At 45.4% G+C, this 144,179-nt stretch overlaps 5 protein-coding genes across 5 annotated transcripts in view; 2 read left to right on the top strand and 3 right to left on the bottom strand.

Moving 5' to 3' along the window:
• The window catches only part of LOC142563464 (peptide methionine sulfoxide reductase-like), a 51,537-nt gene extending 41,978 nt beyond the window's left edge, over positions 1 to 9,559 (bottom strand). Inside the window, exon 1 of the mRNA XM_075674019.1 lies at positions 9,367 to 9,559. Coding sequence (XP_075530134.1) covers positions 9,367 to 9,450 — 84 coding nt within the window. The 5' untranslated portion in view covers positions 9,451 to 9,559. The remainder of the gene's footprint in view (positions 1 to 9,366) is intronic.
• LOC142563489 (protein FAM210B, mitochondrial-like) overlaps positions 1 to 29,442 on the top strand; it is a 41,298-nt gene extending 11,856 nt beyond the window's left edge. The window contains exons 3-4 of the mRNA XM_075674043.1: positions 28,757 to 28,907; positions 29,117 to 29,442. Of these exons, the coding sequence (XP_075530158.1) occupies positions 28,757 to 28,907; positions 29,117 to 29,330 (365 nt within the window). The 3' untranslated portion in view covers positions 29,331 to 29,442. The remainder of the gene's footprint in view (positions 1 to 28,756; positions 28,908 to 29,116) is intronic.
• Positions 29,443 to 34,323: 4,881 nt separating this feature from the next.
• On the bottom strand, positions 34,324 to 109,016 carry jub (LIM domain-containing protein jub). The gene is made up of 10 exons (XM_075674015.1): positions 107,508 to 109,016; positions 57,783 to 57,884; positions 56,545 to 56,612; positions 55,340 to 55,402; positions 53,043 to 53,173; positions 48,489 to 48,540; positions 48,348 to 48,416; positions 44,946 to 45,080; positions 39,416 to 39,483; positions 34,324 to 38,190 (listed from the first exon to the last, which is right to left on the bottom strand). Exons 1-9 carry the CDS (start codon positions 108,649 to 108,651, stop codon positions 39,439 to 39,441), a joined length of 1,809 nt encoding a protein of 602 aa, XP_075530130.1. The 5' UTR covers positions 108,652 to 109,016; the 3' UTR covers positions 34,324 to 38,190; positions 39,416 to 39,438.
• Positions 109,017 to 109,461: 445 nt separating this feature from the next.
• Pfdn4 (prefoldin subunit 4) lies at positions 109,462 to 120,804 on the top strand. The gene is made up of 4 exons (XM_075674037.1): positions 109,462 to 109,534; positions 111,278 to 111,382; positions 116,788 to 116,855; positions 120,345 to 120,804. The coding sequence occupies exons 1-4, from the start codon at positions 109,508 to 109,510 to the stop codon at positions 120,544 to 120,546; spliced, it is 402 nt and encodes a 133-aa protein (XP_075530152.1). The 5' UTR covers positions 109,462 to 109,507; the 3' UTR covers positions 120,547 to 120,804.
• Positions 120,805 to 127,911: 7,107 nt separating this feature from the next.
• Positions 127,912 to 133,124, bottom strand: mRpS17 (mitochondrial ribosomal protein S17). Its single transcript, XM_075674029.1, has 3 exons — positions 132,867 to 133,124; positions 132,715 to 132,792; positions 127,912 to 129,498 (listed from the first exon to the last, which is right to left on the bottom strand). Exons 1-3 carry the CDS (start codon positions 132,978 to 132,980, stop codon positions 129,286 to 129,288), a joined length of 405 nt encoding a protein of 134 aa, XP_075530144.1. The 5' UTR covers positions 132,981 to 133,124; the 3' UTR covers positions 127,912 to 129,285.
• Between the last annotated feature and the right edge of the window lie 11,055 nt (positions 133,125 to 144,179).

Here is a 144,179-nt window from a genome sequence, read left to right as displayed (position 1 = left end):
GCTGTTTTTATACTCTCGCAGTTGAGGGCAAGAAGGAACCCCTCAAAAGACGAGCACGTGAATGTACAATGGGCTAATGGTGACGCACACTGTCGTGGCGCTGCGCACGATCTCGTAGCACCCTGTCGTGGCGCTGCGCACGATCTCGTAGCACCCTGTCGTGGCGCTGCCGGTCGGACACAATGACTGGAACGAGATCCCTGCTTTGGCATCGCCTGTTTCGGGCCCAATAACTGGAATGAGATCCCTGCTTTGGCATCGCCTGTTTCGGGCACAATGACTGGAACGAGATCCCTGCTTTGGCATCGCCTGTTTCGGGCCCAATAACTGGAATGAGATCCCTGCTTTGGCATCGCCTGTTTCGGGCACAATGACTGGAATGCGAGGAGGATCCCTAGGCGGTCGCATCGCCGCAGACGCGCCTGGAAACACCTGGCGATGAGTGTTGCGGCGACGACGATCGGGCCAAAATGTCTGCCGCCCCGCCGCAGTCGCGCCGGCAAAACCACGTGTCGCAGGCGAAACGCAACAGACCGCCCCGCCGGGGGAAGGAGATCCCGATGGACAGGGGACTGCATCCGCTGTCCGGAGGGATGTCGCTCGATGATGCTCATAACCGAAGTCGGGCGTCCCTCGACGTTTCTTGAGCGCAGCGCACAGAGAAGGCCTCGTTCTCTCGTTCAGGTTCGCACGGGACACTGCAAAGTGACTTCGGGAGAGTTCACATTTTTGTTCTCGTTCCCGGCAAGCGTTAGAACTACGCTGAAACTCAACCGCTCAGTCAGCAAGCACGGCACAACCCTCACTAAGCCCTGCCAGGCTCTTTCCCCTTTTTATACCACTGCCTAGTTCCTTACAGTAGTCTAGCATCACTCAGAACGCGTCCACAAATTGAAAAATTGCACTAGAAAGCATATCATCACTTTGAAACACTAAACAAAAGCAATATGTTAAAAAAAAATCCTGCCTCAGGAAGAAAAACATCAGTAACAAACAATTTTGAGGCTGATTCCTACGTTAGGGGCTTCGACTTAAGCCATCGGCGTTACCGTTGAGACTCCCCTTTTTGTAACGCACCTCAAAGGAATATTGTTGTAAAGCGAGGCTCCAGCGCAGGAGGCGGCCATTTTTGGGAGAGATGGTCTGCAGCCATTGGAGAGGGCAGTGATCCGTCTCAATGATAAACCTCGAGCCGGCTAGATAGCATGACAATTTCTGAACGGCCCACACGAGACACGCACACTCTTTCTCGGTGGCGCTATACGCCTGCTCACGACTGGTCAGCTTACGACTAGCATACAGGACGGGGTGTTCTACTTCTCCATTTTCCCGTTGGCACAGTACAACGCCCATGCCTCGCTCACTAGCATCGCACTGAACAATGAACCCTTTTGTATAGTCTGGCGATCGTAGCACAGGCTGGCTTGTTAGGGCACTCTTTAGGGCGCTAAAAGCTCTTTCCTTGGTCTCGTCCCAGACGACTGTTTGAGGCTCTGTTTTTCTTAGAGCATCCGTCAGGGGAGCCGCGATATCAGAGTACCTAGGGATGTACCTCTGATAGTAGCCGGCGACACCCAAGAACGACCGAATATCGGTCTTGGTGCGCGGTTGCGGAAAGTCTCGCACCGCGGCCACTTTTATTTCAGAGGGGCGGCGACGACCCTGACCAATCATGTGACCGAGGTAGACAACCTCGGCCTGTGCTAACTGGCACTTAGGAGCCTTGACTGTCAAGCCCGCTTCGCGCAGGCGGGTTAGCACTGCCCGCAAGTGTGTCATATGCTCAGACCAGGATGCGGAGAATATCGCTACGTCGTCTAGATACGGTAAAGCGAATTCTTGCTGTCCCCGCAACACTTTATCCATGAGGCTTGAAAAACAGTATGGCGCGTTCTTCAAACCAAAACTCAACACTTTAGGACGGAATGTTCCCATTGGTGAAATGAACGCCGCATACCTACTAGCCTCTTCTGTAAGTGGAACCTGCCAATAACCCCTGACAAGATCTAGGGTGGAAATAAACTGAGCGCTACTAACTTTCTCAAGGCGCTCCTCGATGTTAGGGATCGGATAAATTTGATCCTTAGTGATGGAATTAAGCCTGCGGTAGTCGACGCAAGGACGAGGTTCCTTGCCCGGTACCTCAACTAAAATCAAAGGGGAGGTATAATCACTCTCACCTGCCTCAATAACACCGAACTGTAGCATTTTCTTTACCTCAGCCTCCATAATATCGCTCTGGCGGGGTGACACCCGATACGCCTTGGATCGTACTGGCTCTGGGGAGGTAAGTTCTATATCATGAGTAAGTACCGAAGTCCTACCAGGCCTCTCAGAGAACAGACCTTGAAACTCTTGTAATAGCTGGTGTAGTTCGGTTTTCTGCTCAGGCGACAGCGGTGCTTTACTGATAAGGTCACTAATGACTTGACCGGTGTCTTCCCTGTTCGTCACTGAGCCTAGTCCCGGAAGCTCGACTGGAAGCTCTTCAGGAACGTTTATCATCATGCACACCACTGCTTCCCGTTGTCTATAAGGTTTGAGCAGATTACAGTGGTAAACTTGCTGTGCTTTCCGCTTTCCTGGCAGACTTACCACGTAGTTAACGTCCGACAGTTTCTGAACAATTCGTGCTGGGCCCTCCCACTGCACGTCTAGTTTGTTGTTTAGCGATGTGCGCAATATCATGACCTCATCGCCAACCTCAAAACGACGGGCCCTGGCTGTCCGATCATAATAAACCTTGGCCCTCTGCTGGGCCTTTGTCATTGCTTCACCTGACAACTCCTGTGCCCTTCTTAAGCGTTCGAGGAGCTTAAGCACGTACTCCACCACGACTGGGTCGTCGCCCCTACCTTCCCACGATTCTCGAAGCATGCGAAGCGGAGATCGAAGCGAGCGACCGTACACCAGTTCAGCTGGCGAAAACCCCGTAGCCGCATGCGGCGCGGTCCTTAAAGCAAATATCACCCCAGGCAGACACAGCTCCCAGTCAGTTCGATGTTCAAAACACAACGCTCTCAACACGCGCTTCATGACGGAGTGGAGCTTCTCAACGGAATTCGACTGTGGGTGGTACACTGAGCTGTGTAACAGCTTTACCCCACACCTTTCGAGAAAAGTTGTCGTCAAAGCGCTAGTAAACACTGTGCCCTGATCTGATTGGATTTCCGCAGGAAAACCAACTCGCGCAAATATGGACAGTAGTGCATTAACTATCTCAACTGAGCTGAGTTCTTTAAGCGGCACTGCTTCAGGGAACTTTGTCGCTGGGCAGATCACAGTCAAAATGTGTCTGTACCCCGTGGCTGTTACCGGCAGAGGTCCCACAGTATCAATAACGAGCCGTCTAAAAGGCTCCGTAATGATAGGTACCAATTTCAACGGCGCCCTCGATTTGTCCCCTGGTTTGCCCACCCGCTGACAAGTGTCACATGTCCTCACGAAATGGTCTGCGTCCCGAAAACACCCTGGCCAATAGTACTCTTGCAAGAGACGGTCCTTAGTTTTCTTAACTCCTAGGTGTCCGGACCACGAACCCCCGTGTGACAAGCGCAACAGATCCTGACGATAGCATTGAGGCACGACCAGCTGATCGAACTCCACTCCTCGGCGGTCTAGATACTTCCGGTACAGGACTCCACCTCTTTCCACAAAACGCGCAGTTTTCCTGGCGATACCTTCTTGGACATTGCAGCGCACGTTTTCCAGGCTGCCATCCTTTTTTTGCTCGGCTATCAAAGCCGACCGGCTGACTTTTAGCAACCTATCAAGTCCGTCTGACGTAGGCGTGATGAGCAAATCAGTAGATAGCTCTTCTAACTTTCCCGAATCGGGATTTTCCTCTCCAGTATCTGGCGCCTTCAACGCTACAGACTCAATTTTATTCAGTTCGGGCGTGCTCTGAATATCAGCTTGCTGCGCCTCTGACCCTTTTTCGTTGTTTGATAACGTCGGCCCCGCAACTACCGCCTTTGCAGCGAGCTCCCGAACCTTCGATCTGGTTAAGGCCTGAACACTAGCTTCACCAAACAAAAGCCCCTTCTCGCGCAGGAGGTGATCGGACCTGTTTGAAAATAGGTACGGGTACTGGGGTGGCAGCATAGATGACACTGCCGCCTCTGTCTCAAGCGCTCCGAAAGGTCCTTCAATAAGCACTTTTGCTACCGGCAGACACACGCTATGAGCTTCCACGGCTTGCTTGATCCATGCGCACTCGCCCGTGAACATATGGGGTTCTACGTAAGATGGGTGAACTACATCCATCGTAGCTGCGGAATCGCGAAGCACTCGGCACTCTTTCCCGTTCACGAGGAGGTCTCGCGTGTAAGGCTCGAGAAGCTTCATGTTCTCGTCAGTGCTGCCTATTGAAAAAAACACAGCTTTTGGTGTTGTTTCCGGACACTGCGCCGAAAAGTGACCCGGCTTCTGGCACGTATAACACAAGCGCGCTCGCCTCATCTCGAACCGCTTTCTGCGTTTGGCTGCCGCCGTCTCTTTACGTTTGGTCGGACTGCTTTCGCTCGCATCCGCACTACGCGTGTCCCCCTTAAATCTCATGGGCGTGAACCTTGGCCTCTCAGACTTGGAGCCAAATTCACCCTTTTGACCGTCCTTAGCTCCGCGAGCTCGACGCGTCACAAACTCCTCGGCTAGCTCAGCGGCTTTAGCCACCGTACAAACGTCTGGCCTATCCAAGACCCAGTATCGCACGTTCTCCGGTAACCGACTATAAAACTGTTCTAGCCCGAAGCACTGCAGAACTTTATCGTGGTCACCAAACGCTTTCTCTTCTTTGAGCCACTCCTGCATGTTCGACATAAGCCTATACGCAAACTCTGTATATGACTCACTTTTGCCTTTCTCATTTTCCCGAAACTTCCGACGGAACGCCTCCGCAGACAGCCGGTACTTTTTTAGCAGACTCGATTTTACTTTGTCGAAATCCTCTGCTTCCTCTCTATCCAAGCGAGCGACTACGTCGGCCGCCTCGCCGGGTAACAAAGTGAGCAAGCGCTGTGGCCACGTTTCCCGAGAGAACCCCTGCTTCTCGCACGTTCGCTCAAAGTTAACCAGGAACAAACCAATGTCCTCTCCAAGCTTAAACGGCCGCATCAGGTCAGTCATTTTGAACAATACTCGTTCTCCTGCACCGTGTGCCTGACTTCCATTACGAGCGCGTTCCATCTCTATCTCGAGACGCTTCATTTCCAAAGCGTGTTGACGGTCACGCTCTTCTTTTTTCTCTTGTTGCTCTCGCTCTTTCTGTTCTTTACGTTCGCGCTCTTCTTTTTCTTTTTGCTCTTTAAGTTCGCGCTCCTGTCTTTTTGCAGTCTCTCTCTCTTCAATGGTCTCAAGGCATTCCGACAGCTCGTCATCCTCAGCCTCTAACTCAAGAATAGCCTTTAGCAGTTCAGGTTTTCTTAGTTTGTCTGAGACATCCAGACCCAACTCTCTTGCAAGCTCCAACAATTTCGGTTTGCGCAACGACTTCAAATCCATGGCTGCTCTGAATGCTGCTTTCTCTACTGCTTACTATTGTCTTGCCGCAAACTAACCCGGCAGCAACGACAACCACAATTACCAGCTCTGTTTCTGACACTAACAAAAGCCTGGCAAAGCTCAGAAGAAGAAAGTCCCGCACTCACCAAACCTCGCAGGCAGGAATTCCGCGCAGTCGTTCCGCTGCAGGCAACCAGTCGTCACACAGGGCTCGTTGCACTGCTCCCGGATCGTCGTTGAGCTGCTCAGCATACAGTCAACTGCATCTCTTTGCTGCTGGCCTCCGTTGTCGCGATCTCGCCGCTGGCAGACCGTTGTTTGAAGTCGTAGGCGATCTCACCGCTGGCAACCAGATGTTTGGATCGGACTGCTGGTACGATCTGTTGGGAACTCGGCGCTGACGCCCGTGGTTGTACCTGGGTCGCAAGCCCCAAGGGTAGCGTTGGCCTGGCGGCCTGGGGTACAACTCGAAGCATCCGAAGGTCCCGGCAAAGCATGAGTCGACTGGTAACAACGAAACAACTTGTTTATTTTAACATCGCAAAGAGTTGGCGGTCAGGTTGACCGAAGTAGAGAGACGGGAGAGCACTTCACTCAACTGAAGAAATCGGAGCCCTCCTTTTGGCGTCCGGGGGCAGCTGTTTTTATACTCTCGCAGTTGAGGGCAAGAAGGAACCCCTCAAAAGACGAGCACGTGAATGTACAATGGGCTAATGGTGACGCACACTGTCGTGGCGCTGCGCACGATCTCGTAGCACCCTGTCGTGGCGCTGCGCACGATCTCGTAGCACCCTGTCGTGGCGCTGCCGGTCGGACACAATGACTGGAACGAGATCCCTGCTTTGGCATCGCCTGTTTCGGGCCCAATAACTGGAATGAGATCCCTGCTTTGGCATCGCCTGTTTCGGGCACAATGACTGGAACGAGATCCCTGCTTTGGCATCGCCTGTTTCGGGCCCAATAACTGGAATGAGATCCCTGCTTTGGCATCGCCTGTTTCGGGCACAATGACTGGAATGCGAGGAGGATCCCTAGGCGGTCGCATCGCCGCAGACGCGCCTGGAAACACCTGGCGATGAGTGTTGCGGCGACGACGATCGGGCCAAAATGTCTGCCGCCCCGCCGCAGTCGCGCCGGCAAAACCACGTGTCGCAGGCGAAACGCAACACGCAGCACTGCGCGACAGGGCCAGAGAAAGGAGTGGGCGCGCGTGAGCAAGGCTGTACTGCGCGTCGGCTGATCCTTCCCTGTGGCTTGCTCGTGGACCTCGTTTCACTCTGTAAATAAACATCTTTCATAACAATATAGCCAAGGCAAACATTTACTCCATAAACGTGTACCCGAAGACTAATTTTGAACCGAAACGAACGTTGCAGTTGCATACGCGCTCCAAAGCCGCTGCACTCCTCCGATTTGGATTTGTGTGTGGAATAACAAGGGTGGCGACAGGCAGTTGATTAATTGATGGAGTTTAACGGCTCCAAGCAACACATGGACGACGTCGCTTAATGTGCACCCAAAGCGCGCGGTATACAGGGGCGTTTTGTATTCGACCTCCATCGCAAAGCGGCTGGTGCGCGTACCGCGCTTAGGATTCACGTTAAACAACCTAAGGTGGTCAAAATTAATCCGGAGCCCTGCACTTGACTTTCCTCATAGCGCATTGCGCAGGCACTTGTTCAGGCGTACAGAAGAGCAGACTATAATGTGTTGACTGATCAGTCCTTTCAGAGGAAAATATAACGATGAAAGTGCGACAAGTTCTAAAAGCCGAGCATATTTTACTGGTGCGCACTCAATATAGTCAGGAAGAAGGGGCAGTCCAAGCGCTGCTTCACAAATGAAGCAGTGAGCCAGCGCGGTACACGATGCCTTGCTTTATTCGGGAGCGCGCGGCGCAAAGCAAACGACACGCTTCGTGCGTGGTTTGCGTGCGCACGTCGAGCCGTCTTTCACGGTCGTGGTTCAGATGAAAATGAGTCGGACTCGAAGCAGAACGTAAACAAGCCCCGGAACACACAAACAGGTGCATTCATCTGCGCTGCCAACAAACATGCGACAATTGCAACGTTGCAGTAGTTTTCCTCGTTCCTCGAATGTTTCATATTAGTACCAGATGCCAACGTTTATCCTCTTCGCTTTCTTGTAGAGTCTATACCGTCGGCATTTGGCGACTCTGATGCACCTAAGCGTATACACGCTGTTCAATTAAAATGACCATAGAAGTATCATGCATGAGGCTGCACTGCGTAAGTTTCTGCTGACGTTACAGGGCGGAGTTTCGCCATGTGTGCGCACCAGACCGCAAATACTTTTGAAGCGTGTAAATGGCGAAAAAGGTCGAGGTTCGTCGCGGCTTCGCCGCTTGGGCAATTTAGCTGTAGAAATGAGGCGATCGCACGGGAAGTGCGCACTGGAATTTTGAATAAACGATGCGTTAGCTAGCGACGAATATTTCTTTAAACCCAAGGCCACTAGTCCGTAGCCTTCTATATTTGCAGTACCATCAGAAACCACCTATATAACCTATATAATATGCAATAACCAGTGGCGTAGCCAGGAATCTTTCTCGAGAGGGGGGGGGGGGGGCACACGCATGTGACCGGTGAAGGGGAAGGGAAAAGGTGCGTTGGCCAGGCAGCATTGTGGTGCACAGAAATTTCGGGGAGAGGGAGGCACATCGAACTAGTTCTCTCTCTTCTCTACTCCCATCCTCGAAAATCCACGCCCCTGGCAAAAGCCACTGGCGTCATCCGCGCGCGATTTCGGGTTCGACTATTATTAAACTTTACTGCCGAGTTGGGGGTAACGCAGGGGCAACATGCGAGGTCCATCTTTATTTTTTTAAGTCGTTGGTGGCCTGCGGCGCCCCGTCGCTCGCAGGAGGTATGCAGCCACAGGAATAACACCAGACGTTACGTCGTAACTGAAATTATTTAATAAAAATGGACTCAGTTCGATCAGTCGGCACCGTGGCAGGTAAGTGCCATGGTGGTATAAAGAAAGACGATTCGGTAGGACGCGCTCATGCATTGACACCACAGGGCACGCAGCGAGTACGGCGGTGAGCCACCACATGATTACAAACGCTGGAACTCTCGCTCGCGGACGTTGTCCGAGAGGAAATGTCACCCGAGCGCTGCTGTTCTTTCTGAACTCTATAGTTGACTCGAGAAAGCTGGTACGTAGACTGAAACTGGTGAAAGTGCCATAAATCGTGTCGGAAACGCTTGAAGCATTTAGAAGACTTCTTCGTTTCGTGAACAACGCTTCAACGCCAATGGCAGGCCCTAAAGCCTCTGCATCCACGCGCCACCGCCGCTGGTCGGCGGAAACGTGTATGGAGGGGCTTTAGCAGGCCCGGAGGAGCGGGCATGCAAGTCGCCGGAAGCATACGCACGTACTACGTGCCGACCATCCTCAGACACATCTGATGTGCATTCTGCGCGCAGTGAATGGTGTCGATATCCGGTACATATACCATTGTATTGAACCTACCGAACAGCCAGGGAAAATAAAAAAAAAAAAACGCCGAAAAGCTAGAGAACGCCCGCTCCAAACGCTGTTATGTGGCGGGCCGGGTATAGCGCAGTGCTGAACAAACAGCCGTGGACCCCCGCCTTCTCCGAAGCCTTTCCGATGCCACTGACCGGAAGCGCGCGCCAACCTGGACGATCTCAGATCACGCAACGTCCCAACCCAACAGCGTGCATCGCCCTCAGGAAAGCCATGGAGGTGGCGCAAGCTGGTCAGACAATCGGGTGAGCCACTGCTGCAGCTTTATGGCAGAAGGCAGCGTCGCCATAGCGCTGACATCGGCTATGCGCCACGCGCTCAGCAGAGCTGCTTGGCAGGTCAACTCACGGTGGTGTTGAAGTTGACGATACGGTCGTACCACTTGCACGCGCTCATGTAGAGCTCCGTGACCAAAGCTGCCACCGGCGCCATGGGCTGCTGCTCGCTCTTCCGGCAGGCTCTCCGCGAAACTGCCGACGCGCGTCGCCGCTCGCGATGCTGGCAGCCCCCGTGACTTGCGCGACCACTTGTGTATTGCGTTCCTTCCCACCGGGCGTACAAGACGCGCGAGCGCCACAACGTGTGACCTTGTCGCGAGCTCGCCACAAAGATTCACTCTGCGTTTACGTATAGTGGACCGACGCGGGAAACGGGCCGGTGGACGTCATTATCGCCGATCGGGACAATAACTGGCGGCTGATCTGCGGCCAACTATCCACAAGCAGCACGTTGTTCGCGGGCAATAACTTCGTACAGTATTATAGGCTACGGAGATGTGCTCACGCTGGGCAGCTAATTGTCCTAATTTACCGTAAAATGAAGCGGTTCTTTAGGAACCTACATCAGTATAACTGACAATATTTGTGCTGACTTGATTATGAGCTGACAGGCTCTGTATATCAATATAGTATAACAATGGTGATCCTAAGTGGAAACGTGTGACTATATATAGAGCTATAAACTATAGCTCTATATATAGTCACTATAAACGAAACTATAAACGAAAGGTGCTGCCCTTATAGCACGCCAGGTGTTGCGTGAGGAGAGAGGGTATCGCCGCGACGCCACGTCACCATCGCTGTCGCTTTCGGAAACCTGTGTTATACGCGCGTTCCTCGTCCGCGCAAGCTCTCGCCTGCGTTCTAACTACGCCTCGCTAAGGCCCAATCAAAACGAGTCAAGCGTCTCAACGCGCTCGCTTGCCCGCGAGGAGTTCGTAAGTCGAAGCACCGCTGAGCGGCGTTCAATTGGACATTAATGCGTTCGCATTCACAACTCATGAGTGCTTAGACATACTGAGATTTTCTTTATATTAGAATTCTTTTTTTGTCTTCGTTCGCTTCCGAACTCTTCGAGTTTTCTTCTGCCCGCACTGTTGCTCAGTTGACTATGGCGTTCAGCAGCTCAGCAGGAGGACGCGGGTTCGAACCTCAGGTGGTCAAAAGTAATTAAAATCCAAATTAAAAATTGTGGAGTTTCACGTCTCGAAACTGCACACTGCACTGGGCAGTTTCGAGACGTGAAAGAGCGCCACAATTTAATTTTCCTTGGTTTTTTGTTTGTTCTGTTTACAGGTTCGCCTGCCGCTGCACGATTATATTCAGCGTGATCTTAATTAAGCGATAAATGCCTTCTGAAGCAACCACGCAAATAATATTACTGAGGAGGAGGAGGAAGTAAACTTTATTACTCTAGAAAGAGTAATTCAACGGTCGGGCCGGATGTCTTGATCTTCTATTGGTTGATGACGATCTCCGGCCTGCATGGTTGGCGTCCCTATCCCAGGGCACCACTGAGCGTGGCTGCTCGTCGGGCATGATCCACCAGCCTCCGTTGGAGGCTAGGGCCGCCGCTGGAGAGCACGCTCTCCCACTGCTCCGAACTCGGATTTTCTATTTTGTGGAATTCCTTATTCGTATTGCACTCCCATGTGATGTGATAAAGTGTGGGTATTGCACCACACCACGGGCATGTGTCCCTGTATTACTGAGGAGTCCTGTGTCTAACCACCTTGAAATGTGTTCAAGTCCTCGTGAGGCTTCACATCGAAAAAAATATATATATAACAAATCGGTGGTATCTGGGCGCGCGTGTACGGTGACTATGCTAGTGCTGTCGTAAGGTACAACATTTAATTTTTTCCCTCCCCTCTTCTAATGGTTCCCTGGGTTAAAGAGTGGTCAAAAGTAGAAAAGTTGCATTGTTGGTAGTAATATTTATCTCCCATAGCTTAGCCCATCCACTTGATTCTTCATTTTCATTCTATGATTTTACGAGCCACAACCACGATCCGGTTATGAGGCATGCCGTAGTGCGGGACTCGGGACGAATTTTGACCACAAGGTGTTCTGCGTTATTCGGCACGATTTAAGAACATCTTTTTTTAAATCGCGGCGTTTAGCAAGCAACAGTCCTCAGTTGGTTACTCTGCAATGCACTTTTTTCATTTTTTTTTTCAGTTTGCCTTGCGTGTGCAACGTGCAAATGAGGCTTCTGGCTGGCTCGCTTTCTGCTTGCTTACAAATCATCGCCTTGTCTAGTTTATATGTTTTTTTTTCATAATTTACACGTGTCTCAAGAAGGCAAAGGCGGATATTGAGCATTAAAGATAAGCTGGGTTTTAAACACTAGCGAAATGAGGTGCACGATAATCAGCCGGCTGCACGTACATTGGATTAAAAAAATCCGCTTCATTATAGAATAATGCTACAAAGGGAACTCTTCGTGGGTTTCCTATAGCATTTGGCTATATGATCAACTGGATGCGTCACATTCACCTTTCACAAGCTGAATTTTATATGAAACGTCAGTGGCTTTAATCGATGACTGACAGCTATCACAAGAAGCTGTTAGATGCTCTGATATAGAATCACTATGGCATAGGTTCAAGGAGATTGTATTCTTTTGCATAACCAACTGCGCGCCTACGAAAACAAAGAAGCAAAAAACTTGACACTTGGATTAATCGCCCACATCATTCACGCTAAACGTAATGTAGAACGCTTAAGAAAAGCACGGAAAACGAAACCTAACCGTACGTATGCAGAGGGCCTTTCAACTGCTATTTGTAATATGAGAAGCCGGATAAAGGCGGCAAAAGCAAAATACCCAACTAATACCCTTCCTACCTTCCTAACAGCGTGCACCCAGTTCGCTCAGAAGATAAGCTCTGCTGGGCAGTTTTTACCGTTGACAACGGAAACATTTCACACGTTAGCTCTTGCAAAACAGCTCTAGTAATCGAGCGAGGCTTAAGTATACTTTTGTTAAATATAAACACTAAAAAAATTTACCTACGATTACAATACTCCATAAGGCGAAAATTTGAGCGCAGCTCTATACGGTGCTTTCATTTCGCGATATATTGGCTGACGCGGACACTCTGTCTCGTGCGGCACGTTGTAAGCGGAGCGAAGTGTGGCGCGACTGCCTCGCTAATCGGGAGATCGCGAGGGGCAGCGCGTGGGTGACGCGCAGGCGCGATTCACAGCAGCCGCGGCAGAAAGACCTCCGCTCATGCAGCGCTTTGTTTCCACATGTGGTATCGGTGGCGTCATCAGTGAACAGACGACGCGCGCTACTCTGGCGCCATCTGGTAGCCATCGTCGCCGCAAAGCCTGTCTTGCGCGGCACTACGCTTTTTTTTCTCACGCCCTTTCGCCATACCCTCCTCCTCCGCTCTTCGCTTCATGGTTCCGCTGCACTCTGCTCTTCCGCTTTCCTCCTCGCGCTCTCTTCGCTATCGCCGTCTTTCATCGCTCGCTCCTTCAGCCTTCGCTGTGCTCGTTCGCTCGGTTATGACAGGGCCGCTCGATCCAAAAGCACAAGGTCCAAGATCCAAAAGCACAAGGCACCTTGCTTTGCATCGTGCGGCCGTGGTTATGAGGACGCCGAGGGACGACGCCGATGCTCGCCGCAGGAACGGACGTCCGAGAGCTGCGCTCTAAAGGGAGTCGGACCAGATCACGTATCCCTAACATATTTCTGAAAAGCTACGCAGAATGGTTAGCCAAATACCTGCGCTTAACTTTAATAAATAATTAACAACATATGTTCATTACCACAGGACTGGAAAATCGCGATAATTATCCCAGTACACAAATCAGGAAACAAAGCAGAAGTCTCCAATTTCAGGCCCATTACCCTAACCAGCTCAGTCAGTAAACTTCTAAAACGAATAATCCTCAAACACCATAACTACATACTGCATACTTCGAAGAAGAAAGCATCCTATCACCTTGCCAACACAGTTTCCGTAAAGAACTGTCAACTGCCATCCAGCTGCTAGAACTTATCCATGACTTGTCTTTCAATATCGATAACCAAAAACAGGTAGACCTAATTTTACCAGATTTTCACAAGCTTTTGACCGTGTCTCGCACAGAAAGCTTATTACTAAAATCGAATCGACATATAGGGAGTGGTGCGATTATTACCTGCATTAAAGATTACCTAACTAACCGATTACAATTTGTAGAAGCACACCGTCATGCCTCGAAATTATCTCCTATAACATCTGGTGCGCCTTAGGGTTGTGTCTGGGCTCCTGTCCCTTTTTAAAATTTTTATCAATATTTACCATCTAACATACGCATAAAAAATTATGTTGTTCGCGCACGATTGTTATACTCTACCAAGAAATTAACTCACCCGAGGACCACAGCTTTAAACCAGACATTGGACTCCGTTTCTAGATCATGCACCACGAACCCACATGGGATCATGGTAACCGAACCCACAACCTTCGCATTTCGAATGCGAAGGTTGTGGGTTCGGTTCCCACCTGCTGCAAGTTGTTTTTTCATCCACTTTAATTTCCATTAATTTATCGTTTCTTTATTTCATTTATTAAGCACAAGTAATTTTCCCTATGTTGTCCTTGGTGTCAGTGTTTGTTGGCTTCTTATGATATGACTCATAATCAGAAAGTGGTTTTGGCACGTTAAACCCCATAATTTAATTTAACAATTACAAGGAAAATACACAGGTATGAGTTTCAGTACACTACACATAACGTCCAACTAAGTCGAATTTTATAATATAAATACCTTGGTTTGCTACTACCCCGCGATCTTAGATGGAACTATATGGCATTAACAGCATCACATCAACCGTCCTAAAGCAACTCTCCTTTCTCAAAAGACAATTTCGTCTGGCGCCACCTGAAACCAAACCCCTACCGTTCAGAACATTTGTTAGAACAGTTCTCAAATATACTAACATTACATGATTTCCACACACGGAACATAACATTAATAAACTAGGAGGCATCCACAGAAGAGTGGTTAGGCTTATTTTTTAACAAATATAAACTTTCAGACTCACCGACCAAATTACTAAAGAAACGGCTAGCCTTAGCCATGAAAACAGAGCGAAAGTAGCACGATTAAAATTCATGTACCAGCTTCTCACAACCAGGTAAGTATATGTACTACCAGAAACATTTCTATAACGTCAGCAAGGCCTACACGCAGCAAGCACTTTTTGACACTAAACCACGCACCATTCTAACCGCCTGAACTATCGTATACTTTCCAACAGCAATAAAAGATTGGAATAAATTTGACCCATTAACTGCTAACACATTCGCTAAACCACTTCACAAAGATACTCGAGGAACATTTACTTGCACTGCGCGACAAAGTGACTTTACTATAGAATTTCTGAAGCTGTCTGTAACTTCTACCAAATAGTTGCTTATTTTGTTCCATTAATTTATTATGTTGTATTGCCATGCGTAGCAAATATTTTAGATTCTGCCCCTCTGTATTGTACTTATCTAAATCTTCTGTTATATATATATATCATGATTGTCCTCTTTACGGTTGTTCATATATTAATGCACCCCTGTATAACCTGTGGTTTGTACTGTCATTTCTAAAATCCACATATCCTTGTCTGAACCAATATTCTATGTAACATTGCTAACATATTGACACGTGTACTTATTTATTCTTTTCTTGGGGACTAGATTTCACCCACTAACAAAGTTGAAGTTACAGCCCAGTGCAAGACGCGCCTGCCTGATTTCGAACATACTTGAATGTTATCGATCGTTCTATCCATTGTCTGTTGTCACCGGCCTTTGCGATTGTTTGCGCGATACGAATTGTGTAGTACTCTCTGGAAGATACGAGGGCATCAGCGATTACGCTGGAACACCTCCGACGAGTCATGTAGAAAAGCCTACGCGCTTGACCGGCTGATGAGATTTTCGACGATCGCAGACTGCGCTCGCCGCTATCGTTGTGCTTCCAGTGTAACCTGTTTTCTGGGCCCTGCGGGATCGCCCATAAAGAGTTAGTTTTGTGATTCACAGCTTTTGCTGCTCTGGGACGCGAGCGGAGATATTTTGTTCGATACGCGTTCTGTTCAGTTGCTGCAACGTCACAAAGTTGCAGTATGCAAAATTTGTGACAGCAGGGTGGAGAGAGCAGCCAATCAGGAAGCGGTGACCTCCCCGGAAGTTTACTTCCGTCGTTTGTCGTCTGCTTGCAAATAGTATACTACAAAACCAAATGTTTCTCGTCTTCCAAATGAATTAAATCTTTATCTAAAGAAATGTATTTTTTCTTCTCAAGTCCAAACACGTTTTCAAATGGTAGTACGTGTGACTACTGCAATTTATAACTATTAGGTTTGCGTCGTCCCTAGGTGGTGTCGCGCACAGCGAGAAGGAAAAAGAAAAGAAAACGACGGGAAGAGTGGCGCACTTTTCAAGAGGCAGCGACAACATTCCAGTGGCTCGCTGGCACCGATGATGGGGTCGATTTCTCTGTACAACCAACGAATTATTTCTTTCGAGAAACAAAAACGACGCCGGAATTCACTTTCTGCCATTTCTTCAAACGCGTTTCGCACCGCCACCCGCTCTCCTCCTTCCTCTAGAAACGCCAGCGCAACAACCTAAGTTCCCAACGGAAGCGCCATTTTCTCGAATTAAACTATGGATTGAATTCAAACGTGCCATTCCGCAGCCGAGAAGGCCGCCTGTTGGATCCAATCCAATCCGCCAGACGCGCCATGCGAAGCCGTATGATCGCTCCAAACTTCCCAGCTCCCGTCGGGTTAGGCAGACGAAATGCTCGGTGGGAGGATGATTGACAGGAGCGTGTCGTCATTTTGACGTCACCAAAAACGTGGCCGCGCACCGCGGCTGGCGACGTCGGCACGGAGGTAGGCCAATCGCGCGCGCCGGTAACCGAACGAACGCGCCGAACAACCATCTCCGATCGCACCCCTGTTCTTCTCAAGTCACCACACCGCAACAATATCCTTGTGATTTATTCTTTAGATGCACAGTTGACCGATTCTTTTAACAGTACGGTGCGAGCGTCGACTGGTCGGCCGGTCAGCGCCCTTCTAACATCGCGAAGCAACAAGATCAGCAAGGGTAGCACCAAGTTTGCTGGAAGCGAAAGTTTCGCCTGATAGGCTCTTCCCACCAACACGACACAGTGCCTGGCACGATTAACACTCGCCGCAAGCTCCCCGGCTTATCGGAGATAACGGCTCCCAGTGAACTTGGTGCGCATGCGCTATTCTTGCTGATCTCGTCGCTTCGCGCGGTTCGAAGGCGCTGACGCCAGTCGCCACTCGCAAGGTTCTGTTAAAGGATCGGTAGACTGTACTTGGTGCAACCTATCTGCTTTGATCTCACGTGAGATTGGCAACATTTCTAAATAAATAAATAAATTATGTGCAGTAGAAACGTGACAACGGTCATGCCGTGACGCACTATATCAACGCACGACGAGAAGTGCGAGTACTGGAGGACAGTCGCACGCTGTGTATAAAAGAGTGGGTATACTTACGCTCATTATGACGCTCGCGACATTCATCTTTCTCGTCTAAATATGGTGCTGTTTTGCGCAGTTGTCTCCGAGTGGAATGCCACGACCCACTACGTGGGGACATCGTCAAGAATCTGTTTTTCATCGTCTAGCTACATTCTGTTATTTAACCTTGAGTGAAGAAACACGCGAAGGTTAACTGCGTTCCCCGCTGTGTTCATTCTGGCTGGCGCCCTCTACACTGTTTTTTTTTTTCAAGAAAAAAAATGAATAAATTTGGCAATTTTTGAAACATATTTTGTTCTCTTTCGTTTTATGTTAGCTTGTTTTTCTACGACTTCAGCAAAATAGCCATTTCCTTTTCTGTAACGTTATAGAAAAAAAAAAAGTTAGTTTATTAAGGGAGTCACTTTTTTTTATAACTGCATCTTTCATGAAAGTGTCATTTTCGAAAGAGTCAAATGCTGGGATACGGTTGTGACAGATCGTACTTGTACGACAAGCATGCTGCGTCGAACAAATGAGACGGGACCACGCCCGACAAAACATCTGACGCCAAGAGACCCGGCAGTACGCGGCACATACAATTATCCACTCTACGAGTTGGTACACCCTGTACACTTAGGTATATGTATAGGCCACGCTTTGCTATATGACATGCGGTATATGCGGGTTATATTGCCACTATCCTAACACTATCCTATCATTAAAGTTGCTCATACCTTGTCTTGCGTTGTTGACAAAGTTATTCCTCGGAATTTTGAGAATGACAGCCCACAAACAGATGTCATGAAACTAAACACCAACGGCGCCTGCCTTTTATGTTAAATCTTCTTAGATTTATAAATAACGAACTTGCGAGACAATAACAGAAACCTGAAAGTGATGTTACTTTTTTCGCGCGGCTGTGCACTACCTCCAGGATCGGCCCCCGCAAGAGGCCGCGTTTCTACCAGAAAGCTCGTTTTCGTGCATAGCGTTCGCCGCCAGCGTTTCCCGGTAAACATCACGGTTATCTAAGCTGCAGTTGCCGGAAAGCGTGAGAAGCAGTCTTGAATCTTTGAATGCTATCGCGTTCCTCTTAAGAGGAAGCTTCAGCTAGTACCCAACTCCGATGCCGCCTGTTCAAATGCATGTAAGACGCAGAAACTCTTTTCTGAGATAACCACTGGGTCGATTTTATCGAATTTGTTTCACTTGATAGGGAAAGTTATCTAATTCTGGTGACTGTTGGAAGCGCAATTTCGATTTAGCGCCTGAATGTTTAAAAAATATCTTCAAAAATTGGTACGTTTAAAAAAAAAATAGAAGCACGAAGTTTACAAATGTGTAGCTCTGCACCAAGAACAGATATCGCAGGTCTGTAGAATGCATCCGCTAGAGCATCCAAAGCGGACAAATTTAATATGTCAATTTGTATCTCACGTGACTTTGTTAATGTTTACAAGGGTCTTGCAATAGTTCTACTCATATATTAGTGGTAATTTACTTGAGACATCTACAATATATCAGTTTCGTCCGCCTTACAACTGATTTATTTGAAGTAAGAAGTCAATTTATACGTAGAAAAACTGGGCACGCATGCGCCTGGTCATACATCGATGATCAGATACAAATTCCGGACAGCCAACATACGCACGCGATGTACCTGCCTTGCAATCTACCCTTTATGCAGCAATGCCATTTCTTTAGCAAAACTGTGATATCATATTTATTTCTGAGTTACAGAGTTGTAAACTTGATTGTTTTGTTTTCTGAAAATTTGCGGTTCTTGCTAACCTTTGTTAAAAAATTGACGTGCTAAATGGAAAATTCGCAACAAACAGTCACTAGATTTGAACTCTTGCTTTTAACTGCAACAAACTTCATCAAATTTGGTGCGCTCGTTGCCGAGAAAAATGATTTCTCCTTTTCCATGCATTTAGACAGGAACCCCCGAGCTAAAGCTTTCTTTTAAGAGGAAGCTTTAGCCCGGGGGTTCTTATCTAAATACATGGAAGCTTTAGCTCGGGGTTTCCTATCTAAATACATGGAAAAGGAGAAATCATTTTTCTCGGCAACGAGCGCACCAAATTTGATGAAATTTGTTGCAGTTAAAAGCAAGAGTTAAAATCTAGTGACTGTTTGTTGCGAATTTTCCATTTAGCACGTCAATTTTTTTAACAAAGCTTAGCAAGAACCGCGAATTTTCAGAAAACAAAACAATCAAGTTTACAACTCTGTAACTAAGAAATAAATATGATATCACAGTTTTGTAAATTGCGCCTAATATTACATCTAAAGCGGACAAAACTGATATATTTTTATAGCCCAAATATACAAAGAAAAAAGGCGGTAGGGCCGTTGGCCCGTCCCACAGGTTCAGTTGCCAATCAGAGTCAACCGTTTGTTAAGCCACAACCCACAGGGATGGGCTTACTCTTAAAAATAAACATATTGGAAAACAAAGCTCTTTTCCTTCTTCCCTAAAACTCCGTTGCCCTCTCATTTCTCCGTAGTTAGTGACGCGCTCAGCAAAACACGCCAGGCCCGAACAAGTTATCGCTAGGCCGCCTCAAATCCCAAGGGCGTCTCTAGGCCGCAAATGTCTCGGAAGCAGGGACATCGACACCACGTAGTGCAGCTGTACTCAAAGTTTGTCCGCGTGGGGGACTGATGGCCCTCCTTGTCCTTCAAACGTATTGTCTACAAGACAAAGTTCTCCGAGTGCGTGTTTCCAAGACGCCGCCGTCCGAATGCACTCTTCACGTGTGCACCGCATCCCTACAGCGTGCTCTTTAAGCTGGCCTTCGACACTACACAGGCAGTCGCACCCAACAACAAGGCTAGCGATTTCGTTCCGGACGCGTAGAAGAATAGATCCCTGCTCAGTACATGCGGCACGGGGTCAAAGTTGCTAAGCCCTTCTTAACCTCGGCGGCGCCTCCAATTAGTCAGGTACTCGGAAGCCAGATCCACAATACCGTGTACAGCGGTCCCTTTCAAGGCTGGTCTGTGTGGACTCGTGTGACCGTCGGCGGACTGCCGACACCATGCGCACAATACCGACTTCCCGGAATTGGCACTCGCCCTCCTGGCGCCTACCACGACGCGTCACCCAACACCGCGCGGTGCCTGTGACCCCACATAACACAGCAACTGTTGCCCGGCTGACATGGGGGGAAGTGAACCCCCTCTCTATACACAAAGCACGTGGCCGATTCGTGACACTTAAGAACACGAACAATCAGAGCGACCTTACACTAACCATGCACTAATATTTTATTTTATTTATTTATTTTCAATACTGCCACTCTCAGTTGAGAGCATAGCAGGTGGGTATTACGAAGACAGTCATGTTTTAAAAAAAACAGAAATAAAAGAATCGACAAGGAAATACCGAAGCACATCCGCCAGGGTAGCATTAAAGTAATAAATGTGGTCTAAGCAGTTTTTCAAGCAAAAACATCAATATTACAATAATGTTTAACACTGCACAATCAAGCAGGTTGTGAAAAAAAAAATTAGAAATACAAAATATTATTCGAGAAAGAAGAAGAAAGCAGGCTTCTATACAGAGCATTTAAGGCAAAGATCATCCACAAATTCAAATTAACGTTTCGAAAACATGCATGCTGCGCACACGAAATGGAAGCACAACCACGAGGATGGTTTACAACCAGTTTGCCAAACAAAGAGAATCAACGCCGTATCGACCATGCGCAATGTGCAAACACCACAAAATAATATTGAAAATAAAAAAGCGAAGCACAACCAGGCACAGGATTGCAATCTGTTACAAAAATGGGAATAGAATGAAGAAGCAAGCAAGCGATAGTACAAGAACAAAATTATGCGCAATAGCATAAGCAATCTCTTACACCAAGACAACCGGCACACATTTCAACGGTCATCACCAGCAAATATTATGAAAGGAAATACATTGTAAAAGTGCAGGAATCTAAGAAAAGGGTACTAGCGTTCAAATGAGAGAGGGTGCGCGGCAGTGGCGATGGTACTAGAGGTTAGATGTCTGTTCTAACTTTGCAGTGAAAGCGGACACTGTTTCGGCGTCCGTGACATAGGGATTTAACCGATTCCATTCGCGTAGCGTAAGTAGAAAAAACGATTGTCCAAACGAGTCATTGTTGAAAGAATATTCGGTTAATGTGCATTTATGCTTATGACGAGCCGGGCGCAATTGTGAAAATGCGACATACATAGACACACCTATCTTATATATGTCATGCAGCAGTTCGTACAAAAACTTGAGACGTGCCTGCTTTGCCCTTGTGGATAGAGTCCTAATGACAGAGGAAGCTAGACGGTTAGTGGGAGAGTCCGTACGTTTATACTTGTTATACGCAAATCTTATGGCTTTGCGCTGTACTGACTCCAATTTTGTTATATTATTTAGGGAATGAGGAGACCAAACTGTGTTAGCATATTCTAACACTGGTCTTACGAACGTAGTGTATGCTAGTAGCTTTGCGGAGGCGGTTGCCATTGTTAAACATCTTTTTGCATAAAACAGCTTGCGTAGTGCGGCTGCCGTAGTGTTGGCAACGTGTGTATCCCATCTGAGGTCAGACGTCAACGTAACGCCTAAATACTTTTGTTCCACATTCGCTAGTCGTTTACCATTATTAGTGTAAGTGAATTGGGACGGGTTCTGTTTACGTGTTACTGCAATGGTTACGGATTTTTTTTTTTACATTAATGGACATTTGCCATTTAGCGCACCAGTCTACTAACTTATCAAGGGATGCATTGAGTTTAAGGTGGTCTGTGATGCTGTGAATTTCCTTATAAATAATGCAGTCGTCTGCGAAGAGCTTGATACTACAGTCAATGTTTTCTGTAACATCATTTATAAAGATTAAAAATAATAGTGGTCCCAGGACGGAACCTTGAGGAACTCCTGAAGTTACAGGGACTATTTCTACTTTAACACCTTCGAAAAACACGAACTGCGAGCGGTTTGTTAAAAAAATATTTTATCCATGAAAGAACGGATTCCTCTCCGATTACACTTCTTAGTTTTGCGATTAATTTACTGTGACACACGCAATGGAAGGCCTTTGATAAATCAAGTAAAATCATGTCCATTTGGCCGCGATTATTGATGTTAAGTGCGAGGTCATGAACTTCGTCGGTTAGCTGGGTAATAGCGGACAAACCGCTACGAAATCCATGCTTATTAGGGGACAAGAAATTTAGTTTCTCAAGAAAAACGGTTATGTGCTTTAGGATAATGTGTTCGAATAACTTTCACGAAGTGCTAGTAAGAGATATCGGACGGTAATTTGGTACTGAAGACTTATCTCCAGATTTGTGAAAGGGTATTATTGTTGCAATTTTCCAGTCGTCTGGTAGTTGACACAAAGTAAGTGATTTGCGGGAAATTAGCCTAAAAATACTTACTACACCATTCCGCATATTTTCTAAGGAACTCGTTTGGAATATCGTCTGGGCCGCTAGATTCTTTTAGGATCAAAGTTAAGCAGTAGGTTGAGTATTCCTGCATCTGTGACTTTAAGGCAATCGATGCTTGATGGACCAAAGGATGAAATGGGAGGGATCATACTGTTATCTGTGGTGAAAACCGAGCGGAAAAAATTGTTGTATGCATTAGCTTTTTCGTCTCTTTCCTCGGGACCCGTGTGCGACGCCGTGGAATTATTAGTGAGAAGGTGCCTTGTCAGAGTTGAGGAGGACGTCGGGATGAAAACTTGGGAGGTTTATTTACATTATTTACAGTGAGACGACTGAGAAATTAACAGTCATAGAAGTCATTACGGGCCGGCAGCAACTCGGACGCTGCGGCCCGTGGCAAGAAGCTCGAAAGAGATAAATCAAGGAATGCTCTAGGAATGCTCTCTTGCTGCTCCCGGTCTGTGTCTTTTAAGCCCTTCAGTGTCTCGAAGACACGTCACGTTCGGCCAATGGGAGGCGCCCGTGCGATGGTGTCACACCCGGCGGAGAAGGTCGCTGCTTGGTCCCCAATTGTCCGAGGGCTTACTTCTCCCTGCGGTCTTGCCTTGCTGACTTGCAATGCGCCGTCACAATAGGCGGATGGGGGCGACGCTGCCAGGGTTTCACGGTGCATTACACCCGTCTTGCCTCTTGGACTTAAGTTACCTGGAACAGTGCCAGGCTCTCGCTTCACTTTCGGGAAGAGTCAAGCAGTGAATAGCTCCACCTGCGGCACACGAGGTGGGGGCCGCCAACTTGTTTGCACGTGCCGCGCCTCGGGAATGTGGTATCCGTGCTTCTGCGCTCCTTAATTAGCTGTGGTGATGTCTCTGTCTGATGTCTGATGTCTCTGATTCTGGGTGAAAAATCTTCACCGATTGAGAAGTTGATGTTTTCCAGTTTATAACCTTTTTTTTAAGTATGGCTGATTTCTACCTGAAATCTAGCAGCTTGAAAATTACTGACCTATTCTTGTTCCGTTCTGCTCTTCCTAGACGATGTACGCGTTCGATAGTAACCGGATTTTAGCCGAGAGTGTCCTGAGCAACACTTTTGTTCACTGTCCAAGAATTTCACTCGTCTCTCCGTCAATTTCTGGCACGCCATAAAGAATTAAATTCGATCGCATACTCCGATTTTCTAGATCGTCGACTTTCCTTTCCAAGCTTTCATATGCGCGCTTCATGTTGACAATTTCCTCTTGACAGAAGCCAACCCTCTCTTCGAGTATTGTTAAGGCATCTAGTTTTTTTTATCTATATGAGCAAGCCGCTTTTCCCTGACAAGTTTAATATCCGCGGCGATTTCCTTTAACGAGCTTGCGATTTGGTCTAAGGTAGGTCCTGGATTCGTTTCGATGTCGCCACACAGGAGCAGTAATTTCCGCAAGAGCAGTTTGACGTTACATAGGACACCTAAGCACCGTGGCCACGGCAGCACAAGCAAGAAAAGGTTATCCGAGCGCATACATTTGTCGTATTGTTTCCTCGCCTGCACAAGGAAGAGGAACGGATTGTTAGACGTCTGTATGCCTGAAGTGCTGCAGTGCCCAAGAAGCGTCGAGTGTGCTGATCGTCCTTTTGTAGACGAGCCGTGGTATGGGTGCTGGGCGCTGATCATGCGCTGACAGAACCAGGCGGGATAACGGCAAATGATGAGGCAACAGCTACGATAATGTGCAGGACGGAATCACTGGCACATGGTAGAACGTCGCGCTGGCAACCTGCGCAGTGGTGCTCTGCCCGAACCGCAAGGTTGCCTCCACTGATAGCGGGAAGCAGTCCGAGGAAAAAGTGCAGAAGGAAGAGGAACGGATTGTTAGACGTCCGCATGCCTGAAGGGCTGCCAATATGTGAGTAGAACTATTGCAAGACCCTTTTAAACAATAACAAAGTCACGTAAGATACAAATTGACACATTAAATTTGTCCGCTTTTGATGCTTTACCGGACGCCATTTACAGAACCGCGATACCTGTTCTTGATGCAGAGCTATTAAATTGTAAACTTCGTGCTTCTATATACTTTCGAACTCCCGAATTTTTGAAAATTCATTCAACCAAATTCAGGCCCTAAATTGAAATTATGCTTTCAACAGCCACTAGAATTTAACTTTCTCTCTCAAATGCAACAAATTTCATTAAAATCGGTCGGGGAGTTATCTCAGAAAAGCGTTTCTGCGTTTTACAAGTATTGAATAGGCCGCGTCGTAGTTGGGCCCGAGCTAAAGCTTCTTCTTAAGGCTTAAGCGTCCTCCAAGTTTGTTTTTTTGGCGGTGGTTGGCTGTCGGATTCTTCCACAGGCGCGCCAAGACTCGGCATGCTGAATTCCGCCACTTCGTCGATTTCTGAATTTGCCTCATTACGTACAAGGTTGACCGTGAAGCGCCGTTCGTGGTGCAATCGGTGCAACCCCCTCCGCAGTAGGGCGGCGCAAAATAAAACTTCGCCATACTTCGCAATAAAGCTGTCTCACACCCGCTGCTGAAGTGGTTATGCGTCAGTCGTAATACGCTCGCGGGTAGACATGCGGCAGCTTCATTGTAGCGCACAGTTTTACGTCACACAGGGGCTGGACGGCGAGTCGCGGTGCCGCGTGCCCATGGAGTTATTAAAATTCTAGTCTAAAGCTCTATCGATAGCTGTTTCGTGAATAACAACAAGCCAGAGTACAAATTTACAGTGTCTGTGACAAATTGCGTCATGTTAAGTTTTTAATTCAATCGTCTGGGTGACTTAGCAACGAGATGTGTTTGTGTTCGCGGTAGCGGCCTTCATGTTCGGCTACCGATCAAAGGAATAACAATGATTTCTCGCTTTAACTTTTTTTTTTTACAAGTGAGTGAGAGCGAAAGCCTACGACATCGTTCGATCATTTATTTTGATGGCTGCGGGTTAACGAGAACTGGTACAAGGCAAGAGCCCTCACTTCAATGGATGCCGCCATGTTCGTTGACACAAGACTTTTGCGTCGAGTTTGGGTCGGAGCAGAAATGAGCGCCTCCGACACAGACGCTAAACTGTCTTTGCGTCTGGCCCACGCGGAGTGGCGCTGACGCTATGTCTTTGAGCCCCCTACTCGAAAACTGCCCATTAGATCCATGTGCATGCGTCAACAGGTAAAATGAGCGAATAATGTGGCACTAGTTATTTTGGTTACACGGCCATTTTAAAAGGTAACTACACCTATATGTCGCCTCCCTTCAACTTTCTTATATAAACATGCGCCGTAATGTTTGTAACTGAGAATTTAATTAACGTACTAAATATAGTTTAATTAGTTGTAAGTGGCCATCGTGGCTGTGGCATTGGGCTTATAAATTGGAGCTCACGGGTTCAAGCCAGGCCGCGGTATTTGATGGGGACGAAATGGAAAAACACTTCGTGTACTTATATTTAGGTTCATGTTGAAGAACCCTAGTTGGTGAAAACTCAAACGCCGCGAATGCCTCATAATCGTATATCGTTGTTTTGCCGCGTAACACCCCAGAAGTTGTTTATTTAAAAAAAAAGAAAAGAAAGAAGGTAGCTGTGTCCTTCGGCTCTTTTCTAGGGATGTTAACAAAATGGCATTATTTTCGAGTCTGATTTTACAGAAAAACGGGTTTTGCTTATCTTATATTTCATACTTGCATGTAATGCAGTTCCCAACTGTACGTCAGCTCAACTGAGCAGCTTTATAAACGGCCGCCTTCCGGCATCCGGTGCACTGTTACAAATAATGACAATAATGAAGCAGTTAAGGGAACGGCATGCCTCATATAAACGTAGACACACATGCAAATTAGCTTTGTTCGTTGCAGGAGATAAGTGTGCTACAACATGCACCACACAGTTTTAATGCGACGAAAACATGATGGGACTGTCAAAAAAAAAAAAAAAAACTTTCCTTGCCTGAATCGAGTTAGCATATTTACAGGCTGCGCTGAAACGGGGCGTTTACATTAACTGATAGCTATAGGGACGTGTTATGAAGAAGTTATATCAAACCCTGTACGTCAATTCGCTCAGGAACTGGTGCACCTCCGCGCAACAGCCGCGACTTGCCAGTAGCATCATAATTCGAACAGTCCTCACTTGCATCGGACACGCCCTCGGTAATTCGAAGTGCTGTTATGCGTTACATTCGAACAGAAACGACTATTCGATCATATCTAATAATGAATTGAGCAGTCGCATACGATCAGAACAGCAAATAGCATTTGATGAGACTTGTATGCTTCTATTTCATTTCACATGCTGGCACATTGAAGAGGATTGCCAGACCAGCCATGGAGCCATTGGTCTTTACATTGGTTATTGACATGATTCCTTCTCTCTGAAAGCCCATTGGTACACTTGGGGTCGGTTCCATCTAGAGTGTACTAGAATTGTACGCTGTAGTTCTATCCGTGATAAGGCTCCAGCCACAAGCCGTCGGTCGAAGCTGCCGTGCGCACTCCCATGAACACGGCGCCACCACGAAGAAAGGTTTGGTGGTGCCGCTTTTGTTACTGTAAACACGCTTATTCCGGTTGAGAGTTATCACTTTATCATATATATATATATATATATATATATATATATATATATATATATATATATATATATATATATATATATATATATATATATCCGCTTCTCTTCGCGTCACACACTTCATAACCCAGGTTTATTTCGATATAATATTGTTTTCTTCGATTATTGTCCGTGCTCTTTAATATTCCACCAACAAGAAGGGGCGTGAAACAACACGATGAAATTTTCTTACGCAGCTTCATTTTGCAGATCGGTGGCTGCCGTGACAAAATTACGTGTTACTTTTAGAAATCTGTCTTAAGAGGAAGCTTTAGCTCTGGTGCTCCTATCTAAATACATGTAAAAAGAGAATTCGTTTTTCTCGGCAACCACTGCACCAATTATGACGAAGTTTGTTGCATTTAAAAGACAAACTTAAAGTCTAGTGACTGTTGGTTTCGAATTTTTGAGTTAGGGCGTCAATCTTTTATTAAAAACTGGCGAAAATCCTAAATTTCCAAAAAACAAGACTGCCAAGTTTACAACTCTGTAACTCCTAAAGGAAAAACGATAATACAATTCTGTGAAATGCATCTAATAGTACATCCAAAGCGGACAAAATTGATATATTACACATGAATCTCAAAAAATTTAGTAAAATGGAAATACAGCTTTTGCAGAACCCTTGTAAACAACATAACAAATTCACGTAAGATGTAAAATGACATATAGAATTTGTCCGCTTTCAATGATCTAATGGATGCCGTTTACAGAACCGCGATATCTGTTTTTGATACAGAGCTATCAATTTTTAAAAATTGTGCTTCTATTTTTTTCAAACGGCCAAATATTTGAAAATTGTTTTAAGAAAATTCAAGCCCTAAATAGAAATTCCGCTTCCAACAGTCACTAGAATTCAGCTTTCTCTTTCAAATGCAACAAATTTCATTAATATCGGTTCAGGGGTTATCTCATAAAAACGTTTTTGCGTTTCACATGTATTTGAATAGGCCGCGTCGGAGTTGGGTCCGAGCTAAAGCTTCCTCTTAAGGACAGCAGTCCACCGGGCTAAAATTACAATTGGTAACAGCCGACAAGAGCCATGGGCGCACCAGAGCAAGTAAATACATTAAGAAAAAAGTAGTGTACAAGCTATTTGCAACAAAAAACGGGACGTCCGCGCAACGAACGCGCGCTCGCTAGCAGACGACGCGCTTCATAATGACAGCAAAATTGAAAACGTCGAGCTGTATAATCCATGCTTCATATCTATATGTTTGATAAAATGGCGTAAACAGGAATTTTCAGTTGAAATAAATCACTATTTTAAGAGCGTACAATGCGCAACCGGCCTCGGCGCCTGCTGCGAAAGTACATTGAATATACCGCGGAGCCTGTCTTTAAATCCAGTTCGCTCGCAGCGCCCTCGCACAATTTTCTACACGCGGCGCATCAGCGGGAGAGCGCCGTCCGGCCCACTCGACCTCATTCTAGTACGCTGTAGTTAAAATAATTTGTAACTCATCACCAACCCAATAAAATGTTCAGTAGAGTGACCATAAAAATTTAGTTCCTCTGAGTTTAACAATCTGGTATTCGGCTCAGACCGATCCAATATAATCCGACGAAAGAAAAGTCATGTGCGTGAGATAGCGTCGTTGTTGTGATGTTATGGTGATGTTATGTTTGCGACAGTTGTAGCGTAGTTGGCTGTTAGATTTGATATGCTTTCTGTGACATTGTTCGGTGCGCGATCGCGAGTGTTGACAGCCTTTTTCCGGACGCTACGCACAAGCTATCCTTGCAGCGCTTTTATCCACACATCACAGAGTACGAATCGTGTCGGAAAACCTCTCTTATTACGCGCACCGGCGCCGTTCTCCAGCGCCGTGTCCCCACTACACAGATGTTCCGTTCGTAAGTTGCAGCACTCGCCTGCAGTTCTTGCAACTTAGCACTTTTCGTTCATCGTCGCTTCACCTTACTTTTCCATGCAGTGTCTCAAGGTGATGCTGGCAACAAGCCTGCTCCGGTGTCGAGAAAAGAGAAGTGGAAGCATGCAATCAAGGAGTACGGGAGTGCAATGGTGGCGTTCCATGTCGTGTTGTCATTTACATCCTTCGGCATCTGCTACGTGCTTGTTTCGAGGTAATGTACCTGTTGGTAGCACTGCAAGCTTTTATCTCGTCAATCGCTGTTCATGAGCAGTGATTTCGTGACACTTATTAATCTGAAGATTCAGGGTGCAATAAATCCACCAACGGCAGCAAATATATGTCGTCACCCAGTATTGCTCTGTTTGCAACTTTCCAGTTATCTTCGCTACATCTCTAATGTTGGTATTCATTCCTTTTCAGTGGTGTAGACATGACAGCAGTTGCAGAGAAGCTTGGTTTCAGCATGGACTCCCAGTGGGTGAACTCAAAGATTGCTGGTGGAAGTGGTACACTTGTACTTGCGTACGCGGTCCATAAACTGTTTACCCCCGTGCGCATGGGCATTACTTTGTCTACAACGCCGATTCTCGTGCGGTGGTTGCGGCGTAATGGCATTTGGGGCTTCAGATATTGAGTGGATGTTAGCGCTTACGCATGACCGAAATTAATCTATGTAGATATGCTTAAGTCGTAAGTTCTTGTTAAACAGTTGCATCTTAAGTTGAATAAAACGAGATTTGAGCTGACTGGTGTTTTTCTAGATAATGATTTTTCCTTGTGGGAAAACATACTCCCTTGTGGGAGTGCAACAACGTTTACAGAGCAGTGTGTGTGCTTGTGGTCCGTCCGCTGCGCGATGCATCCTCCATTGCCTTATTTAAAACCTGCGACTTTGGTTTCTCGCACACGTGTTTCCTAGTGATGTTGCACAAACCAGGCTGCATTTTTGCATATTGCTGTTTCCCCTGTGAATGCTAGTCATTCATCACATAGCTTAGAAGAAGATTAAATGCCATCTCAAGAATGATTTGCTTAACATCACAAAAGATCTCTGATCACATACAGTCAAGACATGAGGAGCAGCGTGAGAACTTAATTTTAATGGAATCTTGCATTGCCAAACAAAGAAATATTTTGGGGATTAACATTCCAAAAATGTAAACTGGGACACCATTGTGGAGGGCTCTGGACCAATGTTGTCCCCCTTTCTTAGCCCTTCGATGGACACAAGAGATAAACTGTTTAGTGTCTTAAGCATTACGAGTGTCTTCCCAATCAGGTATTGTTCATAAGTAAACCTGAAAACTGATTGAACACAAACTGAACGTGGGTTGTATATGTCCCACAGTCCAAATAGGCCATTTTCATCAAGGATAGCACAACCTCCTTGCCTGGTTCTACCTCATGTCTGCCTGTAAAATTGTCACAAGCAGCATGTGTATGTTTTCGTTGTACTTATTAAGCACTCGATACACCAGCAAAGTCTTTCATGGCTACCCATTATCGCAACAGTTCTCGGAAAACAGATGAGTCATGGAAATTTTCATAGGCTGCTTGGGCTCTTTCTGAGTCTTTACTATAATGGAAGAAAGAAATGTTGTTTAAAAGAATCTCCATTTATCATTAAGGTGTATTGAAGAAAGACAAAATAATGAAATGTAACGAAAAAAAAAGGGAAGTAAGCAATCACTAATTGCAACTGTTCTGCTTTGTTGATGAATATCAAAGTAAATGAAAACAAATTGCTTTGCATAGCACATGCCTCCAGGCCCTTGTGTTTCAAGGGCTCCAAGGAGGCAATAGTGCTCTAGCCAATCTTAGACTCCGATATATATTTTCTACATCGAATCATTCTTTTGAAATGCATCTTAATGTTCACAGTACACATATGTCGTCGCCATAATCTTATATAGATTTTACATACTTCAGAGCAACTATTTTTAAGGCCCCTTTACAGCCATGTCACACCAACTTCGTGGAACTCATAACTACACTGCGAATTCATTACCACGGGCATGGCACTCTTTGGCCATACTTGGCCCTTGCGCCATTAAACATCAAACATTCATTCATTCATAAAAGAAAACAATTGTGGTAAAGAGATCCGGAAACAGATGAACAAAGAAGTTAAATCATTGTTCTTATATTTCACCATTGCCGTGCAGTCAAGATGCCATGAAAAGTAGAACCAATATGCATAGCTGTCCATAAAAGGGTTAATGTGCATCCAAAGCACGGTACATAAACATTTTTGCATTTCACCATGATCAAAATACAGCTGCCACGACAAGGAATCAAACCCACAATCTGGTGCTCAGCAGTTTACTGCCATAGCCACTACAGCGTGTTAAAGGCAAAATTCAGAGGAGTGCATGACTAGCAAAGGCTGAGAAAAGGGTAGCTGAACTGAACACATTCAGAATTTTATTTATACTTGACACTGTGCCAAGGTGGCAATAGATGAATAAGCATTTCCATCGGTGCAGCAGTGGTGTGGCCATGTTAGAGTACTACCAATTGGGTGAAAAGCGGTGTTTTAATTTTATACATCTGTACATTTCCATGCATGCTGTGGTGGTGCATGTGAAGGGATCTTGACAGTGTCTACTCGGGTCTAGTTTATTAGTAAAGGACTACATTGCATTACAAGGACAAAGGAAGACTCAACCAAGTGATTTTCGAGAAAACTTTCTCAACCCAAACAGCCCAAATACAAGAGATTACTTTGAAATCCATGATGTTGCAACAACATACTTGTGCAAAATTCAGGAAAGGGAAGTTTGGCTTTTGTTTTCTCCACAAGTAATGCACTTCTGCTCTAGGTCACTTCTTTTGCAGAATGCAGCGCACCATGTACTCATATTCCAACGCGTTTCTCTTTCACTCTCCTGAAATGAATGCAGTAGCATACCTCTGGAAAACGATGGCAGTTTGATGCACTCAAAAGGGTTATGCGCTTTGTACAAATTATGTCGTCAGTAATCAAGTGCTGCTGCTTCTGCACTCTTGTGGCTTTCCACTCCTGAGGAGCGGTGCTGTGCTGATGCAGTACAGTACCCCACATGCTCTGCTTATTATCAAGACAAAGCTTGTGTATCTGCATGATCTATTGTGGTGTGACCTTTGATCACAGTACTTGATCTAAGGGGCCATGGTATTGGTCCAGGGAGATTGTTCTCTGCCACCAGATGGCTCCACTGCTCAATTGGTAATCCATGGTAACTGCCTTCTGCACAATTTTATGTTGCCTTATCATCTACTGCTCATGGCCGGCTGATGCCATTGATAATGCGAGCGGGACGTCACTCTGACTACTGACAAGGCACAAAAAGCGTGGAAAGAAACAGCATAAGAAAGGGCATTGCCACAAAATTGTGGCCTAGGTTTCTTTGCTTTTTTCTTCTGCTGGAGGCATTGCTTAGTAGTGTGAAATTTTAAGAAATCGGGCCGATGGCCATCATAATTAAAAGTACACAAGAACATACATGAAAAGTGGCAGGGTATTTCAGGAAGTTGAAGGAAAAAGCAGGCAGGCTTTTGAACAAAACTAACTTCTCTGCTAAGAGTACAGAATACTGGGCTCGGATCTTCACCATAGTACTGCCTTGCAGCTAAGCAGGTTATTATGAGCTGGTGTGCTACGATGTTCATACAAATGAAACATCTCCAGTGGTTTTGCACACACAACAGGGGTTTCGAGTTAAATGTATACATACAATATGGCTGTGCACTTATGCACAGCATCCCTAATCATGTGGATGAAAAAACTTATGCAAGCCGACATTGCAGTATGCGATTACAGTTAGCACATGTGTGTGCACGCTGTAATCACTTGCAATTCATGTTCCAGAAACTTGAAAGTCTGCTGTGCAATGGTCCCAAGATCGTAGTTGTCCGTGAATGTTCTCAGGCAGTATGCAGATTGAAGGAAACTTTGCACAGTGTTTTGTTAAATTGTGTATATTGATGTAAAAGCAACTTGAGCTATGCTGCATCAGGGCTTTTGCATTTTGGCACAGTTCAGCAAGATTATTTTATTTAACAAAGTTTAATCTGGGCACAATTGAGTTCGTAGATTATATTGCTGGCCTTTGTATGGGAGTTGTACTTAGTGATCTAACAAAACAGTCTACAATGAACAATCATGTTTTCTTTTTGAAAATAAGATACCTTGGTATTTCCAGCCCCACACAACACTTATTCATAATAATTTTAATCAGGTTTCAAGCTAGGCAGCGTTCTAACATTCCGATCTGCACACCGTTAACCAAGGAGTTCCACAGGTTTCTTCCTTAGGTAAACTGCTTTTTATACATTCATACGACATTGGTACTCAGATCCTGCACATTATATCCTGGTGTGATAAAAGCCAACAAATAAATTCTATGGGAACCAGCTTTATGATTTGTCACATTCACACAATTTTGCTTTTTTCGGCCACGCACGTTTATATAGATTCAGGCATTATTAGCCCTTCCGTTATTTAATTTCTTGGTGTTGTTTTGATGAACAAGTTAAAGAACTTGCAGTAAAAGCTGCTTTCACATTTGGTATATAAATAAATTTTTGTTAATATCAGTTCATGTTACAAGCACATGTTATTTATACAGTCACCAAAACTGTTTACAGTCTAGGGGCAGCACATATGTGGACCCATCTGAATCGTTTATATCAACTACAGAATCTCTTCGCATCATCACATTTGATGACCTCAGGACTCAAAAACTACTTCTCTATTATAATATTGGTATCCTCCTTTTCTCTTGCGAATTGTTTTTCAAGTTAGCGGTGCTCATTTTCCATCTGTGTAGCAAAGACATTACAATATCCCTTAAGTTCCATAGCCTCAAAGCACCTCACAAATACACAAATACAATTCGCTTTTCAGAATACCATTATTTACTGCTACCTAGAGTTAACATTAATTATGGAGAACAAAATGCTTTTTTCCACTCTATCTAGAACGCATGCCTATAACCGTTAGATCACCTCATACCATATCACTAAATAAAAACACTTAATTTCTTTGACAATTTTATCTTTAACAAATTTTGGAATGACTATATTAAACTTTTAACATTTTCTGCACTGGCCGCTGTACTGTTATATTCACTCTATATTCACACCCAATAATTCATGTATTTCACGTTTCATTGTAAGCCGTTACCTAGTTTGCTATTTCTGCATGTATAGCCACTGCACCTTTGTTTTTGGCACTGTACACACTATTTGTTATGTGAATAACTGCCTGCTTACTTTTTGGGTGCATATCCTGTACATGCAATCTGGTGAGGACCCTACTATGGTATTTTCCATGGGACCTTCCGAGAAATTTTTGAAACGTAATTATTTGTGTTGATAATGTTCAACAAAATCTCTAAAGGCGCCAATTGAGTCAGTACCTGTGCCGTGCCTGCGTGTATAAATAAATGTGGCGGGCAGCAGTTGGAGGCATTGCCTTGGAACCTGAACTGCCAAAGTTAGCAGCATTGAATGTGATTAATTAGTTCCACTTGAAAGCAAACCCAGCTCCAAGCAAAAGCTCTTTACGAGAAGGAAAAAGCATTGAATTACTGCAAATGCTTTGCTACTTGGGCTTGTTGATGCAGTGCACACGACAGAAACCAGACAATTAGCAAAAAGTTTATTGTCAATGAACTGTACAAATGAAAAAGAAAAAAAAGAAACCTTTATATCACCACTTATTTGCACAAGAAAAAATATGGTCCATTTGTATTCATCTGTACAGGAAAAAGTGCAAATCAACGTGATACTTCTATAAATTGTACAATGTGGAAGTGCTTCCAGCCATCTGACGGAGCACAATTCCATCTTTATGGTGCTTTGTCTTGGGACAGAAATGTCCACATTATAACTAACAAAGATGACTCAAGATAAAACTTCTGTTCCCAAACTAAATAGCTTGAAAACATAGCACATTTTGTTTTAGGGCTCTGTTCTCCACATAGGAAAAACTATGATCTGTAGTCATATACATAAATATAGATGCACAGTAACATTGCCAATCTCTTGTTGCATTCCTACATTGAAACTTATTGCTACGACGCTTATACATCAAGATTCACATGCAAAGATGTGAATGCAAGCTGCACAGTGACAACCACATTTATAGAGAACACAGCCCCTCAGCATGTCTTCTTCTTGCCCATTAAAATGCAAAATGAATATCGTTCACAGAAAGGCAAAACCAAGTGTGCTAACTGGACATCACCTCAGATGCTGTCCATGCCATGATGCTATGTATGCTCTTAGATTAAAACAATGTGCACATCCTTGCGGCAGCAAGGATGCTCACAGATAGTTGTCTTTTGAAACCGTGATTACACTATCGATCAATTAATTTTTTTGTGTCCCACAAGCTGGAATAGAGGGATGCTGGAGCGGAAAACTCTGGACTCCTTTCAAGCAACTTAGGTTTTGTGTTCTGCACCAACCTAAATGCAGCCTAACCCACCACTTTGTGCTGAGCAACAGAACGCCACAGCTGCAGCATTGTGATCGCAACTGCAATGTATAAAAGAACATATTTCAAAGGGTCTTAAGTTTGCATACTTATGTCTTCCTTGTTGCAAGGCCAATTAATTAGTGGTGCACAAGTGCAAATCTACAGGCTCTTGTCATTGTCAACATTGTCACACAATATATAAAAACATTCTAAGAGGCAAACTATAAATGTGGTATGTTTTTGCATGAAATGCAGTCATTTTACTGCAACCTATACCTTACTGTTGATCGGTGCACTAAGGGCATCAACATCAGGCAAAAGGCCACACGCACTTAAACACCAAATTTCGGGCATAACAAAGTGGCATAGCCCCCCATGGGACAAACAAAAAAGCACCCTTCTGAACACAAACCTCCACTACTTCTACAACTACCAAAGATAGCAAATAATTTCATTCCCACTGACGATAAAAGCTAAACAAAAAACAAGCACACAGGTGAAATGTGGCCAAGTTTTTATTTATATGCGTAGGCACCAAAGGAAAGCTTGGTCCCTACACAACATAATAGTGTCCAAGGGTAATCTTAGACCACAAAATAATTTCAGCAAATGTGAGATGGCAAGGCGCATGCAGTTTTGAAGATGTGCAATATTCTGCAGACTCTTTTTTATCTAGAGACATCACATTTAAACTGTTCTAGATCTTGTAAGACAAAAAAATTTGTATCTAGCATAAACTGATGACATAGCTTTCTATATAATGTAATCTTTAAAGCTTTACACTGGTTCTTCTAGGTGTTTAAGTTGCATGGAATGCTTAAGAAATGTCATTGTGTAGAAGCTCTAACAATGATTCATCATAGGCCAATGGCATTTCTGCCTGACTTGCTCAGTACTTTTAAATCAAAGCAGAGTATTCTAATGGTACATTATAAATTCAGGCATCAGCACACTGCAGTTTGGTACCAACAATGCACATGCAAAAGCGCAATTGCTTTTATTGGAATTTGCACCTTATAAGTTTCCCTTCTCATCTTCTGTGAGACAGTTTGTCAATATAAATTCGAGCACAAAGGATTGTATGTGCATACGAAATGTAAAAAAAGTCAGGCATGTAAAATGTAATGACGGATGACAAGCTGTTTATGAAAATAACCGTTTGAGGAGAAAAAAAAAAAAAGACGCTAACAGGGTAAAGGGATGAGATACTGCCCCTGTCACAAGTGACTGATGCGCTAAAAGCATGTGCATGTCTATGAGCACAAAGCCTTGCATGTGCTCTTGTTGCACCACCACTTGGAAAAGCCAGCTATTCTTGGCTCTGCATGGTTGATGATGCAAGCAGTCCAAAAAAAAAAAAAAAAAAAAAGAAAGAAAAAAAAGAAACAAAGGTAGAAAACGAGAAGACAGCATGAAAGTGAATGGAAGCTGCTTTAAATCCTTTAACACTACCAAATGAAACTTTATGAAGGAACAAATGTAGTGTGTGTAACTCGTGCAGAGCTGCCAAAGGAGCTTAAAAGGCATGATGAAGCCTGCACACATACATCTATGGAGAGTGAAAATGAGGAGGTGAGGTGCAGGACCACTGACATTTATTCAGCACAACTCCGCACTAATCAACCGATTTAATTTCTCAGCGTTCGAAACATTACGAAGAACAAATGTCTCCACCGTGTGACATATACAACAGACTCCCTTAAATTTGACCCTCACAGAACTAAATGTTGTGATCACATTACCCGAAAGGTTGAATTAATGAATGGTGGCAGAATGAATGAATTCAAATCTTTTGTATTACTTGAAGTGGTCCGACGACACTGACAGACTACATCAATACAACATTACAATAGCTATACATGTCGTTGTCAGTCAGTGGCCTATAGACGTCAACACTCTTGTCTGTGCTGCAAAATCATTAACGAGACTTTGCCTAGGGCACAGTGCCAAGTCGTCATCACTGCAGGGCAGGTTGCTGTCATCACAGATGTCGCCTAGGAAATAAGGAGTGCAGTCTGCTGAATTTACTGTTTTTTAAGGTTTTAGTGACTGCTGCACGCATGAAGGGGGCCGGTGCAGATTTCAATTAACTGAAGCGACATGCTTTTGCATTAAAACTAAACAAATTTTTCTTACATAGCCAAAGTACTGTTCTCGCCAGGATTTTCCAGAGCATTGGAATTAGGCAAATAAAAGTCTAATTAACTGAGGTCAAATCAATGGAAGTCGACTGTACTTGAGTTGCATCTTTTAAAATGCTAGAACATTGACAGATGTAGCAAACTCTATGGCCATGAGTGCTATAAAAGAGAGCGAGAAAAAAAACTTTTGGCCATGGAGTGACGACCGTTTCATGTGCAAGCCCCAAAGGGCAAGTGAAGGCTGCACAATTTCCAATTGCTTTGAAGGTCACATTGCTTCTTTTAAGACTACTTCAGCCAGCCACACTCGGGCAGCTGCATTCAAGTTGTTCTGGGCTGTATGTGGCTTCACTCCACCATTCACCCAGCCAGAACGCTTCAGGTGTGCAGAAAATATGCCTTCCTGCCAGGAAATTGTGTGTGTGTGCTTCAAAACTCCTTCCTCTCTTGGGCAAGGAAAAAAAAAATATACACAGAGGAAGACAGGAAAAATGGGCTGCAGGCATGACAGTGGCTGCTGCCACTTTGGACCGCCAGCTTTTTACAGTACCATGATTTTATGCACCATGCCCACTGTTCTTCATGTGCACGTGCTATGTACATGTTCCAGCCACACCACCTAGCCCACATATGCCTCCCTCATCCACTAGCGACCAGCACATTGGTCATTTAAACAAGATGTCCTTGCAAGTCTCTTCATCAAACTTTTCATTCACTCAGATAGAAAAAAAAAAGTGCTATGCATATACATTATATATATATATATATATGTATAAAAACGTTTCTCAAAGAGTTGAATCTTGAATTGGCACTGCTTGCTGCAAAAGAAAGGGTGCCCTCCATCTTCAGGCAACTCTTTTTTTTTTTTTTCCTCTTAAGGACCAGCCCTGCAACAAATAGTAGGGGCAGGGGCAGACTTTCAGACAACACCAGCAAATCAAATTCACTAGAGCAGTAGAACGCATGATTTCATGGTTAACAGATTGCAATAAAATTATACAACCACTGAAAAACTTGAATGAAGGATCGAACATGACATTTAATAAGCTTATGTTATAGTTGAACAGCCTATATTAAAGTTCAATGCATTTTCCACACTGCATGTATAATAAGTATATGAGGAGGAGGGATGGAGCAGAATCAAGTGACCCTGATTCCCTTAAATCAATTACTGTGACTTGATAAGTTAAAATTTCTTCTTGAATATGGTAATTACAGGCCCGGAAACAGCATATTACTGATACTGCAAAATGTCTGACTACAAACAATTTGACATAGAACATAGCAATATACTGAGTGTTACACAGATAGGAGCACCAGCTATTGACAACCCTAACAGCTAAACCACTGGCTTGTTTTGGCCAAAATCTTGCACAGAGGCAGCATTCCGCAGTGAGTTCACTTCAATACTAGGTTTCCGTGCATTACTTGCCCTTTCTTGTCCACAACAAATTTGAAGCGCATGCCATTTGTGGCGATGCCACTCCAAAAATGTCTATGTCACTACAATGGCGGCATCATCTGTCATTGCTACGGGCAAAAACGTGGCTTTTTCACCGTAGCAATGAGAGTTGGTGCCATTGCTTCATTGCAGCGAAATACAATTTTCCTTTCGGCCTCACTGCACACAATTCGCACTCAGATTTATTTTTGCAAAAAAAGTAAGTAATGCACGAAGATGTACTATTAAAGTGAGCCCACTGTGAAATGCTACCACTGTGCATAAATTTCAGCTTAAACAAGCAATGGGTTTAGCTGGAAGGGATGTCGTCTGTAGTTGGTGCTCCTATTTATGAAACACTCGGTATATATAAATAATTATTGTGGGATATATCAGGGAACAATGTAACAGTAAAGTAAAAGAAACAACAAAACAATGATCTGCAGGGAATGTGGGCTAAACTCAGTTTGCCATCAATTTCGTAGAAATCTGATCAACACCTTAAGTTTGCCTGTGACAGCTTAAACACTTTGGCCAGTGATAACAGACGGTGATCAGTGTTGCACCGTCAAAGCCACTACAATTATGGCTGAAGCAATGTGATGTTTTATGGATTGCAAGATTTAAACTGAAAACTATACGGCCATGATTGGGCTACTGCGACTGCTTACCTGAGAGAGAAATGTGCCAAGGCCTAATGTAGCTGTGCTCCATTCCATACAATCTGCGCTTGTGCACCCTAAAAGAAAGAAAGAAAGAAAAAACAACAACAACAGAAATAAATACGAAGGCCCTGTCCATGTTAAGTGTCTGTGTTTAACATCACGAAAAAAGCTTTGAAACGTGCATCACAGGTTAAAGAAGCAATATTAACTTGCAGGTTAAAGAAGCAGTGTTAACTGAAATTAACAATACATTTCATAAATGTAAAGCTTTTGGCATTTTTCAAAGGAATTAATGTTCCTAAGCCCAATGTTGGAGCATAGCAGTCAGTGCATGCTGCATGCATTGCACTTCATAATGACAAGTGTCAAAAATTACGGTAGAAAATTTTTCTGTACCCCAGCAATAATAAAAGTGAAGCGATACAAATGAGTAGCTTCGAAAAAATTATTATGTTGTAGAGTAGATCGAAAAATTCAGACTAAAAGGTTTATATTTCTCATCATCTCTATGGCCTCACCTGCTAGTACCAAAATACTACGACAACACAAGCAAATAGTTTTTTTTTTCTTTTTTTTTTAACATTTCCAATGCTGGTTAAATAATGAAAACAATATGCCACTGATGTCCTGAAGTGATCACAGGTTCTGTTTCTAGAAATCAAACTCACATATTCTGGTAATGTTACCACTTTATTTCCTACACTCATCCACTAGAAACACTAAAAGTGACCTCAAAATTGTTTAAATGATTGGATTTAATGTTACAAATTAACACAGGGGCTCTGAGAGCCACTGAGTGAAGGGCTCTGTATTAATTGTGACCATCCTGTGTTCTTTAATATGTACCCAAGGCTCAGTACAGAAGCATTTTTACATCCCACACCATTACAGTATTGTGTTTGCAAACTGCTGGTGCCAATGCCAAATGTACTGACATGCTAAGGCTTTGTCAGCTGCAAGACTTCTACACCAGGATCCTTTCTTTTCATGTTTTTGCAAAGTATGAAGTGACATTTTAAACTTCACAAGTGTGGCTTCGAAGCTTTTCAAGCTTGCTCTCAGAAACTGATGGTCTTCCCCTGCTGGCATCGGCTAAAGCAGTCAAGCTGGTCACCATTAATCTGGGTTTATTCATATCTGTGCTGTTTCCTAACCTGTCTTCAATGCAATGTGTTTTTGCCTGCCTTGAATGCCCAAAGCTGCCCCCTTTTCTGCGCTTTTATGAATGCAATGTACTCCCACCCCTTGCAAGTTACCACAGCAGCTCTAATTTACACAAGCACCAACTAGTGCAACACACATTTTCCTACAGAAAAGCTACACGAAAGCTTGCTTTCATGCGAAATTACTAGTTGTAAGTAAAGCTGTCCCACAACTGGCATGCTTCTCCCAACGTTCTCTCTGTGATACTGCTGTTTTCATCTCCCTAGCAGCTAACTGCGTTTACAAGACTTGCGAAAGTCTGGAAACCGCTTGACAGTAATACTTCTCTCAAAGGGGCAAGTTTAGAGCCCTCGAGTACCATTAGTGACACTAGCTGTTGAATGCACTCACAGGCGATCGCGTCCATCAAACATACTTTGCTTCGTCAAACCGTTTGCAATAAGTAATTGCCTTCTGTTTATCAAGCGTCTTTTGTTCATGCGTTTTTTGTGTGGGTTCGTTCTGAGCTGTAACATCGAATACTCTTTGTTATGTGCAGTGCCGAGTGCTGTCATGCGCGGCGTTGGGATGCTGTTTATGCGGAATTTTTGTATCCTTGTATTGTTTCACTTGTATTCTTTCTTGCTTTATATATATGAGCTGCAATATCGAATGCTCACTTTGTTATGTGCAGTGCCGAGTGCTGTTACGCGCAATGTTAGGATGGTGCTGATAAGGAATTTTTGTACCATTGTATTAATTTATTCTTGTATTGTTTACCCACTCCTGCCCAAGGCCTGACACTCAGGCCGGCAGTATGTATCGAATAAATAAAATAAATAAAGTGTGTAGCCTCAATAGCGACACTTCAAAAATAAATAAAGTCAGAATTAGAATTATTCCCCTATGTTATGGAAGGGACATCAGACAAAAAGCTACAGTCAGTAGCTAGACTGGATCCGGGGCTCCTGGTTACACTGCGTATGACATGGGAGGAGGAAAATCCCAATACATAACAGCGAAATTAAATGTACGTACAATTGGAATAACACCATTACATAGTATGCCCGTGCACTTAAGTCTAAAAAAGAACAATAATAAAAAATATAAACACACATACAATATTCATAACTAGAAGAGAACACCAGAAATACAAGCAGAAAAGCATAAATACTAAGTGTGAATGCAAAAAATATGTACTACCGTATTTACTCGCATAATAGCAGCACTTTTTTGTCAAAAAGAATTGACGCTAATTCAGGGGCGAGATCATTACGAGAGTTAAATTTCCGGCAAAAAATGATTTTTGTTTTATTTTGCGTTTGCTGCGGGATGGCAACAGGTCAACAAATAGGCGGCTGCTGCTGTATGTAGTGCGGGACCCCAAAACAAAAATGGCGGCCGGCGGAGCAAGATGAACGCGCCGAACGCAATTTTTTTTTCTTATCGTAAGTACATTACGCGCGTTGAAACAGTTTCTTCTATATCTGTCATGAATAATATCGTTACTATCGGCAAGTTTGCTGCAATAACGTAGCCACGTCCACTTTGAGGGGACAGAAACAGATGGGCGCGCTTAGCTGCCAGTGACATAGAAACACATGGTGGGCATGCTGCGGAAACTGCGGAATTTGTCTTCACTACTATCCTAATACGGCACATTTCCGCTAAGGGTGGGTGAATATCTTAGCTGTGTTACAAGCATCGGCACATGAATAGAGTACACTTGTAATATATCAGTGTGAACGTGGCTGCTATCGTTTCCGCTTGCGGTTTGTTGCATGCCTACGAGTGCAGACGAGAAGAATCGAAAGGCGCCTTTTTTGTTGTTGACCACAACCATTATAAAGCCTACTCATAATAAAGGCAAGTGTGGTTGTTTTCTTGTCATGGAAGTGCGGAAGGTGATGAAAGGAATTAAATGGGGCATCTGCTTAAGAATGTTTGGTGCAGACCGCTTGGTTTGTCTTGAAGAGTTGTTCGCATAGCATTCGACAGATGGTAAGCGCGATCATTATTAGCTACACTTGGCACACGACATATCGCTGCGGCAAGTTCGGGGTGCGATCATTACGCGAGCGTGACCATTATGCGAGTAAATACGGTATTAACAAAACATACATATATGACAAAAACATGAACTGTTCTCAAAGAGTGCATTAGTTAGATCATAATTAAAAGAAGAGAAAGGAATGACAACAATGAATGAGGCAGAGAACAGAACTTGTAGCAGTAGCACACTGTTCACTAAACATCACTCTGGAAAAAAACTTTATAAATCATCCGAGTTTCAAGTACACAAAGCTAGGAATACATTACTATTATGCTTTACACTATTTTGGTATTTGTGAGCAAGGGTAAAATCCTACAACTGCGAAAAGAAGCAATCAAAGAAGCAATAAAGACCTTCCACTGGTACATTACTACTAGCGCTTGCTATATTCCCCCATTTTAAAATGCATCGATTTTGTTAATGGTGAAATAGGAAGTTGTACCTCAAATTATAATACTTTTTCTGTAGCACATAATAAGAGTTTGCAGAGCACTCTAGAAATTCTTGCCGAGTTTTTAAGTATGCTGTCTAGATGTGAGTTCCAGGGGACATATTCTGAAACGTTTGCCTCTGCGAAAGTTTCGCCCTGGCCATGCCTCTGCCAATGGCGCGCTCTGATTGGAGATTTAAGCGAAACCGGAAATGAAACAGCGCCATCTAGTAGTTTCGGCCTACATCATTTTAACATCATGGTGCCGATGGGTGCTCTCGACATGTATTGAATAAATGAACGTTATTTGGTGTCTCTTGGCGTTCGGTTGGTGGTGGAGTGTAGTAGAGATAAGATAGGCGGTAGTTTATAGTAGCCTTTTTGGTGGCGTTTTACATGCGTTGTTTCGCGGCAGTGTTTGTTGATACATATAAAATAAAACATTTCATTGAATGTGACTTTTGCGGCGGCGAAACTTTCGCGGAAGGCGAACGTTTCAGAATACGGCCCCATATTAAATACTTGACACATGGTCAGCACTAATTGTGAAACCACTTTATTGTGACTGCAAATATTATAAGCCTCTTTGCTTATGGAAATTCCATTCTTTCTCTGCTAAAAAAAAGCCATGTCATTTTTTAGCAATTGACACTTTCCCATTCTCAGAGCTTACAGATGTGCAGTGTTCGCTTGGGTGTTGCACGCACAGTCGTCTTGTCTTTACTCACTATGATTGGTCATGGCAATGTTATTTTACAAGTATTGCCTATATACCAAATACATAACATGCTGACTGATTTACCAATCCACAATGCCACCAATTCCGAATTAAAATTTCATTTCCCATCTAGTAACACCGCCAAAGTGGCATTCACTCGAAGTGTCACTATATTTGCCCATCTGACTGGGGTGTTATAAAGCTGAATTCAGATAATAAAGTCACAATGAAAACAATAACAAACAGCTGCTTTTAGTCACAATGCAATGAAGTAAGCTTGGCCATTTCAAATCCCCAGTGACTTCAGTAATTCTCAACTGCAGCTGATTACTTACATGAAAGATGGGGCAGACTACATTATATGTTATTAAATGGCTATAAGTGTTTCTCTTTGGATAACTCATTGAAGCAATCTGCTATGACTTTAGCAACTGAGTGTGATAATGCACTTGTGTCTACAAATGCAGTGTTGGTGCCCACATCGGCATGATTCCCTTTTCTTCAATGTACTTACACAGAATAGCAGTAAACAAATGTATTTTATATAGCTGGTCACTCACTTAACACAACTGTATAACTGCTGTGTGCAGGGCAATAAGATGGCGATGCTTGAAACACAGACAAACAATCCGACCATGATGAAATCAGGCAGGTGCAGACAACTAATCAAATTGCACAAAGTTCAGATAGCAGACTGGCAGTAGGCTGGCATTAACACAAACACTGTGAGTGTCAACCTTTAATCCAATAGCCATGCTGTGAAAGGCACAAAATTTGTATTTAGCATGTCTAACGTGCCAATGGCTCTGCCTGGGATCCTACAGTAGCTGACCTAGGCTCCCCTACTTGCAAACACTGCGGGGCCTATCCAGTAAATACACCTTGTGGAAGTGCCCTGCCAACTCAATCTTCAGAAAGACAATACTTCTTAAACTACCAACCAACCAGCATCCCAGCAGCTGGGGGGAGTGGACCATTCCCCCCAGAAAGTTTGAAGAGCTATGGTGGTCACTTCTGGTGCAGCACGTCAAGAACGTGCTGGGCCAGAAGGGCCGAACTGGGGCTTTAGTTCCTTTGGGACTAATATATGTTATTTCTCTCTCGTCCTCTCTCTCAACAAATGCAGGTCAATGGCTCAATAGCAAACATGAATCAGCAATGTGGATCAGTAGCTCAAGGTGGGGATCTTCACCTGAGGAGGTGGCTCCCCTCGAGCCACAGAGCCTTGCGCCTGCAGCCTTCGTACATGACAACCCTGGCACAGCAAGTGGCCATCCAGTGGGTAGCACCGCTTGTCCCGCTCATCCGTCAGCTGCAGGCTGCACTCCTGAAATGCCAGTAGACCACACTACCCTGAGCATGCAACTTGGGATATCCAAACAGTAAAATTTCTCTACGATTTCAGAGATATATATTTTTTTAATTTTGAGCTCTGTATATCGAATCGTACACAAATGATTCTTCTGGATTCTACATCTAAGAAAGGAAACACGGAGAGCAAAGATAGTTTAAAAAATTATGCAAATGAAATCCACTGTCGGAATCAATGTTACGCGAAGCATTTTACAGGTAGCTAGCTTTCTAGCCCCGTTTGGGGTCCTAGACACACCAATGTTTTTGTGAATGTCAAGCAATTGTGTATGTGTGAGAAAACGGTCAAGGCAGTATGATGGCGATCACATGACTACTTATTTTTTGTACTTCTATGTAGAAACACCACAATCTCTTTCATTACAAATTGGGCCGATCCTTATGGCAGTACAATCTAACACGTCTCAACACGCTAGCAGCCATGCGGAAAAAATATGCGAAACCAGCATGTTCTCACTTTTATAAGGAACTTCTTGATATGAGACGCGACACACACCAAAGACAATGGCAAGTCCAATTATCACTCGCGCATTTCGTTCCCGAGTTTGTGGCTGAAGAGAAACTGGTGTGCACACATGCTGTTGCTCATGCTAGGTGTAGTGCCGCATATGCAAGACATTCGAAAGAGCTAGTTTGCGTTGGCACAAGAGAAGTATTCGTGCGATGATCGTGGCCTAAAGATGAGAAAATTGGGCTGCTGCACTGGAGGTTGACCCAACCATCAGACACTTGAATTCCTTTTTATAGAAGAGGCCCGAAACGATGCGACACAGGAACCCACATACTGTCAGATGCATGGGATGAGCTAAATAATGCTTCACGTTAAAACGATCACCTTTCTTTCATACATGCAATGCTACTTGGAAGTCTGTCCAATTGGGCATCTTGTAAACATGTAACTTGTGAAACATAAACACAGTTTCTGGTGAGGGTCTTTCAGCGACTGGTAGCATTTGCATGGCAAGCAGGCTTTAACAATCGTAATAACCAAGACATTCAGTTATAATTGAATATTCTAAAGAATAGCACATTTTAAAAATTGAATACTGCGATTTGAGACAGAAGTATTTAGTTTGTATTCCAAGTTTTTTAACATTTGCACACACCTACATACAACCAAACCTTGCCGCTCAGTGTATGCCAGTGGCACCTGACGAGTGGGGGCATTGGGTGCAATTTCTCATGGTAATCAAGCAAATGTGAACTGCAGATGGCAGTGAGATACCAGCAAACATTCTAAAGGTGGGAAGGTTATCACTGGCACCTCCTTTATATGCGAACTGAAACAAAGTATAACTTGGGCTAAACTGGTTATAAGTGAGTAGTACATACCACTGAAGCAATCTTGGCAAAGACGCGGTGCTCTTAACTGTATAATTTTCTTATAAGCAGCCACTAAAGATCACGTAAGCAGACGACACATACTTTTCGTGTTAATGACTATGACGTAAGTCAGAGAAGCCGTGGGTGCTGCCTTATCTCGGAGGTCATGCCAAGGAGTCGTGAATTCTATGTCATGCGTCACTTCCAGTGAGCGATAATGATGGTGTGTGTTGTTGTCGTATGGCTATTTCTGCTAGCTTTTCGTGATGCTTCTACTCGCATTTCAAAGATAGAGATTTTCACGGTGGTTCTTCTGTATCTATATACTGTATTCTATATCTATTCCATCTTAAGCTAGGCTTTTAACTTGGTCCCAAATTTTATTGCAGTTGGCCTTTAGTCTTTAGAGTGCCTTCAACATCCCTGATGTGAGACACTGTATGTGAGACACATGATCAGACACAAAGCCTCGCTGAAGTATGGCAAACCAAATGGTTTATACAATTCTACTCCTTTGGAAATCTTACTGTTATGAGAAGTTTCAGTACCACCAAAGTAAAATGTATCATAATGTCATTATGTACAGGAGGTTTTTATGGTGCAAAACAATTCATCTGAATAAGTTTTTTTTATTCAATCTTGCATTCCTCCATACTGATGACCATGCAGTCCCTCGCGAAATAATGTGTTTCAATGTTGCAACAGATCTTCAATTTGGCCTTAATTTTATTTGTGTTGTATGAAGCATGGCACATGGTAATAAGCATTAGGAAACGTAAACGATACGCGTGGTAGAAACTTATCCCCACTTGCTGCCTACTTCAGAAGTCCACTTCAGCCTTGTACATTGTGACAAGTATTTAAGCAGTGACAATACAAAGTCTAGTCCCACACAGTTAGTGAAGCTAACCAAGTGCTATGACATTAGGTATGTTTAGCTAGGGGACTGAGTGAGCTAGCTACAAAGAAAGAAGACTCTTTAAGAAATGTTACTGTACGAGCACCAATTGTACAAGTGGTACAAATGTTATAATAAGCATCTGTACCATTTGAACAATGTACTTTTACAATATAATTTTTTAAGAAACTCAATACACCAACTATAACAGCTGATAACAACTCAGCCTGCATTAAAATGCTATGGGAGGACAATGAGAATACGTAGTGCCACCAAATCTTTTCTTAAAAGAGCATGCATACAAAGTTTTCTCATTATAACAAGTGGCCAATGAACCAGTAGTTGCATAATGAAGCCTCGATTACTTTAGCAGGGAATAATAGCCATTCTCACTTTCAAATTCTCATTTGATGTAACATATGAGGCACCACTAGAAAGGTGAGGCAAATGGCAGCTCAGTGCTTTTGATACACTGAACTAGCATTTGCAGATACTGCCATAGCAGATTATTTAGTTACCTTTTATTTTTACTACTTTTCATGTATCCTGCGCCACTACATTCAACAAATTATCTGTATTCTGTTATGCTATATATGTTATGTGTAATATTTTTCTCACAGTGAAATGTTATATTCAAACTATGTGTATTATGTTCCATTAAGAATGCATTTTTGGATCTGCACCACTTCAATTCACTGTCTCACTTGGTGCAGACCAAATGTTTTTATTGTAACTCCTTGCGGTAATGACCTCGGGTGAAATGTAGATAACAAATGAAAAAGAAAGGGTATGCTCCGCATTCCTAAAAGAAAGTGATAGTGGATGGTCCCCTCTTATCCCTTATGGAATACAAAAAATTGCTAAGCACTGCAAAAATCTACGTGAGAAAGTACACAAAAGCACTGCATGAAAAGCATCCCTCTCAAGTTCTCACAAGCTTTTAAATGTTGCATGAACATCAACCAAGTTAGAGTAAAATGCCCACATAAGAATTCACATTACCTCACAAACATAGCAATCCACATGGAAATCCTTGTCCATTGAAACAACCCGAACAGTTTCATCTGTTCCCTGTACAAATGAATAATATACCGTGATGAGTGCAAATGGTGCCGCAAGACAAAAGGCAGACAGACAGCTTACCTCCACAGGAGTAATTGCCTTTCCACAAGCTGCACACTTAGGTGCGAACATTCTGGAACAAGAACAACAATGAAACTAGAGAAACACATCCTGTAGAAGTGAATACGTGCATGTCACCTAAGTGCTAATGTTCAAAACAAGCGGTACCATTCATTGTGTCTCTAAGAGGTCAAGAAACACATTATCTTTAAACCTGAGCAACATGCTCAAATGTATTTAGTGCCTTTCAAGGAAAAGAGCAATGTTTACTTTCCCCATTCCCCTCATTAATTCCTTCCAGCTGCCAACATCAATGCCCCTCTCTTTACCTTCTTTCTGTAGTGTGCTAATGGTAACCTTTCGAGGTTGATGTCTCACAAAGGTGTCTGAGGGTGACGAAGCAGCGGTGAGAGGATGGGCGGGACTAGCAACTGCTGCTTACTGGTTTAATGGTTCTAGAAGGCAGGGTGTGCATGTGTATGCGAGTTATCCCTAGCCATTAATTCTTGGTCATACTAAAACAATCTCCCAATGGCCAGTGTATATGGGCTATCGCACCCACTGCAACATCATCTTTGATGCCACATGGGGAGGAAAAGAAGTGGGCGGCCTTGAAAGCTGCAGGAGGGGGACAAGCAATCTAATATAGAGCACTGTAGGCTCCTTACTGCATGCAATGGAATAAAATTATTCTAGAATGTTCACAGCAGCAGTGTCTACAGATAGGAAACATTTTCTTACTGCGTTCAAAAAGTGTTTCAGTGCCCTTTTAATAAAACCAAGCAAACATACTATTTCTACGCACTTTTTATTAACATGACTTCGGGTAATGTCTTCCCTCAACAGCAGATTGCTCACACCTGACTTGGCACACTGTACCCAAGCACTTGTACATATGCCCACCCCAATACAGACCAAAATTTTAGTGCTTCTAGGGGGCAGGCATCTTTTGCCAGGGACTGATGGAACTGGTGGAAAGAAGGAAAGAACAACTGCGGCAGTGCTCATCCTGTTCTTATCGCATGCGTGCTGCCAGTGTTTGCTCGCCGTGGCTTTTTCGTCAGCTGCCCCATCATCAAATTGGCAGCCCAGCATGGGCTTCACTGACTGCTGGCAACTGGGGTTGACCTGCTCTAAACAGGTGCAAGAGAGTAATGAATTCTGGTCTGCAGGAAGTGGCAGCACAGTGTACACAGACTTGGGTTAAAATTTCTATCCTTTCTTCCCGGACTTTGATTCCTCCCCTTTTCTTCAAGAATTTTATCCAGGGGTTCACAGGAAGATGTATGCTTGAAGCGATAAACAATGGGGAAACAAGGGATGTCTCTGGCGCAGATGTTTCGGCAAGGGGACTTGTCTTGATTTGGAAAACAAGTCCCTTTGTTTCCTTCAGCGGTGCCCCTTGTTCTGACTACTGTTTATAACTTACAGCATGTTATGCCACACCAAAAGTGCAAACTGAGAAATCATGTCATGAAAATTAAAGTTATGCACAAATGCTTGTTCCACTGGATTGGTATCTAGGTCATGGGCTTTCTAATATTGACACTTATGTACAGCATTTACAACTTTATACTCTAATCAGTGCATCAGTACATAAAATTTAACTTCTAAAAGAAGTTGACATCAGTGATTACGTCTTAGGTCAAGAACTTTGCTACTGTGACAGAGTTTTGTGCTGCACTACATGCAAGCCACAAAAAGCTGAAGTAATGTTGGTTATGTGTACATGGTAGTCTCACGCGTATTGTCTACAATGGGTCTTCCCAGCCTGCTTTTGATATGAATTAGCCATAAGTTCTCAGTACAGAACACTTTCTGCTGAATACTGTTGCAACATCTTAGATATTTCACACTGTATTTGAAGCCTGTTGTCCATCCCCTACTGTCATGTATCTTATAAGCATAATATCTTATAAGGAAAAAATGCTGCAATCTTATCACCACTGTGGCTATGTACCAATGCATGCTTTAAACTGCATGGCTGTATCAGCTATACATACACTGCTCTGGAAGGTAAGAATCCAATATGTATGCTCTTATCTTCCAGTGATGATTGTCTGCTGAAGCACAAGTTTATGCAACTTTAGACACTGTTTGAAGGGACTTCCATATTGAAAAAACCTATAAATGCCATAACATATACACCTGCAAACACCACATATCATTTTGAATTATAAGCATTCTGTATGAGACCTTATAAAAATCAATACAATGTACTGTATTATAACTGTACTGAAGGCACTAAGCATGGTGCTGGTGGAAGAAGACGACGAGAAGCACTTGGTTGCTTGCTTCGCCGTAGCATCGAACGAACAACTCAGAAATCACCTGCCAGCTCAGGTGTGTGTGCGATGCCTCGGAGTACCATGGGCTACACAATAAACCACTTCAAGCATGCATCATAGCTAAAATTATATAGTACTAAGATGCATTACAGTGCCTGCACAGAAGAGAACAGGAAAAAATGATCTCACGTGACCAGTAAAACTTGCTTATGCAAGTGACAGTGTTACAAAATGCAATTTCACAAAAGGACTAACTATTGCTTGGATCAGTGTGCACCTACTAGGGGTGGGCGAATATTCTAAGTTTCGAGCATGAATAGAATACATGACACTAATTATTCATATTCGTATTTGAAGAGGAATTATTAGATATCTTCAAATACTTGAAACTAACCAAATATCTGGCAACAACCAACCGGTAAAGTCTGGTTACTGCTCTTCATGTGCTAAACAAGGTATTGCACATTATCAGAAGTGAAACAACAGCAAATGTTTTCAAAGGCATGAAGAAACAAAATGTATAATGCAAGTTTTGTTTTCGGATCTGTGGCAGAAGCCTACATGATAACCTGCGAGCTTTGCTTGTCTGTCGTTTAGTGTTTTTGGCAGTCTAATCACTTTTATTTTTTACGCTATGACCAGAGATGTTTTCATTGCAACTGGCCCTTTTACATACCATATTTACTCGCATAATGATCGCACTTTTTTGTAAAAAAAAATTGACACAAATTCAAGGGTGCAATCATTACGCCTGTTAAATTTTCCACAAAAATATATTTTTTCTTCATCCCGCATCTGCTGCGGAATGACAGCTGGTCAACAAGCAGGCGGCTGTCACTGTGACAGTGCGGGACACCAAAACAAATATGGCGGCCAGCGGAGGATGCCGAACGTGCAGAATGCGATTTTTGTTCTTCTCATGAGTACATTACGCGCATTGAAACAGTTTCTTCCGTATCAGTAATGAATAATATTGTTAGTATCTGCAAATTTGCGGCAATAATGTAGCTATCACCACTTTGAGACGATAGAAATAGAGATGGGCGCGCTTAGCTGCCAGTGACATACAAACACATGGCGGGCACGCTGCGGAAACTGCCGCATTTGTCTTCACTACTATCTTCATACAGCATGCTTCAGCTATGGGTGGGCGAATATCTTAGCTGTGTTACAAGCGTCGGCGTATGAATAGGGTACACCTCTAACATATCCGTGTAAACGTGGCTACTATCGTTGCCACTTGCGATTTGTTGCGTGCCCATGAGTGCAGATGAGAAGAATCAAAAGACGCCTTTGTTGTTGTTGTTGACCACAACCATTATAAAGCCTACAAATAATAAAGCCAAGGGAAGTTTGGTTGTAGCTTTCTTTTTTTCATGGAAGTGCGGAAAGTGATGAAAGGAATGAAATGGGGCATCTGCTTAAGAATGTTTGGTGCGAGAAGACCGCTTGGTATGTCTTCAAGAGTCGTTCGCGTGGCATTTGACAGCATTCGACAGATGGTAAGCGCGATCATCATTAGCTAGACTTGGCACACTACGTATCGCTGCGACAAGTTTGGGGTGCGATCATTACACAAGTGCGATCATTACGCGAGTAAATACGCTATGTTTACACCACACAAGTCCTTCAGCAGCTTGTTTTTTGTTTTCCTTTTTTTTACCATGACTTCCTATCTTTTTCCAGAAACCATTTATTTAGTGTTTTTTTAAAGCTCCATTCCATAAAGCAGTCATGGATCCTTAATTAGAAAATTAGTTTGCAAAAAAGCTTTAAAGATGTTGAGGGAGTATTCGTGCAGTTTTTATTCACAATTAGTCAGCTTATGTTTAAGACTGGTTGTCTGTAATTTTTTACTAGTCAGTACAGGTATGGCATCTAATTATGTAGAAACAAATATTCGCACTGTAGATACGTATAAGCATCTCCAGTTGACTATTCAATATTTGATACTTACTATTTGTATTCAATTTGTATGAGAAAAATTTGGTATTCGCTCCGCTCTAGTGTATAGTCAGTGACAGCACCAAAAATTCACTTTCTGTGTAATCTTCTAGAAAGCATCATTTTTGTGGAAAGTGCAAATGTTTAACGGAGACAAAGAAACAAGAAGACAGAATAACTAGCACCCATCCTTATGCATCTCCATTAAATGTTCGCGCTTCACACGAATAATGATGCAACACCAACTAGCCCAGTCAGCTACACTCCTAGGAAGGCGCAGACACAATAAAATGCCATGAAAGAACAGCTAGAAAGAAAGAAAAAAAAGAACACGGAAACTGACTTGTGGTAGTCGTTGACACAGTATATCTTGTTGTCCATGTCAATTGTGAATGGGACACCATCCAAGCATTCATTGCATATGCAACAGCGGAAACAGCCAGGATGGTAAGACTTCCCCATTGCTTGCAGAATCTACAACAAAATTGCACTTTCACGTATAATGGAATATCAATGCTAAGTCCCAGCAAACTGGGAGAAAAAGAACTTGATCCTTATATATGATGGCTTTACAAAGCAAAATGTATGCATGCTTATTCAATTAAAACTTTAATTCACTATCTGTTTTTAGAAATCAATGAAACTCTGCAAGTTTTCAACCATGATTAATTATGGCAATCAGCTATGCACTAGTTGGCGTGAAACCTGAGAATCAAAAATAGGAATAGCAACCTTTACCTTTACTGACCGGGTTGGTGTTAACTAAGCCAAAACCTTAAACCTTCTCCATCCAGGTTTAGATTTGATCAATTAAAATAATTCTACAGTGTACAGGTGTGCACTTGTCCATAATATTGTTCAAGATTTTTGTCAATCTTTGCAGCACTCAATCCTGCCCAGCGACTAGAGGTTAGGGCAGGTAATCTCCAATCCCCCGAAAACTTCCATCCAATCTCTTTTACTAGCATTCCACGTAAGATCTTTGAACACATCTTTTTTTTTCCATGTTGTGAACGTTTTAGAATCGGACTCATCGTTTACCTCCTGTCAAGATGGTTTTAGAAAAATGTTTTCTTGCAAAACCAAACTACTATCTTTTACTAACGACTCATTTGCAAATTATTATTTTGGTTTCGATACCGATTGCATGTATCTCGACTTCGCTAAAGCTTGTCAGACTGCTTATCACAACTTACTTTTTCTTAAGCTTAATGAATGACAAAAATGTTCTTTCTTGGATTAAAGCTTTGTACAAAGTCATTTGTAGTACACAGTAGTGAACAATTCTTCTTCCTCTTGTGCACTTGTAATCTTGGGGACCACAAGAGTCTTTTCTTGGGAACCTGTTCTTTTTCATTTTTATTAATGACTAACCAGACAGTGTTCACTTTTCTTTTATTAAATTATTTGCAGATTGTGTAAACTACAAAATTACTAGCCGTGATGACTCTTGTAAAACTACACAGTGAACTTGACGGAATTTCTTCATGGTGTAACAACCGGCATAGGAACCTTAATGCTATTAACAAATGTAAATCTATGCATATATCTTGAAGTCTAAGCAGCAATACTAACACACTTCCTTATATCATCAATGGTACCAGACTTAGACTCTATTAATAGACTCCTACAAGTATCTTGGGCTTTATATCACCAATAACCTTACATGGAATGTAGACATTGAATATGTGATTAACAATGACAATCGTGCACTAGGTTAGCTACGTCGTACCTTTAAAACTGCATCGAGTGAACTTAAACTAGACCTCTACAAAACACTTGTTCACTCTAAACTAGAGTATGCTTCGACAATCTGGGACCCTTCCCAAACTACTCTAATACAGCTGAAATAGATGCTTGGGGGAGTTGGTAAGAAATACTTGGAATTTAGAACAGCGCAAAAGACGGAACACCAGTAAAAGAAGGATGAAGTAAAGGAAGTAAAAGAAGTGCCCTGTCTCTGTCCTTCTTTTACTGGTGTTTATCTCTTGCCTCGTTTTAAATTCCAAGTAGTCTAATACAACTCACTGAAAGTATTCAAAATAGTGCTTCTCATTTTCTATTGTCTAATTATTCTCGTTACACCACTGCTACATCTATGAAACATACCATAGGCTACATGAACTCTCACCCCGTCGTAAATGTGCATGATTGTGTCTTTTTCATCAGATCTATAATGTCAGCCCCACTCTAAATGAACTTATAACACGTCCATCATACATATCATCCCGTTGTGATCACAAACTTTAAGTTGGTGTACCGCCTTGTCGAACAAAGTTGTGCTACGATTCCTTTATTCCAAGAGCAAGTCTGGATTGGAACTGCCTGCCTGCTTTCATCACCACTATTTCGGAAAATGCAAGTTTCATAACAGCCGTAAACAACACATTGTGTTAAAACTTTAATACTGCACATGTATGTCTGTTATTCATGTATACCACTCCTTTCTGTATAGCCTTCGGGCCTGGAAAGTATTATAAACAAACAAATAAATAAACAAATTGGCCTTCAACACTGATAGCCCCATGCAACATTGCACAAGAGAGTGCCCATGCTGTCAAGTGCATCCACCGCAGCTGACAGCATGCCTAGACGACAGAGCTGTAAATCCTATTGTTAAATGCTAACTGGTGCCCTTACCATTTCCATAATCAAGTGTCCACACACTGCACACTTCTCTGCAGTTTGCTGAAAGCCAGAGTACTGCAAAAGAGGCAGAAGAACGTGAAACCAAAACTTTGTGAAATTATGGCAAAAACTCACAAGTGAAACGAAATTTAATGAAAGTGTACATTAAATGTGACTAATGCACAAGTAGATTGATTTGCATTATTTATTTTCAGCTCATTGACGAGATAGCTGAAATCTGCATGGCCACTGGTGCCGTGCTATGTGGCAAAAACAAAACCACCCGGCTAGACTCAAGTGGACAGCACCTGTTTATCAATTCTTGCATGGATATTGTGGTATGCAAAATGTGGCATATACACACTGTCATTTAATCACAGTCATGCAGGAACAAGCACACTAATAATGTAATAGGTGAGCATGCACAGTTATATAAATGGCACAGTATGTTTAAAGCAAGAGCCTCACTTCATTAGGTGGGCGCGGATACATTCACGTGAAAGAGGTGCACCTACTGCCACCAAGCAACAAAGTTATCGACCCTTAAAATGCCTGTCAAGAATTTGCAAAAAGTTCAAGAAATACTGTTTTCTGTCACTGCATGCCCAGATAGAAAGTTACTGCAGTTTCCAAATATATGTGACGAGCATGTTACATAGTTATACATTCTGCTGCGTGAATGGGAAAACCACAAAATTTCAAATGCACCTGCCAGGACTTTCTGGCTGCGTCATAAAGAGGAACCTCACTGTAAAATTAAAATAGAATAGCCAAGTGCACCACATTGCTGACATTAAACACAAGTTGCAGGACATGCACGAGTCGGACCTATCCTGTAGTTCACTACTGCTAATTTGACAAGCTTCAGGTGCGAGGAGTGATAAGGAAGTTTGTTAGTTTGAATGGGGCTCAAAGTTCCAACAAACATTATGTTGAAAAATAAGCGAAGAAAGCATTTTCTATTCCTTCAACAGGCACTTTGTGTGTAAGCTGTATGCGTGCAGAACACTGTTTAGCAATGTTGGGAACACCTTGAATGTTTAGACTGAACCACTCAGATGTAACTTTGGATTCATAAAAATTAGCTTAGTCAAAGGGTGGCAACTGGATTAAGCTGAAACAACTAGCTCAACAATCCATTTTTCCCAATTGGGGCTATGCAAAATTTGTCCAAGTAACAAGGACATAACAAAGGGATGTGGAGAAAGGATACAGACCAGGTAGTCCTCTTCACAGTACACCTTGCCATGTACGTTATAGAATGCTTTGCCTCTCAGAGCACGCCCTGCAAATAGAAAATGTCTTGTCAGAAACATTAAATTAGTCAACTTACGTCTAAGTTAAATCCATTCAATGCTCTATACTACTTCAAGTAATTTCCTGGGGCTTTCAACAAGGAAAGGCTGTGCTTGGCTGCTAAAGAATGTTTGGCACAGACACTTGAGAAGTCTTGCATTATTGGGCTTCCGATTCAAACACCGCAAAATTTTTGAACAAGTTTCAAATTTTTAAAGGTAAACTTCTGACCATATCAGAGAAGTTGTTTTGAATTTCTATGTGCCTTTTGTCATGCATGAGGCAGCTGAATTTTTATAGTAGCACAGAAATCATTTTAAGCAAAAAACACTACACTGAAACTAAAAAATAAACAGGGAGGCCCAGAAAACTGCTTCTGTGTTTAAGCTGTTGAATGCAATTCAACTCTAAGTTTAATGTAGTCGCTCATGGCAATAAGGGCCACGTTTACTTTGCTTAATGATAGGTTTACAAGGTACCAAAGCCCGTGCTGTTGCTCCTGCAACAATGTCATGCATAGCAAGTATACAGTTGCTAGTATAAGCCATCCATTCGAGGGTACTCACCGGCACTACGCACACAAATAATTAATATGTGGAAAAACTGCAAAATGCTTTGTCATGCTGTTTGGTATATATGAGCATGGTGCCCAGCAAAATGAATTACACAAATTTCACTGAAATTGAGCCACCTCAAAGATCTGTGCCTTGTTTTCAAAATGAATGTATGCACATTTTGTGAAATATTATTTCTGATACATCTTCAAAGCATAAAATTTTCCCCAAATCCAGCAGAATCTCACGTCATCATTTGAGAATAAGGTACATTTTTGACACAAGGACACAAATTTTAAATCGTGAAATCGAGGAACTAAACATCAGTGTGCCAGTTCTTAATTCTTGTGCCAGGCTATGTGGCATTTGATAATGCAGTGAGGTGTTTCAGCCTTTCACACTTCAAGTGGCATCTTCTATGCAAATGAGTTGGTACCTGAGGGCTCCTTTCAATGAAAGAAGAGAATGTGCCTTAGGCAATTGGAGCAACACCAGAAGAAGAAAAAAAAGGGGGGGAGGGGGGGCTGGTAGTTTCTCACTATAGGCCACACATTCCAGTAAATTCTAGTACTGAGTTACAATGCTCAGCAAAACAGTTTCCTTACCACATGAACAGCAGATGAAGCAGTTAGTGTGGTAGAGGTTGCCCATTGCTTGACAGGCCTGGCCAGCACCTGTCACCTTTTCACCACATGTATGGCAGATACCTGAACAGAATGAACATTATTATTTATTATGTGGAGTGAAAAATATAAATGAAAGAGTTGCAGACAGACTTACAATTGCCTCTGGAAAGGGGCACAATGCCTGCCTGCCTCGAAAGAGAGGGGAATAAGAAGGGCATGGGAAAGGAAGACTGAGAAATCATGAAGAATAAGAAGAATAAAGAGAGAGGAAGGCTCCAGTAAGCCTACTAGGGAGCATTAGGAAGACAGGAAACAGAAAGGGTGTTGCGTACCGTCTAGCAAATTCCATCGGGCAGGTAAATTCACTGCTCAGCTTACAATGTGCTGGCATACAAACTGTGCTCAAAGGAGAACAAGAATAAACTGGTCTTATACAGCTGAGGAAAATATGAAGTGATACTCAGTCTCGAGCTCCAAGATAACACTGCCACACTTGGGGCCAATCAGACCAAAAGCACATTAACTACTTGCATCAGTTATGACATGAAAAGTATTGTAACGGCAAACTAATGAAGTATGGTAATTCAGGCCCACACTGCAAGTGCAGGGTAAATATGAGCTTTTACTTTATTACGTGCTGTGGGCTGTTCAGTCTCAATTTTGATGTCAATGGCATCACAGCATCTTGAGAATACAGTATCACTGCTTGAGTAGTCACCTGTCAGATTATGAAAACAGTGCATTCAGGGCACGACCGGAGATCGCTGTTCGAAACGCGCGTCCAGTTTGCGTACAGTTTCGCCTCACGGGATTGGCCTAAGCCCCGCCAACGTGACGCCCCGTTGGCAGGGCCTAGGCCAATCGTGTGAGGTGAAACTGAATGCAAACTGAACGCACGTTTCGAACAACGATCTCTGATCGTGCCGCAGGCTGTAGCAATGAGTATAAATGCACGTTAGTATTTCCTAGTGGCTTTATCTCCAGCATGGCTTTTTCATTATTTATACTGTGTAAGTCAATTTCAACGCTCTAGCTTGTAGGTGACTGGTGCATGATTTATGTAAACTAACAACACTTAGACTGATACTGACCTCGTATTATTTCTTTGAAGGAAAGAGGATTTTTTTACAGAGGCATGACAAAACCAGTACAAAAATAAAGAGAAGATATTTTACATTTTATCATATAGTAAATGCTAGTGAAAAATTATCTTATTATCCAAATGATGCTTAGACTTCCTTAGTGCACAGTACCATGAGTAGCTAGCATATGCATTTAGGTACAGTGTAACCCTTATATATGCCCACTGTGTTCCAGCTGCTGCTCTTCTAAAAATGAAAGAAATCATACAGATAAGTGCTGAAAATGACAACATTTAAAATGAAGATGCAACTTCCGAATATAGATAACTAAGTCTTGAAAAGATTGCTTTTAGCAGGAACAATGAAGACATCTTGCTTGAATGTTTAAAAGAAGCACTGCTTAAAGCTAAATTTCAAGAAAATTTTGGGCATCGCAAAAAGCTCAGTTGCAGAGAATGTAGACATAGAGCAGCCGCTGTGCAATATTTTACTTCTTAAATACAGGTGGATGCATCACGAAAAGCTCGCGAAAATTCCAGTCGTGTCAGCTTTTCACTCGCACAAGAGCACGCAGTCGATTTCAATCTGACCTTCGACTAAAGCTTGACTAGCTGTCTAATCACTTACACTTTTAACAACACCTACGCAAGTGCTCTTATTTCTTACTATACAACGTTGTGCAACACTCCACATTACTGTACAGCACTGTAAGGGAACTGAACAAAGCATCTGGAGGCTCCAGTGCCAGTTGAACTCGTGCTAGACCACCTTGCTTGCATAGAAAAGTGGATCGAACGCAATAATCAAGAATGAGGAAGCTTCTGCACGCTCTCTGACCTGACAACCAGTGCTTCATGAGCTTAAAGAATGCAGCAAAAAACAAACCGTATGCCTGTTGCAATGAGTAAAAACAAATGCACCCTGTACAATAACAACTCATCTGTTTTCACATTTGAAAGGCTACTGCTTTCCGGCATCACTAAGGCTAGTATTGATGCCAACAAATCTCTATAATTATTTTTGCATGATCTGACTTGCAAAAGACTATGAACCAGGTGCACATTTTGTATATTTCAGATTTTTTTTTTTACTCTCAGTAGTTACATATTGCAAATTATTACTTTGATTTGGGTTCTTGAGGTGCTTTTTATAAGTTTCACATAAGAATTCTCAAAAGTTCTCTGAGCAATTACTACTCCTACACATCCATTCAAAACACCAGTGATCAGGCTATAATTTTATGTATCACAGTATACCTGGTGACTACGTCTTGAAATAAAATGTTAAACCATAAAAACACGGAAAATGAGCATATTTCGTGTGACAATGAAAGAGTTAAGACATCTATAGGCGCCATTTACTGTCCTTTAGGCATGTAGAGGCTCAATTAAGAATTTCTCCTGTGCATCTAAAGATCAATTATGACTTTCTAAGGAACAGAGCCCACTAAACCCCTGTTTTGTGAAATTAATTTTATTTTCTCAATAAAACAAAATGATGCAGGTTTCGAAGGTTATGAGATTTAGCTGAAATCTAGCGTGGCTAGATACCACAAGTTGTGAAAGCAGTGCCAAACAAGCACCATCCTAATATTTTCAGGTTTCATGTTGTGCCTTTTCTCACCAATATTGGTTCATATGCAGAAAAGAAACGCTAAACATCCACCGAACCTAGATGCACATAATTGTACTTCAGAATGTTGGATGATCCAATGCCATCAGGAATTGCAGCATGTTTGCCTGTCAGAAACTTTGACAATTCTGTCAGTACCGAGAACAGGGGATTTTTGCCCGAGACAGATTGAAGTTTCAAACTAACTCTATCAGCAACAGGTCCATTGGGGATGGTGGTGAACCTTTCCTGAACATCCGAGGTGAACCCCACATTTGGAATCAAAGTTGTGCCTGAGCACTCAAGTTCCTCGATGATGTCGGCCAGAAACGCGTAGTGAGCACACAAGTATGCTAAGGAACCTTCAAGTGTATCTTTGCGTACAGCAGTTTGAGCCCTTCTCATAGCAACCCTCTAGTTCGCTCCAAAGCTGTTAAAGGCCAACTGCAGCGAAATATTGGGCTGCGTAAGAAGCCTCGTTTAAGATGGTGTACATATGAGGAGCCCCCGTGCAAAATTTGACGTTTGAAATAAGAACGAAAGTGTCATGAAAAGCTTGCCAAATTAGTCGTTTTTGATACTGAAACCGAAACAAAAAAAATTCCATTGTCGTTCGCTGGAAGTGACGCATGACCTGGAACGCGAGGCTAGTTGTTAGAAGAACTAAATATTCAATATCGACAATGAAATGCATCAATGTACCCTTTGTATCAGGTGTGCCTTTTCGTACACCAAGAACACCCCCAGCCTTTGGAGCTCACGGCACTGCAGCTACCGAGTGAAGACCACGTTACCTAGAGGAAGTTAAGCTGGTGACATTACGGTTAATAGCAAGGAGAAGGAAGGAAAAGAGGGAAGTTCAGAATATGATTCGATGGCGCACATATACACGGGCCTTGCAACAAGCATTCTTTAATGAAACCCTTGACCTATCGCTGACTATATAAAGGGAGTCCCACGCAGCTGGTCAGAACTAAGGTAACATTGTTTGCCATCGCTTGCAGCAAGTCAGGCTATCTTTTTTTGTAGTTTGCCTAACTACATGAATAGTAATTAACTTATCAAATATTATAATCAGGGCAAAATTGTCAATCAGAAAATTGTAGGCGATCAAGCCAAATTCCCGATTCATCTTTCTGTTGCTCTATACGTGCTACATAAAAGTTTTTTTTCAAGGCCGTAAAAAGCCCGCAAAAGCACGCGAAAAGGGCCGCTGCAACGAGTCGCGCGGCACTTTTTCGAGTTTTGCGGGCGGACAGACCTGCTACAGAGAGTGCAGATCCATAGGCATAGTGACAATACAGAAAAGAAAGAAACGCCAAGTTAAGCCACGCGGTTCCTAGCAGTCGAAAAAAAACGAATGCCGAGTTCAGCAATCTTCATTTGCACGTATCGAAAATTTCAAAACACGAACTCGCAGGCTGCGCTTCTTGGGCGTGACCAAATAAAGCGGCACAAAACAAGAGAACGCTGACGCATGTGGCAATTCCAGAGCAAGGATCACAGGCGCCTCCCCCGCGTTCGATGTTGAGCGCCCCCGAAAGGGCTTGCGACAAGATGAAATACATAAAGTGCCGCCGGGTGGTTTTGCTAGCGCTGGGGCGCGGCACTGCCGTTATCGCCCGCGCGCTTCTATGGACGCACCAGACGTCGCGCCACCAACAATAATGAGAGAGAGGGAGAAGCTAAATAGAACTATACTTCTAAAAGGAAAAGAAGCGAAAAGCCAGGAGGAAGACCGGCGGAGCACACACACACACATGCACAGTGCGTGACTCAAGCAGTCGCATGAGTCAGTGTCCCTTGGCAGCAGGCGCGTACACAGACTACCACCACCGCCGCCGCCACAGCAAGAAAGGGGGAAGGGGGGGGGGGTCTGGCGGTGACCCCCAAGGCGATCGCCTCACCTACCTGTTTCTTCGGCGGCGCGCTCGCACGCAGGCGCGCGCACACACACAGACACGTACACGGCAGAGGCGGGTATTCCTCTCCTGCCCCCCCCCCCCCCCCCCCTGCTAACAAGCCGCGGCCGAAAAGCCATTCGCGTGTGACGGCACCGCGCACGGTAATGCACACTGCCAGCCAAGCACGAAGAGCTCCGGCCCCAATCCTCGGGGCTCCTGACGAGCCGCCCCGCTCTTGTGAACAGACCGGGACAAAACGGCACCGCCGCCTATTGCTTGGCGCTCGCTCACTCCTAGAGGCACACTAGCAGTTCACGAGTTCAAATTCTCCGCGCTTTGGGCATGAATGAACAGAGGTATATTATATATATATATATATATATATATATATATATATATATATATATATATATATATATATATATATATATATATATATATATATATATGCAGCATTGCTTTTGTTATATGAACACTCGCCACACCCATTACCAGCCCGCTTGCCAGCGGATATTTACAAAAAGAAACTGCCCCCCACAAATAGGGAAAAAAGTTCCAAGGAAAGCCAGGATCCGTCCACAGCAGAGGCGACGGAAACGAAGCTACAGTTACAGCGAGTGGAATGAAAACGGAATTCTACCCAGTGCCGGTACGGCTGCCGCTCACTCGATGCTTTTGCCTACACGAAGTATGCACAGCGCCGGGCCAACCGTTCGCCTCCTATTTTTGTTAGTCTTCCTTCTCGGTGAAAAAAAAAAAAAAGGAAGGAAAGATGCTCCCCCTTCCCCTGCCTCTATTCTCCGTCTAGGCGTCCAGAGGCGCCAGCGGAGAGAGCGGCGCTCGCTATTGTGGCTCGGCGACATAAGACTGCGCCCACATGCAGCGGCCGACCTCGCAGCGAAGCTGGAGAACGCCCAAACGAGCGATTTCCGGCGGTCGAACAAGATCGCAACGATCGCCACTCCTAGCGCTCCCTCCTTCCCCTCATCAACCCCCCCCCCTTTGTCGACGACGAGGCCACTCGTGGCTCACATGGCAGTGTTCAAAATTTCGCCCTAAGCGCAGTAGAACACCGAGAGCCACTGCAGGGTGCACATTATCCTCTATTTATACATTCAAGCAAAACTCCGAATGGCGAACTACAATGAGCTTCCCTAGCCGCGGGAATCGCCACGATTGCATCGGCGATTTCCGCTGCAAGAAGCATTTATTTGGCTCTGCGTCTTGTAACACTAAGGTATCGAAAGCTAGCACATATCATTAATACATGCATATCCTGTTGCTTATATATATATATACATATTTTAAATCTTTTGGAATGTCGATTTGATCGAAACGGCACAATAATGCGCCGGTCGGCACGCATTAATCTTCCGGAGCCCTCTGTGCATGCACTAGCTTAAGCATGGAGGAATGGCTGAGAGGGAAAAAGGTTGCGAGAAAAAAATGACGGCCAAACTTTCCATATTGAATTTCGCGCTCGAATCGCGGCGCAAACGACGTCAGTGTTTGCGCACCGCTGCCCTAAATGTCTACAAAACTTGCTGGCGGAGAACGTCCAAGGTGGCACCACCACCAGCCAATAACTTTACATAATAGCCTTCTGCTGTACAAAGCCTTCGCGTATTTTCAACATAGCTGTATTCTAATAGTGCAATCCGCCATTTAGCCTATGTTACATTTTCTGTGTGTGCTTTCCATAACACGCGATCTCGATAAATCCGAAGCCTTCTGCTACAGTCTCTGCCGCGGATCTTGACTCTAGTTCGAATGAAATTAAAGGCATATCTGACGTAACTAAGCAAGAACAAAAATAATACGCGCCAATTTTAGGCCAGATGCCGATTTACAGACGCCGAAACGCTCAGTTGGCAAAGTGGCCGAATGGCGGAGCAGCTTATTTACCCTACGCATCCACCCCCCCCCCCCTTCCCCACGACGACTCGTGGTCTTCATTTCGAAAGGACGTGTGGAGACGCGTTCGAATAGCAACACAAGCCAGAGGCCATGGCTTGTTAGTCGAAGGCTGTAACGTCGAGACCTCATCACGTCGCTGTATACTATTTCAATATAGCTCGGTGAAGGGCTGCCACCTCAAACGCTATACGCTCCCTAATGCCTAAATTATCTCATTGCTACACTCGACTGCCCTTAACGCGCTCGAGCGCAAAGGCCAAGACCATCTCGTGAGACCAGAATTGGCGTCCGTGTACTGGGCGGTATAGGAGGAAGCTTCCGCATCAAATGTCTCGAGCTGAAGATGACGAAGCCTCGCTAACTGCTCCCATCAAAGTCGTGGATCGACAACGCGGCGAGCTGCGCGTCACAGATGTTTCACGAACGAAAGGCGCAACTTTTGCCTGCCGACTCGGAAAGCGCGGCGCTGCATTCGCGTCAGAGACCCCACGTGCATCCGCGAATGCGAAATCTGCGTCATCACACCGGAACAGCGCTGCACCAGCACACATCGGACGTCTCATAATCATGGGACAAGAGCACACCAATCCGCAACTACAGACGTAACCGAGACATCAGTAAATTACATGCGAGCGATCTTTCGTTAAGCACGACGTGTTATGGACAACTGACAGGTGCATCGGGAGGCACCAGTGGTTGCTGCGGAAAACTAGGGCGGTGAGCACTTGGGCTTGTTGGTATGCCATGATGCTTTATTTCTTCAGAGCGGTTACACGAGGTCAGAATAAATAATAGGGCGCTTTATTAAAAATACAAAAAATAAATTATGGGGTTTTACGTGCCAAAACCTCTTTCTGATAATGAGGCACGCCGTTGCGGGGGGACTCCGGAAATTCTGACCACCTGGGAATCCTTAAAGTGCACCTTATGTAGACGGGTGTTTTCGCCCCCATCGAAATGCGGCCGCCGTGGCCGGGATTCGATCCCGCGACCTCGGGTTTAGCCGCCCAACACCATAACCACTAAGCAACCACGGCGGGTTAATAGGGCGCTTTGTGTCTATTCCTTCCTTTCCTCGTGTGTAACCGCGCTTAAAAAATAATAAAGCAAAAGCAACTCCGAAAGCTAGACACAACTTCGCAACAAATAGCTGTAAGCATTGAGGGACCTCGGACGTAGTCCCAACGAGCAAGTCGGCCGGACGTTTCTGCTAAGCGTAAGGTTCGGCTTGTCCTCAGCGGTCACCTTTTCTGCGAGGCAAGCGGGACGCAAGTTACAGCTCCGCCGTGACAAGAACTTCGTGTTGCAACAAACGTAATCTGCTGGTTTGAGCGTGATGTGACGTAACACAACCCGACAGCGTAAACGCAGCGGGATCTCTACCGTGCTAGCTAACCGTTACCGTTGCTCTGCAACTATAGCGCTATCATGCCGCCAGGAGCCAGCTGCGCATACACAGTGGCTGCTTTGCTTCAGCCATAATTTCGGCTTCCGCAAGCGCGTATCTTTGCATATATAAGATTAGCGTAGGACGACGAAGAGCTCGGCGGCGCGGCTACTGCAATAGCCGCCCGGCAGCTGCTCAAAAAACGCGCACTCTCGGGTCGCCCCGACAGAAAAAGCAAATGAGGTCACGCATACGCGACGTCGTTAGGTTCGCGGCAGGATTGCGAAGGGCCGTGCACGACACCGCCCCTGAGTGTCCGCTCAAGTTTCCAGCGTTTCCTCGGTTCATACCGACCGCTAACCGAGGCGTGCATCATTACGCCACAAGTGAGCTTACAGAAAAAAAAAAAGAAGCCTACATTCCAGTAGGGATAGTCGTAACCATAGTACTGCGTCACATCTGAAGTTTCTTTACGGTTCCCAATGCTTGCGCCGGAAGTAATGGGAAAAATAACCCTTACTCTCGAGCAAAAGCAATCGAACTAATTGTCGGATCAGCTTTGGAAAATCCTTCTGGTGGCCACTTGCCGTCCACCTCTTCACAGCCACTTTCCTTCACTTAGATGTGGTCCTCGTGGCCATGAATTAAACGGGGGGCTATTATGGCACTCAAAGATTTGCAGCTGATCAGAATTGACTTCCAACGTTATCTCCCTCAAACGTTACGCTAAATAACGAGCCACGACTTTTCGCACGCTCTTCAATGGCCCTTTACATCCACAACCAACTTTCGCAATTCACTTGCACAAAAAGCTGACATATTACATGGTCACACTGCACATTGCTGCTCATACCGTCACACCTAGAGTTTTATACTAAAATTACCAGAGAGAAATCAGGCACTCCGATTATTCAGCCACCATGGGAATCATTGACAGTACATGTATTTCTCTATGATGTGGCTCGCATTCGATTAAAAAAAAAAGTACGTTGCAGATTATTTTGTTGTTCCTTCTGGTTCAATGATAGGTATAGCGTGTGCTTGCCTCGTAAGATTTATTTAGAACAGATTAGGTTACAGCATTCTGCATTCGCCAATAATTCATTTCACTATACGTAACTTCCAGCGCATAAAACAAATCCCGACAGTTTTGAGTATGCGTGCTGCTAAAGCTTAGATGACATAGAATGGTCTGAAAACAATCGTGTGCTAGAAATTGGAAGCTACGAGCGTTCATGAACGCTTTTTCATTTATGTATCTGTGTGTATGTTCATCTTTGCATGGCAGACGGCCGTGCTGTATTTCGTGTCTACGCAGAATTTCTTGTTTTTTGTTTGTTACGCGAAGAAAAATCAGAAGGTAGGCCTATTTGGGGCCAGCTATCCCAAGGTTGCAAACACTACTCAGAAAGAAAGAAAGAAAGAAAGAAAGAGAAGAGAAAAAAAAAAGGGGGGGGGGAGACAACAAGACTAAAATAACACTGCACACAAACACAAGTGACAAGCACACGAGTAGTACTATGGGTGTAAGCACCGGAAGGGCATAGTCTAGTTGCGGAAGAAGTTGTTCTTGGCCTAGTTGGTATAGTACCTGCTGTGAGTCATAATTTCCGCTAAACGGACGCACACGACACGAAGGAAGACAATCACCGCCCGCGTCGTCGTGATTGTTTTTCTTCGTGCCTGTGTTTTCGTTTGCGACCTTTTAGCGGCAATTATGTCTCACACAGTCTAGTCATTTGGTGCAGGGGTATTAATAATCGTAGTGCCGCCCATTGCGGAGCGAGACTCGGGACAAAAAATTCTGCCGTCAACCTTGCTGGAGTCGACGATATAACTACTGCATGGTGCGTCATTACAGGCTGGTTTAACAAGCATCACGCACGCACAGAATATCAGTGCATATACACTTCCTTCGCACAATGCCGTGTCCCTCATTCCGCTCTATTAATACTCCGATGGAGTACCGAGTGGGCAAAGCACGCGGCACAGCTGGTCGGCGAAGGACCACGTCCTACAAGATTTGGAGCGTTCTGACCGTAGCCGAAACAGCAGCTGGTTCAACCGGCCATTTCATGCTACACAGAAACTGCTTCTATATCGCCGGTCTCGATTCAAATTTAATCAAGAGTTCATAAATCTCTTCCGTCTGCTAAGGCGTAGACGGACCTGCCACACTGGTTTGCAATGGCTGCCCTGCCGAGAAAAAGCGACAGAGTGCTGATGCATTTGCTCCACATGCAGTCAGAAATTTAACTAGCAAGCCTTTTGTGTGTTTAGATTAGCTCTCCGCAGATGGCACAACGGGTACGCATTTTTTTTTTTACTGAATTGCTTTTGGAAAGGCAGGGAGTGCGCTGGAAACACAAAACGAGTACACTCGAGAGTGGAGGGAGTTGTGCGGGGATGGGTGCCCGAGTTATAACGGGAGTGCCAGTGGAAGTGTTAAAGAATCCAGGCCGTCAAAGTAACGCAAACCTCTGCATTACGGCGTGCCTTATAGCCACGGGGCGCATCTTTGGGACGTTAAAGAGGCATTAAAATAACTTAAGCTAGATAGCTAAATTAGACTCTTGGAACTGCTGCGAGTAGGTTAGTATTGCCTTGAGTGTATAGGTTCAAATTTGGACGTGAGTTTGAGACAGGTGGCAACACCTTACTGAAATGCGCGCTTCAGCTCCCGATGACGTAGATTTCGGAAGCGTTTTTTTAAGGGTCAGTTTGTTGTTTTCTCAATAAAGGAGGATTGCCCTACATTGCATTCTAAAGAAAGCGAAACCTTAAGCGGCATATTTGGTAATAATTCGAACACTAAAACGACCAGTATACGCGAAGGTGCCGTAAAATCTCCGACCTTGCGCAGACGTGACCCGAATCTCTATACTTCCTTCGCATGAAGTGAATGAACGGAGAGAGTTACAAACGATATGCGAATGTCTGGCATTTCACTGCTTAGTTTCACCGCGGCAACGGTAAATTGATATGAACATACCGAATCTGCCTTTTTAAGATCTTAAACGTTTTTAACTTTCTAAAATTTCTTTTTAGAAAGTTTTAGCACTGCGAGAACGAAAACGGACTTCGCCGTACGATAATATGTTATTCGCCGCCATGCACCTCCCCCCCCCCCCCCAATCTGAATTTTGTCAAACGAAAAATTTCACCGTACGGCCAGTTGCGCTTCCGTACAATGATACTGCATGGCTATAAAGCTACAGTATACGTGTTGTAGCGTTGCCACGAATCTGTATCAATCCGTACCGTACTACGGTAGTCGTCTGCTTTCTATCTTCTACGCGGGGTGACCACTGTGTGACTATAACTACTACCTTACCTGCGTACCGAAGATGAGGCAAGTTTACGCTACAAATTTATACGTAAAGTTGGTTGAGAGACGCTGCGTTTACATTTAAAAATTCTTACCAGCAGAAGGAGATCGAAAATGTAGAAGGACGAAATGATCGAAACGCTGCAGTTAAACCACGATATTAGCATTAGCGTTGGCGGAAGAACAAAGTACGTCGAGACGGCGCCCGACCCTGCGGGAAACAAAAGAAAACAAAAACCTGGCCTGCCAGTGGTGCACACGCGAGAACGCAGGCAAAAGAAAAGCAATGAACGTGTTCGTGCTTTCTCACACACGTTTATCGGAAGACGTGACATGCGCAAGCGATGGATGCCACTGGGCGACGGAATTCACTCGTAGTGCCAGTCGTTTACGGGATTACTTATTGACATTACACAAGCCGTCGCGTATTTGCCTGCGTACAGAACTTTCCTATGTTTATACAAAGCGCAACAGCTTTAGGTGTTTGAGCGTGTTATTTGAGTGTGTGTAGTCAATGCACTCCCGTGGCGTCCTCTCTTCGGAGAAATACAGTAAGTATGCACGGATGACGACGGAGCCCCGAGCAGCACCGCGTACGCACCCTCCAACAAAAGTGGCGCCCTTGGTAATGACGCCGATTCCACGTAATGACGCCGAGTTGCAGGGGCGCCACGTTTCGGACTGATATAAAAGAAATGGGGGGAAAAAATACGAAGAGTGGCTAAAACGGAGAATCGAAACGCGGCCCGCGGCGTGGAAACAGCCTTCTATCTAGTTTGGAACGACGCACATGACCGCGAAAGAATTGGCTGACGCGCTGATCGGGTTGGGAAAGCTGCAGCTGCTGAAATGGGAGTACACCCGTTCACAGAGCGCTCGAAAAAAGAGACCGATCACACAGCCGGCGCCTTCACCAACGGGGCTGCATTAGGACACGCGGTAGAGAGCTACGTCGTCACGCTCGCAGCTTTGCGCAAGCAAATCCTCGCGGCACACCTACGAACCGCTCATTCGTACTCTGCGGGTCATGCACCTTCCCACGGTTGCGGGGCTCGGAATCCGAGCCGTCACTCCGCCGCTAAGACCGTGACGGCTGCCAGCTGCTGCGCGTCTCGATCAGCTGCTTCGGTGGCTTGCTGCCCTACGCGCACAGCACAGCTGCCATAACCATCCTGTCGTCCCAGATAGCAGCTACTTGCCATGCCTCACCCCCCGTCTGCTGCTTGAGCCCCAACAGAGGAGGAAGAATGCACGGAAGAATGCCAAATGTCACATTTATAGTAGTAACGTACATGGTTATTGTTATTTCATATTTTCAGACAGAAGTCGTGTATACACACACACACACACACACACACACACACACACACACACACACACACACACACACACACACACACACACACACACACACACACACACACACACATCGGTAGTTAACCTGTCTGACAATACGATACGACAAACAACAATGTCCGTTGGCTAGAAATTTGAGATTTGATACGAGTTCCATCGAAACCACTGAATGCTACAGATACATCTTTTAGCAACATCTGTTGAGAAAGGCTCACAAACGCGAAAAATCAAACTTCTCGATGAGTGTCTATGGATGATTAGAACGTTGCTTTCGTGCGATAGATCTCCAAACACGGTACGAGGCTAAGTCTCACACCACGCTCCTAACACTCTATTGTCAGTGCTGCTTCGACCTTTGCAACAGACACCGCACCGCCTTGTCGGACCTTGTTTGCCTGCTGTAGAGGGGATAAAGTCCACAAAGTGCCGTGCCGCCATACGAGCAAAGCCTGTTTCTAAAGAATGTGCATACCTGAGGGGGCAGCAACACGCGACTGCCAGCCGCCATTTCTTAAATATCTTTCGCCAGACGAACTAGAGCTACTGTAACGGCTCTTTTGGTGGCATATAGAGTGTCTCTAGGACGAACGGAGTGCGTATACGGCGCGTCTAGCGGCCAGAGGGAACTCGACAGAACGTCAAAACGGACTGGACGAGCCCGGCTCGTTGCCGGCCCTTAAAGGGAACGCCCAAAGACGTCGACGAGACAGACTCGTCTAGTGCACTTAAACGATTTATGATAATGAGCGCAAAATTCAGTTTATTAGGCTTTACTAACACGAGTACAACTTCTGTGCAAATTTCGTACCGTCCTCATGCTATGGCGCTCAAGCACTAGAGGATTATAGAGTATATTTCTCTTCTTATTCTTTTTTTTTAGGAGGGGGAACGCTGATCTTTTGCGGCTAAAGCTGATTTTCTTTTTTAAAAAAATCGCCACGTACCAGGTGGTGTCAAAAAGTTCCGAGGCTGCCTGTTTAATTTGAAGAAAGTAACTTATTTATGTGCATTTAAACACTTTCGTCTTCGAAACAGTCTCCTTGCAGAGTAATACAGCGCTCCAAGCGTTTCTGCCAATTTGTCATTATGTCCTGGAAGTCTCTGCCGGAACGAGTCGAACACCCTGCTGCGATTCGAACTTGATTTACACAATCGTGTCAATATGGTCACCTCTGAGCCGGGTTTTTAATTTTGGGAAAAGAGCAAAATAAGCGGAAGCAATACCTGACGAATGGCCTGCCTTTCACCTCGAGGATCAACACTAGGGACAAAACTTAGGTATACGGGTAGGAGGAGCCTGAGACGAAGCAACAGTCGTCGCAGTGGAAAAGCCCAACGTATCCATGACCGAAAAAAAAAAAAAGACATGTCTTTTACAGTTTTACAGCTTTAAGTGCGCGCTAATCGTGCTTTTTCGGCATTCACGGTATTGTGCTTCAGGATCTTGGGCGCACGAGGAGCTGGACGCTGCGCGAGGAAAATGCGCCCTCTCACAGAACACACCGCACTCGCGCGTTTCTCGCCGAGAATATATATAGTAATATCATAAGAAGCCAACAAACACTGACACCAAGGACAACACCGGGGAAATTACTTGTGCTTAATAAATGAAATAAAGAAACGATAAATTAGTGGAAATTAAAGCGGATGAAAAAAAAAAGCAACTTGCCGCAGGTGGAAACCGAACCCATCGACCTTCGCATTTCGCGTGCGATGCTCTACCGAGAATATATATATATATATATATATATATATATATATATATATATATCCAGCTAAAAACTCCCAATTTTGGCAAGATTGCCTTAATCAAGCTCGAATCGCAGAGGAGTGCTCGACTCCCTCCGGAAAGAAGAGGTCCAGGACATACTCGCAAAGTGGCAGGAAAGCGCAGAGCGCTGTACTACTTCCCAATGGCACTGTTTCAGAGGTGACAGTGCTTGAATGCACACAGATAAATTACTTGCTCCAAGACACAGCCAGTCTCGGAAACTTTTTTTTATACCACAGTGCACTTCGTTTTGACATAATACTGTAGGCCCAAACGAGAGCCGATATATGAACGGAATATTTATTTTATGGTAGGACAAAAACAAAATAAAACAAGAAAGCAGTTCACACTAAATGTCAAGTACTTCTTAAAGAAAACTGAATGGATTGTACACATTTTACAAAGGAATCAGCTCTAGCGCCGCACACAACACTTGTTGGCAAACTGTCGCAGCAAACTATGGCCAATGACAAAAATGAGAACTTGTGGGTGTTACACACGGCTAGAAAGTTGATGGGCACTTAAGACAGCAATGTGGGTCATGAAGCCGTAGTATTCTGAAATGAAGAAAACATAGGTGGACTTGCACTTCACGCAAGGAAAGCCTATTTTCATTCCGTCTTTTAGACAAACTGACGAGCTATCATGATCCCAATCAATGTTAAAACGTAACGTGGAGCTAAAATATTCTACCTGATCGCATTTGCTTATATCTGCGTTACTGCGCATATCTTTAAGATGAGATAGCTTTTTCTTGTTCGAGAATGTGATGCACTCGGTCTTCTTCGCATTTAGCTTAGGTCAATCGCAGTGAACTATTAAGTTGTAGCTTATTACCTAACGTATCTGCGACTGCGCGTTCGACCCAGTCTTCGGCAAGGATCCGCTTCTGGGAAGGCGCTCGGACGACACACTGCAAGGCGATTAACATATCCGTACACAAGAAAAAGGTGCGAAGACCAACCCTTGAGGGACTCCAAAACAAATATAAAGTCGACGCCAAGGACCTTTATCAAGTGCCACACTTTACCTAGAGGAAACTAGAAATAACATAATTCCGGAGGTTTTAGTAAAGCCCTGATGCCAAACAACACGAGTTGCCGCGGATAAATTCAACACTAATGCATCTATCTCGCATCTATCTAATTGTACTGGCTATATCACGAATAATTTCGAAAAGTTACCTTATGAGTGAAAGGCCTGGTCTGAAAGTACGTCGACTGTATATATTAGGTCGACATTTAAATGACCTATGAAGGCCTTAAAAATTGCTCTTTCCGGTGCTCTTCGGTTGATTCAGTGTTTGCCAGAGCACTACTTAACATAGGTATTATGAAGAATACCTAAGCATCTTGAAGTGATGTGAGGGTTTTTCGAAAAAAAAAAAAAAAGAGAAAGAAACCGCGAATACCCCTGTAGCCTCCCAGCGCCACAAGTTGCATCCTCATCCAAGAATGTTCAGCATGACGCGCTGTACAGCCGTTCAGTGTCTGGGCGCATTTCATGACATGCGCTTGCTGTTTTCCAGTTTCTTGTTATTCTAAACGGGCATAGAAACGATAAAGAGGCAGATTACGAAGGACCACAATTAATGTGGCTTTAATCTCAAAACAAGCCGGTCAACGTATCTCGGACAGCGCTGTAAAAAAATTGCGAATAGTATCCCGATATGTCATTGTGACATATAATATTGTGACTCTAACGTGACAGGCTTCTGCGTTTTCGACCGTCGATGACAGATTCTGCCTTCGATAATGACGTATGCTACAGGGGAGTGTTCCTCTGCCGACACATCGGAGATCGACCGCCTTAAAAAAAAATGTGGGTGCGCGCAGTTGTATGTTACAACTGCGCGCACCCAAGGCCTAAAATAAAATTATGAATAATAATAAAAAAAAAAGGCTCGTCCCCACCACGATCCACAGTGCCAAACGGCCCCACCGCTAACGCGCAATCAGCGCTGCGGTGTCTTTCTTTCCAGTTCGTCGTCTACAATAGCGCAGTCGCAAACGACGCTTGCTGTACAGGCCTCTACGATAGGCGACTCGGTCCCATCGTGTTTCGGGGCACGACGGGCGATGCGCCAAAGCTGGCTGGCAACAGCCTAACTGCTTCGAGCCGCAACGAGCGCTACTTGTCGCGATGTAACGCGAAGCAAGCTCGCGTGAAATGGGTGCTGCTCCCCAAGTGCGCACGCATAGGCAGGGGGGACAGCCACCGCGAAAGGATTCCCCGCGCTGCCGGACGGCGACGGTCCGGGGCGTCCGAGCGGCCGGAGGAGCAGCAGCTGCACCCCGGCGGCGGGCGGGGGGCCACGCAGCGGGGGCCAGCTGCAGCAGAGAATGCGCCGCCGTCCAAGGCCGCATACCTGGCCTCTTCCGTGTCTGCCCCGGACGCCCTCGCCCGCCGAGGAAGTGTGCGCGCCTTCGCAGCTGGCGCCCGGCGGGAGAAAGCGACCGGCGGAAGGGGGAGGGGGCAGCTGTCGCCTTTTATCAGCTGAAGAAGCAGTTTTAAATTCAGCAATGTCAAGGACCCACCCATACCGATATGTCCGAGCACACGCAATTGCTCTGCAGTGCGTCGCGCTGGCGGTACGCAGACGGAGAGCTCAAAATAAGGAAAGGCCAAGCAAAGGTCCTCGCAATCTTTTGGACTTTCACGAAAACACCGCGTGCTTTTCCACGCCGTGGGTGGAGTGCTTATCGGACACAAAAGCTCGACATCGGCTGAAGCAAAATACCAGAAGTCGTCAGAAGACACAAGGCAGCTTTGCACGTCTTCTCCTGCTATTACTTTCTGGCATGCAAATGCACGTTTCCACCGCCTATACCGTCCAAGGTAGGGCGAAAAGCACGCCACAGTGGTTTAAAAAAAAGATATGAAAACTGGGGCATCGGACGACATCTCCCAGGTCTATGGCTCCCATTTCGCCATTTCGAGCATTTCCATAAGCGTGTCGAGCAGTGCACGACACGCTTACAGGCGCGGGTGACCGAAAAGACCGCCGCGTCTAGGCAGCCGCATCTAACGGTGGAAGAGCCCGCTGAAACCGGGCGGGGAAAAAAGGGGGTGCAGGAGAATCCTTTTTCACGCCACCGCTGGATCTTCGGGCAGCCAGCGACAGCCGCCCAGTGGGCGACAGCTGCCACCTTTAGCCTGCCTCTGGACACGGCGCGCGCGCGAATGTCCGGCTTCCTGCCAAAGTGGTGGGCCCTTCCACGCACTCTCCCCGCTACCACCACGCACTGGAACAATGAGCGTGAGCGGGCTGCAGCGCGAGGCCGATTTCCATCTCGCAGCCACAGCGGCGGAGGTCGACCCCGCCAGTTGCACAGCTGCTGGCCAAGTGCAGCGCTCGAGGAGGAGAGCTGGAAGACGCGAAGACGACGGCTCAATACAAGCGCTGGTTACCCATCAGTAGCATGGATGTTCCGCTGCCGTCTTGACAGGGCGCACACAGCCTGTGTCCATGTCGCATGTGGGCGCCACCGAGCGCTGGGAACCCCAGCGCACCGTGGCCTTCGAACGAGTTGTAGAACAAAAAATCTCGACAATCACGCCAACCAACCCTGTATATACGCAACGGCGAACGTGGAAGCGAAAAAGGGGCATTGCAGTCTATGCTGACTTGTTACCGTTTCAGTGCATGCGTATGACGAAGTCGCCGCCGCCGGTGCGCTCTGGGAAACACGAGGCGATCTTACAATTAGACCAATTATTATGCCTGGCTGTCCCTCAAATGCTGACAAATACGAACCGTGCAAGTGAATTAATGCCACGTCCTAACCCGGCCGTTTCATTGCAAATGCACAGGCAACGGGTCAGTCATTTCTCCGATGCGGCAGCTATGCGCTGCGTGACCAGGCTATTTGCACCGTCAGCAGCACAACCGGACGTTAGCCCGGAAGTGATGTCACTCGGCTGCGCATACAAAACGCAGCGAAACGACAACGCCGCAAAAGCAAGATCTGCCAACGTACCGATGCTCACCCCCCGTTTCCGGCTGACGGTGCGCAGCCTATGGCCACGAATTTACAAACACGACCTGGAAGCAAAAAAGAGAGTTCACCGCAAAAGCTGCTCATTATACTTCCATTTCGTAAATTCTGGAATGAACGCTCACAGGACAATGACTAACCGATAGGGAGCTCCGGGAAAAGGAAAATCGTGTAATGGGGGACAACGGCTTGTGTATGTGTCCGGTTCTAAACGTGTAAGGTGAAGCTTTTGTTTCCACCAAACCCTTTACCTAAGGCCCATTTTACGGACGTTGCGACGATTACTCTTCTCTGTGCATTTTCTACATAATTTGCGCAATCGCAAAATTTCGTCACAGGCGGTTCCTGTCAATCTAATAAATACTGTTTTCCTTCACTGCGAATGTACGACAAAACTTGAAAAACATTCCATTCGAAGCTTGGCAGGGCGGAAGGAGGGCGGTTTTTTTTTTTTCTCTCTTTTGTTGCTGTGCTAACGTTTCACAAAGACGAGTCACAGAATACACATACAAAACTTAAATGGTATATTTATGGAGGCTGTTTTTATTGCCGACGTATAAAACGTATAGTTGACGAAAGGAAACTCAAAAAATAAAGAGAAAACGTACCCTTAAACGACGTCAAGTTAGATGGTGCAGCCGGCACAAAATGTCTCGCAGATGGTACTAAATGACGATAGAACTACCAACCAAAAACGTTTTCGGGAGTCTACCCCCCTTCTAAATATAATCTCACGAAAACGCACCAAACTAAAGGCCGTAAAACGAGGTAAAGTCTGTACATAGTACAAGGTGTGCATAGCGTGGTAGCAGACAGCCCTTGTCAAATGTGAAGAAAAAAAGAAAAACCCAGCCACGACAACACAACTTCCAGCTATTCAGAGTTACGCGTACTTCAGGACCAAACTTTTGCTCCGGATAAAAAAGTAAAAGGAGAAATATTCTGGTTTTCTCAGTTGTATTTAGGTTGCCAAGCTAAACATGGAAGTCATCTTATTTTGCTTCAGTTCGCGCACAAAGCGCGCACCAATGGTTTTATAGCCTATGGTTTGGATGAAGAACCGTCCAGCGCACAGTGCCAACACAAGTGGCCCTCGGCAGCGAACAATGGACGGGGCTTCACGGCGCCCCGTACACCAGTGCATGCCGACATCGCCACTGTGAAACGGGGTGCGATTAGGGCGATCGCGGGGCCCATCAAACGAGGTCGCGCAGACAACGGCCAAAGGTCGTCAGCACTGGGTGCGTTCCAGTGCACAAAGAAAGGGGAAAAAAAATGTGCATGTGGTGAGGGGGGACGTAACGAACGCTTGTGCGTCAGTGGAACAGAGGCAGAGAGACAGGTGGGCACTTCTACAACGCCGCGCCAGTGTATCCGAGGCGTCGATTCTGACGCCGGTGGGTCGAGCTACGACGTTGAGATCAAAAGTGCAACGTGACTTGATGCTACCGCGCAAAAAGCGCCTCCGGTCGGACCGTTCCAGGAAAGATGTGTGCCCCCTATTGATGGCACACCAACCATGCAGTTGTCGGCCCGCTCGCTGCGAACTTGAAGGACCGCATTTCGTGGTCGTAACTAGTCCACACCAAGCAGGTTACGTGCGCGAAAGGCAGCTAAGTTACGCGTGGCTGCGGAGTAGCCAATTCAGATGAAATTCACGTGAACTTAGTGGAATACACTCTCAGTCATGTCGAATTAACGCAGGCATGCGTGACGAAAGACAACGGGCTGACGACAAAACGACATCGCAAGCGAGTGACCGACCGCACGCGGCCCCAAGGTACGGCGCACCGTCTTATGAGGGCAAAAGCCATCGCCGAGCATCCCATGTAAAATTAGACCTTGCGGGGGCGGGAGCCGTCGTCACACCAGTCGTCCTGCTCAGAAGAAGCGGGGGAAGGGAGAAACGGAATGCTCGGCGCACATGTTCCGCGGCGGCGGCATAACGCCCCCCGGGAATGCATGCAACGCGAGCAACGCAGACTCGTCGGCGCGAGCAGTGTCACTGCACCCCGCACGCAAAGGAATGCCGCGCCGGAACAAAGTCCGCCGAAACGAACCAACCAGCATCCGTGGCAGCGTCAAACGTGAGCGGAACACGCATGACACGTTAAATTTCGTCACGCGCACGAGTTCTCTCAAGAAGCAGCGAGCACCCCGAGTACTACACAATGAAGGCTACTTGCGATTCCTGCTTCGCACAACGTTCCGCATGCTTGGAAGTGAACACAAGAACTGAGCCCCTCGCTGCATTCCCGGACCTTTAATGAGAACAAGCTGGCTGTTTTCAGCCTAATCTCACTCCTCGTCACAGTCCGTCAGGGGGGTTGCTGCTCTTAAGCGTTGGCGTGTTTTCTTTTCAGGCGACTTGCTCTTTTCACTTTGCCGCAGTGAGGGGAGAGGCTGAATGCCATCAGAAAATGAGGAGGGGGTGGAGATCCTTTTTGTCTGTTGCCCAGAGCCTGCGGCGGCAGGGCAGCAGCGTTGCCAGTGCAGAGGAGGCGAGGGGTTAGTCCTCGCCCGCGATTCAAGCTCATTTCCACCCCCTTTGCGCTGGCTGCCCACCAAGGGCCAAGATCACGAGCGCACGTTTGAATCGTACACTCCCGAGGCGGATAGGTGGCCAAGCGAAGACAACCGCGCGGGGCGGCCGCGCATGCGTGCTGGCCAGCGGCTCCCTCTCCCTCGCCGAGGTGGCTGACCCCGGGCGGTCCGGGGAGACGACGGCGGTCGCGCCTTCCCCTCCGCGATGGACACACCACTCCGCCCAGAGGCGCGCTCCACGGCACCCGCCCGTCGCTGGGATGCCCACCGGACCGGCAGGGAGCCACGGTTTCAAAAGGGAGACACGGAAACAAGCAGCGACAGGCTTCGCCGGGGAGACGTTTTCTTCCGTCGCCTGCAGTTCTGAACACGTGGCAGCGAGGCTCGAAACACCCGAGGCACATCAGCGTGCTGTTGCAGGCTTGCAATGCGTGATGGACGACTCCTCAGTGCTATAGTCCCAATTGGAAAGAAGCACAACGTCTCGTTACGCGCAAGTGCGCGTAACGAGACTTCTGAGCTCATTGGAGACTCCATGTTGTTACATCTCCAGGCTTGGAGTGGCGCCTGACACCGGCAAAAGATGCCGAGAGCGAGTGGGGCTATATTAATTCAGGTACAACCAAATTAGGAAGACCCACCAAGCTCAAACAAAAGACAATCTCTCACCAGAACAGGAATTGGCCTCCCTAGTGTAGTATTTGGCCACTTCCTCCCAAATCACTCATTCTATCAACCAATGGCCGGCCCTCAGTCCCCAGCAGCTGCGGAGCACCTGACCAAGGCGGCGGTCAGACCTGTAACGCAGCAGAGGGTGCTAAAAAATATCTGGACCCCGGCAGGCCGCCAATGGAAACTGACCCTGACAACCTTTAACCCCCGAATTCTGTTGAGTGAGGCTAGCTTAGCAGGACTCTTTGAGGAACTATCAGGCATTGTTTGGGATATCATTGGCCTTAGTGAGATTAGAAGAACTGGTGAGGTTTATACAGTGCTAACGGCCATGTCCTCTGCTACAGAGGTCTCACAGATAAGCAATACGGGGTAGGACTCCTAATCCATAAGCACATAGCGGGCAACATTGACGAATTCTACAGCATCAATGACAGGGTAGCAGTAGTCATAATCAAAATTAATAAGAGGTATAAATTAAAGGTAGTACAAGCTTACGCTCTAACATCCAGTCATGATGATGATGAAGTAGACCCGCCGTGGTTGCTCAGTGGCTATGGTGTTGGGCTGCTGAGCACGAGGTCGCGGGATCGAATCCCGGCCACGGCGGCCGCATTTCGATGGGGGCGAAATGCGAAAACACCCGTGTGCTTAGATTTAGGTGCACGTTAAAGAACCCCAGGTGGTCAAAATTTCCGGAGTCCTCCACTACGGCGTGCCTCATAATCAGAAAGTGGTTTTGGCACGTAAAACCGCAAATATTATTATTATTATTATGATGAAGTAGATCAGTTTTATGAAGATGTTGAATTAGCGATGACAAAAGTGCAAACTCAGTATACTGTAGTAATCGGCGATTTCAATGCAAAAGTGGGGGAAAAGCAGGCTGGTGAACAAGCAATTGGCAACTACGGCGTCGATTCTAGGAACGCTAGAGGAGAGATGCTGGTAGAATCCGCCGAAAGGAATAAGCTTCGAATAATGAACACTTCTTTCAGGAAGCGTAGCAACAGAAAGTGGACCTGGAAAAGCCCCAATGGTCAAACCAGAAATAAAATAGATTTCATGCTTTTTGCCTATCCCAGCAGAGTGCAGGATGTAGAAGTGTTAGGTAGGGTAAAGTGCAGTGATCATAGGTTAGTGAGAGCTAGGTTCCAGCTCAATTTGAAGAGAGAAAGAATAATACTGGTCAGGAAGAAACAAGCCAGCCTAGTCGCAGTAAGGGTAAAATCAGACCAATTGAGGTTGGTACTTGCAAACAAATATGCAGCCGTAGAACAGATAGATAACGACACAGAGGTAATGAATGAAACCGTAACTATGCTGGCTTCAGAGACCGCAAGTGAAGTGGGAGGCACGGCACCAAGGCAACCAGTAGGCAAGCCATCCTAAGTAACAAAGGACCTAATAAAGAAACGACAAATAATGAAAGTGTCGAACTGAAGCGAGAAGATGGAATTCACGGAACTGTCAAAACTAATCAACAAGGCGAAAATAAGGGATATTCGAAATGATAGCGTGGGAAAGACTGAGGAAGCAGTAAAAAATGGACGCATCATAAAATCAGTGAGAAGAAAACTTGGCATCAGACAAACCAAGATGTATGCACTTAAAGATAAGCAGGGTAATATCATCAACAATCTCGAAGGTATAGTTAAAGCAGCGGAAGAATTATATACTGACGTGTACAGTACCCAGAGGAGTCAGGATACCTCCATCCGAAGCAGTAATGAGCAGGTTGCAGAGACTCCTTCTCTAACTAGCGGTGAGGTTAAGAGAGCCTTGCAAGACATGAAATGGGGAAAAGCGGCAGAAGAAGATGGAATAACAGTCGATCTAATAAAAGATGGAGGAGACATAATGCTTGAAAAACTGGCGGCTCTCTATACGAAGTGTCTATTGACTTCAAGGGTCCCCGAGAACTGGATGAATGCAAACATTATACTAATCCATAAAAAGGGAGAGGTTAAAGAATTCAAAAATTATAGGCCAATTAGCTTACTCCCACATTATATAAAATATTCACCAAGATAATTTCCAATAGAATACGGGCAACACTGGACTTCAGTCAACCAAGGGAACAGGCTGGTTTCAGGAAGAGTTAATCTACAATGGATCACATAACGTCATTAATCAGGTTATCGAGAAATCCGCAGAGTAAAATGGCTTTCATCGATTACAAAAAGGTATTTGATTCAGTAGAGATACCAGCAGTCATAGAGGCATCACGTAATCAAGGAGTACACAACGCTTACGTATATACCTTGGAAAATATCTGCAGAGGTTCTACAGCAGTCTTACTTCTACACAAGAAAAGCAGGAAGATACCTATAAAGAAAGGGGTCAGACAAGGAGACACAATCTCTCCAATGATATTCACTGCGTGCTTGAAAGTAGTATTCAAGCTACTAAACCGGGCAGGCTTAGGAGTAAGGATCAACGGCGAATATCTCAGCAACCTTCGGTTTGCAGATGACATTGTCCTGTTCAGCAACACTGGAGACGAGTTACAACAAATGATTGAGGACCTTAACAGAGAGTGTAAGAGTATGGTTGAAGATTATTATGCAGACGACAAAGATAATGACGAATAGCCAGGCAAGGGAACAAGAGTTCAGGATCGCCAGTCAGCCTCTAGAATCTGTGAAGGAGTACGTTTACCTAGGTCAACTAAGCACAGGGAACCCTAATCATGACAAGGAAATTCATACAAGAATAAAAATGGGTTGGATCGCATACATCAGACATTGTCAGCTACTAACTGGAAGCTTATCATTATCATTGAAAAGGAAGGTGTAAAATCAGTGCATTTTACCAGTGTTGACATATGGGGCAGAAACTTGGAGACTGGCAAAGAAGCTAGAGAGCAAGTTAATGACCGCGCAAAGAGCGATGAAACAAAGATCGCTAAGCATAACGTTAAGAGACAGAAAGAGAGCGGTTTGGATCAGAGAGCATACGACTACAGACGATATTCTAATTGACATTAAAAAAATATGGAACAGGGCAGCTCGTGTAATGCGTAAGTTAGATTACCGGTGGACCATCAGGGTTACAGAATGGGTACCAAGAGAAGGGTAGCGCAGTCGAGGACGGCAGGAGACTAGGTGGGGCGAGGAAATTAGGAAATTTTCGGGGGCTAGTTGGAATCCGTTGGCACAGGACAGGGGTAATTGGAGATCGCAGGGAGAGGCCTTCGTCCTGCAGTGGACAAAACATAGGCTGGTGATGATGTTGTAGAAAGTATTCCAGTCATCCAGAAACGGCGTACGACCCACATGCACATATGTGGAAATAACGACTTCTGAGTACGATACAGGTATGGTAGGATACAGTACGATACGGCACACCTTACAATGGCAGCTTTGATGACTCCCCCAGATGCCAGTTCCAACAAAATTTCTCGCGGCTGCAGGCACATCGTGAAGGGGATGCACTGAACCAACTCGTGCCTCGCATGCTCTCTCTATAGTACATATCAGCACAAGTTGTCTACTTGGCAAGACAGCAGCATTTAGAACCCGCAAAGTAGAAGGCAGAGGCCAATAAAGCGTCGCTTTGAAAACAAACTGAAGTACCAATGAACGATTGCAAATAGGCGAACTACAGCAGAAGTACGCAACGGAAACGAAGACCAGAAAGTTTAAATTTAACATGGCGTTACCGCTCTGCTGAGACCACGCGGACCACGAACGCGTGCTACATTCACCGTGCATGCCGCGGATGGAACCTTACAGGCCGCTAACGGTATCGGTACAGCAGCGGTAACGTTATACTAAATCATTCTGAGAAAACCATGGTATTATAGCCGCCGACATCATCCGACCAAAGTAAAATATTTGTACGCGAAAATACTTCAGACAAATTTCATTCAGTGCGCAACAAAATACTTGGGATGCGAAAACAGTTGGACGACAGTTTCATAGAATTCCCAGGTTTGACGCGAAAAGGCTAAAAGACATCTGACGGTTTTTTTTTTTTTTTATACGTAACGACGCGCACTCGAATAATGTTGTGCGCCTATCTTCCAGCAGATTCAGAAAGTAGTGGCAGGGCAATACCATCTTAGCCGCTCCTTCCAGCAAGCAAACAAGACTAAGAAGTAGTGAGCACACGTATGAGTAACAATAAAAAAAAAAGTATGCTCGAATTACTTTGAAGCTCAATAATCGCAAATTGACGCAAGTCCAAGAGTACACATACTTAACTATATACATAACTATTAGAGGCCGTCTCGTCTTGTCAGGTCACACCACCAAAATTTGTTGTTCTGCATCGCGGAAGCTTCGCCAGAGGCTAAAGGCATCACTTCCGTGAAAGCTGTTAGCCTACAACTCGTTTGCAAGACCGAACGTTGAACACGCGAGCGCTGTTTGAGATCCATTGCCGAAGAAATATATCCATGAACTAGAAATTACTCGAACTATAGCTTCTTTCGTTTTTGGCATACGCTATACGTAATAACCACGCTTACATTTCACAGACCATAGCTTCCAATATATTTTCGACCCAGGAAATAAAAGGGAAGCAGTTGAACGGCTAAAGTTCTCGTACCTACTGCAGACACCTAAACTTAAATTTGCCCTTGAGCCCTACATACAACCGAACCCGACATGTTAACAAGACATTGCCAAAATAGTAACCCTGCTCCTTTCTTGAGCAGTAGGAAAACAGCAGAATGGACAGGACGTGACAATGGGACAAACAGCGGACAGACAACGTCCCTTCCTCACGCCATGTCCACTGCGCTGTTTTTCTCCTGCTCAAATCAAGAAACAAACAACCCAAATACGTGCGCTTCAGTTATTCCTTTCTTTGCCCGTACTGATCTTTTTTAAAAATAGAAAAACGTTTTCAAAACGTATTTGCTGCACGTTACGTTTTCGAACATTCAGCAACGTGCTGCTCGACGCCATCGATACCTTTATTTTATGCTATTTCTTTGTTACTGACCTAACTATGCTACCCAAAAACCCACGTAATGAATACTACATAACAACGAAAAGAAAGCGACCATATATGCACTCACTCATTCACTACTACTTCACAATGCCGGGAAGCCTGTGTTTCGTTTATCCTGTTCACACGCGTTTGGCGCAGATATGGGGTCCGGAAAAGCACGGTGACCAGCACAGAAAGGAAATCTCACATCTGCTGGCGTCCACGTGCAGCTGTGTGCCACTAGGGGTCTTCCCAATGGAATACACCTGCAGGCTGCGATCCCTTGTCACTGCTACTATCACAAACTGCACTGACGACAACGCTATTCAGCAAGCAACAGGACGTAGACTCACTGCTCAGTAGTTCAGCATTATTGCTGAGCGGAATGCGAAAAGAAGATGACACATTGCAAGCATTAAAGGAGGAGGACGCCGAAGTAGCGACAGGGCGATCAATGACTACGACGCAAGAGATAAATCAGCGTTTGACCCGATACTCTGCCTTCGTTCACAAGGTGCTCCACAGACCACATGCAAAGAGAGAGAAAAACAAAACAGAAAACAACAAAAGCAGTCACACATGCTGACACACACACAGACGCACGTACGCAATCAAAAGCAAGCGAGCAAACTGGGAAAAGAAAAGTAATAATCAACAGGCATTTTATCAAGCGAGGTGTATATTGTTCCATGACACGGGGCGAACTGCAGCACATGTGTAAACGAGTAGGAAAAAAAAAGAAAGCGAAGGCAGACGAGCAACGTTACCGGCGTCCCCGTGGCGGCTACAGTGCATGGCTGAACGCCAGGATGCGAGCGCTCGGCATGCGACACAGACACCGCAGCCAGGCGAACGCGCCGCGATGGCTCCCGACAACGTGCCCGCGGCGCGCAAAGCGAAGGTCGTCGCACAGACCGTCCGCAAGCAGCCGCAGGAACCTAGACTTAAGTGGCTAAATTCCGCGCAGCACCAAGAGACACTCGCGTTGTGCGTGCAGGGCGCTGACACATTTGTGCCGCAGCTTGCAAGGATTAAACAGCGAGAGTTGGGTTGTGCCTTTCACGGGGACGCAGGGAGTAAATCAAAAGGCGAAGTGGACGACAGCGAACGCCTGTGCAGTCGAAACGCGCACGCGTGCAGCTCCTCATTCGTAGCACGACGCACTAACCGGCATCGCCGGCAACGGCGAGCAATATTCAAAACTGGGATAGCCAATCACTAAACAACGCTTTCAGCGCTACCTACTTCGTGCCGCTAATTCAGCACACTTTGGAAAGCAAGAAAACAGGAACCAAACGCCTTAAACAAGCGGTACGACAAGGTTTCGCAGAGATGAAATTGCAGCAAGAAGTTTAATGAAAAGACCGATAGGCGGCAACGACAGCAGGTTTAAGAACATTACGGGAAACATCACTGGATACGGCTTCTCACTATTTAAAAAAAAAAAAAAAATGTCACCATGCACGTGTAGTAAAACGGCTCCTCTAAGACTCCGCCAAGTTATGAATGGCCACAACGTTACCAGAAACGACAGAGGCAGCGGACGAGTGCCTAAAATGAGCGAAGCAGCAGTGCAAACCCCTCTGCCGACCGCAAGCTGACGCCGCCGGCTTCCGCTGCCGACGCTCGACCACCGAACAATGGCGATGCCTCGGAACATGACGACGAATGTTACAGCGGGAACACACGGCGGGGGCGCGAGGGGTTCAGTTGAAGGCGTTTTTTTTCTTCTTCTCTTTTCGTTTGTTCGTTTACCTGGCGCCACGACCACCACTTCAGCCAACGGAGTAGAACACGAGGCGGCCGGGACATCGCCGGCTTCGGTAGCAGCATCCATAACCAGAAGGTTCATGGCGGGCACACACGCCGGAGGACGTCGCCCGCCGCCGACGCGCTGGGCCGTGCACCGCGGGTTCCGCCAGCCTCGGGCGTGCTCGCGTCTCTATACTCTGGAGCCCCGAACCTCGGGCAGGGCCCCAGACGCCCGCCCAACGACGCCGCCTCCCGGCGGGCCAGAAATAAACGTCCGCCACGGATGCCCGCCGTAGAGACGGTACGACGCCAAAACAAAGATGGCACGCCCAGGGGAGCAGTGTGCCAGACAAATAACGCGCCTCCGGCGAGCGTGCTCCGCAGCCCAAGAGCCCAGAGCTGCTGCCGGGAAATGCAAACACGGCGCCCGGAGAGGCATTCCGCCGCACACCCCGTTTTCTCTCTTCCGTTAGGGAAACACGCTTCGCGAGCACGAAGCACACGCGCCACAGGATTAGGCGCCCATGGCACAGCACCAGCTGCACCATACGCGTGCATTATTTATTTGTTTATCTATTGCGCGAAAGGTGGTCATCTGGGAGGACGACACGACAAACGCGCAGCTGTGCCCCCACTTGCAGCACACCTTCGGTGTTGAACCTGCGCTCTCGCTAAAGCTTGCCTCATTCGACATCGTGCTTCAACATGCACATACTTCCACTGTGCGCAAGAACGCGCCAGCCACCTCGGGAATATACACACTAAACATTGTTAGACCTTTATGGGTGTACAAAAGGTGTTTGGTTGTCCCATGGCTAACATGTACACTCACGTTTAAGGGGTAAGATCGAATCTTTGGTGGGGACCAATTAACGTACCTTGTTTGCCGACCTTTTCTCGCAAGTAAAAATGACGATAATGGCGACAGGCAGCACGGAAAGTGGCATTAAATAACCTCTCAAATCAATTGTTGTCAAATCATCTTATTAGATATTTCCGTGCGCCTAAAGCTGTCATAATTATTGCACAGTTTTCAACCACGGCTTTTCTGATCGCACGTATAGTTAGAGCATGTTTTCAAGTATTATAAATTTTTTTACAGCCCTAACGGTAGGATGGGTCAGGCCCATGGGACAAGCCAACACCCTTAAGGATGTAAACATTATTAGAGTGTAGAAATGAGCTGGTTGGCGTTACACCATGGCCAAAGCCTAGACGACAAATACGGAGCTGTGCGGCGACAGAGCGTCGTTTTGATGTTCTTTGCCCCTTGCCTAGTCGCACTGCCAACTTTCGTCGTGCTAACAACGCCTGCTCGAAGACGCCTGTCAGCGAAAGGTTTGGTCGTCACTCAAACAACTGTCCCCTTCGAAGAGAGCATTGTTCGGCGTAACCGCTCACTGTAAGGCACAAGATGCTCACGTCCGACACAAACAGGGTGGAAGGAAGCATGACGTCTTCAGGGTCCGCACACGATCTTGCAAACGTCATGGTTAATTGGTCGGTGACAGTTACTTCATCTTTATGACTGGCCAGCTTCCAAAGCACATGCGTCACATTTATGAAGTTCAGTACATTTGCAGATGTTTCTCTGCACATACAAAACGAGGCGGCAGACCGCAAGATCAGGCACCAGTGGCGTCCTGCGTCGCTGTACTTCTTTGTGAGGACAAACATAATTCCGTTTCGTATGTACCCGTTTGGGCAAAAGAGCAGCGACCATCAGTCGACCGGACCTGTAACTGGACCTTACCACACGTGTGACGGTTAAAGCAAACTCCAGACACGCAAAATGAAGATGCTTTTCAAATAAATTTCTTTGCGCTGCGAACGTGGGTATCCCTCCCAAGTTGACAGTTTTGCTTCAGTCGTTCCGTTCTTTCACCGGTATACATACTTCTTGCGGAAATGTTTACTGCATTTATACTTCTCGAACATATAACAAGAAAGAAGAGCGATCGCCGAAACATCCTTGGAAGCAAATCGCGTGCATTCGCAAACCGCCAGGAGCGAACTCTAAACACTGGTAAGACCGTGGACAGAGTAACCACAGTCCGCATTGGCTTTCTCCAGCCGCAGTTCACTCTCTCTGAATAACCCGTGGAGTGAACTGACCTGTTCACTTCACTTAAGAAAGTTCCCAGGTCAATCCGCGTTCGGGCAAACGGGTCGGGCAAACGGGTCGGGCAAACGGGTCGGGCAAACGGCAGTCGGATGACCATTTGACTCGCGCATGAGGCCCGCTCTACCACCGACTGACGTAACCACGCTCTCCATTTTTCGGTGGAACGTTGAATTTTTTGGGTGTGAAATAGGTACCTCAGCCCTACAACGGTCGTAGAATGCGCATTCGATAGCTGAAGATTTATGCAGCGACTTTCCCTAAGTCACAAAAAAGAAGCGTGCACTTTCCCCACAAGTAGCTTCGGCTGCGTAGCATGGAGCGCTAGAATGATTTTTTTTTAACCGCTGGCGCCTTAACGCACCGCTTACCCAACGAACAGAATAATTATGCATATTTAACAACTTCCACAGGATTTTCCTGTTGAGGGACGGCGCTGAAAGGTGCACAAATTTCTATTAAAAATGCGATTTAGTAGAAAATAATGCAAAAAGAGCGGGCAGTTCCAGCGAAGCACTTCCGTGTACAGGGACGTAAATGTGCCCTCATCTTCGCAAAATGTCGAAAGCTGCTGTGTCCGCGAGCGTGCCCGTGAGTTTCGGTTTAGATCGACAAGATATCATCAGCGTGTTATCCGGACCCGCATTATCGACTGTTCAGTCTTTGGGATACTTTCACTACTTGGTTATGTAAGGTCCAGCGCGAAGGATTAATACGGACATACTGTGTCCCTTGGCTCAATCAACGCGTAGTGAAAGTGATATCCCGAAAGTGATTGATCGGGAATACGACCATCGGGAAGTCGAAGCTCCAGTCTGTCTTGATACGCTGCTGAAAGCATGTCTTCGAGAACCACCTTGACTACAGGCAAGCGCAAGTGAAATCAGCGAACGCACCCCGTTACCACAGAGCTCGAATGGACGAAATGGGGATATTCTTGGCCGCAACTGCGCAGCACGAGTCAGCGAGGGCGCGTAAATTTTCCTGTCAAAAAGAGTGAAAGCTCGACCTTGCAGCCGAACATTACCGCACAAGGAAGCACAGATGCAGCCAGCGGACACCACAGATCGGACAGGTCAGCGAGAGATCGTGGCACGAGCCCGAGGTAAGGAGCGCGACACAGGGCGAGGCAGCAACGGCGGAGACATGGTCCGCCCACGGCGTCATGCGGTACTTGTGCGGTACGCATTCGTGAAGCGGCTTTCGAGTGGCTGCTGATGCCGCGCTCCCACGCGAATGGCTTCGAACCCGTCTATGGAAGTGCGCACTCCGATGGAAAAAGAAAAGGGGAAGAGGAGGGCGGGGGGGGGGGGGGGTTAAGGCACGAAACACAGCCGCGCGACTGCTACGCTCACGCGGGATGGCACACCATAAGGGCAGCACATTCCGTCACCGGGCGGTTCCAGGCATAGAGCATGGAGGACCATCGGCAGCTATTTCTTTCGGAGGTATACGCGTGGCTACCACGAGATAGCGGACCGATCGCCTCTTCGACTTCTCTCGCGTATGTGAGCGCCTCCTTGGACTATGAGCTGTTTTAACAATAAAGTTGACCTCTCTCTCTCGCTCTCTCTCTCTCAATCCCCGCAACGTTGTTCGTTCTGCGCAGTCGCTGTGGTCCTCCGTGCATACAGCCCGGATGCCGAACGAACGAGAATGGCGGCTACGAGGCTACGAGGCTCTGCTGCTGAACACAAGACTTGATTCCTTGCAGTGGGGGCCGTATTCCGATAGGTACGCAACATAAAGAAGGCCATGTATGTTAAGAGCACAGTCGAAAATTACTACAGAATTCTCCAGTATGCAACGTCCCTCATAGCCCAGACGCTGCTCTGACATTAATATGAAGCCATTAAAATGAACATTGTTACTCTTTATTAAGCCTAGAGATCTAATCAACCCTCTTTCGCGCAGCATTTTACTATAACTGTTCCTGGTTATTCAAGCCAAATAGTAAAGTCTGTGCGAACCGCAATCTCTCAAGGAACTCGCCCTTCTATTAGCGGCAACTCAGCGATGTTGTGCTGCTGCTATTATGTCTCAATTCCTTAGCCTTAGCGCTTCTCCCGTGTGCTCCTTGTCGTCATGTGTATTTCACAGCGCATGCACTCATGACGATGAAGTCATAAGGCGAATATATGCGGGGATTTGCATTCCAAAGCAACATTTTAGTCTAATCATGGTAGCGAGCTTACCGAGCTCGGACCGAGTGTCTTCACACTTCAGCTCACTAAAATGCAACGAGCACAGCAGGAGGACGTCTTGCGTACCTTACACAGCTAGCACAACCGTATCTCACGACCGGTGAATGCACTATTCTTGCAACACAGAACGCGCTTGCCTCGGTCCCAAACTTCTCCGGCCATTCCAGCAGAGTAATGTTGCTCTGCTCTGACATACATCCTCCGTTGCTCTGATGACGCAATTTTTTTTTGTACAATCTATGGACCGTTGCAAGCCAGCTTTCCAGCATTACCAGAGCTGACTTTGTCAAACAATGCATCCATGAGACTAGACACACCCTTCATTTTGCATTTGTTTGCGGAGAAACAACAAAATATTGCGACGCGGCTAACAACAGGGCAGCACCACTTCGAAATAAAGTGAAACATCACAACCCCTGCAGACCAGCTATGGAGAAAAGTATCCACGGAATGCGAAACGTGCCACGACGCGCTCCCCATGGGGGCGACTCGATGCGTCGCCTACCGAGGGGCGATAACAAAAGACGCTCCAGATTAGTGCGACAGCAGCGCGATGCTGCTCAGTGGCGGCGCGGAGATAACGCTTCACGCAAGTCTCGATAGCAAGCCCGCAGTCTGCAGGATAAACACGGGCGACGAGTTCCGGGAACATTTTGCAGTGGTTCTTAGGCTGGCAGCGCGAAGGCGCGCGCCGTTTTGTCTCTCCGGACCTCAATGAGCTTGCCGGAAAAGACAACGGCGACACAAAAACACGGCGCCGTGAAGCAGACGCCGCGGCGAAGGAAGCGCCCGCCACCGAGGCCTTTTCATTTCCTCGTTTTCACTTCGGAAGACGGTTGCGCAAGCGTGCAGGCCGTCGACGACAAGGAACGCGACACAAGAGAAAACGAACTCCCGGCTAAGACGCGCGGCGAAGAGAGGGAAATAAGCTACCTGGCAAACTAAGTAACCGCAACGCCACTCAAGAAATTCCACGCGGCAGCGCAGAGGAATTCCTCCTGTGCGTGTGTGTGCGGGTGGGGGGGGGGGGGGGCAGTCGCGTGCTTTTCCCTTTCTTCGGCGACGGGTCGCGCGCTCCCGGCGAGAGAGGAGTCGGCGGCAGAAGCCCCCGGCGAGAGTCCGTGACCCAAATCCGCGGCGGCGCGTCCGCGACAGCTCGGACGCGGCGCGCTATTTCGCCCCGGCGAGGCTGCGCCGTTGTCCCGGCATTACCGGACGTCAGTGCTGCGCGACCATCGAGTCCCGTCCGGTATTACGTGGACGCAAGGCTGGTCACACTCGGCGGCAATGCCGCCGAGTCTGAATGCCGCCCTCTGAGCGTAATGAAAAACCGGCGCTCTGTGGATGCCCGCGGGGAAGCGAATGAGGATAACGCGGATGGCAGCGCGAAACGGCAGCGTGGCAGGGGAAGTGCCAGGTCATCCATTCATCTGCCTGCTGCTGCTCGCTTTGTTGCGGCGATGAATTACGCACGCGGGAAGTCTTGCAAAGACAACTGGTAGCCTATGACAAAACAGCGCAAGGCAAAACAAAAATGCGGGACGCGTCGAGTCTGGGACCCAAGTTTTGGATGCGCACCAATGTATAACATGCTTGCACGTTCTCGAAGACTACGGTCTAATTAATGAATGGTTTCATCACCGTTCCGCCTAAATTTTACTGCACTGGTCCCTGTCACAGTTGAGTGCAAGTGACGCATAATAACGGACTCGCACTTCAAGCGCGCCAGAATTTTCTAACCCCACACGCCTGAAGGTTCGCGAATGTCATCGGCGAAATTTCAAGGTGAATACTATTTTAGCAATCACGTACGCCATTAGGGAGTAGCCAGCAATACTTATCTTAAACGGGCCATCGACTTAGGGATTTCAACACAGGAAGGGAATAGAAAAAGAAAAGAAAGACGAAAGGAAGTGACGGCGATCAGTACAAGGCTGCAGGTGCCACCGAAAAGATAGGCCTTTCTAAGAACTTTGTAAGAGTAGAGCAACCCATGCGCTACTCAGGAAGGCCATGGGAAGGCCTCTGTTATCAAAGCGCTGCGCTAGCTACGTGCCTGTCTGCAGCCGAGCACGTCGCAGCGATGGCACAAACGATGCCACGCATAACCAGAGACGCAGAAGCTCTTCTGCAAGAAGCGCTGCTGCATCCAAACCGGAGCGGAAGCAGGCGCAAGGCCGGGACGTAACGCACTGTTTTGCGAGAGAACGGTGTAAAGGAAAACGACGACATCGAGGATCTGCAGCTGACTGCGCGACGGCTAACCACCCGAGAGGTCCTCTGAGCAAAGTGCGCTGCGCCTGCGGAACCGACGCCGTTTTGTTATGTCTCGGTTGGCAGACGCAGGGCGAACCCGACACCTGCAGCTCACAGGAGCTACCATTGCCGATGAAGCACACTGTGTGCGCACCCGTGCCACGTGCGTGCTTGGTCCGCATCTGGCTCGAGGGAAGAGTTCAGTAACAGTACGCCTTTTCTGTGCGCACGGATGACCCATGTGTCTTCGCAAGCGTCCGCGAGCCACCTGGTCCCCCCATGTTTACAGACTACGCTTGCTTCTTTCACCATCTTTTTTTATACACGCACGGGCGGCTCTTTCTATGGCAAGAAATTCAGTAGTTGACAACAAAGCCATCGATAGTCTCTCGACAAGCCTTTACGCATACTAACGAGGATAAAAGTCCTCCAGCCCCGCTAGCTCCACGAAAGACACCGACAGAGCTGCGCGGCTACACGCACGTAAACAGTCCTCGCTGACGTGTCGCGGTCAGCGGAGCTTCGCTGCTCATTCGCGAGGTCCCGAGCACGATTCCTCGTGGCAGTGGCCGCGTGTCAATGTCGAAGATACGAGCGCTGCACTAAAGTCAACACGCAATACGCCGCATGTTGCGGCGTTGCGCGGGGACCAAATGAGGCGCCCCGGGAAGCGAAACCGCGCCAATTCTATTCGACGTATCCTCCACCACTGCTGATAGCAGAGCAGGCTGGCGTCCTACAATGCGGAAGTCACGACTGCGCTCAGCCGGGCTCCGTCAGAGTTCTCGTTGCAATCCGTCGTCGTTTCGCGGAGAAACAAAGAGAGCGGCGGCGGGGCAGAGGGAACCGCTCTGGTACGACGAGTGAAACTCGCTAGACCTGCTCCAGCGCTACCAGAGAAACGCCCGCTCCAACGCAAGGGAAAAGGAAACTGCTACACATCGGCCGGTGGAACCCGCACGTAGAAATGATCCTTACGGGCGGAGGACTGCGTGTTACTTACACTGCGATGGGCGCCAACAGCCAATCGCGTTGTTTCTACTAACTGCTCATTACTTAATTTATGGCGGGAGAAGTGAACTGACTAAATTCACACAAAAGCTGTGTACGTTGCATTAAATTTTAATGGATACAGCCAGCAGACAGACCACGCGTAATGGAGTCTGTTGGTCGCTATCAGAAAATGTTGCTGGAAAAGAATAAGAAAAAACTTGAATCAGGAAGGGGTTCGAGAACTCGGTAACTTTTCGGTTACGAGCCAAGTGCTCTAACTACATGCACCGGGACATTTTTCAAAATTAATTTTGACGGAATAGTACGGAGGCATTTTATGCAGCCTGACGCACGTGCGACGAGGCGAGTAGATGCGCCACTTAGCGTGATTCGCGGAGGAATAGAGCACGGCGCCGCAAACAATAAATAGAACGCTGTGCGCGAGAGTGGAAAGGCAGGATTTCTTTGTGTGTGCAGCCAGGGCCCTCGTCTGATGAATGATGAGCACCCGCTTATTCTTGCCGATATATGGCTTCATCTTTCGCCGTTACGCCCCCTTCGTTATGAAAATCAGTCTCGTGCAACCCCCCTCCCCCAAGTTATTAATTAAGGGCAGCCACCCGTGTGCTGCCAAGGTTTCCCTTGTGAGGAGGGCGCCAAAGTCGCGCAATCATCCACGGCCTCCGAGATGGGGCAGCAGACGCCACCCGATGTCGGAGGCAATGAACCAACTCTGATACATGTGACAACTGTCCTATATAAAACACATTCACCGCCATGCGAAGTGTGCGCATATCGTGTTCCACAGTCTCCAAACAGATGAGCATTTTCAGCCGTAAATATTGAGGCCGGCATATGCGACAGGCGCCGTCGCTCGTCAGCATGTCCGAGAGACGGTGCGTGCCACTAAGGAATGCAATTTAAACGTCACCAATGTGCGCTTTCGATGGACGCAACTTGCTCAACGGAGCGTACTGAAGAGGCGCGCTGCACTGATGCCTGAGAACAGCGAAACGATCGCCAGTATGCGCCGCACCCCCAAGCAGCAACGCAAACTTGCACCCGCCATAACATTGGCAGAATTTGGCCGAAGCTCCTCCGAAGCTTCGTTTTCGCGAGGAACATTCCACTGCACTACGTGGAGCACTTGAGAAGGATGTCGGCAAGCTTCGCCTAAAGCATGCAAGCTGGACATAGGCTTTTCTCATGCAAGCCAGTGAGAAATATGTGGCGAGATGCTTGTAGCAATCTCTCCTCAGCGTTTCTTCTGTATTTCTCAAGCTGACAGGCTGGTGCGGCAGCCTTCTCGCAATTTTTAAAAGGCCCCTTTTGAGGCCACTGCACAAGACATGTAGACCTAACGACCAGTGCTACACCACTAACGCATGTCTGTTACACAGAACGCAGGGAGCTGTGGACCATTAGTTTTTACAACCTCGCATGTTGGGTCGGGCCGTAGTTAGTACGACGGCGGCGACCGTAATCGGCAGAGAAGAGTGACCGCCTTGAGAGATCAGCGTGTTGTTCTGCTCATAGACAGTCACTCCGCAATGTAGCACCCGCAACCTTATTATTATTATTTGTTTTGAACACATATATACATTTAACAGGAAAGGGAAAGCGAGGAACAGATTGGCAACTGCCACCGGAAGGGGCACAACGCCTGCCTACTCTTCAGACGGGAGGCGACAGCAACACCGAAATGGAAAATAGGAAGGCGGGGAGGAAAGAGGAAAGGAAGAGCAACAGGACAAATCTAAAGAATAAAGTAGAACACACAGTACAGATCACACACAGTAAGGCCAGTCACTGAAGGCCACGCTACTACAGAATGTTGAATAGAGTAGTTTCGACGCTACAAACGTGATCCTAAGTTAGCTAACTTCAGAAAAACAAGTAGAGCGCGATGAGCCCGATCACGTTTAGACACACAACCACTGGGGTACAAACAATCGTCCAGTGTCGTCACCGCAGGCCAAGGAGATGATAGTCTCTCACTAGCGACATGCGCTGCGCACTGAAAGCGGGACACTCAAATATAAGGTGCTGAACTTGTGAGGAACAAACATGCAACAAACTTGACAAGAGGGCAAGCAATATAAATGATGAGCTCCTGTGTACTTCTATCTCAGTAGCTCGCAACACCGGAGTTAGTGATGTTACATCAGCTGCGTTTCGCCGCATCACAGCGCTCAGCACCTGTACCAAAACATGTACATCGCAACTCTGCACACATAACATATATTTTCGCAGAAACAGCGGTGACGGAAAACATTTTCACGTTTTTCTGCTGTGCATAGAAATCTATTTTTAGAAATATGGGCTCCCTGCTTTCTCACATCGTAAACTAAAGCGCAATAACATCCATAAAGTATATGGCTCATTCTATAACCCCCTGCAAACCATCACGAAATCAGTGCACAATTTTGGCTATGCGTAGTCTTTTTTTTTTTCCCCTCTGAAACCACAAAGCGTTGTGGTTGGTTAACTAGAGCGGGGTTAAAGGGCGGTGAAAACCACAAAGCACTGTGATTTTCACGTCGATTTAACCACGCACCAGTTACTCCATAAATTGTGGGCGACCTCAAAAGTGATGCCTTCACAGAACATGTCGCCTTTGTTGATCGGTTAGCTATGTATTTACAGCTGTTTTCGCACTGGGCACGGCACTAAGAACAAATGGATGGTGCAACAAGGTTTGCGTTATGACGCCTCGGAAAAAAAAAAAAAAAGTAAGCTACTAAGCCTGGCGGGGAAGCGCCGTCTTCTTTAGAACCACAGCGTCAGAACTAGCGGAACATTAAAGAGATTATCTCATCTTATAAACGAGCCGAGTAAATCAGCGTAACGTGATTACTGGGTTCGCGATCATGAATGCTTTTCCGACAGCCCTATAGTTGCGGCAACAATACAAATATCGTCTTGCACGGATGTGCCAGCAGGTAATGCGAGAAGCCGCGTAGGAGATAACCAGGCTGGTAGCGGATGAATACTCCACTTTGCGTTCCTCATTGGCTGATGCTGTCTGTAGCTTCCCCGGAACTCAAGGAAACTCAATACAGAGAGGGAGCACAGTCACACTACTTCCGTCAAAACGGCGTCTCTTCGCAAATGATTAAACAAAAAAAGTAGAACGCTTCAACAAAACCAAACTGTCTTGAATGTACGTGTTCAGTTACCGCAATAGTGGGACATTTGCGCACAGCTTTGTATAGCCCCCCCCCCCCCTTTTTTTTTGTCTGCGAACAGCAGTAATAAGCTCTAAAATAGGTCGATCTTGTAGGTTTGTTCGTCACATTTTCGTCCAACGGCGACGTAACCTTGACAAGAAAAAAGGGAAACTGCAGACTACAGCGACTAAACTCGATGACTGCGATAGGCAATTATGAGCCACCCGCTTATGTGACCGCCGTCTTCGTAATCATGTAGACCTGTTTGTGACCTGTTTTGCTTTTTTTTGTGTGCCGTTACTGAACCTAGGCGAGACGAACGCCCGTAGTCGAATGCCCGAGACGAAGCGACCATATACGGGTTCGAACCAACCACCGCACGCTTTAAAGCTCAGCATTCTGACCACTACAGCACGTCCGCTTTGCGCAAGCAGATAACACAATTGCATCGGTCGCTGACAAACACGACAGGCTTTCACCTTACACTGGTGCGCATGCGCCCGCCGCTCTTCTATCGCTTCGACGGCGTTCTCATTGTTTTCCACAGGAGGAGGAGAAGGTATATGTGCAACTACAACGACAACCCGCCGTAATTAAAAGTGAACTAAGCCCCGCAGGGCTAGCTAACTGGGTTTGTCTTTTTTCCTCTTTCCAATGAACGCCCTGTGTACAACACGCGTTTGTTGATACATGCTTCTGCAGACTGCGGTTGTAGAGGAGTTCCCAGGAGTGCTTCAGGTGGCACTGGCCTCCTTACCTTTCAATTCCAGGAATAATGGGAAGTGCGAGTGTCTATATTGTGGAGTCTGGTGAACTTATAACTACTGTTCACAGTAACTGAGTTAAGGTAATAGAAGGGTCACTGGAGTCTGTAATCGTTCTTTTGTCATCATTACTGTTATTTTAATCTTGCCTTCCCTCTCACGTCATTGCTCTGGCCTGCGGAGGGAGATCCGTAATAAACAAACGCAAGGCCCGCACCTACTTGTTAAAAATTAACGCCCAGAACAGGTCGGCGCTCACAAGGAAACGAAAGCCCGAGCAGCTTCACACGCACAGCGATATCTCTTCGAGGAAAGCTGCTGTTGTTTCTGTTTTCGCCCCGAGAGCGCACGAGTAACAGCGGGCGAATGAGATGGGGACGGGTGGGCGCCGCTATGGCAGGCATAGCTAAAGCTGCAAGGCAGCGACACGAGACCGCGTCGAAAAACAATCGCAGCGACGCCAAAAGGAGCAGGCGCCCGCGGGGACGGCCATGGCTTCGCGGGCTGGCGCACGCCCCTTGCGCCACAATGGCAACTGAATAACGGAAGGGAGAAACGGCTGCGCCGCGACCTTGCTGCCAGCGTCATTCAGCTGTCCAGCCGAGCTGTCTTACGCGCGCTCTCAGCAAGGGCAAGCAAGGGAACACGAAAAAAAAAAAAAAAAAAAGGAAACGATCGCGTGCGCCCAGCTCGGTGGTTGCCTCAGAGGCGTACACGCGATTTGAGCGCATAAGGCTGCAGTGGTGCGCGCGGCGTGTTTCATCCAAAGGTCAGCTATTACAAGGTTTCGCCGTCATCGCGAACGGGATACGCTGGCCCTACGCGTGAATTGAGGCCCAGGGTAAAGAACGAGCGAGTTGGGCAATTTCGATGCACCAAACACACCGTGCCACAGCTGACAGCAGCTCACCTGACTGAGTGCCGACGCCGATTGTCACGGACGTTATACACGAAGTTCGCCGTTAGCGGCCGAGAACGCGCCAAATAGCTTTCCCCGGCTATAGATTGAGGTCGCCAGTCAGTGACCACTTACCAAGGAACTTCTAGAGGCCTTCTAGCTGAGGCCTCCTAGCGTGGCATTCAACGTGATCCAGGCGAACGCCAAATAATAATGATAATAATGAACGAAAATTGGAAAATAACATTCGACAGCATCCGCACCTCGCTGCTGGCACTGTGCTTATAGGAGCAGTCACGCTCACGCTGGATTATGTAAAATTTGCTTCAAAAATCTAGTTTCGCTGATCAATGCAAAGAATACTCTACCAACGGTAGTATTAAATGCAGAGAGAGAGAGAGAGAGAAGAAGAAGAAGAAAGAGCACCCCACGTCCTGCGTGTCGCGAACTCAGAACGCGATATGCGACATGCCTGTGTAGCGATTAGCGAAACATGCTATAGCCCCGAGATTTCATGTTGGTGTTCAGCTGCTCAGCACAAAATTGTGCTGAGCAGCTGAAGTTTATTTATGACAGTTTATTCATGAAATATTCATACAACAGCGCCCGAAAATATGGTTGCCGTTATGCACGGGTTTAGCTGAGCGGGGTGGCGTTGCTGTTGGTTCGCAAACTCCGGCTCGGAAAATCGGTCGGCGACTGTATTTGCATTAAAAAAAAATTCTATCCTAAACGGCATGCAAATAAAGAAAAAGTAAGACCACTAGCGCCCATACGACAATCGTAAAGAAGCTCTAAAATCCGGGCATTTCAAAATTGTAATAGTTGGCACCTAGCTATGGATATACTGTATGATATCGATTTGGTGCTTCAATCACGCCACCAATTTCACAGACAAAACGCAACAACGTATACGAAGACGTGTTATAGTCCAGATTTCAATTTACGTCAGTACAAACAAACGCCGAAGTAACTTGAAACATAGTAGATCTCCGCGAGTCTGAACGCGCGTAATTTTTTTTAAACCCTGTGGATACATTTTAGTCACCACCACCGGTCCTCGCATCAGCCGCAAAAGCACGACACCCGAGATCATCGTGCCACGTTCTCTGCAGCACCTTATATGTTCCGGTCCCAGCATGGAGCGGAACCGTGCTAATGCGTGCTAATGCTTCAAGTCCCTGAAGGGCTGACCGTCAGATCCTATTATGCACATATTTTACTGATCGAACAGAAGTGTCAACATTTACAAAATTGGCGAATCTGATACGAGAACTCACCAAAACATTTGTTTTCTACGGCATTCACGAGTTTAGTCGTTCTATGATGTCCGGGTCTAAGCCCCTCTCCTTACATCGGCATCAAGTGGCGGGGGCCGCTCCCAGCCTTGGCCACTGTCTTCGTCGAAGCCTCACTTGCCTCTTCCACAACACCACGAATATGACATAATGAAAGGAGACTCAGCAGTCAATGGATTACCATATACTCCACAAGAGGTTACGAAACTGCGCCCTCTTCTTCGTCCCCCAATCAGGGCTTTCATTTGCAAATTTGCTCAGGCTGCTGCCTTGAACAACACGGCTACTGTGCCTACGAATTACGCATGCTAAAGCCGATAAGGATAGAAAGGGTTGCACAGCTAGCGGCAGCACTTCCAGGTGTTGCAAGTATCGTTGCGGGCCTGACACTGGCACCATGTTTGAAGCCGTGCGGCCGTTTGCAATGGTGAACTGCAAGGCTCTCTAGAATAAAACTACACTAAAGTGGAAGCCAGGCAAGGAAAAATGCTACTATAGTCCGCTTCTCATCGATTGCAAATGTTGTCACGAACCAATGTGAAAGGACTGAAGAGATCACTGCGCCAAGTGGAGCAGAATGGTTACTGCCGCATGCACCTGTACAGTTCTTGAAGGAGAAACTTTTCGCTTCATAAAACTATATATATGCAGTAACATGCCTTGTAACAACTATATCGAAACACCTTTTTTTACATTTAAATTCAGTAAGGTTCCACTGCACGGGCACAATTTTCCCAAGTGATGCTACTGACGACAAGTCGAATACATCAACAGGGTGAAGCGTTTGCTTCTGCTGTTTCTGCATGACAGACACTGCAGGAAAGCGATAAACCAGACTGCCGCGGCCATCGTTGTGAGGAAATTGTTGCGTGTAATTTGCCCTGTACTCGTGCAAGCCTCAACAACACATTACGCAGATCAGCACACTGACGACGACGAGGCAGCTGCTTAATGTACTGTAGTTATTGCTAAGTCTCTAGTTAATAACTGCGTGCCTCCACCGCCTTCGTCGTTCTCGTGTCACGAAACTCGTGGTTTGCTCGATGTAACCCTTGTTGTCAGTGGCATCTACACGCGGCAAGAGCCTCGCGTCGCCCACCACATCGGTGTAGTAATCACAGTGGTCGAGGCCTCCGAACATCTCTCTGGTGCTTTATTGCACTGCGCAGGTCACAAGCATAAGCTGTGAGAGGCATGACATGTGGAACACAGCAAAAGAGTAGCTACATCAAAGCACACGGCTTCTGCTCGTTAGCTGCGACCGTCACTGCCAAGCTGTGCACACCGGGACTGCCGAAATCGCGGATCTCAAACATGGCGAGTGCCACAGCTCCCATAACGAACGACGTAGGGTGCAACCTTCCCTCATGAGAGCGGGCAGAAACTTTAGGGGAGGAAAGAAAGCATGAATTACAGGCTTTTTAAGCGTAGCAGCGGCGACGCATGCAGACCCGGTTTGCAAAGCCCACACACCGGACGCAAAAACATGTTGAACGAACTGAAAGCAAACTTCTAAAACTACATGCATAATTTTTTTGAATAACTTGGGTGACCACATCCTTAGGTAAACGAAGATGCGACATTTCGAGAGCGGTTCCTGTCATTCCGTGAAACGGATAGGTAAAAGCATGCGTCTTTAAATGCACGAAACTCAGTTCAGACGCTCACGCCGCAGCACGCTCGAACAGGACACGTGTATACTGAAGTTGGAGTAACAACGGAACAGTTCGGAAGTTATGGCACTAGGCTTCGCAAGTTCATCACTGCTAAAACGAATCCGCAGACAGCCACATAAAAATCATGGTCTTATGCGTACAAAACGCTTCTGAGCCTGAAACACACTACATTTCGGCACTCAAAACGAGATGCCCGTGCATACGACACACAGCACACACCCCAGGTGCACGATGTGCATAAACCGAGGTTCTGTTTCCCAAACATTAACGGCCGAAGCCACCATATATATCCCACTCGTCTGAGCCCACAGAATTTTTTGCACTGGGCTTCAACAAATCATGTCAAATAGGTACGCAACATGAAGCAAGTTTCAAGAAAGCTTGATTTAGATAAGCTTTCCACGTGAATGCAGCAGAATCCCAATGGGAACAAACTTGTATACCCAAAAGCAAACTTTGCCACCAAGGAAAAGTTTCCGGCTCAAGGTCGAACTCTCCACAAATACCAAGTTTGCTTTAGGAGGAACCCAGTTGGTTCACCATATAGTTAGTATAGGACTAGTTAGTATAGAATTTCCAACAACGAAGCTTGTGTCTGAAGAAGCCATGCTACAGAGACAAACTATTATTTTCAAAATCTCTCAGCACAAAGTTTGATTGACTTGATGACCCTTAGGTGTTTAAACTACAGTGCCAGTGCAGTGTGGTACATTTGACAGGTGTTGACTTGGCACGCCCGGTAAGGACCAGACCAACCAAACACGAAAGTCACTCTAAAGCACGCATAGTTTCACACCAGAAATATCATTAAAATGTGACAGTGATCAATACCACCTAGCCTGCAGTCATGCTGGTCGTCCAACCACGGGAGCATGCTGGAAAGGTTGAAATGTAGTATTATGTGCAGTGCCACCTATGCAATAGAAGTGTAGCATTAGGACTTATCCAGTTTCTAGCTGTAAGACTGCCCGATGAGGGGGTCACGGCCATGGCACTTCCTATCCATCCGTCCATGCTACAGCGTGATATGCTACAGCAAGAAGCCGCCTTTAGTAGACATTGCTTCCTAGACACTACAAGCAAGCAGAAAGGCGGCAGCATGCACACGTGTCACTGATTGAAGATTTATATGTTGCGTCATGAAATAAAGAAGTTAGTTCTGTGTTCCACAGGCGTGTTGAACATTTGGAAAGCTGCTAAACTAAACCCGACCCGTGTGACGTTTGCGCTTCCCAATGCAATCAATCAAACTGCACCGTATCAAGTGCAATACGATATCCGAACAGGCGACACGCCGCAAATATGTAATGTGAAAAGCATTGCAAACGCGCTGCCACGGAATTTCGCCACAAGGCCGGGCCGTTATCGGCCATCCACTGATTTCCTGACGCGACGTGTGAGCGCGCGGCGTCAACGAGCACTCAAAGGGGTTCAAGCACACCCGATATGGCAAGTCTATATTGTCGCTGGACACAGTAAATGAGCTTTCTCCTGAGTAAAGTCGCTGGTGTTAGTATTCTACCAAGTGCTTCTGTCACAAACAACACTGCCCTTCCTAGACTGTTTTGAATCGAATCAATGTTTAGATGCTTACGATTAGGACATTATTGGCTTTCAGTTTTAACCACTTCACACTTAGAAGAGAGATCACACTGAACTGCATTAACTAGTTGCAGTTGCAATGGAAGTTAGTCAGTAAGTGGCTGCCCAAGTATGTAGAGATGGTATGAGACAGAGACATTAGTATTAGCTCTGTATGCACAAGGTCCCAGCACCTGTCATACATCATAACACATAATGCAAGATTAATTATCCTGTACTCACTCAACTAGTTCAGGAGGTGATCAACTTTGCTACCTGTTTTGAACAATGCACTAGTGTGGTATGCAATACAGCCCTCATGCAGGAGGTGATGAATTAGTTCTGCACCACCATGGAACTAGCACTGAAGTGGTATGGGCTAGCTCATTGTGCAAAGCAAATTGAATGGAACTGCAATTTATGCCTGCCACGTCCACCATTTTTGTTTTCTGTATGTGCTTCACCAGAACATAATCTTCATTTTAGAGATTAATTGCTTTGTAATAAATCAATGACACCAAATTCTAACTACAGTGACAGCAAAAGCTGTGCTCTTGTCTTCTATAGCATTTTGTACGGTGAGCGGCTCCAGCAACAAAAACAAAGCATCAGTAGTACCTGCTAAAGATGTTAATAGCATTCAACATGAACTCATTCTTTACCAGTCAAAGCACGGCAATTTTCTATGACCTTAGGCTTGAGAGTTTTATTTCAAGAAATATTAGTCACAGCATATATTGGGATATTTTGAATTGTAGCTCAAACGATGGTGCTTTGAATGGAAGCAGAGAACTAGCTAGTCAAAACTTCTTTCACAATTTTCAGGAGAAATTTCAGATGCCACAATGTGTGTCCATAAAGAATTTATAATTTCAAATTCTTTTGAAAAGTACCGTGTAGAGGTCAATTTTGATTATAGCTCTTATCGATGTTATAGTTTTTGCAACATCTATATGTGTCACATATTGACAAATCTGATCAAAAATATGCGCAGTCTTAAATTCAGAGTGCATGGCGCTGCTTGTAAAAAATTTCCAAGATCAGTTTTGCAGAGTGTCAAAAACCAATCAATCAAACAGATTGGTTTTCTATGGTCACGGTAAAGAAAGAGTTTTTCAGTCCTTTCCACACAGAACCCCTAAGCGGGCAGTCAATTTAGACATTGACATAATTGGCCAAATTCAAGTACACTACAGGACGAAGACCACTCTAAGCAATTTCTAATTATCCTAATTTTGCATCAGCTGACTCTATCCTACTCTGGCAAACATTTTGATCCCACGATTTCATCTAGCAGTCAACTAAGCTTGATTGCATTTCTCTTCCCTTGGCATCCATCATGTTAGTCTAATAGCGCACCAGCTTATGTGTTCTATGCATCACATGAACTAGAGTTGGATAGGCCATGTGACCTACCTAAATTACGAAATTTAATATTATAAAACTATAGTGTGGTATGAGGGACACTGAATTAATTTTGACCACTTGGGATTCTTTCACATGCACCTAAATCTAAAGTACACAAGTGTTTTTGTATTTCGCTCCCATCTTATTCAACTTGACATCTTCCTCTTTGCTTAAACTAGAGCATCAGCCATCCACATTTGCTCAGTAATCGATGCTGCTGCTTCCTATCTTTTAAGATGATGTTCACATAAAATGAACGCCAACATAATATGCAACACTGGATGCTCATACAGGCTGTGGAGGAATATACATGTGATTAGTGCTGCCTCAAACACTGTCATTAGTATGGTAAATGGAAATGCAAGCATATCTCTTATATGCCTATGATGCTTCAATTTAAAGCATTAAGTGCATATTTTTTTCTACTTTCTGTTACATACAATGGCAAGATGAAGTTCAGGACTTTGAAGATACCAGGAGAAAGCTCAGGTTGCAAAAAGGAATATGGCAAATCAGTTCTGCAGAATTCCACAAGGTGGAGGAAAGTTCATAACAGGAAAAATTGACATCCACTCATATGTATCTTGAAGCTACAAAGGAAACTCGCAAGAGTTTCTCAGAAACAAAGCTTCATAGTAGAAGAAAAATTTGTCCTAGTCCAGTATTAGAAACCAGGACGAACGCCTTTCCGGGTAGTCACTCTACCATCTGAGCTAACCAAGAGGCTAGCAGATCGCAGCATAAGGGCGAATGAATCGACAACTTGGAGTGCAAGGAGAATGAATATGGCAAATCAGTTCTGTGGAATTCTACAAGGTGGAGGAGCACTCTCACACTTACAAGATGAGAGAAAGGGCAAGAGTGCAGGCTAGCGTAAAAAATAAAGATTTCGCGTAAGAAATTAGCTCGTAGCCTGTGTTACATGAATGGCTACTTGCCGTTCCGTCTGTAATAAAGACTTGGCTATTTGGCAACACACAAGAATAAATCATAACTCTGTATAAATGCTGAAAAACAAATGGCAAATAACTAATTAAAAATTACACAGAACCTTCAGCAGTTATAAGCACACCACACACAATTTTATCTTACTTTCAGCTCAATTTCGCAACTGTGATACCTGAAAATGACAGCGCTCCTGAATGTGTCACGCAGATGTGCAGTGCTAAGTTGAAAACTCCATTTCCACAGAAAATGTCTATAAGTCTACTAGACAGGATGATTCCTTGGAGAAAAATGTGCTCGTGGCATATGAATATAATCACTCATGATGAACGAGGTTCACGGTAACTAATGACATCTGCAATTTTAGTGTTGACACACTTCTCAGCAACGATAGAAAACTGAAAAGATGGTACAGTATCACCTAGATGGCGGGAGCAGTTTCATTACCAGACTGACTTCAGCTCCATGAGAGGAGACAACAAAGCCATCTCTTTCCACCAGATATATTTCTCATTTGAATGTGAGTAGGTACAGGACATACTGTAAAAATGTAGCTTACACCTTTTCAGATTATGATTTGCATAACTAGAACTTAAAGGCAGGGCTGTGTCCATAAGGCATATTCACAGCAAGATGATGTATACAGTAGTAAGAACAAGCATTTTTCCAAAAGCTTAAGGCAGCCACTTAGGCACTTTTGACAAGAAAGACAAGTGAAAACTACTGCTGACAGAGCAGGGAGTGCTGTCACTGATCAAATCAGAAGCTATGGTGAAGAATAACCCATACGAATTCAAAAACCTATAAATAGTCCCCTTGGTCAGTCAGCTCAAACACCAATAATGCAAGACAAGTGAGCTTTTTTTCCTGGCTCCCATGAGCATGAAGCATTTATTTTCTGGATATATTAAAGTCTAAAAGAAAATATAATTAGCTGCTCCCTGCATTGGGTGGCAAGCTTGCAGGCATTCATGTGCAAGGGTTCTTGACTATCTTCTTTGCCTAGCAGGCCACCGAGCAGACTCGCTCTCTTACAAAACAAATTACTTTAGGTTAACCTACACTGAAGAGGCACCCAATCTTTGTTACGAGAATCACAAAAACAGATGGCATAGTGTTTTGACCACATGAGAAAGCTGCTTATTTTTACTGCAGTTTCAAAAGTAAAACAGAAGTGTAGAACTTCTTGTGAGCAGAATGTGTGTCCGAATTGCACTAAACTTAAAGCCTGAGATGGAGAATCTGAGGTCCAATAAACTAAAATGTAAACCTAAAAAATCAAGCCTAGTCGAAATTTGCAATTCACAACAGTGAAGCATATGTAATGAAAGTAAAGGAACACATGCACTGAACTATGCAATTCCTAACACGTATACCCTCATGAATCAAGAAAGGGAAACTTAGAACATAACCAGTGCTAGTAAGCACTGCTTACCTCTCAATATTATACACCATTTGCATGCAGCATCCAAATCTTTCTGAGAGACACCAATGTGTAGGCAATAAAACAATGCCAAGCCACAACAGCTGTGCCAGAACATTCCTACAAACTGCATATTTGCAGCAAGTGCAGTGTGAGTGCCCTACAATGCACGATAGGCATTTCAAGCTGCGTCTCATGAACACCTGTCAGTGACAGAATACGTAAAAACGTAAAAGGCTACGAAATTCTCTGCACTAACTCTAGGCATCTAACATGAATTTATGTGGAAAGGAATGCGAGGAAGCCTTCTGAAAAGTGTGCTGAGGTAAGCCAAATGCATTTCCAAAAAAAAAAAAAAAGAACATCCGCCCATCCCAAAGAGGAACTTTGTATTTGTGTTCTTTTACTACAAATTGTGGCGAGTAACATTCGAAGGGAGCAATGTTTTTCTAGTTTGGGGAAAATTACCCCAATAATTTGCATGGGTCATAGGGGTAAACAACATTAAAACAGTAGACAAGGTGCTGTTAAGGAGCACATTGTCTGCTGCAAGAACACATTACCTCGTCGGCTAGCAGACACGTTTCACGTTCGTTCTCGGAGAAACGAGTAAATGCTGCAGCATGCCCAGTGACAACCGAGGCCCTGAGGTCAGTGAGCACGCGCCGTCCATGCTCCGAATAAAACGGCCCGGGGTCACTCACCGAAAAACTCTCCCTCCGGCGGGTTCTGCTCGAGCTCGTCTTCGATCTGGCGCATGAGGGCCTCGATCTTCTTCTCGGCCTCCGTGGGACCCTTGGGCCGCGGCGGGGTCACGTTGTACGGCAGCAGTGTCTTGGTGTTGAGCGTGTTGGGCTTGTAGCCCGGGTAAGGGGGCGGCGGCGGGAGCGCCTGCGGCGGCACTTGCGGACAGGCGGCCTGGGGGCTGCGCGCTGCAAGTCCTGCAATGCTGTCGCACGGCTGGCTCCGCATCTGGAGGGCCTGCTGCTGCCTGCCGATCGGATACGAGCAAGACAAGCTGTTGCTGCTGCCGGTCGTCGAGTATCGCACGCTCGAGGCGTACGAGGACGGTTTCTGAGCACACGGCTTGACCAATCCGTTGCGCTGCAACGACGAACCATCCAGGTTGGCGTAGATGGGATACTCGGGAGGGGGCTTCGCGTGCGGGTACGGCGGCGGTTCGCAGTGGCTAGCCCGCGGGCTCGGTGGCTTCGAGTCCTGAGAACTGAGCGACGATCGTGGGCTCTGCAAGGCAGCCACGTTCTCGTAGATGGGCGCAGCGCCGGCGGAACTGTTCGAGTGCTGAGAGTCACGGCTCGACGAACTGACGCTGCTACGCGGACTCGAATGAGCGCTATCCGGCAATCGTGTTTTGCAAGCAGCCCATCGCGCATAGTCGGGCGGCGGCACTCCACTTGCTGCTTCGGTGCAAGGTGCTTTGGGCGTCGCGAACTTAGAGGCGGCAATTACGCTAGCACGGTCAATCCTGGCGTATACTGGCAACTCTTTGCCGTCGGCTAGGCTCTCGATTGCGCCCAAAGCACGCCTGCTGGATGGAAGGTACCGTCGAGGGCTACCAAGCACATCCGCCGAAGCGTAGCTGCCCGCAGAAGTGGCCGCCCGAGAGAGAATGCGCCCATAGTCGTGATCTGCCGCCAGTGCAAAGTCCGGGTAAGACTTACTGTTCAGATTAGCATATATTTCTCGCTTTTTCTCGAAATCCTCGCCAGCCGAAGTGTCCGTACGCTTCGGCGTCGCAGCCGTCAAATGGTCCCTGGACGGCACTTCGAAGAGACTCAGATCTTGCAATATCCGAGTCGCGTCGCTCGCCAGCTCGTCGTCGTACATTGTTGCCTCGTTCGTCCGTTGGCCACTTTACTCGTACGCCACCACGAAAAATATGGAAGTTGTGATCTTAGTAAACACCGCCGTCCCACAGATGCAATAACCAAAACAATGCACTGCAAGATTACATGCTTCCACATGCACACCTGCCAAAAGGCAGGGCACTAACTTTCACCATTCTTCTTCGTTGCGTCTCTCTGTCGGTCGCATACGAGCGCAACCAGCGGAACACCGCCGGGTATGACGTCACAACAAAAGCTTTTTTTGTCCAGAGACGCGATACCTACGAGCTCGAAGATAGTCCGCAATGTATCATCATTGCTTTCCTTACTCAAGCAACACAAACACAAAGTACAATCATTTAAAGTAGTGTCACAAGCTACTGTAAGCTTTTGTCAAAATTGAAGCGGTGAGCCTATGACTGAAGGATTTGCCGTAAACTGTATCCATCCGCCGCCAGGGCAAAACACTAAACATAAATTAACGAAGAAACGAAAGAAACGACTTTCTTCTGCCACGTTATTTAAATAAGATTTAAATACGAACATAATTATAATAAGCTTAATGTGTAGCAACGCTGTTATACTTCTAGATATACATAATATTGACGAAAGTAACGCTGACATCAAAAATTATGTGCGCACGTGTTGTTTGCGCCATCTATTGACTCTTCTAAAAACTTATCACAATTTTTTTGGGTGCTCTTAAAAAATTATTCACTTATTTATTATTTTTATAAATTTATCATAAAATTTATGCGCTTAATTTTATATTGAATTATATTGCTTAAAAAATTTAACATCATTTAGGCGACGGCTAGCGGCGACTACTAACGGCGACCACAAAAACGTGCTTCAACATGGCGGCGTCGTTGAGAAAGCAGACCGTAAGTTCGGACGAGTATCAATTCTGTAAATAATGCCATTAGTTCGCAGTCTAAGGCTCAAGCATGCAGGGAAAATGTTTATATACTAGTAGTTGACTGTTTTTGTTGCGCTTGTGTGTACGTTTCTGTTCGCAGGCGTCGAAAAACGTGGAAACTGAACCGCGTGCATTAACACTCTCTTTGACGTTTCTTCACTCGTGATAACTTGTCTCTGAGCTAAACTGGAGACCCTATCTATGTGTAACTTTCAACGCGCATTCACCAATCGCCTTGATGCGCTATAAAAATACGAGATTTGTTCTTGTGTTGCGTTAATGGATCGCCTGTAGCTTCCGTTGTAAATGTTCTGGTTACTGCCGTGCGTGACTCCAACATTCGTTTCTTTTCTTTTTTTATGCACTAGTTTACATAGAACCCCCCCCTCCCCCCCCCCCCTTCAGAAAAAAAAAAAAGAAAGATACGATCATTTTCTTTTAGCAGCGCGGAGTGCCGGTACCCGCCCACGGTCTCCACGATGCCGCCGGTCAGAAAAAAAAAATGCAATGAAAAGATAAATAAATCAAGCGGAAGTTTGCAAGTTGCTCCATTTAGTCCAGATAATACGTTCCAAGAATCTGTCTTGAAATTTAGCAGTCGAACATATTTATTTATTCGTTCTTTCATTCAGAAATAACCATAAAGGCCCTCAGATGAGGGTACTACCGGGGGAGGGGGAGGCAGAACTTGTGCAACTTATCAGTGAAATGCACAGCTATACCATTAAGGGAAAACAGCAGAGGGAAGGCGGGAGATGGAAATTCGAGACGATGAGCAAAACGAGAACAAGGTGAAAGCGGGAGCCAACGTTTCGACAAGTGGACTTCTCATTTTCAAGGCTATACCATACAGCTATACCATTAGTAGCATTGTTACCTGCAAAAGCTTGAACAGAACACTTTTTTTTTTTTTTTCACCTACAAGGTGTCGGGAGCAATTTTCAATTGATCGTACATTGAATTGACTGGGCTGACATTCGAAAGTGGCATGCGGTATTGAACATTGAGTACTGAAGCTGAGAACGGAGTAGAACTGTTCCTACAGCATTATCTTTATTGCCGTAATAAGTGCACTGACCTTCTGGATCTGCAGCTTATAAATAGAAATGTAGATAGGAAGCAATGACAACTTGACCTATAAAAAAAGGTTTACCTGTATAAAAAGAATGAACTGCATACCACGTCATAAATAAGCAAATATGCATATGTAGATTGCGACCTTGAATTGAAAGTTTAGCTGTGCTATCTTACACCTACATCTATGCACCATCTTGCAAAGCTTATGCAGTGCAGACAAAGCAACAGGCATGTCGGACTGCTGAAAAATTTGCACATCTATGCAGTTCCACTTCTGGATGGGCTTAAGCTTATAAATGATGCTAACAACCAGCAAAACAATCACAGGGCATCTGTGCAAGGTTAGTCCTAGTGTTTAGTGAGCAAATAGCTATGTGCTGGGCCAGGACTCTCCTCAGTTTCATATGAAATACATTGCTGCTATTGAATAATACCACATCTGTAGTTGTCTTAGGTGAGCACGGAATTGAGCATTGTGGATGGAACAGTTGGGAATGCAGGTTTGCACTTAATTGCATGACGTGACCTGCAGCTTTGGCTGTGATGCACAAACTCGCTGAGATTAAATATTCTCTGGTGGGGATTAAAATGCAGGCGTGCGAAGCAAACTGATGAGCTTCATTATTTTCAGGAGGGTGATGTACAAGTCACGGCTGAGGACCAGGAAATGATCAACAATTTCGCCAGACAAAATGCCAGACTTGAAGATGCAACAGAAGAGATGAAACATCTAGAGGTATGGCTGCATCACTACCCTCACATTACGAGCCTGAGAATGTGGAATACTGCAAATGGGCACATTATTTCTGATAGTGCCTCAGATTTGCTTCTTTTTCATGTTGCAGGTTGTGCTGTATAGTAGGTTCTGTGTATGTGCAGCATTTGTTTTACTTCATTATCTATGACATTGGCTCCCAATATGCAGAAGTAAAGGTCATGGGGATGTTACCCAATAGTAATTGAGGTGTTGTATATGGTTCAGAATAAGCACATTGTTTATGGCTATTCTGCATAACCTGTAAACTGACCTACAATCATGATGCAACCATGCAGGACAATTTAAGTCTTTGTCAGTAATGTCTAAGCAGTAAACTATTGGCAAACATCAGTGCAGTTCCTGTCACATGTGTAACTAGTAAAATCAGTTTTATTTCCATTTCCAATGTTTTCTGTTATGCAGAACATGTGTGGTTGGCACTTCTGATAGACCAATTCTGTTCAGAGCAGCATATTTTTTACCTTGCATTATACAGTTGTCATAAGACTGTTTCACGTTCCAAATATGTTGCAAATACTACAGTGCATTTTGTATTATATTTTGCCATTTTAGTTGTACATCTTAGTTGCAATATATAACTGTGACACATGAAATTGTGGTCTCATTGTTGGTATTTTGAATGGAAGTAGAAATAATTGCTGAGAGAGTTCATAGGATTCTGCAAAATTTCGAAGAAGCACCTGAAGAAACATGAATGAAAAAAAAAAAAATAATTGGCGATTTTTGCTAGAAGTACTGAGCAAAGTAGAAATACACACTATGTAGCTTGCTCCTGGTTTCCGACATCTCTAAGTTAGACCAAGCCTAAAAAATTTGGCAGATTTGATGGGATGAATGTCAGTCACGGAGATGCCCATGCGATGAAGGAAAGCTGTGGCTTTGCAATTGTCAGAACGGGTATACGCCTATTGTGCAGGGAGCATTTGTTTTGACTTCTTGCAGCAGGTTTCTGGTTTCCTCTGCATTCTTCAAGCTCTTGAAGCAATAGTTCTTGGGTTGGAGAACATTCACTAACCTCCTCATAATTGATTATCACTCTCAATCGGCCTCGCTCTGCAAGCAAGTAATGTGTCTAGTCATGCACATTGAACTGACCCTGCAGCCTTTGCGTGCTTTGTATAGTAATGTACAGTAATTACGAGCATTTGCACATGTGGCATTCAAAATGTAAGAGCAGACTGCTAGCCAAGCTTCTGTGGAAGGTCGGCCTAAAATCAACTGCATGCTCTTGTGCGAGTGAAAACTCCACGCAAGAAGTATCTCGCATAATAAATTATACCTAAGTTGTCGAAACACTAATGGATAAAAGCAACCCACTTCGTGAAAAAAAATAGTGTTGCAATCATTAGTCAAACATAATAATTGAAACAATGTGCACTCCTGTGCAGAGGTCGTAGCACAAAATTGGACGACCTGACAAGAAAGCTCCTGTGTCTCCACTGCTGTTGTCATTTTTGCGTTGTTTGATTTGGAAAGTGCAAGGAGCACAGGAGGCTGGTTTTGAGAATACCTCCCATCAAAATTTTATTTTTTGGCGAAGTGTCATCCTTCGAGACTTCCCCGTGTCAAAAATTTTAACATCTTAGTCTTCATTTCGTACGGTGCGTGGCATTGCTTGGAGAAGAGTCTACGGCAATGTTTTAACACGTAGAAAACTATATAGAAAATTGGTTAATTTCCTATGGCCCAGTAAGGAAACCTCTCAGGCACCAATTAATTGTGTCCATTCGAAATTTATTTCACCTCAAATCTTGCGTCTTCAGAATCATGAAAGCTGTACAGCTGCAGAACTATTAAGAATTTTCAGTTCACTGAGTTTTGTCAAGATTACAGAATGTGGACTCCTTGTGCAAGAGCTGTCTACAGGGATGTCAGATATGAGAAAATCAAATGAACATCAACTATTTCATATCTAGCTTCCAAAGCACCTACCCAACCACTTGGAAAATATACCCGACATTTTTACATTGTAACACGGCGAACGAAGTGAACCCGCTACGCAACGCCATACCGACACCAACAGCAAAAGCCCAGCCATCTACTTTCCGACTAGTTTCACTTAAATGCTTTGTGCACATTATTCAACTTGCAGTACAGGTGCAATCAGCTGTGTTTCAATATGTGTGCGACACATCTGTTATATTTTCGTCAGAGTTTTTGCTGTTAACGCATAATCTCGTCATGGACAATTGTGCGTAAAGCGTTTGAAGAGTTGAATGAAGACAAACATAGGCGCATGCTATTTTGCACGAGATTGCACATTTTAAAAGGCTTGGGTTAGTGTCAGAAATCAAGACTAAACTTTGGTTTTACACATACTCAGCATTCTCTCCTGCTTGGCTCTAAAAAACACCAGCACTTGTCTCCCTGGTATAATTCCTGCCTTAACATTAGTTATCTATTGTGTCTCTGCCCAAGCTGTGCATTGAAAAAAGAGAAGCCCATCAGTACCACAGCAAATGGAAACTTCCACTCAAGCACTGTTGACTGCACCATTTTTCTTCATTGACTAGTATTTATGAGCGCAGAGGTGGCATGTTTGCTCCTCAAGTTCCGTGGCGATGCAGATTTACCACCGTATTCTTAAACGATCCTTGACTTTGAAGCTCTTCCTTCAATCTACCAAGTTCAGTACAGCACTGCCCATTGGCTGAAGAAGGTGCTACATTTCTCAAGAATATCTGTGGAGTATCATTGAAGTGCAGTGACCACTTTTGTCGAGAGATGGCGTTGCCATCAACTTTCTCAAGTTAAGGTGGAGGGTTCAGTGGAGGAACGTTGTAAAACAGAGGGGTTAGTGTCACTATGACCTCAAGTTTTTTTGTGAACATAGGGTTTTATTTGGTACACACACATTACATGATGCTTATGTATGGAGCAATGACATTTGTGATGGGGGCAATGCTGCTGTCGCTCTGCCTATACATTAACAACACACTTGCTCATGCATGCAGGGCATAAATGCTAAATTATTTATCTGACAGACAGAATCAACAGTCTTGTACTGGAGTTGACATTTTGACAAGAGGATTTTGTATGGTCAAGCAAAAGGAATGCCTCAGGTGGGAGCCAGCACTTCAACAGAGACTTGAAAGACAAGTCCAGTTGTTGAAAAATTGGCTCCAGTCTGATACCCTAGTCACACAGGGCAGTTGCTCAATCGGGATAAAATTGCTTGATTGCATTTTGTTCACTTGAGCAAAGGAGCCGATCACAATCGAGAAATTAAATTCTCATTCAAATTGTCCCATGTGACCTGGCATGAGACATCCCTTGTTTGACCACTTGACAACTTCAACTCTTCATCTTTTCGTGAAAACTTTTGCCTTGTTTTTATTATCTGGCGAAGCATTTATGCAGGTATATGTAACGTGCGTATGAAAGATACATCTGTGGTGACCCTTACCTATAGTATTGGTCTTGATAATCAATGCGGCATATCTTGCACTTACAAACTGCTCTAATGTATCTGACAAAAGGGTGGGCCTCATATCCTCTGGTTCCTTATACAAATGTATGCTGTAGCACCCCATCTCCTAAGCATTCTTACTTTCATTCATTTGTGCATGTAGCTCATTGATAAGCCAAATGAAATTATTAAACATTATTAACATTAACATTAAAGCATTAACAGAAGAGGGGGAAAAAGGAAAAGTGGGGAAGTTTGTCACAACAGAATACCTAACTTCCTAGATGGCAAACACATAAAACGCATGTGCACAGGACCATGGGGACTTGGCAGTGAGCAACGTTGGTCAAACAAGGGATGTGTTTGGAACCAATGTTTCAACAAGGGGACTTTGTCTTCCCTATGTCAATGTCTGCCAAACACTTTCACTCTCAACTGATTTAGCCACCATTTGTTTCACAGAGCACAGGCTTCTAGGCAGGATGCTCAGTGTTGCCTGCTCTTGCCTAAGTGGTAGCGTAGGCATCACGTGGGAAGTGTTGGGTTTGTTTTGCAATAAGCATGGCTATTGGCACTGAACTGCTGTGAATGAGTATGCTAAGTGCAAGATTAACTGAACAAACTGAACTGTAGCTTTAGACACATAAGCACCGTCATTCACTTCCTTCTCTCCTTGTTTCCTGTCCATCGATATTGCACCCCTTACACCAAAAAAATGGCCAGAGTCCGCTTTCACTGGCCCCTCCTTCTTTTTACATTGGTCTTAAAGGTTGACTTTGTCAGGTATATTATCAACTCCAGAGTGAGGAACTGAGTTTGCATCATAAGATCATTGGGTGAAATTTGGTGAAATAAACCAGCTTAAGTCAGAGACAGTGTTAAGTTCTTAATAAATTAAATGCAACCAGAGGAGCAATCATGTTTAATTGTGTAGCTTCCAGTAAGCTAATTTTGTGGAAATATTTGAGTGACCTTATTTCGTTAATGAACATAAGACATAAATAAAGCTGATTCCAGCCACATTACAACTGTGCATATTTCTATACAGTAACTATCCACTATCAGCATATGTTGACTTACTGTAGTAAAATGTACCACACAACCATTAAATAGCTTTTCTCAAGTTTGCTGCTGCTCCTTCCTTGCGATCTGTCTCTTTCGATGATAGCATTCATTAGGCAACTCTTGAAAACTTGCATTAAGGTACGTCTCATGCCTGTGACCAAACATGCTCAAGTATATGCAATACATATATTTGTACTAATGTGTACATCATGCAGTATGGACGGTACTTCCCTGCCCCAAAAGTGATAGCACAATTGCTGCACAACTGTGACATCACATTATGGAGTTTATACATTTAGAATGCTTCTATGTTAAAAAAGAAAAAAGAGGCAGTATAGCACTTCTTGGGAGACCAAAGTTTCTTGAAATAGTAATTAACCTTCTAAAAAGATTCCTACATTTATTTTTATGCCATGTTTCAGAGAAAACCATGACAGCAGGGGCTACACAGATATTCCACAAGTATGATTACCTGTAACGAATGGGCAAATGGGCTTACAGAGAAGGTGCCATGCATCCATAAAAACTTCCTGCAGACCGGTGCGTTAAGTGATAGTGCCTGTGAGTTTTTGAAATAGGCCAAATTGCATTTACCTTCATGTTGAAATACATCATGAGCGAGACATGTGAGTTTGTACAGTATTTTCAGTGTGCTAGCTCCGACATTGTCCTACATTTATGTCACTTTCTTGCTTATGAAGACTGTTCTCTCAACAAAAATGGCACTTTAGACACCTCAGAACGCACATAAATCGTTAGCATGAATTAATATTTGCTATTAATGTCCTTCTGCGGTTGACGAATCAAAAATGCTCAGTTGTCTCTTTTGTAATGCTGCATGCTACAAATGCTATGAATGTGCACCACTTGTCTTTTTTGTCTCATGCAGAAGGAGTTGCGCAACTTAGAAGACGCTGCAGATGAAATTATGATGGCTGAAGATGATATCCACGTACCATATCCTTAAATGCATTAGTCACTTGTTTGGTGGTTGCTACTTCTGTAATATTGCTTTCTTTGCCCTAAATATGCTGGGTTTCACTGGTGATATTAGGGAATAATAGCCTAGTTGTTGATCTTTTGGATGCCAGCAATGGAATTGGTTGAAAGTCTTTTTAACAGTTATTTGCGAATTTTCAAAGGAGCATTAGAGAAAGAATAAAAGAATGTAGTCCTCTTTAATTTTCTAAGCTTGCTAAATTCTTATTGAATGAGTGAAATCTGAGGTATAAGGTATATGCACTGATGCCACAGTTTTAGCTTCTTTTAAGTATACAATGCTAAAAGATTACTGCGGTTTTTGCTGACAATAGATGAGCTGTGAAACCTCATTGTGAGAAGTTGCACCATGAAAGTGAAAAGAGCAAGAATGAGTTTGAGCAAAAATTGATGTTCCTGATTTCTAAAAAAAATTCATTCCACCACGCTGCTTTAGCAATGCTTTCCATTTTGGGTGGCTGTTTCTTCATTCACTCTTGTGTAAATTTGAACGTGCACACGCTACATCGGTTTAGTTTTGACTGGCTGCTGTGTGAGAAAACATAGGTGCCCCACTTGTCGTACCAAAGGACAGAATGCAGTGATTTGTTTTCTGTAGTCTGAAGACAAGCCTGGAAAGAGCTCTCTTGTGAGAACTGTTGTGGGCTATGCTGCACAGTTCATTTTTGTGTGCTCTAAAGTGGTGGTCATGATGGAAGCCTCTCTACCCAAGCACAGGCATTTCATTGTTGTCTTCTCTCGAGCAGCATCACTAGTGCCTTCTTCTCATTTCTACCAGGTCAGCTCCAAATATGATGGAAAGTGCACCAGACTGTTGTTGATTGGATATATTCTTCAAGTCTTTGTCATCAATTGCCATATTGTGTACTGCACCATGCTTTCTCTTAAGACCAAAAAAAATGCACCGGGTTTTCCTTTAGTGCAGACAAGTGAGGCAGCCATTGTTTCACACCGCAGTTAAATCTGAACCAATATAGCACGTCCAAACTTGCTTGAGAGACAGCGACCACACATGGAAAGCGTTGATAGGACATTGTGGTGAACAGTATTCTTCAAGAGACCTGGGATTCGATCGGAGATGGTTGTTCGGCGCGTTCGTTCGCTCACCGGCGCGCGAGATTGGCCTACTCCGCGCCGACGTCGCCAGCCGCGGGGCGCGGCCACGCTTTTGGTGACATCAAAATGACGATACGCTCCTGTCAATCATCCTCCCACCGAGCATTTCGTCTGCTAGGCGCCGAACCCAACGGGAGCTGGGAAGTTTGGAGCGATCATGCGGCTTCGCATGGCGCGTCTTGTGGATTGGATTGGATCCAACCGGCGGCTGCGGCATGGCACACTTGGATCCAATCCATAGTTTAATTTGAGAAAATATACAGTTTTAGTAGTGCGTACGGAACGTACGCAACGGCGTTGCGTACGTAAGATCGCTACGTTCTGCAAAGTGCGCATGTGCAGAATGCAACACGAACAGTGCGTGATGCGTACGCACGCATCCGATTCTTGCGTGCATTCGTAGGGAGCCTTGCGGGCTGCTCTCGTGGTTCTTGTTTGTTCGGGAGAGCGTGAGATAAAAGTTTCCCAAAATGGCAGCGTCAAAGGCGACCAGCGAAGGCTGTATTTTTCAATGGCCTACGATTTGGCTTTGCTGCGTGAACGCGCAGATGCCGTTCCGGGATCCTGCACGGTGGGAAAGCATAGCAAAAATAGGGACTCTGTTTTTGAGACAGTGTTCAGTGTGCACTGCTTCCGCGAAAGGCTCGACCTGCTTTTGGTGCAGTTCGTCGCAAATGACCGTGTCAGCGTCAGAAAGTAAGAACTCGGTTTTTATTTTTCTCGATATGATTCGTGTATTTCATCTGTATTAAAGTAGAGTCTCTTAAAGGCCTAAATATATAGTTTGACGAAGCGGGAACGCACCCACACGTTACATCAGAGATCAACAGCGTCTTGTTCGACCGACGGTTCAACGTGCTGGCGGACGCGGCCAATGCGCTCTGTCGCGCCCGGCGTCTAACGCTCGCCCTCTTACGTACGTAGGCATTTCGCAGTACAAAAAGCCCTAACGCGACACGTGCTCCTACGTTGCGCAAAGCACTTGCGTACGTATCGTCATGACGCAGTACTAAAACTGTCTAATGGCGCCTCCGTTGGAAACTTAGGTTGTTGCGCTGGTGTTTCTAGAGGAAGGAGGAGAGCGGGTGGCGATGCGAAACGCGTTTGTAAAAATGGCAGAAAGTGAATTCCGGTGTTGTTTTCGTTTCTCGAAACAAATAATTCGTTGCTTGTACAGCAAAATCGACCCCATCATCGGTACCAGCGAGCCACTGGAATGTTGTTGCTGCCTCTTAAAAAGTGCGCCACACTTCCCGTCGTTTTTTTTTTTTCCCCTTTTTTCTTCTCGCTGTGCGCGACACCACCTAGGGACGACTCAAAGAAACTAATAGTTATAAATTGCAGTAGTCACACGTACTACTATTTTAAAACGTGTTTGGGCTTGAGAAGAAAAAATACATTTTTTTAGATAAAGATTTCATTCATTTGGAAGACGAGAAACATTTAGTTTTGTAGTATACTGTCCACAAGCAGACGACAAACGACGGCAGTAAACTTCCGGGGAGGTCACCGCTTCCTGATTGGCTGTTCTCTCCACCCCGCTGTCACAAATTTTGCATACTGCCACATTGTGACGTTGCAGCAAACGAACAAAACACGTATTGAACAGAATATCTCCGATCGCGCCCCTGAAGTGAGGATAATTTTCTGTTCTCTTGTGCACACAACATTATGCAGAAAATGCCTGGCTACATTATCAGCTTGTAGCACACCTAGTTTTCTTTTTTTTCTTCCTGAATTCGTAGGCTTCCGTTGCAACGACTGTTCGGTCACAAAACATTCATCACTTAGAATTTATAGTCTGTTCAACCAGCTTTTCAGGAGCAAGTAAGTGTCCGCCTATTGGAGTGCTGATTGGCTAGGGTACGACTTAAGACAGCCTGCCCCTTTCTCACTGCTACTGCTCATCAACCGCCGAAATGGACACTCTACGAGGTGAACACGTAAGAGTACCCCCTCTGGTCTAGTCTAGCACTTTGAGCCAGTTTCAGAGCTTTTTGGATAATGCCTGCTATACTTAATTAAGAATATGAACCTGAGGCAGTTATGCTGCTTGTGTCCACAGGCCTGTCTTGATGGTTTGTTCCTGGCAACAGTTTGTGTGTAAGTGCTTGACAAAGCAATGGTTGTGTGCTGTGTGCATGAATCTATGGAGTGGCTGCATTGTTTTCTGCACTGTTTTCTGCTGGCTTGATAACTGATGAATATCTATGGAATAGCTTAGAACAACGCATTGGTCACCTTGCTTTTGAAGGAAGAAAAATTTACTTGAAAGATGACTTTCAAACATTTTTTCAACTTATGTGCATCAAGTTCCTTAGCTGGAATCACGTACCAGCTGGGAGATGTATTTGTCAGCCTGGACTCTGAGGAGGCTCAGCAAATGATTGAACGAGCAAAAGAGCAGAACAAAGCACGGAACAAAGTTCTTGAAGAGGATACTCGCATCATTAAGGGCATCATGGCCGAGCTGAAGTCGCAGCTGTACAACAAGTTTGGAAACAACATCAACCTGGAACCTGATGACAGCTAGTCCGCCTTGCCATATGTATGCATTCTCACATCTAACTTAACAAGCATTTTTCTTTTTTTTTTAACAATTTGTCTTTTGTAGTGTTGCTCTTAAACTGCTTGAAAGTTCTGCGCCTTCCGAGTTCAGCCTACGGGACGTGAAGAGACGTGCTGCTTTGAATAAAACACAAATGTGTGCCGATTACCAACATTACGTGGAAGACTGCACTGTTGCAGTCCATGAATATGGTAACAAATACAATAAACAAAGTCTGCAATATTTGTCTGTGCCTTTTATGTCGTGCAAAACTTTTCTGCTCCTGCATGCAACTACTGAAGCAAAATGGCAAAAATAAGTGAACACTTGTGGCAGTCCCGTTGTAAACATAATCCAACACCTAGAAGGCACTTTCATGATTTTGTGCTTTTGTGGTGACAGTCGCAGCTGAATAAAGGATCGTGCAGCTCGGTGTTTTCGGCAAGTCTGTTGGTACCAAATGATGGTACATGCTTCTTTAAAGGGGCGCTGCATTGCATAAGTATGTGCTTTTATTTGCTCTTAGCTTAGTATCGGTTGTGGTGAGGACCCTGTTATGACAGTAGTGATATTGGAATATTTGGACATTTCATCCAACCAGAAATGTACTTTGCGCATTGACCGTAGCGGCCTAGGGCAGTTATTTTCAGCCACGTATGTGTCGAGACATGTCCATTCATGATTAGTGGATGTGCAGCTTATGCATCTTTCCATGTGCTCTACAAGGAAATTTTTATTTGAGTGGTATGATGTATGTCCCTTTTATCTAGGAAGGAAGCACAAAAATAAATGCTGAAATATCCAAAGGGTGAAATTATATATGCAGCAGTTGGAGGCACTGTTGAGACATGCCTTGCTTTCACTGGATGTCCCCTTTTGCGCTCGCCCTTGTTCTTTCTTTCTTTTTTCTTTTTTTTTTGCTACACTGTTAACTTGGGGTAATGCGACAAACTTTGGTTTTTCAGCAGCTGCCCACCCTTTCCTCACAGAGGAGTAGGTTGAAATTAGCAAATCTCCCTTGGCTACCGGCCTGACCTGGCCATGCCATTGGTAGTGTCAGTACATGTGCCCACAAAGAAACATGGGAAAATGTATGGGCACTGGCTGTGGCAAAAAGGTCACCTTGATATGCAGGCTTGTACATGTTCATGAATGTGTTTCTCTCGCTGATAGCAGCATATGGCATCACTGGGCAAGTAATATGCGAAAGAGGATGCTTTTATTTTCTTCTCCTTTGAATTTCAAAGTTGAATAATTTGTCTGCATCTGCTGACATAATCTTTGCGTTGAATTCAGGACTGTACAAAGAATTCTTTGAAGTGACTTGTTTAACATTGCAGGGATCCTTTATCTCCTTGTTGGGTTACAAGATGCACCAATCTGGCTATTCGCCATGCCGTACAGGAACATTTTCTGCCAAACTGCTACATGTAGAAGCATAATTGTGTGCTTTTTAGGGCGAAAGCCTTAATTGGCTCGTTGCAATGATTTATACCTGAAAAAGTGGCATCTAGTCCAGTGAGACAAAAATATCGGGAGTGGCTCATACCCCTGTAAGCAAGCAAAGATGCAGTGGCTGAATATGAATGAAGAAACAAAACCTTTAGGTAGTGCATTAGATGCTCGCATGTGTCTGAGCAGTTCAACCTACAGTGCCATACGTTAAATATGTCTTGTCAGAAGTCTGAGCCCTCCAATCATATAACTTAATGCATTACCACATGTGCAGCAGGCTTTCACATTCATGTGTTACAGGAGTGTAACGTGCTGCCTAACTTTTTTTTGGCTGTCTCCTATCAATTCTTGTGCACGTGTACAAGCTGTCACGAAGTTTAACACTATGTCTACTGAGCAGTACTTACTTTATTAAGCTACAGTAAAAATGGAGCAAATGTGAAGCAGTAGCTGTCTCATACTGTACGCCAGAGCAAGTAGAAAGGAAGACGTCATGCTTGAAATGCCAACAAAGGATGGAAAGGAAACCAGGGCATAACAAATCTGCCTCAAAAGTGGCAGCGTATGACATCAGGAACTGCTGTGCTTACTTCCACAAACGATGGCTTCAGCATATCCCTTGTCTTTGGGAGAAAATCCACAAGCTTGGAGCCATGACTTGGTATCAGGGAGCTTGCCTTTCCAGCCTGTCTTAGAAAATACCAAGTATCCACAAGAACAGGTTGCAGTGCTTTTGCAGGAACATTATGCTTAAGTTACTTCTGCCCATTTGAGGGACTGACGAGTAGGCCACCAAAAAAAGACCACAGTACCAGATTCAAGTGTATGCCAAGACAAATCCCATTTTCTCCATTGCAAATACAAGAGAGAGAAAGAGAGTATGTGTGCATGCACCTGTGTTGTGGTTGCCACCTTTCCTCAGGAGAAAGTAGGTGGTGTTTAGCTGATGGAGAGAAATGCGCTGCTGAAATACCCGTTTTTAATTTTTGGCATTTCTGTTGCATTTACAGCTAGTTTTCTTTGCTATTTGCTGTGTGCAATACTGCAATATGCGATCCTTCCTTCGAATTAATTTTGACCAACTGGGGTTCATTAACATGCTCCCAATGCACAGTAAACGAGTGTTTCGCCATTCGGCTCCCACCGGTATGCGGCTGCCGTGGCCACTAATGAACCCTGCACTAATTTTTCTAAGCTTGGTGAAGTCACTTGAAATGCTAACACCTCTATCATGATGACTAGAATTTGTACAGATTTAGCAGTTCTGCACTTTGAAGCCAGTTCTTGATTAACCTTTATTACGATCAAGTAATTGGCATCTCCACTTACCTATTGGCTTACGAGCAGTCAATTCAGTAATGTGCCACTCAGTCCCTTGCTACCATTCTCATTAGACAACCCTTTATCTTCATCGTCTAGTTTGTGTGCCCTGCTTGGCTATTGTGGCACCTTTAGGCCACTGCCGCGCAATCCACACACCACTGGTTTCTCATTCACATGTTGGCAGTAGCAAATTTGTGGCTTAAGCACTATGGTGCTACATTACAAATGGAGAGTCTGCAGTTTTGATTGCAAGCTCAACCAATGGCAGAAGGCTGTGCTGCTGCTGTACCTGTAGACCAGAGGTAGACTTTTCCTGGCCAAGGCTATGCACTGAAACCTGGCATAATGCTTTCATGCTTAAAATTCAGGGTTGCGGTGCAAGCAAATTTTCTGACTACTTGAGAAGCACCAGGCAGCTACTTTTTATTCAACACAAGGCAAGTTTTGCCGGCAGGTTTGTGGGCACTGGCTTTTGATATATTGCCACGGAAGTGAGTGAAATCCCCGAGACACCTGTTCTTTGAATTGCAAAATACTTGGATTGCTCTGGGACGATTTAGGACTTAGTACCTCTCTGCAGTGCTGACTGGGCAGGATGTTTTAATCTAAACCAGAATGAAGTGTTGGCAATTCAGGACCTCAATTCCTGCACTATAAGAAAAGTTTGCACCCTTCTGGGCTTATCGTGTACCCAAACAATAATTGTCATCTCTCTTGCATGCCTTTAACGTTGTGCACCCAGTACTTCTAGGTCATGAACGGCATGCAAATTATCAGCGTGACATAGCATTCTTGACAGTAAAGCGGCAAGCTTAGAGTTTTCAAGAAAGGAAATGCAATCAAGATGGATGATTATTGTTTGGAAATAAGATATGCCCCTAATGGTGTAAATTTATAGTGTAGAACCAAGTCTGTCCTACATATCCTGGCATCATCAGCTGTCCAAACAATTGCTTTATTGCTCTACATAGCGACATTGTGGACAACAGTGCATTGGCCTGGTAGCCAAGTCTACGTATGCTAGCCACGACAACCCCTAAAAGCTTTGTCCACCATAGCACTCTCTGTCATGTAGGAGAAAAAATAGAAAGCAATGCACTAGGGAAAAAAAGTAACAACCCTTTTCCCCCCTTAAAAAATTCTGCAGATTATGAAGTTTTGGTGAGCCCGCAAGACAACAAAGTGCATCACGATAAAAAATGTGCAGCAGATTTCGGTGATGAACATGTCTTCTAACTGTCCTCGGTCACGATGATAGACCTTGTAAAGCTAGGGTAAGATTTAAATATTAAATTCTGTGGTTTCAATTATCAAAGATACTATCTGACTATGAGGCATGAGGGGAAGTTTTATTTCGCATTGAACTGTGTTGAAATGCAAGAAATGTCATGCGGGACCCTGCAGAAGTGTGCCACAGCACCATGACGAACTACAGCGTCTAAACCTTCAGATGTCACAAAGAAAGCTTCACTAAACATGGCCTCCCTGCTGCAGCCAGTTTTGTACTGCCGACACTTTTGGGGTTCAGCTTATCTGTATTCAAGAGTGATGGCATGGCTGCATAGGCTTCTTTTTCATGAGTAAAACTTTTATCTTCTTTGTCAGCTAGAAGAGTGTGCACTCTTACTTTTATCAGTAAATTGTTGCTATGCGACTTGACACATGCCAAGCATCTCAAAGCATTAAGCTTGCATTAAGTAAGCTCGCAAGGGTGTTAATCTGTCTTTCTAGGCATGCGTCCACGACCTAATAGTAAAGGGTTAGAGCATCAGACTGCTGTGCAGGTGAACCGATCTTGAAACCAACAATTAGACAAGCAATTTCCTGCTTCTATTCAGCAACAGCTTCTACTTGGGTAGACACACCAAATCGTGGGGAGGTAGGCAAAGAAAGCTTTTCTCTAAAGACTTCAAAGGTAAAAAAATAAGAAAGAGAGAGAGAGAGACCATGACTGAACACTGGTCATGGTCTTGCTGCCATTCAGGGATACGTGGCACCATCATGAGAACGATGTAGACAGCTGCATTTTCTGTATGCAGGTTTGCATACCTTCCCACTATTTCAAACATTTTCAAAGCTGCCTCAACTGCCCGAAAAGTAGCACTGCCTCAGTTGGGACAGGTTCAACCCGAGCTCCTAGCCACACCTGCTCACGGCTGCGGCCATGAGCTCCCATCCATCAGTGTGACTTCAAAGCCTTAAAGTTTATCTAACTTTGTGCAGAGAGGTCGCCACTGCTATGTGAAAAAAATAGAGCCTTGTTGCAGAGCCACAACTAGAGAGTTTTAGCTGAGTGTTTATAGTTCACTCTGATCAGTTAGGTATCCTAATGTAGTTCACAGCTGCTCTGCAGGAATGCCACTGCACATCTACAAAATGCTAATGCTGGCAGCAGAAGGCAGAATGCTGCCTTTACTCTGCTGCCGAGTCGATTGAGTGAAGCACGACTGTGTGTTCACTTGGCTTCCTTATCATTCAGCAGGCAAGCTGGCTATCTGTTGCTTGCCTAGTGGGAGACATGCTCATGAAAAATGTGAAATCAATGCTACGCAGTGCCTGAAATGCAAGTGGAGTGGATCATAAAGAAAGCTGAGCTAAAGCTGTCTACTGCTGCTACTAAAATGGTAGCATATAGTGCAGGTCACTTCATGCATGCTCTTTACACATTAAGGCACAAGCACAAAAAACATTCCTTGGTAGCTAGAAGAAAACAAAAAGGCACCACATGCAGTTTCCCATTTGGTCTGGCTGGTGACATGATCAGTAGATAATGGCACAGCAAGAATAATGAAAATATCATAAACTTAATCTATGCCACCATGCAATATGACAGCCAGCAGTTATGATAAAGGTGTGATCTCCCAACAAAACAAACTGCAATTTGAGCCTCCATTCTGCTAATCATGTGATTGTGCATCACCATTTCCCACTGCCCTCCCTTTGTCTACACAGACCAATTTGTGGACATTTGAAGACAAGACAAGGACATTTGAAGACAAGACCTGGGATCTGTAGCAAAATAATTGAAAAACAGAAAACCTGGTAATGAAGCAGCTTAGTCCAGCAAAAAAACATTTTTACTTCCAAGGCACACTTGCCACAGTGGCTATGGTGTTCTGCTATTGAGCACAAGGTTGTGGCTTCGATTCTTGGTGGCTGTGGCCGTATTTCGATGGGGTAAAATGCAAGAACGCACATGTTGCATGCTTTGGGTGCACATTAAAGAACCCCAGATGGCCAAAATTAATCCAAAGCCCCCCCTCTACACTGTCCCTCATGGCCCCACTTGCACAGCTTCTGGATTTTAAACCCCAGAACTAAATTTATTTCTAATGCAAGCCACAATCGAAGAAAGGTGAGAAATGCACCATGAATAATAAAAATTAGTACACGAACACAGCAGTGAGTAGCCCTGCATTAAATGTCCTGCACCGTCATGCAGGGCTTAATTATTACACCTCTGCTTACATGTGCTTGGTTTGTCAATGATCAGGTCCAGAGTGAACCCAGCTTAACCCCTTAGTGTTTTATTTATTTTGAGCAAAAGTTAGCTTATTTAGCTTTTTATTATTATTTTATGGCTTATTTTCAAACTTAATTCCATTGAAAACCCTTCTCAAGCTTTTTCAACCAACTTGCTTCATGTTTTAAGCGCGAGAACCTCATTTTACGTCTTCACTATGCAATATATGCAATTGTCGTTGCCACAAACAGTGTAGTTGTGGCAACGAGAAAAAAGGTGCAGTAAGCGTGTGATTCCAAAAAACAGTGTTTGAGTGCTGAAGACGTGCTGCCATCTGTGAAGTAGAAAGCCAAAGCACAATAAACGCGACCCTCCAGCGCTGACACAATGACTGCCATCCATGTTGTAGAACACAGACTGAATAAACGCGGCTGAAAAAGTTTGGCATCTATGTAGTAAAACACAGAAAAGCAAGCAAATTCACTGCAGATTTCAAACGCTGGCATTGCAGCCGTCGATGTAGTAGAAGAAATAAGCGGACGTGCCGAGTTCATCCAAATCGACAAGCGGAGCTCGTGCAAAACAAATATGGTGTTAAAAGCCAGCTATGAAATTTTGGACCATGTAAGAAGCAGAGCTAGAGGCAGTGTATATGTAAAGCAGCTTATGTGTAAAATTTTACATTTAAAATGCAAGTAGATGCATCATGAAGAGCTGGCAAAAAACTTGGAGGATGCTTGAGCTTCGTCTTTATGAGTGGAACGAGATAGCATTCAAGGATCCCCGACTGCTCCTCACACTTCCCGGCAACTGCAGCTTATGTAGTCGTAATGTTTACCGGCAAATGCTGGCGGGAAACGAACGCTATGCATGAAGGCGAGCTTTCTGGCGGCAGAACTGTGGGTTCTTGCGTCGGGTGATCCCAGAGGTAGTGCACAGCCGCGCCAAAAAAACGTCAGGTTTCAATTATTGTTCCGCACTTTTAATATTTAGGTCTCAGAAGATTTGACGCAAAAGGCATGCACTGTCGGTGTTTTGTTTCACGATATTTGTTTGTGGGCTGTCATTCTCAAAGTTCTGAGGAATAAATTTGTCAAGGATGTAAGACGAGGTATGAGCAACTTTAGTGCTAGAATGGTGTTCCATTTTATTTCAGCACAGGGCTTGAAAAAATATAATTAAAAAGAAATAAACTGAGTTTGTTAATACAAAGTACCAACTACACACACAAAAAGATCACTGCAGAACTTCAACACTCTGAGGGTAGCTGAGGAGGTACATTCTTTGCACTGGAGTGGTACTATCACTTTGACAGAACTGCAGAACTTATGAACAGCGAAACTGAACTTGTGTTTGCAGGATTTTGTACGGATAGGATGATAGAATAACCCGCATATACAGTATGTCATATAGCAAGGCATGGCATATACACATACCTAAATACATACAATTTTCACTCATGGACAACTCTGCTGACGCCGACACTGGATTTTCTGTGACATGGGGCCCTTAACACTATCGCAATAATATGGTTGTCTTTGATAGCGAAATTCAAGAAAGCTCTGCCACTACAGTTCGTCAGAAATTGCAGAAAACCCAGAATACTGAGAACAAGCGTGGTACCTGGGAATGGCTTCCAAAATTGGGCAGGGTGCACAGCACATTGAAAATCTTAGAGGTGATGTTCCAGAATCTGTCATACCAGATAACCATTAGCGTGCCTGCATTGTCTACTTAGGTGTCATTTCAAAGCTGTTCAATGAAAAAAATTGACAATGACCAGCCTTGCAGCTTTGCCAAGACTGCCTCAATAGTACATATACCTGTGGAGGCCACTGAATGTCTGAGTGTTTGTATTCTTAGGCTATGTACGCTTTCACTCTTTTTTTTCCCCCTTCACTCTGAGAGATAATGTATAAATTGAGCTCCGGGGTGCTTGCAATCACACTCTTGATCAAAGCTGAACCACAGCCAAAACGTTGAAATTAAACATTTGTTTTTGCATTTTTATGTGCACCTGCACTTCAATTGGCTATATATATGTAACCAATTAAGCCAAAGTGTCATTTCAGTTGGCCTTTAATGGACATATGCTAGATCAATGCTTGACAAAGGTCTTGAACAAGACACCTACAAATATGGGCTAGATTCATAATCCTGGGCCACTGCTTGAGGATACAGTGAGTAAATTGTGTTAAACCATTAAGAACATTTCTAGACACATTGGACCTGCAAATTTGCAACATGCAAAACTCCAGAATTTACAGCAACATGCAAAACTCCAGAATTTACAGGAAACATAAAATATTAAGCACTGAGAGCTGGTGACATGCTCATAATGCAAGCAGCAGTGTCTCTTGAATATATAATGTGGCAGATACAATGAAACACTCAAACAAAGCGTAGAAATTCTTGTATCTACAAAATTTATTGGTTTACCTACAATATTTCACCGAGAATAAAGGCCTAGCATCATCAGTACCTCATTTATCCGATATTTCTTTCACTTCGGGTGCAGCAAGGAAAGCCTTGTACGGTGGACTCAATCCAAAGACATCACTTTCCTTGTCAACATCTTTCACAAAATCTGTAAAAATGCATTTCTGGCCTGTTAGAGGATCAATAATGTTGCCATTCTTGTAGACAATTTTTTCCACTTTGTGGGCAATCCTCAGGCTGAGACGTTCTGGTAGTTCCTGTACACAAGGAATAAAAAGAGAAATGCACACATATAAGGAAAATACATGGCACAGATTTATGCCACAGCTGTTTAACCCACACTCTAAAAATGACCCCAATATACTGATTGTTTTTATTGGTTCAAACAAGCATGTATGCAAAGAGCCAGAAAATACTATTGAATATCTTTATTTCAGCACAGGGCTTGAAGAAATATAATTAAAAAGAAATAAACTGAGTTTGTTAATCCAAAGCACCACAAAAAAGAAAAAAAATCACTGCAGAGCTTCAAAAGTCTGAGGGTAGCTGAGAAGGTATAGTCTTTGCACTGAAGTAGAGCAGTGCTATCACTTTGATAGAACGCCTGCATAACTTATGAACAGCGAAGCCGAACTTGTGTTTGCAGGATTTTGTACGGATGAGCCCAGGTTGTCCTCGGTAGAAGCAGTATACCTAGGGAAAGAGTTAAACTAAATTCTGGGGTCTTGCGTGCCAATCCACAATGTGATTATGAGGCACACTGTAGTGGAGGACCTGGATTAATTTTGACAACCTATGGTTCTTTAGCGTGCAGCCACTGCAAAGTACAGAGGCGTTTTTGCATTTCACCCCCATTGAAATGCGGCCACCGCAGCCAGAATTTAATCCCGCACCCTCGGGCTTAGCAGGGCAACACCAAATCCAGAACGCCACCACCGCAAGAAGGGAAAAGGTTGAAATATGGAAATGCTGGCATGTGCCAAATTATACCTGACAGCAATGATTTAGACAGGCACGTAGAAAAAAAGTAAATCGTCTTGTCAGTGCAGACATATCAGGATTTTTTTTTTTTTTTTGAAGAAAGGAACACTTTATTCCAGCACAGTTATATAATATATATGGTACACAGTATCATCTGGGTCCTTAGCCTATGTGGCTAGTTTTAGATCCATAATATAAAATCAGCATGAATTGCAATACAAAGTAAAGATAGGTAATCTTATATGTTTCAAGTGATGTTTTAATGATGGTACCATATTTGGATGTTTTTTTTTTTTTTGATGAAGCTGGGTATGTTATTCCAGATTTTTGCACCGATATATGATAGGGAATGTTGACCACATATATTATGAGTTTACGGCAAGTTAAATTAATATATTATGTTCAGCATGTCTAGTATCCCTTGTTAGGTGTGAGAAGTATAGATGAATTTGGATAAGTGGCAAAACTGTGCAAAAAGGTGTGCAACAAGGCACATGCTTAGTGACTGATGCAGTTATTCTCACCGCACGTTTCTGAAGTGTGAAGGAATCAAGGTACGATGTGTAGGTGAAACCCCATGATTCTGTACAATATGAATGGAAGTGTCTGCGCGCCTTTAGTAGGTATAAAACCAAAAACCAAAGCTTTTTAATTACTTGTTCAACATGTGGTGCCCACTGTAACGACAAGCCTAGAGTTATTCCTAGATTTGAAATTTCTTTCGTGTAATAGAAATTATTTACAAATCAACAGCAAAAAACAGTACTTCTTGCTATCTTTGTAACTAACGTAAGAAATTGCTTTGTTAAAGGAGTACTGACATGACATTTTTAACTAGTCTCTTTGCACTAAATAAAAGTCCAAGCGAATGCCCGCCATCAACTTTGGACATGCCCTAGGATAAACATACTTTGCGAAAGTGTACTTAGGAGCACGAAGTTGGGAAGTGACCAACCTGAAGACTATGAATGATGGATGGTTCACGGACAATAGATTTTATAAGTCACTCTTGCAGTATCTGCGCGAGATGGACCTCCATGCTTATATTTAATTTCATTCCAACATTATGTCGCATGGCAACGCAGGTGAATATGAAGATGTCTTTTGTGCTGATGCAATGCATACAAATGCAGCATTCATTGCTACGTGTCCTGTCCTGCTGCTTCACGGGCACACTCCAGTAAGTGTGAAGCTGAAGGCAATGTTTCAAGGTGTTGTTGAACACAGCATAAAGCCTCTTTTGGAACTCGATAAGATGATGCACTACTCATACCTCTGTGTTAAACTAATAAGTCAATGCTGTGCAGCCATTCACCGGGGCGAAAAATACCATATGGGAGGAGGGAACAAGAACACCCAATTAAATTAGTGCCTAATAGTGAATATTCCGAAAAACATTGTCAATTAATACTGGGCACTATGACTGGGTTTTCTTGGTAGCTTCACCTTACCGTGGATGGCAACATTATTTCAGAATGTGCCAACTGTTGCCACATTTTTTCACAAATGATTGATACACAGCTGAGCTTGTGATGGCCCAATTTAAAGCAAATTCTTGCTTGGTACAAACAGCCCTTCTCAGTTTCTCATCATTCCACAGATCTTCCAAGAAGTTCATGGAGTGCCTTGCACTTATAGCAGCCTGTTATAAAAAGACAGAAACTGCAGTTCAGTAGCTTTGCTGTCAGCTGATGTATAAATGGAGATATGTACCTTGCAATCATATTTGCATAAAAGTTGGTGAAAGAGACTGTTCTATACACATGTGCTACCTGTGATCGCCAGGATTTTGTCTAATTTCAAAACGACCTTCACTTGGTGGTAAATAATTCAAGGCTGACTGTCTCCATAGGGACAGTGCAGCCCTTATCTGCACACAGTTCACTTCGTCTTATTTCTTGCCAACTCATGAGCAAGTCTCCTGTTTTCGTTTTCTTTTTGTCTCTTTTTAAACAAGTGTAGGTTTATTGTGAATACTGACAGTGGTTGCCCCTACTTTTTATTATTCACACTAAATTTACAATGTCTCCCCCGCCCCAGACGCAGCTTCTCTTCAAAAAGAAATCCAAAAATAAAAGTTATTAAGGAGCAAGGGCACGTGTTCCTGCTTCCTCAGAAGGTAAGCTCCGCAACTGAAAAATTCATCTTGTTCTGGCGCTTGAAACCGGCACCACCGCCTTTCCATTGCAGTCGCTTCACTAAGAAAGCTAACGAAAAAGAAGAAAAAGCTTTCTGGAATATGCGAACAAATATGCGAACAACTAACAATGTAGGTTAAAAACCTGACCGAAGCACCGATATCATTGGTCAAAAGAGCGCGCATCGTCAAAGTTATCGCACACACTGTAGAAATGATGACAGGTCGAAAGTGCGCACATATGTACGAACTTGCACATGGTATCCCGTCCTATGTTGCTAAAGACACTAAAGACAGCCAAACCCGAAAGGCCTCAGCAACATGTATGGAAATCTAAGAGCATCAGGTTTCTCACTTTGACGAGGACCCAGTCACCAGGTTCACACTCCTCATTGGCATCCAGCGCCTCGTATTCTGTCCTCTTTTTATAATGCTGAAATATGTGAATAATACAGGCATTAGTGTCAGACAAAATGCAAAAATGGCATTTGAAGGACGTGTACTTACCGCCATCAGAAAATTGTCTAGCTCGAACCGCGTAACAACAACTCGAACAGTCTTCTTCACTGCCGATGAAACACACTTTCCAAGAAAGAGCGCAGGCGATGCAGCTGCTGCCATAATTCCAACCAACTAACCGTTTACCTAAAAACAGCACACACAGATTACAGATACCCACGGCCTCAACTACGAGAACCTAGGCTACGCACACTTGCGTACACACGTCCGGCATGCTCGCATGGAAGACGCCATTTTGATATCGACGTTGATAGGGCTGTCAGGGCTGTCGTCATTGGAACGGGTCGCCGCAGTGTTAAGATACCGTAGCGGCGTAGCCGAAATAAAAAAAAAATGAATTATATATAATAAAATATAAAAATACAACAGGTAATCACTCTCGTCTCGTACACGCAGGCCTTGGACGTGATGGCCTGTCCCACGGTGGTGGTCTGCCGATCCCTTGCATCGAGACACCTTCAAAATCACTCCCTACGTAGGGCAATTATTTTTTTACCTAGAGTTCATGCAGGCTCATATAGACGATTGTATTGCCAGGCAGAGGCTATATAGGGTATGTTCGACCAATCAGAGCAGACAGTGCGTCATCTTCTGCAACAGCAGACGAAAAGCGCCTGACTCCGCACTTCGCCTGACACTCGCTGTATTTCGCACTCACTGGCTGTGTATATGCCCTTGTCTGAAACTGAACACCAGTGTACGAGTTTCCTTTCATCAACAAATCTAGACAAACTGCAGCGAAATACATCGCGAATGCGTAGTCCACGAAGACAACTTCTCAATGCGTATACGCATAATACAGTGCGGAGTCTGAAGCAGCTTGCACTATCTGTAAGATAAGTTTATCTTCTTGGAAGATCAGCTCACCTTCCTTTGTGACACAGGCGCACTCCAGCACTTCGCTACCGTCCTTCCAGCGATTGTTCACTATCGACACTATATCAGCACTGACAGTCTCAGACAAAATGGCGCCACGGGTTTGCAACGCCAGCCTGCTTGTTTGTCGTCTGCTGCCTACACTCATCGAACAGTGTATGAAGTGTAGTTTTCATGCTAAACTACAGCTATAAAAAATACTTCGTACAGGTGGGCGGAGCTACACGTTTCTACACCAAGTAAAAAAAAAAATGTTGACTTCCTACACTAGCTGCACTCGCGTAGCCAGTGTAAGTAAAAAAAAAAAGTCGGCAGATCCCACGCTCTGAGGGAATCGATGTTATGCGAAGCAGTGTGCGGGGAGGCTACCAATTAACGAAACGACCATGAGAGCACCAAGACGTAAGCGGCTCTTTCATTACCTACATGACGAGCATGTCATGACCTATCATTTATGTTCGTCGTACACTCTTGTCATACTACAGGTCCCACTACAGTTCTTTCACTTTGGGACCCTCGTCTGTATATTTCTTATGTAATTACTTCTTTTTTTTTTGGAACGAATAAATCTGAATCTGAATCTGAATCTATGCCAATTTTGGTACACACCAAGTTAACAAAACGACCATGAGAGCACCAAGACGTAGGCGGCTGTTCCATGACCTGCATGACACATATGTCACAATATTCATGTCACGACCGATCATTTATGTTCTTCATACACTCTTGTCATACTATGCCAATTTTGGTACATACCAAGAAGTAGGCGGCTGTTTCATGACCTACGTGACACACATATCACGATATTCATCTCATGACCGATCATTTATGTTCGTCATAAGCTCCCGACACTGCCCAGGCGGCGCGTCCGGGCAGCGATCGTCAGCGCCTCTTGCGGCACCTTCCGTCAAAACTGACACTGACGGTCCACGCTACTCACGCTGCCCACGCGGATCTGTCAACGTGATCGCATGTTCACGCTTGTTTTGAAACGAACAAATGGCGCAAGTTTTGCTATGTGGTTTCAGACGAATCTCAGGATTACACGGTCGGATACGCCCTGCCATTCGTCGTAAAGGGGAAAAGCTCTACGCTGCCGGGCACGTTCACAGCGTGAAAGAAGTCGCCGGTGAGACTGTGCTGGCGAAGTGTCACTCCCAGCAAGGCGAACACAACTGCAGCGTACCTCTGGCCTGAGTACACTCAACTATAATATTATGTTCTGATCAAGCAGCTCAATTGAGTGTGCAGGCATGGCTGAGCTTATTAAGCATTAGGCGTAGGTGTTCTTATCCAACCATTTGAGTTACCGCAGACAAAATGTGTCCTTCCATGCTGCTGTTGTGACACGCTTGCAAAGCCTCATTTGCCAGGGAGGATGGGCGCCATATGTTTTAGAATTATTAAAAGGCTCTCTTAAACAACTTGCACAAAAATGTTAATTATTAGACTGCTATGTTCTGCCAAGCAACTGCAGTGCTTTGTTTACACTCTAAAACAAAATTACACCCTTTGGGTTGTATCTTGCCACACAACGATAAACGTCATCTGTCTTGTCCACATTTCCTTTCTTTAACGCTGCGAGCCCGGTACTTCCCAGTAACGAACGGCATGCGCGTTATCAGCATGACATATCATTCCCGATAGGAAAGTAGCGGGCGCGGCGTTTTCTAAGAAAGGAAACACGAACAAGGCAGATGACGATTATCGTTGTGTGGCAGATATACACCCCAAGAGGGGGGGGGGGTACCTTTGTCTAAGAGTACACAACTGCCGAGGCACCGGCACGACCTTGAGCCGCTCCGGCGGCCAAGACTCGGGTGACCGTATTCAGCAACCTGGACCCAAGCAGTCACACAGCGTGAAGTGCTCAGCGACTCACGCAAGCCAGAACATCTGCAACCACCACGCAGTACGCTTCGTACAGCAAAATAAATAGCTCTAAAGGATATGGACAATTTGCAAAAATATGTAAGTCGGCTGCCCGGCAAGACTCTTTCTCGACCAAAAACTTCAGTCTACTGGCTACAATAATTTCTAGTGCGATCCCCCAGGAAGGAAGCGCAAGCACAAAACCACGGCCGGCCAGGAAATCTGTACAGTCGGAGAGCAGGCAGCCCTGCACGGCCGTTACAGTCTTTGACGCAGCAGTACCGCCGTACCCACGCTATTTTTTCCTGGGCTGTTTTCGATGTCTTGCACATTTGCCATCGTAAAACAGGGGTATGAGAACGTTTGCCCGCAGGACGGTGGCGCACGTGGTTCAGAAGTTTCGAATCACACGCAGTAATAACAACAATACGTGCGCCCGATAGATTCTACGCCGTCGACTGAAGTTGTATCAGTACCAGAGTTGCGCTTTCGACGCTACAGGTGGCGCGGCCGTCGCCGGGAAACTCCACTGTCAGGAGCCTATACGCACTTCATACTATGCCAATTTTGATACATACCAAGTTAACAAAACGACTATGAGAGCGCCTAGTTTAGTTAACGTCCTCCCGGATCATCATGCGGCCAGTTTGTTCGGCTGTCTGCTATTGGATCGTGCCGTTGAATGCGGGAGTTGGCCGACGTTGAGGAGGATATTGAGATGAAACTGAAGGTTTATTTACATTATTTACAGCAATAACACAAAGTAATGAACAGTCATAAAGTCATCGACGGCCGGCAGCAAATCGGACGCTGCGGCCCGTGGCAAGAAGAACGAAAGAAAATGAATGAATGAAAGAACTAATGTCTCTTCTCCCTGTCTCTCGCTTTTAACCCCTTTGGTCTCTCGGGGTCAGGTCATTTTTGGCGAATCGTTGAGCCCGCTCAGGTGTCGTCATTTTCCTCCAATGGTAGGCGCCCGTGCAAGTGTCGTCACATTCGGCCCATGAGGTCGCTCGCAGGGGCTCCACTACAGTAAACTAGAAGCAATATTCTAGTACACTGTAGCTCCACTGTCCGAGGGGTGACTTGCCACCGGCGTTGCCTCCTGGCCTGCAACCGCTCAGCCGGAGGAGACGGGTTGTTCTCGAACGACTTTTCAGAGCTGCAAAACAGCTTTTCTCGGGACCTAGATCAACTACCTGGGACCGTGCCAGGCTCCCGTAGCACTTTCGGGAAGAGTCAAGCAGGGGTGGAGACAATAGCTCGACGTGCGGCGCGTGAGGTGGGGGTCGCCAACTTGTCTGACAGATCCGGGAACGTGGTAGACGCGCGCCTGCGCACCATAGTCGGAATGCGACGGCGATTGGATGTGGTCGGGGAACTCGAGTGATGCCAGGAAAACGGTCCGTATCCAACTCAGCTTTCCTTGATACGATTGAAAACAATATTGTCACGTGGTAGTGACGGTAAAGAAAGCAGCCAAACTGGGAAACACGAAACTAGCGTTTTATTGGGCGAACTTGTGCCCTCAAAAACAGGCTACACTCAAAGAACGGCGACAGCGGCAAACACAGTTGGCGATCGTCGAAAATCTGATCAGCGGGTCAAGCGCGTCGGCTTTTATACATCAATCGTCGAATGTTCCAGACTAATCGCTGGGACCCGTGCGCCTTCCACAAAGTTCTACATTATTCGCGTCGCGCACACATGCAATCAGATTACACAAGGTTCGGTCACAGGCAGCGGATGGAACCATCGATAACATTCCAGCAACTTCTCACACATGCAAGCGCGTCCTGCGCTGTGTGATAACGTTTGTTAGGCGGTGAAACGTGTCGCCCGATGAAGCCAAGTACACGTGTCAATATAATACTAGGGGGAGATTTTAATCTTCCGCATATAGACTGGTCGTGTGATGACCCTGTAGCATCGGTCACTGGCCGTGTGTGTTCTGTATTTTCGGATATTGTCTGTGATTTTACGTTTCAACAGTACATTGGTGATGCATCATGGAGCGACGGCACAGGTCATGTACTTAATTTGCTCTTATGTAATGCTCCGAACATTATAACGAATGTGAATGAGCCACCGGGTTTCAGTGACCATCGTGCTTTTACTACGGATATAAACGTTCAGCATGTGTCCGTGCCGAAAAAGGAATCCAGACATATTTACGTGTATAAGAGGGCTGATGTTGGTGCCATAATTTCGGCGTTTGAGTCATATTTTCCTACTTTTGATGCATTATAGTTGATGATTTGAGCATTGAACAGTTATGAAATCTGCTTAAAGACAAGCTTTTTGAATGGATGGATGGATGGATGGATGGATGCAAAACATTAATAAAGGTCCTGAGGTACGAGACTCAGGCGCTGCGGGCCGCTCCTATGTTGGGACAGTCAAGCCATGCCCGACCGCCGCATTTTGAATGGCTTTTTGAATTGCGCGATACTTTTGTTTCTACTGACGTTATCTCATATAAACGGTCAAAGGGTAAGCCTTGGTTTAATTATCAGCCGCGCACACTAATACGAAAAATCAGGAGAGTTTATCTCAAGTTTAGGAGAGCGAAGTCCCAGGATACTTGGTTAGAGCTGAAATGTTTGAAAAAAAGCTTTCAGGGTCTTTCGGAGAAGGCCAAGCATACTTATTTTGAAAACCTTGGTGTAAAGTTGCTCAATGATTCCAAAGAGTTCTGGAGATTTGTTAGGTGTAACGGTAAAGAAAACAATTCTATCCCTCCCCCCCTTAAAGGGCTCTGAATATAATTGATGATGATGAAGACAAAGTGAAATTTTTGCAATTTTTTTTTGTCAGTGTTTAGACCAAAGCGTTCTCGCATTGTTAATGTGATCTTCCAAATGGACATTAATCAAATGCCTGAGGTTATAGTTGGTGCAGAAGGTTTGCGTAAATTCCTGCAGGAGATGAAGCCGACAACCGCTAGTGGCTCTGATGATATTCCGGCAGGGACTCTTAAAAATTGCTCTGGAATATTGTATTTTTACTTTTCTCGGTTATTTTCAAAGTGTTTATCTGATTGATGTGATTACCCGCCATGGTTGCTCAGTGGCTATGGTGTTGGGCTGCTAAGCACGAGGTCGCGGGATCGAATCCCGGTCACGGCGGCCGCATTTCGATGGCGGCGAATTGCGAAAACACCCGTGTACTTAGATTTAGGTGCTCGTTAAAGAACCCCGGGTGGTCGAAATTTCCGGAGTCCTCCACTCCACTGGTCCTGTCGTCTAGCGCTGCTTGAATTTTATTGTTACCATGGGACACCAACTCGCCCAATCCGCTGCCCTTCTCCTCCACTACGGCGTGCCTCATAATGAGAAAGTGGTTTTGGCACGTAAAACCCCCTAATTAATTCTTTTTCTTGTGAGTGAGTGAGTGAGTGAGTGAGTGAGTGAGTGAGTGAGTGAGTGAGTGAGTGAGTGAGTGAGTGAGTGAGTGAGTGAGGAAACTTTATTGCAGGTCCGGCGAGGACGCGAACTCGTCGCGCACTCGGCTAATCCCCCGTCGGGACCGGCAGGTCAAGCCCACTGGTCAGGTCGCGGGCACGCCATACAGCCAGGACCTGCTTGTCTAGAGCGGGGCAACGAAGAAGCGAGTCCCACTCCTCCGTGATGAACTTACGGTATGTCGACCCACACTCCCAGAGCATGTGTGCTAGAGTGGAGGTCTGCCCGCAGGACGGGCAGGCGTCGTCGCGATATACGTCGGGATAAGCCTCGTGTAGAACGGACAGACACGGATATGTGCTGGTCTGTAGAAGTCTAAGCGAAACGACTTGCGCCCTATTCAATTTGGGGTGAGGGGGTGGAAAGACCCTTCTAGACATGTAGAAAAATTTCATAACCTCGTTGTGAATAGCGAGAGCGTCCCTGTGGCTGTAGGGAGGAGGGGAGTCGGCGCTCCTTACAGAGGAAGCGCGGTCGGTGAAGTCGCCCGCAGCCTCGTGAACAGACTCATTGAGGTTCGGGGGAGCACCCTCGACCGTGAGCGGGAAACCAGTGAATCCAATGATGCGTGAGAGATTATGGACTCTAGCCGCTAAGAGGACGAGCAGCTTGCTTGGCGATGCAATCCTTCTGAAAAGCCCTAACTGCCGTTTTGGAATCTCTATAGATCTCGAACCCACGACCTTCTAGCAGGGCGAGGGCGATAGCGGCTTGCTCGGCGACTCCGGGATCTGAAGTGTGAATCGAGGCGTTATTGGCAATCTTGCCGCTGGAGTCGACTACAACGACGGCAAAGGTCTTCCCATCGCTGTACTCCGCGGCGTCGACGAAGCTTGCTCTACACGACATTATAATGTCTTGTTGTTGCCTGATCTGTTTGAGGACCGCTGCTGCTCTGGCCTTGCGTCTGCCCTCGCTGTGGACTGGTTGGACGTTTGAGGGCACGGCCCACTTCGAACTTGTCTTGAATGCACCTAGGAATCGGGGTACTGACCATCGGGAATCCCGCGGGCCGGTAACCCAGCTCTTGGAGGATGCTTTTACCTGCCCCTGGGGTGGTCAGGCGAGTGAGTTGCGCGCGTTCTCGGGCTTCGGCAATCTCCTCAGCGGTGTTATGTACCCCCAGCTTGAGGAGATCCTCGGTATGGGTCCTGATGGGTAGCCCGAGAGCCCTCTTGACTACTTTGCGGATGAGCGCGTTGAGCTTGTCTCGCTCCGTTCTGAGCCAGTTGTGCATAGAAATCGTGTACGTGAAGTGGCATAGTACGAAGGCATTGGTCAGCCTGAGGAGATTGTTTTCCTTCATGCCTCGGCGCCGCTTTGCAATTCTGCGAACGAGGCGGAAAGCGTTGTCCGTCTTTGCGATGATCTTGCGGAGAGCCATTCCGTTCCCGCCGTTGAATTCGACAAACATACCCAGGACCCGATAGCGTCGACCCTGGGTATCACCCCCCCCCCCCCCCGTCACAAGTGCGAAGGCTGATGCTGCTTTTGGAGACTGGCTTCCAATCTTTGGGTCTCCCTCCCTTCTCTTTTCTGTAAAGCAGAAGCTCCGACTTGGCGGGGGAGCATCGAAGTCCGGTGGGGTGGAGATACTCCTTGATCACGTCGATCGCCTCCTGCACGGCTTCTTCGACTCTGCAGAGCACCAGATGGTGATGTCGTCGGCGTAGATGGTGTGGATGACGTCCTCGACACGTGCCAACCTCTCGGAAAGACCAATCATACAGATGTTAAACAGTGTGGGGGAGACGATGGCGCCCTGAGGAGCGCCCCGCTTTCCGAGGGGCACATCTTCGGAGCGGAAGTCTCCAATGCGAAGCATGGCCTTCGGGTCAGTTAGGAAAGAACTGACGTAGCTGTGGAAGCTGGAATCAAGACCCAGATCCGAAATCGTCTTGACAATGAAGGTGTGCAGCACGTTGTCAAAAGCCTTCTCGAGGTCCAGACCGAGCAGAGCCTTGACGTCTCTGGAACGCACATCCACGATCTGATGCTTGATTAGTTTCATGGCATCCTGCGTCGAGAGTCCGGCACGGAAGCCGATCATGTTGTACGTGTAAACCTCGTTGTCTTCGATGTACCCGTTGAGCCTGTTGAGGACGTCGCGCTCCATGACCTTGGCGACGCAGGAGGTTAGAGAAATCGGCCTGAGGTTCTCGATGTTCGGCGCCTTGCCGGGCTTGTAACGAGCACCGTGCGGGTCGTCTTCCATTCTGCAGAGACAACGCCGCTCTTCCAGGACTCGTTGATCTTGTGGGTCAGAAAGACGATCGACATGTCGAGATTTCTCGACATTCTGTTGGTGACTCCGTCCGGACCCGGCGCAGACTTGCGGTTGAGAGCGAAGATGGCCTGTCTGACCTGGGCAATGGAGAAGTCTTCGTCCAGCTCCAGGCGAGGAGGGCCTCGGCAGACCGGGAGTTGGGTCGCCGGATCCCCATCGCGACGGACGGGAGGTACTTCTGTATGAGTTTTGAGACGAGTTCATCGACCGTGTGAGACCTGGTGGCTTCGTGAAGGGCCCGAGCCAACGTATGCCTCTGATTTGACTTGGAGCCACTTTCGTCGAGAAGGTGCTTCAGCATACCCCAGAATTTGCCGTTGCGCATCTGTCCGTCGATGAGTTCGCAGAGCTCGTCCCACTGTTGCTGGCATAGCACCTTGCAGTGGTCATCGATGACCTCATTGAACTCCGAGATCTTCTTTCGGAGTCTGCGATTGAGCCTTTGACCCTTCCATTGGCGGAGCAGGGCGTTTTTGGCCTCGATCAGGTGGGCGAGTCTGCTGTACATCCGCTCGACGTCGAGATCGGTTTCCACTTTCTTGGGGTGCGATCGGAGATGGTGGTTCGGCGCGTTCGTTCGGTTACCGCCGCGCGCGATTGGCCTACTCCGCGCCGACGTCGCCAGCCGCGGGGCGCGGCCACGTTTTTGGTGACGTCAAAATGACGACACGCTCCTGTCAATCATCCTCCCACCAAGCATTTCGTCTGCTAGGCGCCGAACCCGACGGGAGCTGGGAAATTTGGAGCGATCATACGGCTTCGCATGGCGCGTCTGGTGGATTGGATTGGATCCAACAGGCGGCTGCGGCATGGCACGTTTGAATCCAATCCATAGTTTAATTCGAGAAAATGGCGCTTCCGTTGGGAACTTAGGTTGTTGCGCTGGCGTTTCTAGAGGAAGGAGGAGAGCGGTTGGCGGTGCGAAACGCGTTTGAAGAAATGGCAGAAAATGAATTCCGGCGTCGTTTTTGTTTCTCGAAACAAATAATTCGTTGGTTGTACAGAGAAATCGACCCCATCATCGGTGCCAGCGAGCCATTGGAATGTTGTCGCTGCCTCTTGAAAAGTGCGCCACTCTTCCGGTCGTTTTTTTTTCCTTTTTTCTCCTCGCTGTGCGCGACACCACCTAGGGACGACGCAAAGAAACTAACAGTTATAAATTGCAGTAGTCACACGTACTACTATTTGAAAACGTGTTTTGGTTTGAGAAGAAAAAATACATTTTTTTAGATAAAGATTTCATTCATTTAGAAGACGAGAAACATTTCGTTTTGTAGTATACTGTCTGCAAGCAGACGACAAACGACGGAAGTAAACTTCCGGGGAGGTCACCGCTTCCTGATTGGCTGCTCTCTCCGCCCCGCTGTCACAAATTTTGCATACTGCAACTTTGTGACGTTGTAGCAACTGAACCGAACGCGTATCGAACAAAATATCTCCGATCGCGCCCCTTTTGGTGGCTGCAGAAGCGTCGTTCCGGATGCTTTCGCGTCATTCTTTGTTTACCGCGTGCTTGGAAGCTGGCACGGGTTTTAGCCATTCAGAAAGGCGGACCGAGGAGTGCCGTTGAGAACTACAGACCGGTGCCTTTAACAAGTATCACATGTAAGGTAATGGAACACGTAATTTATACTTCAATCGTGTCACATTTAATTGAACACAATATTCTAAGCTCTAGACAACATGGTTTTCGACAATGTTTTTCATGTTCTACACAGTTAGTAGAATACTTTCATGATCTGGCTTCGGCAATAGGCAAAAGCAAAATAATAGACAACATATTTCTAGATTTCAAAAAAAAAAAAGCCTCCGATGTGGTTACACATGATCTTCTAATCTCAAAACTTAGGGCCTAGAAATTGGACAAGTGTCATCATAGCCTGGATCGCCGAATATCTTCGCGCAAGACAGCAGTCTGTGGTTCTTAGCGGTTGTTCTTCCGTATATTTTCCAGTATCCTCGGGTGTTCCTCAGGTATTAGTGTGGTGCAATATTCAAACGTGGTGCAATACGTGGGAAATGTCACTAAATGTTCAAAAATGTGTTCACGTCAACTTTTCAAGGCATCGCGCTTATCAGTAATGCACTTATACCTTTGGTTATATGGTATTAAAAAAGGTTGACGAACACAAATATGTATAAATTTTAATTACGGCAATATGTTTATTGGGTTTCCTGCACCGTAATTTCAGTCAGTTACCGGATAAATTAAAGGAGCAATTGTATTTCACTTATGTTCGTAGTTTACTTGATTACGATTGTATCTGTTCAGATCCCTACACGGCTGAGCTCACGGAACAGCTTGAAAGAGTGCTGAATAGGGCAGCTATGTTTGTTCTTAATAATTATAGTAGAAAATTAAGTATGACAGAAAGTAAAATTAAATTATCGTGGCAAGCATTAAAACACCGACGAAAAGATCTCAGGTTGAAATTTTTTCCCGCTGTTTATTATTCAAAAACAGTGATTGAGAGAGAAAAATATATTAAGTCGCCTACTTATATGGCGATGAGACGCGACCATGCACTGAAAGTCCGCGAATTCCCTTTCAAGGGTGACGTTTTTAGGACTCTTTAGGTATAAGAGAATGGAATGCTCTTTCGCCTGACATTGTTAATATCGAAAACAGTGATGCGTTTTATCGCGCTTTATGTATATGATCACTTGTTTATTCCTGTACAATGTAACCCCCTACTGTAATGCCCGCATGGGCGATGCAGGTGTGTAATAAATAAATAAATAAATAAATAAATAAATAAATAAATAAATAAATAAATAAGACTTTGGATGGATGGATAGATG

The sequence above is a fragment of the Dermacentor variabilis genome, chromosome 1, assembly GCF_050947875.1.
Source record: "Dermacentor variabilis isolate Ectoservices chromosome 1, ASM5094787v1, whole genome shotgun sequence".
NCBI lineage: Eukaryota > Metazoa > Arthropoda > Arachnida > Ixodida > Ixodidae > Dermacentor > Dermacentor variabilis.
Note: the sequence above shows the minus strand (reverse complement) of the source record. Positions and strands in the feature narration are given on the sequence as shown.

Excerpts from the sequence above, each read along its gene's own strand:
- jub (XM_075674015.1), bottom strand. The coding sequence starts at position 108,651 with ATGTACGACGACGAGCTGGCGAGCGACGCGACTCGGATATTGCAAGAT. Across the intron at positions 48,541-53,042 it reads TGTGTCAACGACTACCACAA|AATGTTCGCACCTAAGTGTG; the intron begins GTCAGTTTCCGT and ends TTCTTGTTCCAG. Across the intron at positions 48,417-48,488 it reads AGGCAATTACTCCTGTGGAG|GGAACAGATGAAACTGTTCG; the intron begins GTAAGCTGTCTG and ends TCATTTGTACAG.
- Pfdn4 (XM_075674037.1), top strand. The coding sequence starts at position 109,508 with ATGGCGGCGTCGTTGAGAAAGCAGACC. Across the intron at positions 109,535-111,277 it reads CGTCGTTGAGAAAGCAGACC|GAGGGTGATGTACAAGTCAC; the intron begins GTAAGTTCGGAC and ends CATTATTTTCAG. Across the intron at positions 116,856-120,344 it reads GAAGATGATATCCACGTACC|GTACCAGCTGGGAGATGTAT; the intron begins ATATCCTTAAAT and ends AGCTGGAATCAC.
- mRpS17 (XM_075674029.1), bottom strand. The coding sequence starts at position 132,980 with ATGGCAGCAGCTGCATCGCCTGCGCTCTTTCTTGGAAAGTGTGTTTCA. Across the intron at positions 132,793-132,866 it reads TAGACAATTTTCTGATGGCG|CATTATAAAAAGAGGACAGA; the intron begins GTAAGTACACGT and ends CACATATTTCAG. Across the intron at positions 129,499-132,714 it reads GTGACTGGGTCCTCGTCAAA|GAACTACCAGAACGTCTCAG; the intron begins GTGAGAAACCTG and ends CCTTGTGTACAG.